Genomic DNA, 133188 nt, shown 5'->3' on the forward strand with positions numbered 1-133188 from the left:
ACAATATTTAAAAAGTATCAGATCTATCTGTACATGGCTTACCTTTACAAATTATATTGACTAACTTTAACTCTCTTTCTTGCAGATTTTCTAAAATATTAGGATACCAATTATGACCTAGAAAATAACAATTATCAATATGGTGTCCAGGTACTTCTTAATGACATTTTTATTCCCCTGAGAATGAAAGGAAACCAAGAAAAGAATTTATAGAATAGTAGAAAAATATCTTAATGTTCTGTATTTTGTTTGATTTGTTTTAGAACAAAAGATTTAGAGACCTAGACTTTTATTAAATCAGTCCAAAATTCAATATTCAGAAGATCCTGTTTACATCACTAGTTTGGGATAGTAAAGTAACAACAGTAATAGATAACAACTATTGGTGTTTACTAAATACAGACATTATTGACTCAGTCCTTATAAAAACTCTAAGAGATAGATACTATTATTATCCCTTTTTACAGATTAAGAAACTGAGGTTTCAGATAGTTTAGTAACTTCCTTCAGGTCACGTAACTAGTTGATTGTAGAACTAGGACCTGAAAACTAAAAATCTGAAATTAGAAACTGATTTCTTAATCAATGTGCCCTGCTGCATTGTAAAATGGTGTTTTGACTGAATAAATGTTTCCTTTTACTTTTTATTTTGAAAAATTTCAAACATACAGAGGAGACATTCCATAGATTAACAGTTGTTAGAATTTTGTCACTTTTGGTTCAGCTTTTTAAATTTTTAAACCAACGTAGAGTAAAACTAACCCATGTATCAAGTCATAAAATCACTACCACAATCAGGATATAGAATTCTTTTTTTTTTTGATGTTGGGGGTAGGAGTTTATTTATTTATTTATTTTTACTGTGTTGGATCTTCGTTTCTGTGCGAGGGCTTTCTCTAGTTGTGGCAAGCGGGGGCCACTCTTCATCGCGGTGTGCGGGCCTTTCACTGTTGCAGCCTCTCTTGTTGCGGAGCACAGGCTCCAGACGCGCAGGCTCAGTAGTTGTGGCTCACGGGCCTAGATGCTCCGCGGCATGTGGGATCTTCCCAGACCAGGGCTCGAACCTGTGTCCCCTGCATTAGCAGGCAGATTCTCAACCACTGCGCCACCAGGGAAGCCCAGGATATAGAATTCTTTACTTACCTCCCCAAAATTTCCTCATGGTATCCCTTTGCAGTCATATCCTCCCCCTGCCTGTAACTCCTGGCAACCACCAATTTGTTCTCTATCACTACAAATTTGTCTTTTCAAGAATGTCATATAAATGCAATTATATAATATTAGCCTATTAAGGCTAGCATCTTGTAACACAGAATAATTTCTTTTAGATTTATCCAGATTGTTGTATGACTAGCATTTCAGTATATGAATGCAGTAATCTGTTTATCCATTTACTTGTTGAAGGACATTTGTGTTGTTTCCAGTTTGGGGCAATTATGAAATTATATTCTATTATGATATAATAATATTAATTAATATTTTGTTAAATTTTATTTATTTAATTGATCTTTAATTATTATGATATAAACATTCATGTACAGGTTTTGTGTGAATGTTAGTTTTCATTTCTCTAGGGTATATGCCCATTAGAGGTATTGCTGTGTCATATAGTAACCATATGTTTAACTTTATAAGAAACTGTCAACTGGTTTTCCAGAGTGGTGATACTATGTTAAATTCTCACCAGCAATTTAGAGTTCTAGTTGCTCCACATCTTTGAAAGCACTTGCTACTATCAGCATCTTTTGTTTTAGCCATTCTAATACGTGTTTAGTGGTTTCTCATTGCAGCCTTAATTTTCACTTCCCTAATGACTAAAGATGTTGAGCACTTCTCATGTGCTTATTTGCCTTCCATACACCCTCTTAAGTGAAGTGTCTATTCAAGTCTTTTATCCTTTTGGGGTGGAGGGCTATTTGTTTTCTCATTATTAATTTTGAAAGTTCTTTATCATTTTCTGGATAAAAGTCCTTTATCGAATATGTGATTTACAAAAATTTCCCTGTCTGTACTTTGTCTTTTCATTCTCTTCCTAATATTTTTCACAGAGCAAAAGTTTTACGTTTTAATGAAGTCTAATTGGCAAAGTTTTTCTTCTAAAGATTGTGCCTTTGGGGACTTCCCTGGTGGCACAGTTAAGAATCCCCTGCCAATGCAGGGGACACGGCTTTGATCCCTGGTCCGGGAAGATCCCACATGCTGCAGAGCAACTAAGCCTGTGTGCCACAACTACTGAGCTCACTTGCCACAGCTACTGAAGTTCGCCAGCCTAGAGCCCGTGCTCCGCAACGAGAAGCCACTACAATGAGAAGCCCGCGCACAGCAACAAAGAGTAGCCCCCACTCGCCGCAACTAGGAAAGCCCACGTGCAGCAATGAAGACCCAATGCAGCCAAAAATAAACAAATAAAATATAAATAAATTTATAAAAATAAATAAAGATTGTGCCTTTGGGTTTTATATCTAGAAACTCTTTGTCTCCTCTCCTGTTCCTCGTACCTGAACTAGAGGCTTCTGGGGCTCTCTCTGTCCACAGTCATGTCCACTTCCATGTTTCAGATGGTCTCGAATCCATGCTGCTCAATGTTAGAATTTTTTAAATATGTAAATTCACTGCCATTTTCATGTTACTTCAAATTCTGTTCTTATTGCCCAATCTGCCTGTCCTAGTTATTTTTCAGAGTCCGCAGATAGCTGCTCCATGCCTGTTTTTCAGGTTTTATAGCTGCACACAGTTGGAGAGACAGGGAGTAGCACGCTTAATCCATCTATCCTGGAACCAGAAACATGACACCAATTTTTTTTAACATCTAACTCTCAGTGGGTCCATGGACGTTTGTTCCCTCCTTCTCCTTCTTACCCATCCCCAGCAACTGGAGTTTTAGTTACAGAGGAGATTGGAGAAGTGGCAGCAGGACAATGGTAGCAACTGCCCCTGGCTGAGGTATGGGGCTACTTTTCCACGTGCCTGTCCCCAGTCTTTTTTGTTGTTGTTAATATTTATTTTAAGATAAATTATAGATGTCATGACATATCACCCATAAACGCTTCAATATAAGCATCTATAAAGGACATTTTTTTTCTACACAACTGCAATACCATCATCACACCTAATAAAATTAACAATAATTCCCTAAGGCCTAGACCACATTCAAATTTTTCCAATTGTCCCCACTATGCAACTGACCAAATCTTAATATTTTAAAAGATTATAATAACACTGTAGAGCTAATCTTAGCTAGCATGTATTCAGGAAAGGCCATAATCTCCTTCATGTACAGTCAAACACAATTACAGCCCCCATATGTCAATCATTTTTTTAATTGAAGTATAGTTGATTTACAATATTATATTAGTTTCAGGTGAACATAGTGATTCAATATTTTTATAGTTTAAACTCCACTTAAAGTTATTACAAAACAGTGGCTATATTTCCACCTGCTGTACAATATATCCTTGCTGCTTATTTATTTTATACATAGTAGTTTTTATCTCTTAAACCCCACCCCTATATTGCCCCTCCCTCTTTCCCCTTTCTCCTCTGTTAACCCCTAGTTTGTTCTCTATTTTTATGTCTGTTTCTGTTCTGTTATACTCATTCTTTTGTTTTATTTTTAGATTCCACATATTAATGACATCATACAGTATTTGTCTTTCTCTCTCTGACTTATTTCACTAAGCATAATATACTCTGGGTCCATCCACATTGCTGCAAATGGCAGGATTTTATTCTTTTTTGGCTAATATTCCACTGCATATGCATATATGTACCACATCTTCTTTATCCATTCGTCTGTTGATGGACACTTAGGTTGCTTCTATACCTTGGCAATTGTAAACAATGCGGCTATGAACATTGGGGTGCATGTATCCTTTTGAATTAGTGTCTTCATTTTCTTTGGATATATTCTCAGGAGTGGAATTGATGGAGCATATGATAATTCTATTTTGAGTTTCTTGAGGAACTTTTATACTGATTTCCATAGTGACTGCACCAATTTTCATTCCCACCAACAGTGTACAAGTGTTTGCTTTTCTTCACATCCTAGCCAACATTTGTTATTTTTGTAGTTTTTGATGATAACCATTCTGACAGATGTGAGGTGATACCTTACTGTGGTTTTGATTTGCATTTCTCTGATGATTAGCAATGTTGAGCATCTTTTCATGTGTCTGTTGGCCATCTGTATGTCTTCTTTGGAAAAAAAAATTGTCTATTCAGGTTTTCTGCCCATTTTTAAATTAGGTTGTTTGGTTTTTTGATATTGAGTTGTATACGCTGTTTATAGATTTTGGATATTAACCCCTTATTGGTCATATCCTTTGCAAACACTCTCTCCCATTCCATAGATTGTCTTTTCATATTGTTGGTGGATTCCTTTGCTGTGCAAAAGCTTTTAAGTTTAATTATGTCCCACTCGTTTATTTTTGCTTTTGTTTCTTTTGCCTTAGGAGACAGATCTAAAAAATATTGCTATGTTTTATGTCAAAGAACGTTCTGCCTGTATTTTCTTCTATGAGTCTTATGGTTTCCAGCCTTACACTTAGGTCTTTAATCCATTTTGAGTTTGTTTTTATATATGGTGTTAAAAAATTGTTCTAATTTTATTCTTTTACATGTAGCTGTCCGGTTTTCTCAGCACGACTTATAGAAGAGCCTGTCTTTTCTCCACTGTATATTCTTGCCTCCTTTTGATCATAGGTGCAGGGGTTTGTTTCTGGGCTCTCTATTCTGTTCCATTGATCTATGTGTCTGTTTTTGTGCCAGTATCATACTGTTTTGATTACCGTAGCTTTATAGTATAGTCTGAAGTCAGGGCATGAGATACCTCCAGCTTTGTTCTTTTTCCTCAAAATTGCCTTGCATTTTAAAGATAAGTCTAATCTTAAAATCTTTCTCACATGATGCTCCCCCTTACTGGCATTCTGACCTCTAGTAAGCATATGGAACATAGGAAAACACAAATAATTTGCATAATTTTTCACAGATAATCAAGGCATGAACCATATTTTGGTCTGAATCTATTATTAGTGAAAATTCACTGTATGTTGAGTTAGAAATAATTCTTTATTGTGGTGTGTTTTAATCTACCAGTCATGGCCCATTAATGGGTTGTGAAATCAATTTACTGGATCTGAACCAGCATCTTAAAAAAAAATAGAATAGAATAGAAACATTCAGAACACATATCACATAGCAAAGGTAAGTGTTGTCTTATGATATTTTGTTTCAGTTCTTTGTATGTAAATATATGTGTTTTGAGTTGCAACAGAAATGTATTTCTAATAGTAAGTTGTGGTCAAGAACTTTGAAAGCTGCAACTTTACAGCCAATCTAAAGAGGGCTGGGAACTTATAGGGCTAGCCCCTTTTCCAATATCTATAGAGAATGCTCGAATCCAGGACACCCGATCTTTCTTTTTTGCTGTATCTCTGGTTGACATGAGATTTCCTACAAGTTCAAATATCTGGAGGGTGGGGTGATCAGCAGTGCACTCACCAACTTGCTGAGCTTCCCCTCATACTATGCTCAGAATACTGTGGAATCAGATGGTGTGACCTCAGAGAGAACATAAGGGACACAGACAGGAGTCAGGACACAGAGCAGGAAAGTGAAGAGGACACATGTACGGACTGTTAGGCCATTAGTTACATTTGTAAGTCACCATACATAAAGAGGAAAGATGAGAAGTAGTCAAACCATTTCTATAGTGTAAACCACCAGAGTATGCAGAGACACTTCAGCTTAGTGGCTGAGTGCTTAGACACTGGAAACTGACCCTCTGAGATCTAAATTCTGTTCTCAGAAACAGACTCACAGACATAGAAAACAAACTTATGGTTATCAAAGGCGGCAGAAAGTTGTGGGGCAGAGGGATAAATTAGGAGTTTGGGACGAACACATACACACTACCATATTTTATAGTAGATAATCAACAAGGACCTACTAGGTAGGTCAGGGAACTGACCTACAGTTCCCTACAGGGAACTCTACTCAATATTCCATAATAACCTACATGGGAAAAGAATACGTAAAAGAATGGATATATGTATATGTATAACTGAATCACTTTGCTGTACACCTGAAACTAACACAACACCATAAATCAACCATACCCCAATATAAAACAAAAATTAAATTAAAAAAAAATCCTGTTCTCTTCTTACTAGTTGTGTGTCCTTGGGAACATTAACCTCTCTGACTCTTGTTTTTATCATCTGTAAACTGGGAGATATTAACACAGGGTTGTTGTGAGGATGAAATATGTTAACACATGTAAAGAACTTACACAGCTTCTGGCAAATAGTAAAGATTCAGCAAAAGTAACTTATTTTTTGAGGGGTTTATAGAGATGAAAGGGAGAGTAAGGAGCAATAAGAAAATGACTAGAAAAAGCAAAATACAATGACTTTCACAATATAATTACAATATTCTTATTAGATAGATAGGATTCAATACCAAGACAGTCCTGAAACCACTTACATTTTATTCTCTGCTAAATATGTCAGTTTCTCATCACACTGACTTCATTGAATTTGCCTTTGTCGGACACATGACATGCAGAGATAAATGAAAAATTAGCACTGAACTGAGAAATGCAAATGTTGATTTTCTAATATTAGTGTCTTTTACCTAATCTAAAATGTCCCTACTTTAAAATTCCTCCCTTAGGTGTGTCTCTTACAATTGGAAACATCCATCCCCTATGCTGGGTGTCATCTCCTTAGAGACACTGGTTATTTAGGGCAGGGAGGGCCCAGGCAGTTATAGCAAGGAGAGTGCAGGAAGGATTGGGGACTGCAGGGCTGGGAAGACAGCTATCTGTTAAGGATGGGCTGGGGCCTGGGGACATGTCGTTCCCAAGGATCATTCCCAGATCCCAGTGAAGGGTGCCTGGGTGAACGGAAAGGGTGGACATGCCTTAGGCTTGCCCGCCTTACTAGCAGATACACAAGACCTACAGGGGAATGCTATTGTAAATTACAGCCTATAGATTAGCTGTTATACCACCATTAAGGATAACTTTGCCTTTCCGCTGTTCTGCTGTAAGTCGAGGACAGTTAACAGGTAGATAGTGATGATATATTGTCATAGCTCAACAGACAGATGTTCCTTTCTCTACCTCCTAAACTATGATAGTAAAGTAGATGCACAGCATACCTTATATATTTCTCCAGTCCATTAGACAAATCATAGATAAGTCTGGTTGGAAAACAACGTAGATCACACCGGTTACAAACCAGAATCATGGCCACTTGCTGTATGTATCAGTTATAAACAAATATCCTTGGGTTTAAGCAGTATTTTAAATGTGAACCATTTCTAGGATTCTTAAGGACATTACCCAACCCTATCTTCTATTTTATAATTTGGATGTTGCTTTAGTTTTTACTTTCAAATGTGGGGGTATAAGTTCCCAGCCCTTTGAAGGGTTGGATGCATACACATTAGACTATCTTTTTGACTATCCTTTCCTGAAATCATTGTTCAGATGGAGTCCCCTCTCACAAGTTTTTATGACCCCTAGGGCCCCATGCCACAGCATCCTAAGAAACCTAGAGTCCAGAGGAAAGAAAGATGGGGAGTGCCTTTTTCATGTCTATTTGACTATTTATATATGTGTCTAGTATTTATGGCTTGAAACAAACCAGCTGTATAACAAATATTATTAATAATTCGCTTTTAGAAATAGCTAAATTCTAGAAAGAATAACAATTAAGGCAATTATATTCCATCTTTATGATAAATAATGATTGCTTACCTAAAGCCCAACTTCCACATTTCAAATAGCTTAATAGAATTTTACAAGAACCATTTTTGAACAACTAGTAGGAGAGAAAAATGTCTAGTAGGAAAGAGTGTTCTCTGGGTCTATAACATTTGGTTTGGATATAAGCTGAGTACATTTGATTTACTTTTCACAGAGGTCTACCATAGAACTTTTGGGTCTGTAAAGACTGCTTTTCTTTCTCAAATTATAGCGATAATGCCAAGCCATAGTACCCCATTACACGCTACACAACTTTGTTGCTAAATTACATAAGAAAAGCCAGTATTTTTCTTACACTTTTGTGCCTCTAAATGCATCATCCTGGGCCTCTTCCCTCTTTCCCAGCTTCATCCTTTTTCTTCATAGAAACCATTGTCTGGCTCCATTAAAGGTGCACTTCAGCTTGCTGCCGAATTTTACCAAGGAGAAAACAAAAACTTAATTAGAAATAAAATAAACACTAGGGCTTCCCTGGTGGCGCAGTGGTTGGGAGTCTGCCTGCCAATGCAGGGGACACGGGTTCGTCCCCCGGTCCGGGAAGATCCCACATGCCGCGGAGCGGCTGGGCCCGTGAGCCATGGCCGCTGAGCCTGCGCGTCCGGAGCCTGTGCTCCGCCACGGGAGAGGTCACAACAGTGAGAGGCCCGTGTACCGCAAAAAAAATAAATAAATAAAATAAACACTAAAAGGCTATCATTAGAGCTTCACTGCTTTAATGTAAAAAGGACTTATTCTAATCATTTCATTTCTCTTGAATTCTCTTTTTCACAAAACGGTGCTTTTCTGTACCTCCTTTCACAGGAAATGTCTCCACGCGATGCATGTATCTTCTACCAGTTGTTCTGTCACCAGCAGGTTCAACCCAGGTGGGTAGTTTTTTTTTGCATACGTTGTTCACATTGAGTACATACTGACTTCTCTCACCCAGAAACCACAAGTCTCAGTTTCTCCTCAGCTGAGGCAAAATGATTCTCCCCAAATTCTCAGCAGTTTTCCAGCAAACTTACTAAATATTTCATGATCTTTCTGTTTCATAAACTTGACCACATTAGCTATCATTAACCCGCTGAATTGGCCAAGGCCTACCAGTGTCACCCAAACCTGTCATAAAGTAATTTCTGCTCGGGGTCTACTGTGTACAAGGACATTTTAAACAGATGAATGGAGCCCGAGAGCATTTTTGGAACCCGTAAGATGCTATGCTAAGTGTGGGAAAGCTCCTCAATGCTACAGCAGACATGACAGCCTCAGTTCAGAACATAGTGCCTCCACTTCCTAATTCTGTGACTTTGGGCACATTGTTCAACCTCTCTGTGCTTCACTTTCTTCACGGACTTGTTTTTCTCTGTCCTTGTGCCCTGTACTGAGCTCCATGGTGACTGGTACGTCAAGCCTGTATCACCCAGATGCCCCTGACCTCAGGCTTCTAGTTGTTTCAGCCAATAGGAAATCAGAAGGAGGAAGAGCCCTAGTTTCCCCAACACCTCACCAACCCCCAAGACGTTCACTTTCCCTGCTTCCCCCAACCCCACACCACTGGGGCTCTGGCCTCATCCCTCCATGACTGCCATCGGCCCCTTAGAGCAGCTTTTCCTCGAATGGCTCTTCATCAGGCTCTAACTACACCATTTTCTCACCTGCCATTTTGGCCTAGGAGTAAGAACAGCTTCCTGCTATGGCTAGTCTCCTGTGAGCCTCCATATTCCTGACTGATTCCCTTAAATCTGCCTACACATCTGCAAATAGTACCTTCTTTGAATTCTCTTCAGAATTCCATCTCTGCGTACCTCCTATTTCTTGCTGCAGCCTTGACTAACATACCTCATAGGACTGTTGTAAGGATTTAATAAATTAATACGTATAAAGTACTGAGAACAGTACAGGGCACAGATTAAATACTATATGATTAGCTGCTGTTATCACTAAGGCTGCCCTCTCTTCCTTTCCTATCAGTCCTGGACGACACAAAACTCTGGTTGCCAAAATAGATAGGGGTCCTACCTCTAGAAAGCCGCGGGTGTCTGGAGGGCCTCCTGCTAACCTCCCTCCATGAGGACATTAGCACAGGCTTGGATGGCGAAGCTAGCGGGAAACTGACTCAGATACAGATGGGAAATCAACAAGCTGGGGCAGGTGGGAGTGGGAGGGGCATCAGGGAGTCTCAACAAGTAAACGGGCAGAGGCTGAAGAGCTCAGTCCTTCTGGCAAGATTTTGGCTCCAGGAATGGAAAATTCGAGGAGGCTTTGGTTGACAGGATACTTAGAGGGTATGGCAGAGTGCAGAGGAGTATAAAATGCCCGAGACAAACTTCCTCTACTTCACAACTTGGCCAACGCCCAGCCTGGCTGTTTTCCAAGTTTTTGAAGACCAGGTGGATTTAAGTGTTGAGGACGAATAAGATCTTATCTAAAAGAGTGCCAGCTGGCAGAGTTCACGTTCACATATTTATCCTGGTGAAATCTTGTTGGGGCAGGAACAAAGATCATTCTTTATTAACAGGACTGAGGATGTAAATAGAGGATTAAGAGGCTGTATACGGCAGTGGTTGAAAATCACCTCTACCAACTTTTTAACTGGGCAGCACTGGGCAAGTCACTCAGGCTCTCAAAGTCTCAAAATTTTAGTCTGTAAAAATGTTAATGACAGATTCTACCTGAAAGTGCTTATGAGAACTAAATAAAGAAATTCAGGTGCAGTGCTTCCCACAACTCCTGAGACGTAGTAAGTGCTCCCAGATGTTTGCTTTCGTAATTCTCATCATTATCATGATCTCCATCACGGTTCTTAACAGTCATCTGGTAAAAATCTTGCAGGCACAAATTAATGAAAGGGTAACAAGCCTTGTGAGGATATTATAAAGGAAATGGAAGTTACACTGTATGATGGTATTAAGTCAACCAACTTATTTTTTCTCCTTTTGTCATAATAGCAGATGCACAAAATCCAGACATGGGAAAATTGCAATCATTAGCCAGACCTCAGGATGCACCTGCTCTTTAGCATAGTGATTTAAAAGTCAAGTTCTAGGGACTTCCCTGGTGGTGCAGTGGTTAAGGATCCGCCTGCCAGTGCAGGGGACACGGGTTTGATCCCCGGTCCGGGAAGATCCTTCATGCCGCAGAGCAACTAGGTCCGTGCACCGCAACTACCGAGCCTGTGCTCTAGAGCCCATGAGCCACAACTACTGAGCCCATACGCCACAACTACTGAAGCCTGCCAGCCCTAGAGCCCGCGTGCCACAATTACTGAGCCCGCATGCTGCAGCTACTGAAGCCCGTCCGCCTAGAACCCGTGCTCCGCAACAAGAGAAGCCACCACAATGAGAAGCCTGCGCACTGCAACAAAGAGAAGACCCCGCTCACTGCAACTAGAGAAAGCCTGCGCGCAGCAACGAAGACCCAACGCAGACAAAAAATTAATTAATTTAATTTAATTTAAAAAAATAAAATAAAAGTCAAGTTCTAGCCTTTCTGCCCGTGGACGCCACCAAGTAAGCATCGTTAAAGTCTCCCCCAACCCCGCCACGACTGAGGTCATGCCTAAGTCAAAGTCTCCCGAAGAGCCTGAACAGCTGTGGAAGGTCTTCATCGGAGGTTTGAGCTTTGAAAGAGAGTCTGGGGAGCCATTGTGAGCAGCGGGGAGCGCTCACAGACTGTGTGGTAACGAGGGATCCAAACACCAGGCGCTCCAGAGGCTTCCGGTTTGTCACGTATGCCACTGTGGATGAGGTGGATGCGGCCATGAATGCAAGGCCACACGAGGCGGATGGATGAGTGGTGGAACCAAAGAGGGCCGTCTCGAGAGAAGATTCTCAGAGACCTGGTGCCCACTTCACTGTGAAAAAGATTTTTGTTGGTGGCATTAAAGGAGACACTGAAGAACATCACCTAAGAGATTGCTTTGAATAGTATGGGAAAATTGAAGTGATTGAAATCGTGACTGACCGAGGCAGTGGCAAAAAGAGAGGCTTTGCTTTCGTAACCTTTGATGACCATGACTCCGCAGACAAGACTGTCATTCAGAAATACCACACTGTGAATGGCCTCAACTGTGAAGTAAGGAAAGCCCTATCTAAGCAAGAGACGGCTAGTGCCTCATCCAGCCAAAGAGGTCGAGGTGGTTCTGGAAACTTTGGTGGTGGTCGCGGAGGTGGGTTTGGTGGGAACGACACCTTTGGTCGTGGAGGAAACTTCAGTGGTCGAGATGCCTTTGGTGGCAGCCGCGGTGGTGGGGGATATGGTGGCAGCGGGATGGCTATAATGGATTTGGTAACGATGGAAGCAATTTTGGAGGTGGCAGAAGCTGCATTGATTTTGGCAATTACAACAATCAATCTTCAAAGTTTGGACCCATGAATGGAGGAAACTTTGGAGGCAGAAGATCTGGCCCCTATGGTGGCGGAGGCCAACACTTTGCCAAACCACGAAACCAAGGCGGCTATGGCTGTTCCAGCAGCAGCAGCGATAGCCATGGCAGTGGCAGAAGGTTTTAATTACTGCCAGGAAACAAAGCTTAGCAGGAGAAGAGAGCCAGAGAAGTGACAGGGAAGCTACAGGTTATAACAGATTTGTGAGCTCAGCCAAGGACAGTGGTGGCAGGGCCTAGCTGCTACAGAGAAGATATGGTTTAGACAATACTCATGTATATGGGCAATAAAAAACTCAAGGACTGTATTATTGTATAACACGTTATTTCCGTTTCTGTTCTGTGGAAAGTGTAAAGCATTCCGACGAAGGGTTTTAACGTAGTTTTTGGGTTTGTTTTGGTCTTGTACCCAGGCTGTCGATTGCTAAATGTAATAGTCTGACCATGATGCCGAATAAACGTGTCTTTTTAAAAAAGAAAATAAAAGTTAAGTTCTAGAATCAGGCCCATCTGAGTTCAAATTCCAGCTCTGCCACTTAAGAGCTTTTTGGCCTTTGGGAAACTCACTTTATCTCATTAAGCTTCAGTTTTCTCATCTGTAAAATGGAAGGAGTAATAGTTCCTACCTCATAGAATAGTTATGGGTATTGAGATGATGCAGCCAACGCTGGCTCTCACTAGTTTACTTCCAGCAGATGAAAGGTGTCAGAATTCAAATGCTAAATAAAATAGAAGACATCCCTAAGAACATTTGGGGGCTTTCACAATAAAAATTCTGCCATATTGGCAGGACAATTGACTGGAAAGGGGTATGAGAGTATTGTGGAGGGAGGTGATAAAAATGTTAAGTTCTTGTTTTGGGTGGTAGTTAAATGAGTGTATAGAATTGTCAAAAACTCATTGAATTGAACACAAGATCTGTTCATTTTACCATATAAAAATTATACTTCACTTAAAAGAGAAAGATAGTTATGAACTCTGCTCTGGATCTAAGATTTTATCTCAGCCAACTCTCTATGTGAAGCCTGGAAAGTATCACTGATAACATTTATTTAGAGAAGAGGTGAGGAGGTACTGTTGTCCATAAGTCACTATTTCTGCTCTAAACTACTTGTTCACTAGAAACCGGTAAGGGCAATGGGGAGGCCCTAGTCGTGAGCGTGGTTCATCAGATCCATGGGAATAGTGACTCTAGGGCTTATCTTCACTGATCTTACTTAAGGCTTCCATCTAGAGCTGACTAGATAAATGGCTAGGGCAGTCACACCCATCCAACGACCTATTTGTAAATATCACAAAAGGTTCATTAACAGTGTCTACAGTCTTGCTATACAGGAGTAAGGCATGCATAACTGATGAAAGAAAGGGTGAACATATGAGTGGACAGATGAATGGATGAACAAATAAGAATTTACTGAATGGTTGTCATGAATCACCTCGATTATTTAACATGATTTAATTACCACAGAAAGATTGTGAAGTAGAGGTTATTATCTCCACTTTACAAATGGGAAACTCTATGCTCAGAAAGTAAAGCGATTGATGAAGTTCTACAGCCAGATCATAGCAGAGATAGACTCGATATAATCTAATCGTATTCTAAGTAATTTCTGTTTGTTGCATATAATATTTTTTAAGAGCTCCTATGTATTATATGAGAGCATGTATGCATCATTCAGTCATTCATCAAGAGGTTTATTCTGTTTCAGATGCCATTCCAGTCTGTGTTTCAGACCTCTGTTAGGGAATTAATCAGTAGAAAGTTATGAGGTAGGATACAGTTTTGAAGTACTTGCCAATGCTTTCCTCTATTATTTTCTCTACTTCTTCATTCTTACCATCTTCCAAACAGCAGATAGGTTACTTGAATTCTATTACCTTCAGGGAGAATAAGTTAACAGAAAACAGAAAATAATGAGCTTCTTTTGGATTTTGAGTCTCCAAACTACAGGTCCCAAGGGCAATGGCAAATGCGCAGGGCGTAAATAAGATGTAGAAATCTACTCGGTAATTTAGAGGAAGGGCTGCCTCACAAAGATTTCCCGGGGCAGGAAGCCGTCATAACACAGATGCTAATATGGCCCTGGGATGGGCCTGCCCCCTCCCCTTCTCCCTCATCCATTCAAGTGTCAGGTGGGAAGGAGGCATTACCAAAGCTCCAGACAGGTTTGTGGATTCCCAGATCAAAGGGAAAGAGCAAGAATAACCTAGCAGAGAAATGACTGTGAGGTGAGTCCAGCAGATAGATACTGAGGGTATGGTCCCTGTGGGAGCTGGAGTGGCAGGAGGTCTTTTACGTTCCTGGCGTTGGCCATCGCAGTGATGCCAGAATGGACAAATGGTGACCAGAGGTCAGACTCAACCTGGTACTCCCACCCCCAACCTCTTGTCACTTGAACATCCTCCAGATATTCAATGCAACTCTGGGAAGTGTGGGAGGAAACCCCTGAATTGACAGAGATTAATTTCTGCTGCATTGGAAGAATGCTCAAAACAGAAATTAGGTTATAGAAAAACAGACTTCTGGGGACTTCCCCGGTGGCCCAGTGGTTACGACTCCACACTTCCCCGGTGGCCCAGTGGTTACGACTCCACACTTCCACTGCAGATGCGGGTTCGATCTTGGTTCTAGGAACTAAGATCGCACGTGCCACAGGATGCGGCCAGTAAAGAAAGCAAGAAAAGAAGGCTTCTGTGCTCCCTTCTATAGCTCAGCTGGTAGAGCAGAGGCCTGTGGAAAAACAGACTTCTTGCACGGTTCAGTTTGCTGACTGGCATTCATTTTGCTACAGTTGTATCTGTATTAGATAGTCATACTTCAGATAGAGTGGAGAAGGGAACAGTACTTGAAGCTTACAAACAGAAATCTAGGGGAAAAAAAATTCATTAAAGACAAATTGTCCCTTTCAACTTGGCCCCTGCGTTTAATGCTGTCATACTCAGAGGACTTCCCTGGTGCCACAGTGGTTAAGAATCTGCCTGCCAATGCAGGGGACATGGGTTCGATCCCTGGTCGGGGAAGATCTCACATGCCGCAGAGCAACTAAGCCCGTGTGCCACAACTACTGAAGCCCGCACACCTAGAGCCTGTGCTCCTAAACAAGAGAAGCCACCACAATGAGAAGCCCACGCACCACGGCGAAGAGTTGCCCCCCACTCACTGCAACTATAGAGAAAGCCCACACACAGCAAAGAAGAGCCAACACAGCCAAAAATTTTAAGAAAATAAAAATAAATGTTATATTCACTGAGGTCATCCTATTTTGTGTGTATAGCCCCATGTTTATCTTTGCTTGAAAATTCCTGGACCTTATTCCTCATGAGTTACGTGACCTTCTGCTTACTCCCCTCGGAGTCTCTAATTATATTAAACTTTTGTCCTGGAACTTGTTTATTTTGAAGCAGAAGAAATAAATGTTATCATATTCACTGAGGTCATCCTATTTTGTGTGTATAGCCCCATGTTTATCTTTGCTTGAAAATTCCTGGACCTTATTCCTCATGAGTTACGTGACCTTCTGCTTACTCCCCTCGGAGTCTCTAATTATATTAAACTTTTGTCCTGGAACTTGTTTATTTTGAAGCAGAAGCTGTTAAGATAGGAGTCACTTATTCGTGCAAAAAATCCTCCTGTCCAACATGAACTAGAATATTCTTTTCATGATTCTTCTCTGTGTGCTCTACACTCCATAGCAGCTCCTTATTCTTACTTATGTAGTAATATCTAGTCTCTCATACGTCACCTCTCAGGGATGAGCCAGGGACGACCATCCAGATAAGGCAAAAACAAACCGCGTGAGGGGCGGGACCTCCAAGCCAATTTCCTTGAAAAAATGTTGCCATTTAAACCTCTGGAGACTCAGTGGCCCAACCCGACAGCTGGGTGGGTGGGAAGGTGGTAGAAGGTAGTGGAAGTAAAGAAACCAATTACAACTCTATTTCAGCGGTCCAGGAAATAGTTAATGGTGTTTTGGACTAAGATGTAATGTTGAGACGTACTTGATTTAGGAATATACTATATTTTGAAAGTAGAACCGACAGGATTTGGATGTAGGGTATGAGGTAAAGAAAAGGGTCAGGTCTGATGCCCATGCAGGCCACACTTACCTGGAATTTCACATGAATGGATAAAATGTGCCTGAAGGTGAGTTTAAAAACTGAAACTCACTAACTAGAAGCCAAAGAGGAAAAAGAGAAAGGAAACTTGAATGAATTTTTTTTTAACTTAGTGAAAAGTGAACTTTTCATGGACTCAACAACAACAAAAACCTCCGTCTAATCAACTAATCAAGTGACTTAAACTACCATTAAAGATCCACGTAAAGCATGAAGTTGCACCTGATTGAAAAGGTATCGCGTTGGCCAAAAAAGTTGGCTCAGGTTTTTCGTAACATCTTCCGAAAAACCCGAACGAACTTTTTGGCCAAACCAATATATGCAAAACCGATGTCCCCAAGTTAGTACTGAAAGCCAGCTGGTTTTCCTGCTCCATACGGAGAGTTCAAAATGCAATCACCTCTCTTTGTGACCACCTAGAGGGCTGGGATAGGGAGGTTGGGTGGGAGACACAAGAGGGAGGGGATATGGGGATATATGTATAGCTGATTCACTTTGTTATATAGAAGAAACTAACACACCATTGTAAAGCAGTTTTACTCCAATAAAGATGTTAAAAAAGAAAAAAAATGCAATCACCTGATTATAGTCAGCTAGGGTCCCTGGTGGTAAATAGAAAAAGTACCTCTGGGTAAATGTATACTCAGTGGTCTGTGCTAATTTTGCCCTGAGCAAATGTGAGGTAAGCCAAGTTATCTTTTTTATGTTATATCTCTCCTTTCACTTGATGCCTAACTCACTTCCACCAAGACTATCACCAGCATCCAGGGCTCCCATGCAGCACCCCATCTAAAGTCTATACCCTAAGAAATAACATTGCATTTTCCTGGGACTCGTTCTATATATATATATATATATATATCTTTACTGGAGTATAATTGCTTTACAGTATTGTGTTAGTTTCTGCTGTACAACAAAGTGAATCAGCTATATGTATACATACATCCCCATATCCCCTCCCTCTTGAGCCTCCCTCCCACCCTCTCCTGGGACTCTTGAAAACATCCTTTTATGTCTCATTTGTTAAAACAACTCTTTGTGACAATGTGCAGGAAAGGGTCAAGTACTTTAAATTTGCCTTCTCAATAATGTAATGTTCTTAAACTAAATACAGATTTTTTTTCTCATGAAGAGAGAATAGTGTAAAAATTTCAGGTAGGACTAGTGATGAGAAAGGCATACCGATCAGAAGAATATTGTTGAAGATATGAAAAAAATAAAGATTTCTCATCACACCAGGCTATCCTGGTAAGCATGGTGTCTTACGATATTCCCTATTTAACACTAGGCTTTTCCACTCCAACACTCCCTTCACCTGCTCCCCCTCAGGGCGAATGGTGGTTGCCCCAGTCTCCTGACCTAGAGAAAACTGCATGGGGAGTGGGCCAGATGGCCGGGGCCCAAGGGACAATACGGCTGTTTTGGCTTCTCCAGGCAAGATGCGGAGGACAGCTCGGAGACCTGGAGTCAGGCTTTCACTGCAAAACGATACAGGAAGGGTCACTTATATCTTGCAACAGTCACCATGGAGACAGGGAGATGAGCTCGGTGCTTTGTGACCATCTACACGGGTGGGATAGGGAGAGTGGGAGGGAGAGGCCAGAGGGAGGGGATATGGGGATGTATCTTTACAGATAGCTGATTCACTTTGTTATGCAGCAGAAACTAACACACCATTGTAAAGCAATTACACTCCAATAAAGATGTTAAAAAAAAAAAAAAAAAACTTAACTTTAACTTCACTTTTGTGCCCAGAGCTCAGAGAGAACAGGGAGAAGCCAGGTGCTAACAAGTAGCAACGAACAAATTAGAAGGCGCATACGGAAGGGGGCGCTGGTGAGTACGCCAGCTCTCAGGTTTGACATCTGAAAAAGGAGAGAAAATGGTCTTAATGCTCCAATGGGAGTACTTAACTATCAACTTCACTTTTGTGCCCAGAGCTCAAGCAGAGAGAACAGGGAGAAGCCAGGTGCTAACAAGTAGCAACGAACAAATTAGAAGGCGCATACGGAAGGGGGCGCTGGTGAGTACGCCAGCTCTCAGGTTTGACATCTGAAAAAGGAGAGAAAATGGTCTTAATGCTCCAATGGGAGTGCTAAGCTTTATCTATTATTCCTGAGAAAACTTTAACACATACTAGTGCTAGAGCCATTCCTGTTCATTTAAGAGCCTGTGTGTTAATGGGCTTTTTATTCTGTAATATCTGATTCACTTATGTGGCTGCGTTATAAGGGGCTGTGCTCAGAGCTCCCAACCAAGATGCAAAATATTTTTTTTCAAACAAAACTTTTTCTTAAGAGCAGTTTTAGGTCCACAGCAAAATTGAGTGGAAGGTGCTGAGATTTCCCATATACTCCCTGCCGGCACAGATTCACGGCCTCCCCCGTTATCAACAAAAGGGGTACATTTGTTACACTGATGAACCAACATTGACACATCATAATCACCCAAAGTCCATGGTTTACCTTACGGGTCACTCTTGGTGTTGCATATTCTATGGGTTTGGAGAAATGTATAATGACATGCATCCATTATTATAATGTCATACAGAGTATTTTCACTGCCCTAAAAAATTGCTTTAAATAGGGATTTAATTTTTAAAATAAAGCTATTTTTGTACACATAGAAAAATACTAACATTTGATTTTTTAGTTCTAAACTAAAAATTTTCTTCACTTCCTTTTCCCACTCTTGTCTAAGAATTACACATGCCAGGCAAATGTTCCAATGTTTTGTTTATTAAACAGCCTTTCTTGATATGATATATTTGAAAGTTTAACCTTGTCTGAAAGGTTAAAAAAAGGTCAAATACTTATTATATTTTCTTCATTATTCATTGCTTCCTTTCCCACCCCACCCTCCATGTCTCTTTTATAGGGACATAGTTTCTAGATACCATTTTATATGCTGCGTTGTGACGTAGTACAATTTTGACTGAAAAGGTCCATGCGGACCCATAAGAGTGAACACAGAGGTGGTTAGGTAGCAGCTTCTACCACCGGTATCCCGGTCCTCATTAAACTTTGGTAATGGAATCGTCCCTTGTCTCATCTGCCCTCCATTCAAGGACTGTGCACTGTAGGAATGGGGCTGTTTTGCTCCCTGTTGTATCTCTAGCACTTATAACAATGCCAGAGACCACAGTGGACACACAATAAATACTTTTTTAAATTATGGAATAAGCTGCTGTTTTGTGAAATCTTTGACTCAGGGATTCCTAACTGCTTACCTGTCTCTTTGAGACCAGCTTTCTAGATTGCCTACTTGAACAGGACTTGGAGGAACAGGGGTGGTCTCATCACTGGCCACTCACTCTCCCTACAGTGAGAGCCACATTCAGCTAACTGCTTTCCGAGAGATAGTGGAAGTTTCTATGTATAGTCTGCAGTAAATCAAAGAAATGACAGCATTTTTAAGCTGAAAGAAATCTTGGGTCTCTGTGGGCTACAGGAAGCAGTAGCTGAGTATGGAGTTTCCTTCTTTTTGTTATCTGGTTGAGGAACTCTTAAAACAACAGCAGGTTTCACTGTGTCCTGTAGAGGTAGAAACAGGGATACAGCCATTTGCCTTTTTCTAGGAACATGGTGTTTACCAACTTGCTATTGGCATTAAGAGTAGTCTGTTCATGTGAATTTCCAAAGTGAACTATTTTTCGGAATTGTTCTCAGAAAGCAATACCTGTTTCTGACCTCAGGGCAACTGAGAAAGTCAAAAGAAAAAAGAGAAGGCAAGGAGGAATGCTTTCCTGGGTGTCATCACAACACACCTGGCTATATCCATCCATGGGAATTCACACTTTCAGACCCAGTATCAAGTATGAACCACTCCCAGTGTGGATCTTGCACGTAAAATAGTATAATTTGTTTATTAATATTAAATTACTAGGAGGGATTCCATCCAAGTCTCTTTTAAAACGTACATTTTACTTTTTCAAGTCAATAATACAGGTCTTGAGTACAGTAAATTCTGAAAGTTGGCAAGTGTCAGGTACTATGTGCCATGGATGTTACAAAAACTAGAACTACGGCCCCATTTACATTGTAATAATTCTCATTTGCTCTTTCTGCTAAGCTTGATCCAAATTGCGTGGCTTTGTAGTCACTGGCATTTTGTGTCAAAAAAGAAATTCTGGGGGCTTCCCTGGTGGCGCAGTGGTTAAGAATCCGCCTGCCAATGCAGGGAACACGGGTTCGAGCCCTGGTCCGGGAAGACCCCACATGCCGCGGAGCAACTAAGCCCATGCGCCACAACTACTGAGCCCACGCGCCACAACTACTGAAGCCTGTGCACCTAGAGCCCGTGCTCCACAACAAGAGAAGCCACTGCAATGAGAAACCCAGGCACCACAACAAAGAGTAACCCCCGCTCGCTGCAACTAGAGAAAGCCCGCACACAGCAACGAAGACCCAACGCAGCCAAAAATAAAAATAAAATAGTTATTAAAAAAAAAAAAAGAAAAGAAATTCTGGTGCCAAAATAAATTGCATTCAACTTGGAATTTTATAAGATTATTCCATTTCCAGCAGTATGGCAGATTACACGCCCTAAATGACTCTCGCAATAGAAACAAAGTGATGGATAAAAATAGGAAGAAAGTAAGAAATATTCAGATCTTCTAACCAAGTAAAAGCCCTCTCTGACAGAAATTAACAGCCTGACTTTCACAGGGACTTATAGCCTGAATTGTGATTTATAATTTGTCGCTGTGATAAAAACAAAACAAAACAAAACAAAATTTAAGATGAAGAAATACATCAAAGTGGTGATATTATCTCCTAAATGGTTGGCAGAAAAGAGTAAAATCCAGGACTCAAAAATTCCCATACAGAAAGATCCAAGGAAAAGGAGTAACTCACAGCTGAATATCACAATGCACGAGGAAGCTAGGCACCATGAAAAAGAGACAGCAGAAACAACAGGGGAAGAAGATCCCCAAAGGCTTCTGATGTGGGAATGATTAGACACAGAATATAAAATAACTATATTTAATATGTTTAAATAAATAAAAATGGAAACTCAAAATATGAGTAAAGAACAACAGACTTGGGAGAGACCTTCAAGATGGCGGAGGAGTGAGACGCGGAGATCACCTTCCTCCCCACAAATACATCAGAAATACATCTACACGTGGAACAACTCCTACAGAACACCTACTGAACGCTGGCAGAAGACCTCAGACCTCCCAAAAGGCAAGAAACTCCCCACGTACCTGGGTAGGGCAAAAGAAAAAGAATAAACAGAGACAAAAGGATAGGGACGGGACCTGCACCAGTGGGAGGAGCTGAGAAGGAGGAAAGGTTTCCACACACTAGAAGCCCCTCCGCGGGCAGAGACTGAGGGTGGCGGAGGGGGGGCAGCTTTGGAGCCGCGGAGGAGAGCACAGCAACAGGGGTGCAGAGGGCAAAGCGGAGAGATTCCCGCACAGAGGATCGGTGCCGACCGGCACTCACCAGCTGGAGAGGCTTGTCTGCTCACCCACCAGGGCAGGTGGGGCTGGGAGCTGAGGCTCGGGCTTCGGTCGGAGCACAGGGAGAGGACTGGGGTTGGCGGCATGAACACAGCCTGCAGGGGGTTAGTGCACCATGGCTAGCCTGGAGGCAGTCTGGGGGAAAGTCTGGACCTGCGGAAGAGGCAAGAGACTTTTTCTTCCCTCTTTGTTTCCTGGTGCGCGAAAAGAGGGGATTCAGAGCGCTGCTTAAAGGAACTCCAGAGACGGGCGTGAGCTTCGGCTATCAGCGCGGACCCCAGAGACGGGCATGAGACGCTAATGCTGATGCTGCCGCCACCAAGAAGCCAGTGTGCAAGCACAGGTCACTCTCCACACCTCTCTTCCGGGAGCCTGTGCAGCCCGCCACTGCCAGGGTCCCGGGACCCAGGGACAACTTCCCCGGGTGAATGCACGGCGCGCCTCAGGCTGGTGCAACGTCACGCCGGCCTCTGCTGCCGCAGGCTCGCCCCGCATACCGTACCCCTCCCTCCCCCCGGCCTGAGTGAGCCAGAGCCCCCTAATCAGCTGCTCCTTTAAACCCTGTCCTGTCTGGACGGGAACAGATGCACTCAGGTGACCTACACGCAGAGGCGGGGCCAAATCCAAAGCTGAACCCCGGGAGCTGTGAGAGAACAAAGAGAAAGGGAAATCTCTCCCAGCAGCCCCAGGAGCAGTGGATTAAATCTCCACAATCAACTTGATGTACCCTGCCTCTGTGGAACACCTGAATAGACAACGAATCATCCCAAAATAGAGGCAGTGAACTTTGGGAGCAACTGTAGACTTGGGGTTTGCTGTACGCAACTGACTGGTTTCTGGTTTTATGTTTATCTTACTTTAGTATTTAGAGTTTATGATCACTGGTAGATTAGTTTATTGATTTTGTTGCTCTCTTCTTTTTTTTTTTATATACATACATATATATTTTTTTCCTTTTTCTCTTTTTATGAGTGTGTATGTGTATGCTTCTTTGTGTGATTTTCTCTGTGAAGCTTTCCTTTCACCATTTGTCCTAGGGTTCTGTCTGTCCGTATTTTTTAATATAGTTTTTAGCACTTGTTATAATTGGTGGGTTTGTTTTCTGGTTTGGTTGCTCTCTCCTTTCATTCTTTCTTTTTTTTATTACTTTTTAATTTTTTTATTTAAAAAAATTTTTTTATTTTTTAGTTCAGTAACATTCTTTCTTTTTATTTTAGTTTTTTCTTTCGTTCTTTCTCGCTTTTCTTCTGAGCCGTGTGGCTGACAGGGTCTTGGTGCTCCAGCTCAGTGTCAGGCCTGTGCCTCTGAGGTGGGAGAGCCAAGTTCAGGACATTGGTCCACCAGAGATGTCCCAGTTCCATGTAATATCAAATGGCGAAAATATCCCAGAGATCTCCATCTCAACGCCAAGACCCAGGTCCACTCAACAACCAGCAAGCTACAATGCTGGACACCCTATGCCAAACAACTAGGAAGACAGGAACACAACCACACCTATTAGCAGAAAGGCTGCCTAAAATCATAATAAGGTCACAGACACCCCAAAACACACCACTGGATGTGGACCTGCCCACTAGAAAGACAAGATCCAGCCTCATCTACCAGAACACAGGCACTTCCTCCACCAGGAAGCCTACACAACACACTGAACGAACCTTAGCCACTGGGAGCACACACCAAAAACAAGGAGAACTACGAACCTGCAGCCTGCAAAAAGGAGACCCCAAACACAGTAAGTTAAGAAAAATGAGAAGACAGAGAAACACACAGCAGATGAAGGAGCAAGGTAAAAACCCACCAGACCAAACAAATGAAGAAGAAATAGGCAGTCGTCCTGAAAAAGAATTCAGAGTAATGAGAGTAAAGATGACACAAAATCTTGGAAATAGAATGGAGAAAATACAAGAAACATTTAACAAGGACTAGAAGAACTAAAGAGCAAACAAACAATGATGAACAACACAGTAAATGAAATGAAAGATTCTCTAGAAGGAATCAATAGCAGAATGACCAAGGCAGAAGAATGGATAAGTGACCTGGAAGATAAAATACTGGAAATAACTAGTGCAGGGCAGAATAAAGAAAAAAGAATGAAAAGAACTGAGGACAGTCTCAGAGACCTCTGGGACAAACACAGGTTCGTGACCCGGTCCAGGAAGATCCCACATGCCGCGGAGCGGCTGGGCCCGTGAGCCATGGCTGCTGAGCCTGCGCGTCCGGAGCCTGTGCTCTGCAACGGGAGAGGGCACAACAGTGAGAGGTCCACGTACCACAAAAAAATATATATTAAAAAAAAGAAATAAAGAAACAACTCAAATAAACAACCTAACCTTACACCTAAAGGAATTAGAGAAAGAAAAACAAAAAAACCTCAAAGTTATCAGAAGGAAAGAAGTCAGAAAAATCAGATAAGAAATAAATGAAAAAGAAATAAAGGACACAATAGCAAAGATCAATAAAACTAAAAGCTGTTTCTTTGAGAAGATAAACAAAATTGATAAACCATTAGCCAGACTCATCTAGAAAAAAAGGGAGAAGACTCAAATCAACAGAATTAGAAATAAAAATGGAGAAGTAACAACTGACACTGCAGAAATACAAAGGATCATGAGAGATTACTGCAAGGAACCCTATGCCAATAAAATGGACAACCTAGAAGAAATGGTCAAATTCTTAGAAAAGCACAACTTTCCGAGACTGAACCATGAAGAAAGAGAAAATATAAACAGCCCAGTCACAGCACTAAAATTGAGACTGTGATTAAAAACCTTCCAACAAACCAAAGCCCAGGACCTAATGGCTTCACAGGGGAATTCTATCAAACATTTAGAGAAGAGCTAATATCTATGCTTCTCAAACTCTTCCAAAATAAAATAGAGGGAGGAACACTCCCAAGCTCATTCTATGAGGCCACCATCACTCTGATACCAAAACCAGATAAAGATGTCACAAAGAAAGAAAATTACAGGCCAATATCACTGAAGAACGTAGATGCAAAAATCCTCAACAAACTACTAGCAAACAGAATCCAACAGCACATTAAAAGGATCGTACACGATGAGCAAGTGGGGTTTACCCCAGGAATGCAAGGATTCTTCAATATACGCAAATCAGTCAATGTGATAAACCATATTAAAAAATTGAAGGAGAAAAACCATATGATCATCTCAATAGATGCAGAAAAAGCTTTCGACAAAATTCAACACCCATTTATGATAAAAACCCTCCAGAAAGTAGGCATAGAGTGAATTTATCTCAACATAATAAAGACCATAGATGACAAACCCAAAGCCAACATCATTCTCAATGGTGAAAAACTGAAACCTTTCCCCCTAAGATCGGGAACAAGACAAGGTTGTCCACTATCACTAGTATTATTCAATATAGTTTTGGAAGTTCTAAAAAGAAATAAAAGGAATCCAAATAGGAAAAGAAGAAGTAAGCTGTCGCTGTTTGCAGATGACATGATACTATACATAGTCTCCTAAAGGTGCTACCAGAAAACTACTAGAGCTAATCAATGAATCTGGTAAAGTAGCAGGACACTAAATTAATGCACAGAAATCTCTTGCATTCGTATACACTAATGATGAACAATCTGAAAAAGAACTTAAGCAAACACTACCATTTACCATTGCAACAGAAAGAATAAAATATCTAGGAAAAAACCTATCTAAGCAGAAAAAAGACCTGTATGCAGAAAACTATAAGACACTGATGAAAGAAATTAAAATAATACAAATAGATGGAGAGATATACCATGTTCTTGGATTGGAAGAATCAACATTGTGAAAATGACTCTACTACCCAAAGCAATCTACAGATTCAGTGCAATCTCTATCAAACTACCAATGGCATTTTTCACAGAACTAGAACAAAAACTTTCACAATTTGTATGGAAACACAAAGACCCTGAATAGCCAACACAATCTTGTGAAAGAAAAACGGAGCTGGAATCAGGCTCCTGGACTTCAGACTATATTACAGAGCTACAGTAATCAAGACAGTATGGTACTGGCACAAAAAGAGAAATATACATCAATGGAATAGGAAGAAAGCCCAGAGACAAACCCACTCACATATGGTCAGCTTATCTTTGATAAAGGAGGCAAGAATATACAGTGGAGAAAAGACAGTCTCTTCAATAAGTGGTGCCGGGAGAACTGGACAGCTACATGTAAAAGAATGAAATTAGAACACTCCCTAACACCATACACAAAAATAAACTCAAAATGGATTAAAGACCTAAATGTAAGGCCAGGCACTATAAAACTCTTAGAGGAAAACACAGGAAGAACACTCTATGACATAAATCACAGCAAGATCCTTTTTGACCCACCTCCTAGAGAAATGGAAATAAAAACAAAAATAAACAAATGGGACCTAAAAAACTTAAAAGCTTTTGCACAGCAAAGGAAACCATAAACAAGATGAAAAGACAACCCTCAGAATGGGAGAAAATATTTGCAAATGAAGCCACTGACAAAGGATTAATCTCCAAAATGTACAAGCAGCTCATGTAGCTCAATATCAAAAAAACAAACAACCCAATCCAAAAATGAGCAGAAGACCTAAATAGACATTTCTCCAAAGAAGATATACAGATTGCCAACAAACACATGAAAGGATGCTCAACATCACTAATCATTAGAGAAATGCAAATCAAAACTACCATGAGGTATCACCTCACACCGGTCAGAATGGCCATCATCAAAAAATCTACAAACAATAAATGCTGGAGAGGGTGTGGAGAAAAGGGAACCTAGTTGCACTATTTGTGGGAAGGTAAATTGATACAGCCACTATGGATGTTCCTTAAAAAAAAATAGAATCAGCATACGACCCAGCAATCCCACTACTGGGCATATACCCTGAGAAAACCATAATTCAAAAAGAGTTACGTACCACAGTGTTCATTGCAGCTCTACTTACAATAGCCAGGACATGGAAGCCACCTATGTATCCATCAACAGCTGAATGGATAAAGAAGATGTGGCACATATATACAATGGAATATTACTCAGCCATAAAAAGACACGAAATTGAGTTATTTGCAGTGAGGTGGATGGACATAAAGAGTGTCATACAGAGTGAAGTAAGTCAGAAAGAGAAAAACAAATACCGTATGCTAACACATATATATGGAAGCTAAAAGAAAAAAAAAAGGTTCTGAAGCACCTAGGGGCAGGACAGGGATAAAGACGCAGATGTAGAGAATGGACTTGAGGACACGGGGAGGGGAAAAGGTAAGCTGGGACAAAGTGAGACAGTGGCATGGACATATATACATTACCAAACGTAAAATAGATAGCTAGTGGGAAGCAGCCGCATAGCACAGGGAGATCAGCTCGGTGCTTTGTGACCACTTAGACGAGTGGGAGAGGGAGGGTGGGATGGAGATACAAGAAGGAGGAGACATGGGGATATATGTATATATATAGCTGATTCACTTTGTTATAAAACGGAAATTAACACACCAATGTAAAGCAATTAGACTCCAATAAAGATGTTTACACACCCAAAAAGAAGAACAACAGACTCAAAAGATGAACAAACAGATTTTAAAGAGAACCAAACAACTGACATGTACACAGTGCTATATTTAAAATACATAATCAACAAGGACCTAGTGTATAGCACAAAGTCTGCTCAATACTGTGTAATAACCTAAATGGGAAAAGAATTTGAAAAAGAAGAGATACATGTATATGTATAACTATCAATTTGCTGTACACCCGAAACTGAGACAGCCTTGTTAATCAACTATACTCCATTATGAAATTAAATGTTTTAAATAAAATAAAATGCATGAGCAAAACATAAATACATAAATAAATAGAACCAAACAGAATTTCTAGAGGTCAAAAATTGAATTAATAAAATATCCGTGGACAGGAATAATTGGTTAGCTACAGCTGAGAAGAGAATTTGAGAACTGGAAAAAGACACAAAGACGTTCAGGAAATATCCCAGACAGAAATGAAAAGTATGAAATGGAAGTTAAAAGACATGGAGTGTAGAGTGAGGTCTAACTATCATTCCAAAATGAGGTAATAGAATAGGTTATAAATAATATTTGTCAGGATAATGGCTGGTAATTTCCAGAATGGTTAAAAGATACAGATCCAGGAAAACCAAACCAAATGAAAACAAAAACAAAAAGCAGGATGGAAAAAAATTCCATACCTAACCACAACCGCAAAACACCAATAGACAAAAAGCCTTCAACAGCCCACAGGGAGAAGACACAGCACCCACAATGGAATAACAATGAGGCTGACAACTGACTTCTCAACAGTAGTGAGACAAGCCAGAGGTAGTAGAATATCTTCAATAGACTGAGATAAAACAATTGACAATCTATTACCTTTAAGAAAATAATTTTTAGACAAATAAAAACTGAGAGACTTTACCACCAATGAGCTCACTAAAGGAATATTAAAGGAAGGACTCTGTTACTAAAGAAATGGTGATCAAAGACATTGGTAATATATGGGTAAAATAAAGCAACATCGATGGTTTATAATAATTGGCTGCATTGATTGTCACATAATAAAAATCAATGGGAATAATTGACCCAAAAGACCATTATAGTAGCTCATAAATAGTGAAGGGGTGATCAGAATTAAAACACTCTAAGGTCTTTGCAATTTTTGGAAGGCAAAAATATTGAACAACTATAAACTCTGACAAGCATTCACATTAAAATAATCTGAGGGACTTCCTGGTGGCACAGTGGTTAAGAATCTGCCTGCCAATGCAGGGAACACGGGTGTGATCCCTGGTCCAGGACGATCCCTCATGCTGTGGAGCAACTAAGCCCGTGTGCCACAACTACTGAGCCTGCGCTCTAGAGCCTGTGAGTCACAACTACTGAGCCCGTGTGCCACAACTACTGAAGGCCTTGTGCCTAGAGCCTGTGCTCCGCAACAAAGAGAAGCCACCGCAATGAGAAGCCCGTGCACGGCAACAAAGAGCAGCCCCCGCTCACCGCAACCAGAGAAAGCCCGCGCGCAGCAACGAAGACCTAACACAGCCAAAAATAAAATAAATTAATAAAATAAAATAATCTGAATAACCACCAAAATAAAAGACACAGAGCTTATTATTTCCAAGTTAATACATGTGAAAGACTCAAATAAGAGGAGGAAGGGAAAACTCAATGAATTTGAAAGACAGCAATAATAAAGAGGGGAGGCAGAAAAGGCAGCACAAAGAGAAAGGACATAATAAGACTTATTTCTACAATCCTAATATTTTAATAACCACAATAAAGGAAAATGTATTAAATTTTCCCACTAAATAAAAAAGCAAATGTCAGTCTGGATTTTTTTAAAACCCACTGGTACTTACAGAACGTTTGAAAATCAAACTGATAATCAATGAAATAAATCATTTAGTGTTTGTGTTTTCCCTGAATTTTCTAGTTTTAGAATCAGTCTACAATGAAGTGGCCCCCATAGTCACTGTAAATAAGCAGTTACTAGGCAACCGCTGCACACAGCATATCTAACTATGCGCTGCTGAAGTTCTGAGAAGAAAAAGAAGCAACCTCGAATCTTTTTAAGATCAAAACTTTATGAATTTTCTAGCCATAGTTTTTTGAGTTGTATGATTTTTAGATCTTGCACATGAAATATACTTTTCTTTTGGAAAAGTATCTTAAAATCAAGATTTTAAGAATGAGATCATTCTCTATTGTTTACTTCTTCGATCATCCTGTTCACCAACAAAAGGAACACAGAATCTAAAACTCTGGCAAAGTTATTCTATTATTTATATTCTAATTGTTATCACTTGTTGCAGAGAATAGAGAGTCCATTAAGTTCCTACCTATTTAAATGAACGGGACTTCCCTGGTGGCACAGTGGTTAAGAATCCTCCTGCCAATGGAGGGGACACAGGTTTGAGCCCCGGTTCGGGAAGATCCCACATGCCATGGAGCAACTAAGCCCGTACGCCACAACTACGGAGCCTGCGCTCTAGAGCCTGCGCGCCACAACTACTGAAGCCCGTGCGCCTAGAGCCCGTGCTCTGCAAAAGAGAAGCCACCGCAATGAGAAGCCCGCCCACAGCAATGAAGAGAAGCCCCTGTTCGCCGCAACTAGAGAAAGCCCGCACGCAGCAACGAAGACCCAACACAGCCATAAATAAATAAATTTTAAACTAAATAAATAAATGAATGAACAGTAGCTTTCTGACGGACTCAATCACATATTCTCAAGCTCTCCAGTAAATCTGTTCAGGGTTTCTTTAACAGTGTGTGTCATGAAATGGAATTTGAAGTGCTCAGTCTGTTCGACACTCTGGAGTCACTGAAGTGCTTCCAAGTAAGACAGCCAAGTCAGCAAGGGTAGTTATTTCTGTTAATTCTCTTATGATTGCCACAGGGAGAAGGATTCACTTTAGTAAGTTCTTGAGGCCTATTACTACCAAATCATAAAAGGTGAAGAATCAAAAGAGACCATAGGGAACTTCTGGTCTGACCCTCTCTAATTGAACAACTGCAAAATCTGAGACCATGGGAAAGGAAGTGAGGCTCCCAAAGTGTACTAGCTGATTCATTGTGAAAGGGACAAGAACCCTTTGACTCCCTCCAATTCAAAGAGCTTTCCATTCACTCCCCCACTTTCCATTGATCATTTCTGTTGATAAAGCCTTGAATGCCTAATACGCAGAGTACAAACTGTTGAGTGGAGGGACTTCCGGTTTTCAGGACTCATCAGAATGATGGATTCTAACTTTCTTGGGTCATTGATTCCCAGTGAAACAGCTGGCAGTTTGTCCGGGTCCACATTCCCTTTCTGAGACATACGTGCATTCCCTCCTTGCACCACCATCCTATTCACAGGGAGTTCAAAGGGTGGACCCCGGCAGGTGTGGGAAACCTGCAGGGGTGGCAGTCATGCTCATACAATCAGCTACTTTCCCAAAGGCAGCTTCAAATGTTGCTAGTGCTTTGCCACATGTCCCCCCAGTCATTTTTTAGTGAAATTGTCTTTTTATATTTAGACAAGATGAAACCCTTCCTTGATGTTTACTTTTACTCTCTTCATGTGAAAGGATGATGGAGATATTAAAGAGGGTCTAAGATAAGTAACTAAAAAGCCTAAAGGACAGGAAGTGGTTTCTTTGCAGGAGTCGAGTGAGCTGGGGATGTTTACCTAAGAAGAGACAGCTAAGTGATGATTTAAGTGCAGAAAAATACGTTAAGGAGGAATTGCCTCATTAAAAAGCAGAGTGCTAATCCTTAAGGTAACTTCAAATTCGGGGTTCTGAAATGTTATATTGACACTAGAAATAATAACAAACTGTATATTTGATAAATTCTATATTTATGTGATTAGCTCTATCAGTGTGTTTTTCAGTGTCTGTGGCATTTTGTAACTATATTAGCAATGTATGAGAGTTTCAGTTTTCCCACATCATTGCCAGCATTTGATACTGTCAACTTAAAAAAAATTAATCATTTTGGTAATTATGTGCTTTTTATATCCTAAGAATTCTTTGTCTAATCCAAGGTCATAAAGCTTTCCCCCAAGTTTTCTTCTAGAAGTTTTATAAGTTTAACTCTTATATTTAGATATAACCTTGATTTTTCAAACTAAAATTAAGTTCAAGGCACAAGCCAGGGAATGGGCTTAGGAATGCTTTGGCCAAAAAAAAAAAAAGAAAAGGAAAGCATGGGCAACAGTTATTTAAGTGAGTAGTATTTTATTTTGTTTTTGCAATTTACAAGTAAAACCAATAATCATTTCAATATTTCTCAACATTCTGTGTGTAATACACACAAACAGGAATTGTGGGCAGGGAAGAATCTCAAGAAGTAGTAGACCCACTGACTTTTTCCTAATGTGTTTCCATTTATGTAAAGAGATGAGTCATGAGAATTTAAATAATAGAAAATGTTTTTAAAGCAGCACACATTTCACTGAGAAACATAAGGTATAGACCAGTGATTCTCAACAGGGAAGGAGCCATATCCTTCTATGGAGACATATCAGAATCACTGGGGAGACTCTTTCAAATTATACATGTCCCCCATATCTATGTGCTGAAATTCTGGCAAAAACCCTCCCTTTTCCCACTGAGAATAATGCATATTGAGGCACTGTTACAAAAGGGCATATTTTAACTCTCAGATAAGTTGCTTTGGGAAAAGCTGTGGATCACTGTTCTAAGTGCTTTGGGAGTTGTCTACTGAAGATTCATGGATGCTTTTAAACTGGGTCTTAAAGCATAGGGTTTGGATAGACAAAGAGGGCAAAGATCATTTCAGGTTTGATAATTGGTAGAGAGACAGGAAAATGACCAGGAGTTGTTTACTTTCCCCTGGATCACAGGTTAATGCAGGGAGATACGTCTGGAAGGATAGATTAGGGTTAAATTGTGGAATATAAACTCCATAAACGTAGGGGCTTTACCTATCCAGTTCACTTCTGTATGCCCGGCACCCACAATAGTACCTCGCACATTAAACAGGCCCTCGTGAATGTTGAATTAATGAAGTCTTGACTGTCAAATTAAAAATTTAGGACATTATCTTCCAGCATCTAGACAGTGGAGAATAACTGAAGAGAGCCATAGAGACATAAGCCTAGAGCTCCAGCAAGAGATCAAGACGAAGCTATAGGTATGAGAAGCTAAGGTATAGAGAGAAGGCAAAAGTCAAGAACCAACATCCCGGAAACATGCAGAGAGAGGGTGAGACTAAAGAAAATAAGAGAGAAGGGCTGTTAGATAATAAAAACAACGAACATAAAATGTCACTTCATAATTTACAGACTCTTCCATATGCATGATAACAGGTAAGACAGGCATAGCTTCTCCCATTTTACATAGACTTCAGCGGTGGAATAGTAATAATAAAACATTACCAACCTAAATATAAGAAAAGAACAAAGCCAGTCACAGAAACTAAAAGTGATGTTAAGAATAAGGGGTGAATCAGTCTGGACAATAAGGAAACTGGAAACACAGTATGTTTGACCAGGGAAGGTTTTATGTAAAGAATTCTTAACTTAAAGTAGGAGAGTAGCTAAAAAAAGATGTAAAGAAGACTCTAAGGGTACCTAGGGCTGCTGGAGAGTGCCTAAGGAAGAGAAAACTTGGGGGAAGGCCCACTCTCCAATAGTAAGGTTTAGATCTCTTTAGAGAAAAGGATGGTTGCCACCCATGGGATGGCAGGGAAGTTTACTGGGTTGTCAGATGCGGAGCTGGTCCACAGTCACCAGGCAGCAGGAGACAACCTTGCAGGGTACAGATGCGCCGACGCTGGTGGGAGGATGCACAGACAGGGTCTGGGTGCCGCTGCTGACACGAGGTCTGGAACACACCAGCGTCCAGGCAGGAGGGTCATGGTTAGTGGCCAACTGGGCCTGGGCTGGACTGCAAGGTCACCAAGGGACAGTGTGAGGCTGGTGCAGAGCGCACTGGATGTCCGCTTCCACATACAGCCTTGCTGAGCCCTACAGCAGGAGCTACCGAAAGCAAAACAGCGCCCGGAAACCAGACGCCTCCTTCTTCCTGCAGTGTCTTTCCAGTGCCCTCTACTGGCCAAGCTTAACATCGTGTTCAACATAAAGAAGAAATGCTACAGACACTAGTCCATTGGGAGCTGGAAAGGAATACATTGCAACTAGGGCCGTGGGTTATTCCACATTTTCCGGAGTGCCTGCCTGTACATGACTGGGCTGTTCTATAACAAGTTCCAGAAACGAGAGGAGGCTGGGCGCGGGGTGCTGGGAGAGGACTGAGGTGGGGTGGGGAGGGGAAGGCGTAATGATGAAGCGGCAGGTTAACACGCAACCCTAGAGGAAAGAGAGATTTTACGTCCCAGCACGTCCATGGAAAACCCCAGGAAACAGTAAAAGCCAAGACTGGGTCTCCTCCCCAGGAGAGAAACCTGGGCTTTCCCCACAGCAAGAGGCACTGAGGATTTTTTTTTTTTTTTTTGTGGTACGCGGGACTCTCACTGTTGTGGCCTCTCCCGTTGCGGAGCACAGGCTCTGGACGCGCAGGCTCAGCGGCCATGGCTCACGGGCCCAGCCGCTCGGCGGCATGTGGGATCTTCCCAGACCGGGGCACGAACCTGTGTCCCCTGCATCGGCAGGCGGACTCTCAACCACTGCGCCACCAGGGAAGCCCGGCACTGAGGATTTTGACCTACCAGCCCCGAGTTATTTGCTCACCTCTCTGGCCAGAGAGATGGGTGACTACGATTGGGAGCTACATCATTTGGTCATGAGGTAGGCGAGGGAAATTTTCCCAAGGGGAGGTTGTTATGACCAAAAGAGGGACAGGGATGCTGAGAAACCTCTGAAATGAAAAAACCACAGATGAAAATGGGAATAAGGCTATCTTTGCGGAAGGCTTTTTATTGCTGTATTGTATTTGTTTTTACTGTCTTATTACATTAACTCATCCTTTTATGAGCACCGTATTAATCTCTAGGTACCGCTGGATGGAGATCACTAAAGGAGCCACGCAAGGCAGACTCTATGTCAAAATGCATCAGTGGTCTCCCTCTCTCACTTGTGCTTTCACCACAGAGCAGTGATGTTTTGAGATAGTGGGAATCTGTAATTCTCCGTTGATGCAAATGATATGTGAAAACAAAAGGATTCTAAACCCTAAATATTGCTCTGAAGATAGATAAGAAATAATCGGTTGAGCGGTTTGTGGTTCAGTAAGGTGATATCCAGTTACCCAAGTGGAGCTAACTATACAGAAGCCATGGATACCAGTAAGAAACGCACGGGAGCGGACCTTGCCAGCACCCGTCAGTCCCTGGACTGGATCCGAAGAGTTTCAGCAATACCATATCTTGCGCTGGTGCTGACCTCTGTCTCCATGCATGGGCTGGCTGTGACAACTCACTATTCATGTGCAGAGACCCGAGTTCTTCACGGCGTGCCAGACACAGCTGCCCTCATTGGAAAATTATTCTATTATCCAGTTTCTCCATATGCCTTCCAAGGGAAAATAAGTCAGTTTCAGGTAAGCATCTAAGTATCTCTAACCAATCTGTTCAGCACCGTGTTTTGTAGATATTAAAAATAAACAGGGTTCAAGATTTCCAAGTAGTCCCTGTAACCCTGTAATAGTTTATATGTAGGTGTCTCAGGGCACTGTTCAAGAAAATGAAAGTACTTTTAAAGGCTTACAAATAATGAGCTACTGTAAGGAACCTAGTCTGAGAGGAAAAGCAATCCAATATATGAATTTAATAGAATTTAGCATTTTTAGACACGAGCCTTAATTGTCAATCATATTAAATAGTTCCTAGGCTTTGTAAACTTCTTCTAATGAAATACTTGACCCAGTATTTTAATGAGTTTAATGATTATTCTGTGATTTCTACTCAAAGTTTATGTTTTTCAAAAGAATTTTATGAACCTGAGAAGAAAGAAGTATATTCTTAGCATTTAAAAAAAAACTGGTTTATGATTAAACTTGAAATGTATACCTCAACAGAGATCTTTAATTCTTGTTATCAGTGCTCTGCCACAGGGACAGAGCAAACAAATGTAAAGCCTCTTCCCAAAGGCAACTTCAGACTTTATTTCATGTGTAATTGAACAGGTTACAGGGGTTCATAACGTCAAACTGCCAAGATGGCTGGAATATAATCCTTCTATCAAGACCTTGCAAGGACTGCCCTTAGAAGATGAAGGAAGAGATTACCAAATCATGGTGCTAGTATCTGGGGATTTCTGTTTCCAGCAAACACGAACAGCCTCCATCACCTTTACCCTTCATGTGCTGGATAGGGATGAAGCAAAGGAAGCAAGCTTGATTCCTTCTCCAAGTGGGTAAGTGTCTGCATTAAAAAAGTACCAGGACACCTGGGTGTGGTGCTCAGCCTATGAGTTTAGTCAAAAGAGCAAGGGCAGGATAGGAAGAAGCAAAACCTTGCACTGGAGGAAGAATAAGGAACAGAAGACAATCACAAAAGGGAGAAGTAGACACATTTCACAGTGTTGCTAATAAACAGGCTCTTAGAGCAAAGCTTATTATGGTAATTCCTTGAATTGGAAAACAACCTCCCCAAATAAATGAACTCTTGGGAACTAAGTTTTTATTTCTCATACCATTTTATTTTACACTCATGGACCATGCACTAACTGAGAACAGTCCTTTTCTCTTTTCCTTTTTCAAAAAGTAGCATCTGAATACACATACGCCTTGTAAGCATAGAATACATTGGAATATTATGGTAACAGTAAGGGAGGAAAACTGGGAGACCGGGCAACAAGGATGATGGGGTAAAAACGGAACACAGTGTATTTTACATGATTTTCATTTTTGTGCCTTGTGAATTGTATATTGTGTTCATGTATTATCTGTTTTAACATCGATTAAAAGGTAATTCTATATGGTTTAACAATTCACATTTTGAGTATTTTTTATTTTCCTTAAGTTATTTTCCAATATGGAAATTACCATGTTGTTTGCTATCCCTCTTAATCTAAAATTTTGAAGTTTTTCTCTAGAAAGTTGCTTTTTAACTTCTAGAATAATTTTTATGCAAAACTATGAAACTTAGAGTTCAGGCCAATAATAACCAACTCTTACACAGCAACTCACAATTTATAAGGTGTTTTCCCATGTATCATTGCATCTTTTTTCATCTTTTTTTCCATTTACTTATGCATTCATTCATTAAGAATTTAGTGAGTGTCTACTATTTGCCAGATCCCTGAGCTGGGCGTAGGAGATAATATGAATAAATTACTGCTGAGGAACTTGCTACAGTAGGGTGTGTGGAAATGTAATTTAAAAATGGTAATATGGTGCAAAGAATGCATTACATATATCTTATATATGTAAGATATAGAGGCTAAATTCGTAGATTAACTCACCTTGGGGGAGGATGTTGGCAAAACTTTTTGGATGAGGTAATGTCCATGATGGATATTTAAAGTTGAAGTCAGCTAGCCAAAACAGGAGGAAAGGCACTATAGGCTCAAAGAAGGACCTGTTGAATGGTTACAAAAACATTAAACAGAATGTTATGTTTGGGAAACCACACAAAATTTGGCATTGCTGAAACACAGGGTGAGCTGGGTAGTGGCGGGACATGAAGCTGGAGAAGTTAGCAGAGGCTGGATCTCGAAAAGCTTTATGGGCTCCGTGGCACATTTGAAAGTCTTAGAGATGAAGGGAAGAAATGGAAGCCTTAACAATGCATTCAAAACAGAATCTAATCATTTCACCCTAAAAATTAATCCTGTTTTCATTTTCTTAAAAGAACTAAATTTTTTTTTTTATACTTTTTGGTTTAGCATACCTGTTCATTTCAACAGTAAACTAGGGCTATACTATGCTCACATCCTTTCTGGATCTGTGAGAGTTATTACTTGGGTTTCCATTCAGCAAAGCCATGAGCTTCTAGAGACATTGGCCTCACAACCCCAACTATGGACTAAAGTCAAATCATGGGCTATTACTTAAAAGAGCGCATTTAGTAACTGAAGGGACTACTAACCAGTACTTCCATTTAAGAGGAGGTCCACTGTTGGTCTAGATGCAAAAGATGTGAGATAAAGAAGTACAAGAGAGCAAAGCAAAAGGAAGGATGCAAGGAAAAGAGGGATACAGAAGGATGAAAGAAAAAAAAGAATGCAAGAAAGGAAAGGACACAAGGTAGGATGAAAGGAAGGACACAAGGAAGAACACAAGGATGGGAAGGATAGGAAAGGTCACGGGGAAAAGACGAGAAGGGACAGAAAGGAACAGGACAGGCGCAGTAAGAGTGAAAGTCTTATTGTGTGCCAGGTAATAACTTGCGAAGTGCATATATCAATTAATATTCAAAATAGCTCTGCAAGGGAAATTTTTACACCCATTCTCTATTCGAAGAAACAGAAGCTCAGATCAGTTAAATAACTCAGAACTTTCTAACTCCAAAACAACTTTCCCACTGAAATTCTTACCTTCTGATTGAAGTCAGAACACCTGAATTAGGATCAGGTATTTACTCTGTGCCTTTGGACATTTTTCTTAGCACTTTGAATCTCAGCTTCTTCAATTATAAATTAGGGATTATAATAATTGTCTTCCCTATCCTCCTAGTTATTGGAGGTAACAATAAACGATGTATGATAGAATGCTATATATACCCGGAAGGCCTACATAAAAATAAGGGAGTGCTAATAAAGCAATAATCCATGCTGTATTGTTCTTTTCAATCTTCAGTATTAGGGCTCACGGAGGCTCAAAGGAGTTTTCCACCATCATAGCTGAAATTACTCTTAAAGCAGCTGCCGAAACTCTTGGTGTTCAAGACCGTCTCTTTTTGGTACACACACTGGCAGACTATTTCCACTTGGATCCTTCTTTGGTGACCATGAGCACATTCAGAAGCAAGGTAAACAAGCATCTTTGGAACCTTCCAGTGTTGGCTGAAGATCCCAGGCAAGTCATTCCTTTACAAGGTCACTCTGTACAATTCCACTGGTCTATGGAACATGTTTCTACAGCACTGCCAGAGCTAATGCAAGTTTTTCAACAGCACGCTTCCTCTAAGTATCTTGCCCAAATTTTAGGATATAAGATTGAAGGTTGGAGATTACTTCAAAAATCTCAAAGAAGACCCAGGCAGTTAAGGGCTATCCCAGTCCCAACAGTAGGGCCAAATGAAATGATGAGAAAACCAAACAACCCTTTCTCTGTTTCATTACCCACCTTAGTGACTCCTTGGATCCCTAAAGATGAGGCCCCTTCAATTTCTGGCTTATTTGCTGCCTTAAGACAGATCACTCCTATCCTCCATCCTGCCTTTATTCCAGGTACTCCAAGGTATACAAAGATGACAAGGCCACTGCATACAGTAGCATCACAGAATTCATTAAAGGAAATGTCCTTGACAACAAACCTTGAATATTCTTTTGCTTTTCCTGAGGTCCTTCCTTCTATGGTATTAACAGCTACTTCATTCACAGATTCTGACTTCCTTCAGAGTAGAACTTCTACAGTATCAGTGTTGTTAGAAAAACTAGACTTGACAGAGTGGGAGATAAGGAGGCACACCCCAATCCACGGAACAAGAATACAAAAGCATCCTGTTTCATCTCACCTTGTCTCAGAGTCAGTTAGTCAACCTTGGTATTCACGAGCCTTTCTTGCCTCATCCAAGTACTCTCATTTTCCTGGGTCCTCAGTCTCTGAGGAGGTGATACAGGATGTGGCCACACCTTCCGAGGGACTATCTTCAATGACAACATTCCTCTGCAGATGGAGTGGCTCTCACCCAGTCTACCTGGGAAGGTTTGTACAGTCACCTAACAGTCTCCTGATACCTGCAGCCTCAGCGAGGGAGATACTGGCAGTCCCGCATTTTCCCCTTGAGTTCAGCCAGTTGCCCCTGTCAAGCTGGCTGAGGCAGAAACATCTTCATGAGCATGGTCATGTGTCTGAGACTCCTGAAGTTTCTCAGTGGACTCATTCATTCCCCACTCCTACAGAGACAGTTTCACCTCTTGGCATGAGCGTAAATACCAAATTTGCATGGGATAGTACATTTGACTCAACTCTTTTGCTGTGGGAAACTGCTCATTTCTCCAGCAACCAATCAGAGAAAGACTCATCATCTGATGTGCTTTTGAAAACTCAATCTTATCCTAAGGAGACCTCATCATTTACTCATTTACCTGATTTATTGGATTCATCCCTTTCTGAGCTGCCCAAATTTGCAAATGCATTTGAATTACCTGAAAGCATGGGCTCAAAGACTATAACGCATTTTCTTAGTGACTGGTATTCAGGCATAGAACATTTAGCTTTTAGCAAATTCTCAAGAACTAGCCAAACTTCACCAGGCAACACAATGTTTAACCTAGATCCTACTGGAATGGTGGTAAGTCACCCACATACCACCTGAAACTTATTGACAAGATATGGGACTATTTCTGACGTTAACAACATGCAAGGTAAGATTGTGGTAGTTGCTTAGTTTTCTATTTGCTGTATTTTTCAGTGAATCTTTATACTAACAAGTAGTAACCAAATAACGTTGGTTAAAATATTCAGATTAAAATAGTGTTAAGATTAAAATACAGTGCCTAATGTTAACTGTGATGACGTTATGAGTGCTGGATTTTCTTCTGTCTATATTTTCTGTATTTTCCAATATTTCTACAAGGAGCATAGTGATTTTCAGGGGGAAAATTTTTTAAGAAAATATTATGTAAGAAAAGTCAACAACAAAATGCAGTACCCATTTAATGCCCTCTACACATTAAATACAATTCAGATTTATCAAAGATTCACAAACGTGGAAGGAACTTCAAGCCATCACTTAGACCATACTCTGTCTAGTTACTATTATTCCTTAATTATCTCAGAAAGACACTGATAATCTGTTGCAACCTTATGGTTCATCATAATTAGAAAAAGCCTTGCTAACAAATTCAATCTCTATTGGTAAAATTAAGACCATCTTCTCTCTCACCAAATACTCTAAACACAGGCAGTACTGTGATTAAGAATTCAGTATCTATAGTCAGACAAGGGTTCAAAATCTAGCTCTATAACATACTATTTGTGTGACCTTGAGTAGCTACTTAATTTTATTATTTTATTTTCGTCATTTATAAATTGAGGATAATCATTATCCCAATACGTTTGTCATGAAGGTAAAATGAAATATGTACTTAGTGCAGTGCCTGGCATTGGGTGAATGTTCTTTAAATGCAACCTGTTATCATGTCTGCCCAGCTTCTCTTTTCTGAACTAGGTAACTCATATCGGAGTGATTCTCTTAGAACTTGTTTCATATTGAAGCATACTTGTACGGTAACTTCCATGGAAAATTGCATGGATGATTTTTAATTCTGGGGGATTTCCTATGTTTCAATTAAACATCTAATTTAAATTGAGGCTCGCCATTTTATCTGGATTCACTACAGAGTTTCCAGAGACATCATTTAGACAAGGTACAACCAGTTTGTCTCTCACTCAATATGAACTGCTTCACGCAACAAAGATTCTGAAGACATGTGCTCTCCATCCTGAATCTCAGAAACCCGAGGACATGTCACCCCCAGGTAAGCAATTCTATCACCAAGGAGGGAAAGCTGATGGAACTTGAGCCTGTTTGAAACTTATCTCCCTGGTAGTTAGAACATACACCGTTAGCCAATCCCATGAAATATGCAACAGTGCTCAGATCTCCCTTCAAAATAGTCTTCCCTTCACCAAGTAATTGTCCCATCCTGTCTCCTAGATTCACTGCTTTTTCCTAGTATGACACTCTTCTTTCCAACTTAGTGTGACTCACAATATCTAGAGCCACCTGCCTTTGTTATATCGCAGCATATTCCCATTTTTGCGATAGTCACCTGCCTCGTCGTCTCTCTCAGACAACACCAAACCTTTTCTGTGCAGAGCTTGAATTGTTTTCTAGGTGCCTTGGGATTTAAATGTGTTCTTTGAAATTAGAGCACTAGTTCATTACTATGTTTCTGTTCAATTATACAACTGTTACGTCCTGAACTTTAAAAAATGTCCCTCTTGAGCTTTTTAACATAGACATACAGACACACACACGCACAAACACACACACACAATCAGATTAGAAATTTGAGCCCACTGCCAAAACATTGTTTTTCTGAAGCCCTCTAACCCACACTTAGTTACTTGATACTACTAATGAGCTAATCTCAAGATCTTCTTCCATACTATAATTTAAGGCTGAGAGGATTAGGAAATTTGGAAACTAACAACCTCTGTGAATATGTAGAAGTAGCATCAAAGCTATAATGCAAACTCTACCAGTTGATGATAAGACAGAAGATAAAGAAGGTCAGAGAAGAGGGAGAGGGAAGTGAGAGAAAGAAAACCAAAAGAGAAAGTGCAGACAGAGCTTAAGACGGATGAACCTGACCCTTGAGTAGATGGAGGAAGTGTCCCCAAATCAAAGGCTAAAAACAGAGATGAAAGAAGTCAGTCTCTTTCACTCCTTCCTGGAATTACCTATGTGGTACCCAAATACAGGATGTCTGTGATTTCCCACATTCCTATGCAAATCAGGTCCAAAAATGAATATGGGGGGGAAATAAGTCGGCCACCAAGACAACCTTAAACATCTAAATAAGAATGGTTTTTGTTGAAATTTGGTTCTTGTTTGCTCCTTCTAGGTCAACCCAACACATCTCCAACAGTTGTTAATCCAATTCAACTGATAACAGCAACTGTCGGGCACAGACTCCATTTCCCAATCCATCCTGACACATTTTATGATCAGGAAGATGGCAGCTCAACTCATTTGACACTTGCAATAAAATCAGTAGACGCATATCCTTCAGGCTCAGAAAGCTGGCTGCAATTTAATTTGACTCATCAAATACTATATGGATATCCCCTAGAACCGGACTTTCAGTATTCCCCTCAGGACTTTATTCTTCGTGCCACAGATTCTGGGGGCCTGGCTGCTCAGATGCTTTTCACCATTGAACTGAAGCTGCCCAGAAGTACACCCTGCCACACTTACACTCTGCGCACTAAAAACAGTTTCTACTCATTTATCAAGAAGAGAGAGAGGATTAGTTTGTTTTTTGCTAAACTCACTGACTATCTAAACTCCAGTAGCCCTGAACAAATTGTATTAACCACCCTGAGACCAGGGTCTACTATTATATCCTGGTATAACAGAACCTTATGTGAAGTCAACGGCAGTTCTCTGAAAAGGTGTCCTAACAGAAAAATTCAGGAAGTGATGTTTAAACTAAGAAGGCCTGATGGGAATGTCCATCCAGATTTTGCATATGCTATGTCACCGGAATACAAAATTGGCACAGTTGAGAACATCACATATGGTGGAATCTGCCTTACTCTGGAGCCAGATAATGGGTCGTTAACTGAAAACAGCATTCTTGCCTCATCTAACGTAGAAAATACCCACTGGATTAGAAATCTTATTTTGGCTTTGTTGGTAAGTATGTGTATACTGATTGTGGCAATAGCAGTAAGTGTAGCTTACCATTTCTATAGGAACTATAAGACTTTTCTTATTCCTCAGTCCCTGGTGCTTCAAGGGAGAACCTTAATAAGTAAGTCAGACCAAGAAATGTATGTGCTAAGGCCGAGAAAGCCCCCTATCCTGGAGCGTGAGGTTCCACCCTCACCTGGATTATGGAGAGGGACACCGTTGTCTTCTCAACATCAACCTTACAGAGAAAACGTGACCTCTGCCACAGACACAAGAGTAGTCAATCTTCCAGCCTTCAAAACGTCAACTCCCATTCCATGATGAAATGGATCTCACTAGCCAGAGGAGAAGTGAGTAATACTATCAGAAATCCAAATGTATCAACAACTGTATGAGAAAAAGGGATAACTGATCTAGAAAGCAGGTAAAATAAAAAATTGCTGAGTCAAATTGTAAAAAGATAAGCAATAAATAATTCATCCTCCATGTTAACTGTATTAAGATACTACCAATTAATTCTAATCACTTATTTCTCCTTAGAAGCCTGATGGTCAATTATAAATTTATGTCACCCAGACCACCACTACCATAAACAAATCATGTAATGAATCATCCATTATGGAAAGAAATTGCATCACTGGCAACAGCATTTCCAAATGTAAAAAAATGCTGTAAACTGCCGGCCCAAGATACTCATCACAACCTTCAGTATGAAGGCATAAATAATATAACTATAAATAACAAATTCTGCAATAGGTTAAGGTTTGACTGTGTATAGGAAAGAATGATTAAATGTTTACCTCTCCATTGTATTTTTTTTTTTTTGCGGTATGCGGGCCTCTCACTGTTGTGGCCTCTCCCGTTGAGGAGCACAGGCTCCAGACACGCAGGCTCAGCGGCCATGGCTCACGGGCCCAGCCGCTCCGCGGCATGTGGGATCTTCCCGGACCAGGGCACGAACCCGTGTCCCCTGCATCGGCAGGCGGACGCTCAACCACTGCGCCACCAGGGAAGCCCCCTCTCCATTGCATTTTTAAAGTTTTTGTCCAGCTTTATTGCGATATAGTTGACATACAGCACTGTATAAGCAATGATTTCACTTACATATATCATTAAATGATTACCATGATTTAGAGAACATCCATCATCTCATATAGATACATTAAATAAATAGAAACAAATATGTGTCATTGTGATGAGAACTCTTAGGGTTTACTCTCCTAGCAACTTCCATATATAACACACAGCAGTGTTCATTATCTTTATCATGTTGTACGTTACATCCCTAGTACTTCTTTATCTTACAGCTGGAAGTTTGTACCTCTTGACTGCCTTCATCTATCCCCCCCCTCTGTTAGCCACAAATCTAATCTCTTTTTCTATGAGTTTATCAGTTTGTTTTTGAAGTATAATTGACCTACAACTCTAGGTCAGTTCCTGGTGCACGACATAATGATTCAATATTTCTATAAATTTCAAAATGATCATGAGAAGTCTACTTGTCATCTGTCACCATACAAAGATATTACGTAGTTACTGACTATATTCCTCACACTGTACATTTCATACCCTTTGCTCATTTATTTTGTAACTCAAAGTTGGTACCTCTTAATCTCCCTTACCTCTTTCTCTCCTCCCCCTACCCAGCTCCCTTCTGGCAACCACGTGTTTGTTCTCTGAATCTATAACTCTGTTTCTATTTGATTTTGTTTGCTCATTGGTTTTGTTTTTAGATTCCACATATAAGTGAGATTGTACAGTATTTGTCTTTCTCTGACTTAATTTCACCTAGCATAATACTCTAGAGGTCCATTCTTGTTGTCACAAATGGCAAGATTTCATTCTTTCTTATGTGAGTAATATTCTATTGTGTGTGTGTGCATATGTGTGTGTATATATATATATATATATATGCCACATATTCTTTATCCATTCATCTATTATGGGTCTCTAGATGGCTTTTATATCTTGGCTATTGAAAATAATGCTGCAATGAACATAGGGGTGCATATATCTTTTCTAATTAGTATTTTCATTTTCTTTGGATAAATGCCCAGGAGTGGAAGTACTGGATCATATGGTAGTTCTATTTTTAGCTTTTGAGGAATCTCCATACTGTTTTCCACAGTGTCTGCACCAATTTACAATCTCACCACAGGGCACAAGGGTTCCATTTTCTTCACATCCTTGCCAACACTTGTTATTTGTTGACTTTTTGATAATACCTATTCTGACAGGTCTGAGATGATATCTCATTGTGGTTTTGGTTTTCATTTCCCTGATGATTAGTGATGTTGAACATCTTTTCATGTGCCTGTTAGCCATCTGTATGTCTGCTTTGCAGAAATGTTTATTCAGGTCATCTGCCCATTTTTAAAATTGGGTTGTTTGGTTTTTGGATGTTGAGTTGTATAAGTTGTTTGTATATTTTGGATATTAACCCCTTGTCAGATATATCATTTAGAAATATCTTCTCTCATTCGGCAGGCAGCCTTTCATTTTGTTGTTAGTTTCTTTTGCTGTGCAAAAGCTTTTTAGTTTGATGTAGTTTAATTTATTTATTTTTGCTTTTGTTGTCCAGCCTGAGGAGACATATCCAAAAAATACTGCTAAGACTGATGTCAGAGGGAATACTGCCAATATTTTCTTCTAAAAGTTTTATAGTTTCAGGTCTTACATTTGAGTCTTTAATCCATTTTAAGTTGATTTTTGTATATGGTGTGAGAAAGTAGTCCAGTTTGATTCTTTTGTATGTAGCTTTCCAGTTTTCCCAAAACCATTTATTGAAGAGGCTGTCTTTTCCCCATTGTATATTCTTGCCCCCTTTGTCATAGATCAATTGCCCATATAAGTGTGAGTTCATTTCTCAGCTCTTTATTCTGTTCCATTGATCTATGTGTCTGTTTTTGTGCCAGTACCATGCTGTTTGATGACTGTAGCTTTGTAGTATAGTTTTATGTCAGGGATGTGATACATCTGTTCTGTTCTTTTTTTTCTTAAGATTGTTTTGGCTATTCAGGATCTGTTGTGTTTCCATACTAATTTTAGAATTATTTGTTCTAGTTTTGTGAACGCCACTGGTATTTTGATAGGGATTGCATTGAATCTGTAGACTGTCCTGGTTAGTATGGTTATTTTAACAATGCTAATTCTTCCCTGAAGACTGAATCAGGAAGAAATAAAAAACCACTTATCAGGAATGAAGTTGAATCAGTAATTTAAAAACTCCTAACAAACAAAAGCTCTGGACCAGATGGCTTCACAAATTCTACTACACATTTAGAGAAGAGTTAACACCCATCCTTCTCAAACTATTCCCGAAAATTGCAGAAAAAGGAATGCTTCCAAACTCAGTCTACAAGGCCAGCATCACCCTGGTACTAAAACCAGACAAAGGTATCACACACACTAAAAGAAAATTATAGGTCATTATCACTGATAAACATAGATGCAAAAATCTTCAACAAAATATTAGCAAACTGAATTCAGCAATATATTAAAAGGATCATACTCCATGATCAACTGGGATTTATCCCAGGGATGCAGGGATGGTTCAATATCCACAAATCAATCAATGTTATACACCACATTAACAAATTGAAGAATAAAAATCATACGAGCATCTCAATAGATGCAGAAAAAGCTTTTGACAAAATTAAACATCCATTTAGGATTTAAAACTCTCCAGGAAGTGGGCATAGAGGGAACCTACCTCAACATAATAAAGGCCGTAGATGACGAACCCACAGTTAACATCACACTCAATAGTGGAAAGCTGAAAGCATCTCCTCTAAGAGCAGGAACAAGACAAGGATGCCCACTCTCACAGAGAAGTCCTAGCCATAGCAATCAGACAACTAAAAGAAATACAAGCATCCAAATTGGAAAGGAAGACATAAAACTGTCACTCTGTGCCTTTGACATGATACTATACATAGAGAAATTTAAAGATTCTAGCAAAAAAACTACTAGAACTCATCAATGAATGCAGGATACAAAATTAATATAAAGAAATCTGATGTGTTTCTGTACATAACAACAAACTATCAGAAAGAGAAATTAAGAATACAATCCCATTTACAGTAACAACCAAAAGAATAAAATACCTGAGAATTGGGAGTTCCCTGGTGGTCTAGTGGTTAGGGTTCAGTGATTTCGCTGCTGTGGCCCAGCTTCAATCCCTGGTGGGGGAACTGAGATCCCTTAAGCCACAAGGAGGTACGGCCTAAAAAAAAAAAGCCTGTCAATAAATCTAACTAAGGAGGTAAAAAACCTGTACTCAGAAAACTATAAGACACTGATGAAAGAAATTGAAGATGACACAAATAGACATACTGTGCTCATGGATTGGAAGAATTGATATTGTTAAAATGACTTCTCCATTGTATTCTTACCTTTGACTCAAAAACAAGCACCTCATACTGATCTTTTAAAAGACTGACAAAAGGGCTTCCCTGGTGGCGCAGTGGTTGAGAGTCCGCCTGCCAACGTGCCCTGGTTCGTGCCCTGGTCCGGGAAGATCCTACATGCCGCGGAGCTGCTGGGCCCGTGAGCCATGGCTGCTGAGCCTGTGCTCCACAACGGGAGAGGCCACAACAGTGAGAGGCCCGCCTACCGCAAAAAAAAAAAAAAAAGACTGACAAAAAATAATAACAAACCTTCCCTTGATTCTATTCTTTTACTGAGCTACCATAACAGGCAAGGGTGCTTTTGTCACTACACTTCTGAAAGAGCTGACTGATATCCTCTACTTCTAACTTCATTCAAGTAACATTTTAATCACTACAATTTAGTTTCTACTCCCGCTGCTCCATGGCAATGGCTTTTTGGAAGTAATCGCCAGCATCTTGGTTGGCATATCTGTTGGTTGGCCTTGTTTAAGTCTTCAGACTTCTGAACACCTCTGCAACTTTTGTGGCACTTCTTCATTCTGACCTCTCTGACCTTTATTTTTCCTTCTCTTCTACCCCTTAAAACATATTCCCAAGGACTGTCCTTGAACTTGGTATGTACATAAATTTAATGTGATGTCTACTTTTAAATAGGACAATATTTTCTCTCTTCTTTTAATATTCTCATCTAAATAGTTATGACCCCATTCCTTACTAAGAAAGAAATTACAGGGGTATTTTAATTCAAAATGTTTTCTCCTTTGAAGCTTTTCATTTTCAGTTGATTCAGAGCAGTGATGGAATTAAATTTAAAATGTTACAAATAAGACAATCCTAATCAGACATTAAGTTTACACATTTCACTAGGAGGAACTTGTTTCAATATACACAACCTGCTAAATTTAGTTTCTACTGAATATTTAGTCAGGGTATAAAAACAAATTTATAAATTGAACCATATGAAATGGCCAATATTCAATTTTGTTTTGAATATAAAAATGGCAATTTTGTATGGTTCAATCTAATATGTTCATTTTAATCATGGAAATAGATCTGAATGAAATTCAACCTAATAAGTGTAAATTCAGATCCTGGAGATCTCAAAATTAAGTCTAGTGCTTCAAATCTTTACAATAATATGGACATTTCTAGAATTGCTCATATGAGAAGCACCTCCATAACAAAGTTAGCATCTGGACACTTTTGTTCTCTACACGTTGTGCAATTATACTGGTGACTTTAATTGAAATATTCCAGAAATAACAAAGCAAATAACACAGTGCCTCATAAAACAAGTTGGCCAAAGTACTGTAGATTGTTTTGCCCTCAATTAAGGGCACCTTAGTACTGTAAAGTCAGGAATACAAGTGCAGTATTCAAGAATTCAAACACTTGGTGACCTTCCTCTAAAACTAAGCTGTGTATTTTTCAGTCTTATTCTTAATACTTGCATGATATACCAGTGTCAATCCATATATTAATGAGTCTATGTATTAATGAGGTTTGCACATGTCCACACAGTGATTTTGAACAATCTCCATATAAACTGGAATTTTTGGAGTAAAATATCACAGTATTTATGACTGTAATAGTTTGTCAAACAAGCCATGCAATTATCAGAGGATTGTGAAAATTTTGCCTTATACTATGATTACAAAAATAAAAGAGCTTTTAGTCAGTAGACTCTTTGCCCCAGCTTTATTAAGATATAATTGACATGTAACATAGTGTCAGTTTAAGGTGTATACTTGATATACTGCACTATTATATTGCAAAATGATTACCACCATAGGGTTAGCTGTCACCTCCATCACGTCATGTAATTACCATTTCTTTTTTGTGGTGGGAACATTTAAGATCTACTCTCTTAGAAACTTTCTAATATATAATACAGTAATATTAACTAGAATCACAATGCTGTGCTTAGATCCCCAGAACTGATTTGTCTTATAACTGGATTCTGTATCCTATGACCGACATCTCCCTGTTTCCCCCACCCCCAAGCTCCTGGTAACCACCATTCCACTCTTGCTGAGTTTGATTTCGTAGATTACATATATAAGTGATATCATACAGTAATTGTCCTTCTCTGACTTATTTCACTTAGCATAATACACTCAAGGTCCATTCATGTTATTGCAAATGGCAGGATTTCCTTCTTTCTTATGGCTGAATAATATTCTATTATATATATATACATATATATATTATATATATATATAATATATATATATAATACAATAACAATTTCTTTATCCATTCATTTGTTGAAGGAAACTTAGGTTGTTTCTTGGCAATTATGCATAAAACTGCAATAAACGTGGGAGTTCGGGTACATTTTCAATATCCTGTTTCCTTTCCTTTGGATATATACCCAGCAGTGGGATTGCTGAATTATAAGGTTGTTCTATTTTTAATGTTTTGAGGAACCTCAATAATGTTTTCCATAGTGGCTGTACAATTTACATTCCCACTAGCAGAGCACAAGGGCTCCCTGTTCTCCACATCTTCATCAGCATTTGTTATCTTTTTGATGATAGCCATCCTAACAGATATGAACTGATGCCTCATTGTGGTTTTGATTTGTATTGCCCTGATGGTTAGTGATGTTGAGCACATTTTCATGAACCTGTTGGTCATTTGTATATCTTCTTTGGAAAAAATGTCTTTCAGTCCCTCTTCTGCTATTGAGCTGTATGAGTTCTTTATATATTTTGGATATTAACCCCTTATCAGATATATAATTTGCAAAATTTTCTCCCATTCCAAAGGTAAGGTTGCCTTTTCATTTTGTTGATTGTTTCTTTTGCTGTGCAGAGGCTTTTTAGCTTGATGTAGTCTCACTTATTAATTTTTGCTTTTGGTGTCATATCCAAAAAATCATTGTTAGGAACTTTTCCCCCTATATCTTCTTCTAGGAGTTTTATGGTTTCAGGTCTTGTGCTTAAGTTTTAAATCCATTTCAAGTTAATTTTTATGAGCTAGGGATCCAGTTTCACATGTGGTTATCCAGTTTTCCCAACACCATTTATTGAAGAGACTATCCTTTCCCCATTGAGTATTCTTGGCTCCCTTTTCAAATATCAGTTGACCATATATGCAAGGGTCTATTTCTGGGCTCTCAATTCTGTTCCATTTGTCTATGTGTCTATTTTTATACCAGCACCATACTGTTTGATTACTGTAGCTTTGTATTTAGTTTAAAATCAGGGAGTGTGATACCTCCACCTTTGTTCTTTCTCAGGATTGCTTTGTGGTTCCATACAAATTTTAGGGCTTTTTTTTTTTTTTTCTGTAAAAATGCCGTTGGAATTTTGATAGGGATTGCATTGAATCTATAGATGGCTGTTGGTAGTATGGCTATCTTAACAATATCAGTTCTTCTGATCCATGAACATGGGGTATCTTTCCATTTGTTTGTGTCTTCTTCAATTTTTTTCATCAGTGTCATAGTTTTCAGTGTGTAGATCTTTCACCTCCTTGGTCAAATTTACTCTTAAGTACTGATACTTTACTTTTTTAATGCTATGGTAAATGGAATTTCTATTATTTCTTTTTCAGATATTTCATTGTTAGTGTACAGAAATGCAACTGAATTCTATATGTTGATGTTGTATCCTACAACTTTACTGAATTTTTGATTAGTTCTATCAGTTTTTCTTGTGGCATCTTTAGGATTTTTCTATATGTAAGATTATGTAATCTGCAAACAAAGTCAATTATACCTCTTGCTTTCCAATTTACATGCCTTTTCTTTCTTTTTCTTGCCTGATTACTCTGACTAGGACTTCTAGTACTGTACTGAATAAGAGTGGTAAGAGTGGGCACCCTTGTCTTGTTCCTGATCTTAGAGGAAAAGTTTTCAACCTGTCATCAATGAGTATGCTGTGAACTGTGAGCATTTTATATACGGCCTTTATTATGTTGAGATGTTACCTCTATACCCAATTAGTTGAGTGTTTTTATCACAAGAGAATGTTGTATTTTATCAAATGTTTTTGTTGCATCTATTGAGGTGATTATATGGTTTTTATCTTCTATTCGACTAATGTGGCACATCACATTTACTGATTTTCATATGTTGAACCATCTTTGCATCGCAGGGATAAGTCCACCTTAATCATTGTACACTTTTTAATTTGCTGTTGAATTTTGTTTATTAACATTTTGTTGAAAAATTTGCATCTATATCCATAAGATCTAGTTTTATTTTCTTGTAGTATTCTTATCTGGATTTGGTATCAGGGTAATGCTGGCCTCATAGAATGCATTTGAAAGTGTTTCCTCTTCAGTTTTTTGGAAGAGTTTGAGAGGTGTTGGCATTACTACTTTAAAAGTTTGGTAGAATTCACCAGTGAAACCATCTGGTCCTGGGCTTTTCCTTTTGGGAATTTTTTTTATTATTGATTCAATCTCCTTACTCATGATTGGTCTGCTCAGATCTTCTATTTCTTCATGATTCAGTCTGGGTAGGTTGTATGTTTCTAGGAATTTACTCATTTTTTTCTGGGTTATACAATTTATTGGCGTATAATTGCTCATAGTAGTCTCATCATCTTTTGTATTTCTGTATTATCAATTATAATGTCTCCTCTTTCATTTATAATTTTGTCTTCTTTTTTCCTTAGTCTAGCTAAAGATTTGTCAATTTTATCTTTTTAATAAACCCAGCTCTTAGTTTTTATTGACCTCTTCTATTGTTTTTCCAGCCTCTATTTCATTTCCCTATGCTCTGATCTTTGTTGCTTCATTCCTTCTGCTAACTTTGGGCTTAGTTTGTTTCTTCTTTTTCTAGTTTCATGAGGTGTTAAATTAGGTTGTTTACTTCAGATCTTTATTTTTTTCCCTAATGTAGGTGTTTATTGCTACAAACTTCCCTCTTTTGCAGCATACCATATGTTTTGATATGCTGTATTTCCATTTTTGTTTCAAGATATTTTAAAATTTCTCTTTGATTTCTTCTTTGACCCATTGACTGTTCAAGAGTGTTAATTTCCACATTTTCGTGAATTTTCAAGTTTTCCTCTTGTTAGTGACTTCTAGTTTCATACCATTGTGGGCACAAAAGATACTTAGTATGATTTCAACCTTCTTAAATTTGCTAAGACTTATTTTGTGACCTATATGAACTATCCTGGAGAATACTGTGTGTACTTGAGAAGAATTGAGTATTTTGTTGATGTTGGATGGAATGTTTTGTATGTCTCCTAGGTTCATTTGGTCTAAGTAATGTTGGTTACAGTCCAATTTTTTTTTTTTGTTCTATATCTGGATTATTTATCCATTGTTGAAATTAGGGTACTGAAGTCCCCTACTATTATTGTATTGTTACAATATGATAATATTTATCCTTTCAGATCAGTTAGCATTTTCTGAATATATTAAGGTGCTCAATTATGGATGCATATATATGATTCTTGTATCTTCTTAATGAATTGACCCCTTTACCATTATATAACGACCTTCTCTGTCTGTTATCATTTTTGGCTTTCAGTCTATGTTGTCTGATCTAAGTATAGCTACCCTGCTCTCTTTCGGTTTCCACTTGCATGGAATATGTTTTTCCTCTCTTCATTTTGAGCCAATGTGTGTCCTTAAAGCTGAAGTGAGTCTCTTGTAGGCAGCATATAGCTGTATCTTTTTTTTTTTTAATCCATCCAGCCACTATATGTCTTTTAATTGGAGAATTCAATCTATTTACATTTAGAGTACTTATTGATAGGTAAGGACTTAGTAATGTCATCTTTTTTCCTGGCTGTTTTGTATTTCTTGCGTTCCTTTCTTCTTCTCTTGCTACCTTCCTTTGTGAACTGATGATTTTCTGAAGTGGTATGCTTCAGAAAGCTCTTTATGTTTTGTGAATCTACTGTAGATTGTTGCTTTGTGGTTACCATGAGGCTTACATAAAATATCTTATACATATAACAGTCTATTTTACACTGGTAATAACTTAACTTCAATCACATACAAAAACTCTACACTTTTACTACCCCCTTCAAGCTTTTGATGTCACAGTTTACCTCTTTTATATTGTATATTCATTAACAAATTATTGTAGCTATAGTTATTTTTAACACTCTTGTCCTTTAACCTTTACACTAAAGTGGTTAATACTCCACAATATTATAGTATTATTCTAAATTTGACCATACACTTACCTTTACCACTACATGTTCATGTTTCTATGTTACTAATTATTGTCATTTCATTTCAACTCGAAGAATTCTTTCAGCATTTCTCATAAGGCAGGTCTAGCAGTGATAATTCCCTCAGCTTTTGTCTGGCAAAGTTCTTTCTCTCTCCTTCATTTCTGAACAGCTTTGCCATATAAAGTACTCGTTTGGCAGCTTTTTCCTTTCAGCAATTTGGATATATCATCCCACTCTCTCTTGGCCTATAAGGTCTCTCTGAGAAATCCACTGATAATCTTTTGGGGGTTCCCTTATAAGTTACTAGCTTTTTCCCCTTTGCTGCTTTTAAGAGTCTCTGTCTTTGATTTTTGACACTTGTATTACAGTGTATTTTGGAAAGGAGCTTTTTAAGTTAATTTTGTTTGATGACATATGAACTACATGTACTTGGATATCCGAATCTCCCCCTAGGTTTGGGAAGTTCTGTCATTATTTCTTTTCTTAAAAAATTTACTTGTTTATTTTTGGCTGTGTTGGGTCTTCATTGCTGTGCGCAGGCCCTCCCCAGCTGCAGCGAGCAGGGGCCACCCCTCGCCGTGGTGTGTGGGCCTCTCATCGTGGTGGCCCCTCCTGTTGCGGAGCATGGGCTCCAGAGCGCAGGCTCAGTAGTTGCAGCTCGCAGGCTCCAGAGCGCAAGCTCAGCAGTTGCGGCTCACAGGCCCAGCCGCTCCGCGGCATGTGGGGTCTTCCCAGACCAGGGGTCGAACCTGCGTCCCCTGCACTGGCAGGCGGACTCCCAACCACTGCACCACCAGGGAAGCCCTGTCACTATTTCTTTAAGTAAGTTTTCTGCCCCCTTCCTGCTCTCTTCTTCTGGAACTCCAGTAATTCACCAACTGGCTCTTTTGAGGGTAGCCCATAGAACACTTAGGCTTGTTTCACTCCTTTTCATTCTTTTTTCTTTGTACTCCTCTGACTGGATAATTTCAAAGTTATGTCTTCTGTTTCACAGATTCTTTCTTCTGATTGATCCATTCTGTTTTTGCTGCTCTCTAGTACATTTTCTATTTCATTTCATTCATTGTATTCTTTATCTCAGGAATTTGTATGGTTTATGACTTCCTTGTATTAAACTTCTCATTTTGTTCATGTATTTTTGTCCCTGATTTTGTTGAATTGTCTTTGTTTTCTTGTAGCTTATTGTGTTTCCTGGTCAACAGCTATTTTAAATTCTTTATTGAGTAAATTGCAGATCTCCATGTTTTGGGGTTGTCACTGGAAGATTGTGATCCTTTTGGTGGTGTCATGTTACCTTGATTTTTCATGTTTCTTGAAGTTTTGTATTGCTTTTTTTGCTTTTGAAGTAGCAGTCACCTCCTCTAGTCTTTACTAACTGCCTGTAGGAGAGAGATACCTTCTGTCAGCCCTGCTAGGTGTTCAGAGGCTATCTCAGACCTTCTATGAATACACCTGCTCCATGCTCCTTTCTCCCTCTTGTGGAAAAATTCTTAAGCTTATCTGCCTTCTCTGGATTCTACAATACAGCAGGCCAAGTGCTGACAGCATCTCTTTGTTTTCCCAAAGGTGGCTAAACCTCAAGTGTGTAGTTTCACCCTTGCCTGCAATTTCAATCCAGCTTTCTGCATGTGCTCACTAGCTGTCTGTCAAAGCTCACTCTCACTGCTGCCATCAGCAGTGCACAAAGGGAGCTGGCCACAGCGTGGTAGGGGTCTCTGGGTGAGGCATGCAGAGCACTGAGTGTTGTCCATGGGCTAGCTGGGCAGACCCAAGGTGAGGTGTTCCCAGCAGCTGGTGGATGGGCTTCTTGATAGAGTCTACAACACAGTAAGATTCACATCCCTTTAACGCCCTCTGAGAATCCTATCTGCCACTCTCCCAGCATCTTCCCACCCCCTCCCACCAACCCCCTTGTCTTGTAGCTCACAGTTCAGTACTCTGGATGGGGCAACAAAGAAATGAGCCCCCTTGGCAACGTTCCACACAGCTGGGGAAGTTGGGTGCTCGCTCACACACTCTCACTTTCCCCCACAGGAGAAATCATGGGCTGAGCTCTCTTTTGGCCCTAAGCTGTGTCATCACCTTGGAGGAAGGGTAATGTGGGTAAAGTCAAGCTATTTCTCTTATCTACTCCAGTGCTTCCAGATGCATATTTTTTTTACTCCAATGGTGTGCTGAAACCTCTCACCTAGAAACCTGGAGTTCCACAAGGCTCTCATGTCCATGGATGAGTGCCTAAGATAGTGTTTTCCAGGGGTTCCCAGACTGTGGCTGAGAGGGTATGGAGCCTCTTCATGGGCTACTGCAGGGTCCACAGCTGAGACCAAGGTTTGTCTGCCTATTTATCCAACACACAGGTGGGTGACACCCTTCCCAGGTCACTTGGCATTGGATGCTGGATGCCACAGCTCCCTCAAAGGCACTTTTGTCCATGGATGGATGTCAAGTTTTTGATGTTGTTGGGGAGCAAGCGGACAAAAATAAGGGACATCTTTTGCTACCATGATACTGATATCAGAATTTTATAACTGAAAGGGCACTTGTTCTCTCTAGGGTAACTTTCATTCCCACAATCATTAAGTCTGGAAGGGTAATAATTTTTTTTTAATTTAAATTTTGTCCACTTATCTTGACTAGTAAATCCTCAATATGGATCCTGTTTTAGAAGAGCCAACAACTACCAGTCATTTTTCTATTTCTGTCCTAAAACAGTCACTTCCACCAAAAGGCTGTAAAATGTATCTCAAGATAAGACCAAGAATATATAGCTTGATGCTCTGTGGGAGGTGGAGGAGGAGCTCAATTTTAGGTGCTCAAAAGGCATCTAGTTAAGCACATAGAATGAGTCTGCTGGACAATCTTAACCACCAACGATATATGGAATAATATAGAAAACTACTTGTACAGTAGTTCAAAATGTAGCCACAGAAACATTCTACCAGTTGGTAGAACACAATAACAGCAGTATATATGCAAAAATAATACTTAAAAATGGAGACTGAAATGTAGGTAAGACTGTCAACAAGCATGGCCTTAGCACATGGGAAAGGAGGAAGCACAAACTGAGAGTAAAAAAGGGGTCTTTGAAATGGTTTATAAAGAAAAGATTTTTGAATCAAGAACTACAGCAGGGACTCCTACTTGGTACAAGCTGAATGGGTATCAAGGATAAGACACAAAAGGTCAGAACTCAACCACAAGTAAATATGATCCAATAATTGAGTACTGGGTTACAGCTCCTGAAATCTTGCAAGTCTAGGCGCTAATAAGGCCTGGTCGTGCTTTTGAGTAGTGTATATCTAAACACAGTGGTAAGGAATAAAAATGGCTCTAGCTTAGGGGAGAGGGCAGATGCAAGGGCTAAGAATGATACAGGAGTTGATAAAGGAGAACAATGTATATTTCACTGGATTGAAAGCCTGCTGAACCCTTATTTAACCACCAGTTATTTTTTTTTAAATAAAAAATACTGAATCTCTATATTTAAAAAAAGAGCTTTTCCTCTTCTCTAATAGATACTCAAGGAAAAATGACAAGCCTAGAATTAGCATTTAACATTGAAATAACATGTTTCTTGCAACATGTTATGAGCTTCCAGAAGCAGCACAGGAAGAAGACTCACCAAATATACACCATATAACCATGACATTTCTGAGAGATGAGGAGACCAAGATTCTTTTCTGGGATTAAAACAAGTAACACATAACTTTTCTTTCTTCCAAGTCTGCGAAGCAATCTCCTTCACGCTTCTCTTGCAACATGAAAAGTTAATGAACAATAGGTTTTTAGCATAAAAAGTATATATAACATCATCCAATATGGGTAAACATAAATTTACCCCAACTACCCGAAAACTCTGCTTTTAAGTAGGCAACACACACACAAAACAACTTAAATTAAAATACAAAATAAATAAACAGAAAAACATTATTTCTTGGAAAAGCACTGCATATGCTGCAGGTTCATAGGCAATATTTTATATTAAACATAAATCTCACCCAAATTCTGTTAAAATTTCTTAAAATTGTCAGCCATTATATGAATATTATCTTTTTCCTAAAGGAATACTCCGATATTTTGCATTTCAGATATTTTAAGAGTTTTATTTGGCAAAGAGAAGCCTAAGAATTTTTTAAAAAACATTTCCAGAGGGAACACCCTTTACCATAAAATAAATTTGTTTAATTTGGGAGGACAAATGTATATTTCTGACATATGTGCTAATTTTACAATTAATACAAAAAAGATAAAGTTAGTTGAAATATTTTAAAAATGTAAAAACCAGTCCAGGCAACATAACTATACAATCTTGCTGTAAAAGTTCTTATATCAAATTCCATCCAAAATATTTATGCAATATACTAAATTCAGTTGCTCAAGTCACTCTTCACTGACGGCTGGCTTTTCCATTTTCTGTTGTCTCCATTCTGAAAAATAGGAGGAAAAAATAAGTTGGTAAAATTAACTACCAATATTTTTTCTCCTTATCTAACTATTAAATGAAATTAAAATTTAATATAGTCATAGAAGGGAAGAATGTAAGCACTTTAGAAAATGACTAAAATTAGGGTTCCCCCTGGTTAGTTTAACTTCCTCATTTTGCAAATGAGTGAAAATTGAGGCAGGCCCAGAGAGATTACATGACTTCCCCAAGCTTTCATTTCAAAGGCCCCTGGTTTTTTTCCACTATACTGCTCCAAGCAAAACTAAGGAAAAAAATCTCTTCCATTTTGACAAGGATTTATTTCCTCTTCCACTAAAGAAATTCCTTTATCAATACATTTTTAAGAGAATTTCTTCCAAAAAAGATTAAAATAACCATTTAAATTATTTTAGATTTATTCTAATAAATCTTCAATTATTTTTAGATTTTAGATTTATTCAATTAAAATCAATATTCCTAATACTGTATTACTTACTAGGAAAATATTTTCTCCCTTGTTATTTTATACAAGAGTCAGTGTTGCATACTATGTTTTCTCTACAATTTTTCCCTCTATGATGTTTAATGAACATTCATGGTTACAATCAATAATATCAGGTCTTTTACAAGTACCAAGAATCAAAGAAGGTAATTTTTTTTCTCTTCATAAGTAACATGTATGAGTCCATAATATTATAAGTAATAAGATAAAAGTTATTATAAGTAATAAAAAAATTGCTGACCACAACAAACAAGCAGCGTTTGTTTTTCTAAACTTACTATAAGGCAATTAACAAAACTAATTTCTACAATAATGAATACAAACCCATTTTCCTCTTTAAGATGTTGATATAACTCAGCTCTGTTATTAACAGAGTTCAAACGTCCAGCAAATTCCTGATGTTTTCTGGAATTGGCAGTATTGATTCTATTACTCCATAAGGATAATAAGGACACTGGCCCTGGTGTAATATTTGAAAGAGAACAAAGGTAGAATAATTCATTACTTCAAAATTTACAAACTTAACAAATTTACCCCTTAGTCTACTCTTCACTTTATATAATTTAAGCAATATCATCTTCCCTTTATTCTAAAATTTGTATGTGTTTAGGGGTCCCCAAGACTAACTACTAGAGGTTCAATGATTTGCTGGAAGGACTCAAATGACTAAACATAAAGTTACAGTCACAGCTAGGAATCATTACAACAGTACAGTAAGGACACATAGCCAAACCAGTGTGGGGAAAAGGCACAGTAGTCAAAAGACTAGTGGAATCCATTTGCAGGCTTTCCACGCTCTCTCCCTCCCATGAGGGTTCACACAAGAGTACATACTCCCTCCAGCAGCAAAAATGCAGCGATGTGTGTACAATATTTCTGCCAGAAAAGCACAAGACTAGTGGAATCCATTTGCAGGCTTTCCATGCTCTCTCCCTCCCATGAGGGTTCACACAAGAGTACAAACTCCCTCCAGCAGCAAAAATGCAGCGATGTGTGTACAATATTTCTGCCAGAAAAGCACATTTAAGATTCCAGAGTTCAAGGTTTTTCTGGGGGCTGGTCACGTAGGCATTCCCTGCCTAACTACAACTACCAAAATTCCAGACTCCCAGAAGGAAAGCAGGTGTTCAGTTCAGATATAAGGCAAAATAACTTTATCATTTGGGGAATGTTTCAAAAGCCATATTCCCAGATGTCAGCCAAGGGCCAAACTTGAAAGCAGGCTTTTCTAATGATAATAGCCTCAGGCCTGCTATAGTTAACTCTTTTCTGCACAACAGAAAAGGCAAAAAACATTCTCTAACACCATATACAAAAATAAACTCAAAATGGATTAAAGACCTAAATGTAAGACCATTAACCATAAAACTCCTAGAGGAAAACATAGGTAGAATACTCTTTGACATAAATCATAGCAATTATTTTTTTCTGATCTGATTCCTAAAGCAAAAGTAAACAAATGGAACCTAATTAAACTTAGAAGCTTTTGCACAGCAAATGAAACCATCAACAAAACAAAAACACAACCTACCAAATGGGATAAAATATTTGCAAATGATATGACTGATAAGGGGTTAACATCCAAAATATAAAAGCAGCCCTTACAACTCAACATCAAAACAAACAAACAAACAACTTGATTTAAAAATGGGCAAAAGACCCGAATAGGCATTTTTCCAAAGAGGAAATGCAGATGGCCAACAGGCACATGAAAAGATGCTCAAATCAGTAATAATCAGGGAAATGAAAATCAAAACCACAGTGAGATATCACCTCACACCTGTGAGAATGGCTACTGTCAAAAAGAACACAGATAACAAACGCTGGCAAGGATATGGAGAAAAGGGAACCTTTGTGCACTGTTGGTGGGAATGTAAATTGGTGCATCCACTGTGGAAAACAGTATGGAGGTTTCTCAAAAAACTAAAAATAGAACTACCATATGACCCAGCAATTCCACTCCTGGGTATATATCCAAAAAAACCCCAAAAACACTAATTCAAAAAGATACATGCACCCCAATGTTCATAGCAACATTATTTACAATTGTCAAAATATGGAAGCAACCTGTCCATCAACAGATGAATAAAGATGTGGTGTGTGTGTGTGTGTGTGTGTGTGTATGTATGTATACATATATACACATATATACAATGGGAGACTACTCAGCCACAAAAAGGAATGAAATTTTGCCAGATGCCACAACACAGATGGACTTGGAGGGTATTATGCTAAGTGAAAGAAGTCGGAGAAAGACAAATACTGTATGATATCACTTATATGTGGAATCTCAAAAATACAACAAACTAGTGAATATAACAAAAAAGAAGCAGACTCACAGATAGAGAAAACAAACTAGTAATTACCAGTGGGGAGAAGAAAGGGGGAAGGGTTACCAGTGGGAGGAGGGAAGGGGGGAGGGGTTAAGAGGTATAAACTATTATGCATAAAATTAGCTACAAGGATATATTGTACAACACTGGGAATACAGCTAATATTTTATAATAACTATAAATGGAGCATAACATTTAAAAATTGTGAACCACTATACTGTACATCTGTAACATATAATATTGTACATCAACTATACTTCAATAAAAATAAATAGATAGATAGATAGATAAATAAAATTATAGCACTCCTAAAAGGAAACATAGAAATAAATCTTTGTGACTTTGGGTTAGCAAAGATTTCTCACATATAACACCAAAAGCATATCATAAAAGAAAAAAATTTATATATTGAACTTCATCAAAATTAGAAACTTCTGCTCTGCAAAAGTCGCTCTCAGGAGAGGGACAATCCACAGACTTGGAGAAAACATTTGCAAATCACATATCCAACATAAGATTTGTACCCAGAATAAATTAAAAATTCTCAAAGTTCAACAATAAACCCCCCCATCCAAACAACCCAATTTAAAAATGAGCAAAATATCTGAATGGACCTTCATCAAAGAAGATATACAGTTGGCAAATAAGCAAATGAAATGACACTCGCCATCATTAGTCATGAGAGAAAATATAAATTAAAACCACGAGGAAATACTACTACATACTTATTAGGAGAGAAAAAAAAATCACGACAATACCAAGTGCTTTCAAGGGTGCAGAACAACCAGAACTCTCACTAACTGCTGGTGGGAATGCACATGCACAGCCACTTGGAAAAGTGAGTTGGCACTTTCTAATAAAGTCAGTCATGTACAGTGGAATAAAAAAAAAAAAAACTAATGATAAACACACAACACAGATGAATCACAAATGCATTATGTTCTATGAAATTAGCCAACCTCAAAAGGCAGCACACTCTATGATTTTATTTATATGACATTCTGAGAAAGGCACAATCATAGAGGGAAAAAGACACATCCATGGTTATGAGGGATTGGGGGCAGGGCAGTGTAGGACGAGCACAACTGTTCTATATCTGACTGTGGTAGGGGCTGTTACACAACTGTATACAAGGTCTAAACTCACAGACTGTGCACCAGAGAGAGTTTATATTACTGCATATAAATTTTCCATAATAACAAAATTAGAAACATTTTTTCTTATTATAAAACTAATACATATTCATTAGATAAAATGTAGAAAACAGCAAAACATATAAAGAGGGGATAAATCACCCATAATACTACTGCTCTAACAACTATACATATTTTTTTTAACGCCAATCTATAGCAATAAAATTACATTTTGGTTTTTCTATTATTGCATTACACAAAGAGAGGTGAACAGACTTTCACCACATCTATAGGGCATGTTTGGAATAGCCCAACCTTCCATGCAGACTACACAGCAAGCACAAAATTCACTTTGGAGAGTCCTAGGAAGTTATTTTCCAAAGCAGATGAAACAGAGGTACAAAAAAAGACCCATACCAAATTGCTGATCAGGAGAGACATATGACTTAGGTTGTAAAATAGAATGAAAAAAGAAACAAAAATACCAGTCTTGAATGAAAAGTTACAAGGGCAGGCAGTGATTTGCAATCAAGTTACTTCTCATACAGGCCACTCTATATAGTGTTTCCAGGGTGAAAAGCTTCAGGGATCTAGTTAATTGAATTATAGCTGATATTTCATCTAAGTGACACGCTCTAGTGCATATGTGTATAAAAATTCCTTTTAAAACAAAGTGGACATCATGGTATATATGGCTGTGTAACCTGCATTTTAAATTTAACTTATTATACATTAATTCATTAATTTTTTCATTTAACAAATAGTAATTGAACTTCTACTATGAACCAGGGACTGTAGTGGGTGGTAATGAAAATTTACAACAGTAAATTTTTAAAAGCCCCTGCCTTTGAAATGTTTCAGCCGAATAGTAGAGGCAACATATCAATCAATAATGTCAATGCAGTACTCTTAAGTGCTACCATAGTATTAATCATGGGATGCAATGGAAACACAAAGAAGTACCTGACTTAATTGTGAAAGGAAGTCCTCAGGGAAGTCTTTTCTGAAAAAGTAGTTACTTAAGTTAAAATCGGAATGATATACATTAGCAAGAGCAAAGAGTGGGTATTTGTGAAAATAGTTATTCTGGGGCTTTATAAATTCCACCCTATGGACACACCATCATTTAAGTCATTCTCTTGCTAATTCATGTTTCAGTTGCTTGCAACTTTTTGCTACTATAAATAATAATTTTTAGAGTTCTATTTTCCAAACAGTGTTGAAGCATTGCTTAGATTAAACCTAAATTAACATCATCCTAATCAGCAGTGGCATGTGAGTAATAGAATAATTTACCAATAGACATTTATTTAAATCCCACTATTTTCCAGGTACCCTGGGCAAATGCCTAAAAGACAAATATGATAAGATCTTACCTCTAATTTCAAAGAAATCAGTGAACTGGACAATATTAACATGTATTACAATATATACTACAACAATAGTATATAAAAAAACAAACAATCCCACCTTCTCCCTAGGATGAGCTGCCAATAACTGTAACTAGCTCTGAGGTCTTATGTAAAGGCACAGTGGTAAGAACTCAGTCCTTTGTCATACCATTTCCCATTTACCCTAAAAGAACTGAATTTAGTTTACCTTCAAGGTAACTGAAGCCTGCGGTGATTTCAGGCACTCCCAAACCCGAATCCTATCTTTGACTGCTAGAATTCCTCAAGAGGAAATTCAGCTTTTCAGCATATAAGTAAGACATAAGAGGCATTACAATAAAAATATTGTTTGTAATACCTTTACTGAAACCCATTCACAAGACATTTTAATTTATCAATAAATGGGGATAGTAGATCCTTCCCTAAGTTCAGTAACAGCTTAGAGAAAAGAGTCTGTCCTCAATAACCTAGCACTTAGTATAGTGTTAGGAACATACACAGATTCAAGTTTATGTAATTAAAATTTCTTAAACCACAGACTTTATAGTAAAAGTGTTTATCTTCCAAAGGCTTCATTAATAAAGCTATGACACTATGTTTCCTTTAAAACTGACAAATGGGACTCCCCTGGTGGCACAGTGGCTAAGAATCTGCCTGCCAATGCAGGGGACATGGGTTCAAGCCCTGGTCTGGGAAGATCCCACATGCCGCGGAGCAACTAAGCCCATGTGCCACAACCACTGAGCCTGCGCTCTAAAGCCCGGGAGCAACAACTACTGAGCCTGTGTGCCACAACTGCTGAGGCCCACGCACCTAGAGCCCATGCTCCACAACAAGAGAAGACACTGCAATGGGAAGCCTGCACACTTCAACGAAGAGCGGCCCCCGCTCACCGCAACTAGAGAAAGCCCATGCACAGCAACGAAGACCCAACGCAGCCAAAAATAAATTAAAATTAAAAGAAAAAAAAGCTGACAAATGTATTTACTGCCTATATTTTCCAAGGCTGTGAACAAAGGGTCTCCTAAACAACATCAGGAGCAGTGAGTAGCTCTTCCTCACACACAACATAAAAGGATACTGTACAACAGAACTAAACTGGAAAACTTTTTACAAACATAGTTACCGCAGTTCTACCTTACCTTTTGATTTTTCTACTGGTGGAGTTTCATCCGTCTCAACAAGAGGCTTTTTATTTGGAGGTTCTGGGGAATCAGGTGAATCTTTGATAATCTCAGCTTCAGCCAACTCTTCTTTTCCACGTTCTAAGATTCCTTTTAATCTTTGAGAGAGACAAATAATAAAAACTTAAAAAGTTTAAATTCTTAGAAATGTGAATGGTTCAATAATTTAACTAGACTTTACATACCAATCAATAAAAGATACCTGGCTCTCACAACATAAGCCTAGGAACAAATCAGAAGCTATACCTCAATTTAAAATCAGGTAAGAGAAGTTAACAAATTTAAACACAAGTTTCCCTTTTCCTCCCTATAATGCAGTAATTCAGTAACGTAGTCAGCTGTAAAAAGGGGCTAAAATTATAAAAGAGAATGAAGAAGAATTTATAAAGGTAAAATTTTAAAGGTCAGAAATAATGTGATCTCTGTTGCAACAAAAAGAATAAAATACCTAGGAATAAACCTACCCAGGGAGACAAAAGACCTATATGCAGAAAACTGTAAGACACTGATGAAAGAAATTAAAGATGATACAAACAGATGGAGAGATATACCATGTTCTTGGATTGGAAGAATCGATATTGTGAAAATGACTATACTACCCAAAGCAATCTACAGATTCAATGCAATCCCTATCAAATTACCAATGGCATTTTTTACAGAACTAGAACAAAAAATCTTAAAATTTGTATGGAGACACAAAAGACCCCGGATAGTCAAAGCAGTATTGATGGAAAAAAACAGAGCTGGAGGAATCAGACTCCCTGACTTCAGACTATACTACAAAGCTACAGTAATCAAGACAATATGGTACTGGCACAAAAACAGAAATATAGATCAATGGAACAGGATAGAAAGCCCAGAGATAAACCCATGCACCTATGGTCAACTAATCTATGACAAAAGAGGCAAGGACTATTAGGTAATTAATAAGAACCTGCTGTATAAAAAATAAAGTAAAATTCAAAAAAAAAAACAAATGAAGTGATCTTGGAAGATACTTCACAATTTTAATTTCTAAAGATATAGACAAAATACTATTTCAAATTACAAATAAGATTCAGACATCTACTAGCATTTGTTCCCAAGTTTATGTACTGTGGAAATGTACTTATGTTCCTTAAGGTAGGAACTTAACTCCAAGCTTATTTTGAATTTCATATACTTGAAGATCAGTGGGATCTGAATGAGAATATTCATTCCCCCCTCTTCTTAAAACAAGACAATTCTGTTTCAGAAACTCAGCAGCACTAAGGAAGAAGTGAACTTCTAAGGCCAAAGGGAGTAAAAGTGTCTTACTTATTTATGAATGAAATAATACACTTTCCAGAATTAGCTTCAAACTATTCGGGTGGGGGAGTTGGAGGGTGGTAGTGGTGAGGGGAATGGATGTGAATATATATGAAATGAGATCTGCCATGAATTGATTAACTTTTAAAAGTAGATAATAGGTAACTCTTTATTCTACTCTTGGATTAAGTTTCAAATTTTCCATAGTAAGTTCTGTTTTTAAGGACTGACTACATTGCCATTGTAATAGTTACCTGGTTCTCTGCCTGATTTCTGGCAAGGAGGTAGAAAGAAGATAAAGAAGATAAAGCCAACTACTGATAATATGTCATGATATTTTTATTTATAGACCTTTATTACTTTTAACGTTTTTTTCCAAATTTAACCCGGACATCACTATATAAATCAGGAACTGAGGAAAAGAGTGTACTATTGAGGAAGGTTTTCAGAATAGGACTATGATTTTTCATGCTTTCAAGGGTTTCCTATGCCTATTTTTATAATAGCATCTTCCACACTTTGCTGTAAATTGCTCATTTACTTGCCTACCTCTACACAACACGGTACATTCTTCCAGGGCAGGGATCGTATGCCAAATGCCTGGCACATCATAGGCATTTAATAAGTATTCACTGAATAAAGAAATAAAACTATGCCTTTGATGTTCATAACACATAAAAGCAACTACTGATACCAAAAGTCATGTATTATGACTTTCAGAAGTTAATTAGGAAAAAAATTAAACACTATCTTTGCCCCAATAGTAAAAAAAAATCATACCTCTTTAAGCCCAAGAAAGACCTTCCAGACATGAAGAATGATAAAATAATAGTTATAAAATACAATAAACACATATTAAATGAAGTACTAATAAATAAGGTCTGAATGTTCAAATGTGCTACATGTAGAATGGATTATGCCAAAAGGCACCACAGTGCTATGTTAATTTAATTAAGAAATCACCTCTCTGAATCTTGCCAAGATTTCTCCTGTTCATAATCTTTCACTGCTTTCTCTGACTTGTCCTCTTTGTCCTCCCTTTTTCTTCCTCGTTTCTTTCGTTCTTCTTCTTCTGGGGGTTTGCTCCTGCATGCCATTAGACATTCCAAGACTCTTTGATGTTTCTCCGAGTTGTTGATATGGGCTCTGACAAGCGTTTCTAATTCATTCCACATGATACGGTACTGTTCATCTCTAAAAGTAAAGATTTAAAATAATGTTCTTACAAAATACTCTTTAAATAATATCCAAGTGTCACCTGTTACTGATAAAGTTAAAAGAAATAATTAAACATGGGTTTCCTTTCTCTTCCAATGGTGCAATTCTAAGTGATAATGTATCTAATTCTGCTATTTTATATCATTTCATCTTAATCATATGTATGTGTATATACACACTCCCAAACATATAATTTACATAGGGAATAAGTTAGCTCAAAAAAACAGTAAGCATCAAGAAAATGTTATATACGAGAAAGAAAGAAAAAAACCCTACCTTTTAGGGCCTTTTCCTCTTGTACCAACTGTGGAAATAGGTAGAGGATCATTTTTTCTTTCCATATCAACTAAGTTGTATATTGTTTTTTGACAGTTTAACACATCTTCTTCTGTCAAAGATTCTTTCACAATAACACTGGCTAATGGAACTACCTGTTAGATTTTAAAAAAAAAAAGAAAGAAAGAAAGAAAAAGAAAATCTGTCTGAAAAATAAGTACTGAAGCATCTAGACAGTACTTGAATTGATTTTAAACATCACCATGGAGAGCTAATCTATAACCATCACTTCCATTTTCTATTACTAATTCTTTAACTGTAGCAAACTCTTATATTTCATTCTTTGCTTGATAAATGTTATTTGTAAAGAATATATAACTAATCTAGAAGAAAAACTGAAACTATTTAACACTTACCGCTTGCATGTTAAAGATGGTGGTCTGTGAAATAATCATAGGCCAGTAACGGGTGTGTTTTTCTAACTGATCTTTTGCTCGTTCCAAAGGGATCTCAAGACTTCCATCGATTTTATATCTGGGGTCTAGAAAAGGAGTTAATCTGTTTTCCCTCATAAATTCACCAAAATCCTAATGATAACCAAATAAGATAAAATTAGAAACTATTTTCTAATGTTTCAGTACGGATTACATGTAACAGTCTGTTCCCCTGAGGTCTTCTGTCCTGTGATATGCAACAAAGCATTTTCTCTGACAGCCCGCCCTCCACACACTAATTTCTTCCTTTCTTTTTGAACATGAAACCTATCAGCCTTTATTCAACAGAGATGAAGAAAGCTTCAAACATTAATACATTCATGGTTCTTTCCACTTCTTAAAAACACTCATTTTTCTTCACTTCTATAATTTAACTCTTTTCTATTATATGCAGATAAAAGAATAAGTTCATCACATTAGAATACCATTTTGCTTACTTAAAAATTACCTTAATACAACATCAAAATGTTAACAGTGGTTATCTTTGAATGATGGAATTACAGGTAATTGATAGTCTTTGTTTTCGCTTTTTTTATAAAAAGAATCTACATTTTCTACAATGAATACTTACTAGCTTTCTCCTTATTTAAAAAATTATGTAAAAATAAAAATGAAAAGCCTAATCAAAAACAATTACAGTACAAAACACTTTGTGGTTTACAAAGTATATTCATATACATCATTCACATTTAATTTTTATAAACACCTTAAAAAGTAGACAGCCATGAAATATCAAAGAGGGGTGGAAGAGTGAAAAATTCAAATCAGAACAATACAATTTCTACTAAAAATAGATAAAATTTCCTTGTATGCACCTCTCAATCATATAAAAATTTATAGTGTTATTTCAAAGTAGCAGAATCCAAACTTTCAAATGTTTATGCTTGGCACTTAAGTTACTAGAAATAAAATTCCACCTAAAATATTAGTTCGAATCAACTTCCATTCTCGCCTATAATTCCAGTGTGTGTCAATGCTATTCAGATACTTCTTAGCATACACCGAGTATGTAAGGAAGACAACATAGTGATAAACAGCTCTTTTGAGCAAGTACTGCAGGAAATTCACCTAATTAAAACAATAATAAAAAACCAACTTCTCTAAACTTTTTGGCACAGATCTTAGCATATAATAGGTACTCTATGTACTTGCTGAATGACAGACTCAAAATTTATAGATATTAGAGTCTTACTGTAATCCGGTAGTCTGTAACTCTTCCTCCACACCCTTCACTAATTGAAGGCGGATCTTCTAGAATGGATCGAGAACTGCTAAGGACGTGCAAAAAAATCTCTCCTCCATGGCTACTAAGCATATGACTAATGACTTTGGAACCTGACTTTCGTGGTTGTTCCAATAAAACAGAACGACCTGTCAAAAACAAGATTACTCTATCAGTAATGAAATCCCAAGGGCTCTTAGTTCTTCCCTTAAGATTTATGTCTAGATTTTTCATTTTATTTGTTGCTCTTCATATTTTAACCAGCATTGCTAATTGAGTGTATCTGCATATCAAGTCCTAAAAATCTGCATTCTAGCCTTAGCTTTCTCTTTGCTTCTCCGAGCTTACACAGTTACACAGTTTTCCAAAGTAAGCACAGTGGTCTCTGGTATAATGTTTGGTTATATTATTCATTCAATTACAAGTTCATACAAAATTTTTCTCCCGGACATCAAGAAGAAAAGTGGGACAACTCTTATATAACCCTTAGGTTATCAAAGCTACAAACCATTTGGGGCAGAAAGCAAGTCTCAATTCACTTCTACAATACCTCCTTATTGGCACTGTTATTTTAACTACTTGCTACTTTACATGACCAAATGTTATTTAATCTGAACATTACACAATCTGATAATCAAACTGTGCTTAATATAACAATGAAATTAACCTTATGATAAAGGCAGAGTAACTCTTTACAACAGCGGTTCCAAAACCTAGTTATTATAAGAATCATCAGAGGAGCCATCAGAATTTAGATTTAGCAAATGGAATTCAATAATTTTTTTAAAAATTTTTTACACAAGGAAACATCGGATTTAAAGTCATATCTATAAGAATAATATGGTATATTATTGAAAATAAGATGTTTATTTATAATAAAGATATAGTGTTTAAAGAGAAATAATTCCATATATATTTTGTAATTTAAAATTCAATAGGGCAAGATAAACAAGTCTATATTATTCTACCTTCCAAAAAAAATTAACTTAGACTCTAAATGTCAAATTTTTAAAATAAAAATTCTAAAAAATATATTAAGTAAATTTACTTAGCTACAATAGTGTGAAAGACAAAGTCAACCTACTTTTAAACATTAGTAAAACTGTTAAAGGGTATTTACCAGTATATAAATTTAAAACAGCTTTGGGAAATAAAATGGTTAGACTAAATTGAAAAAAACAGCTTTTCGAGAATTCACATTTTCACATATTCTCACTAATGATTTCACTTGTCATAATCTCAGTCAAAACAATTAAATGATGAAAGTTACCATTTAGAAGAAAGTTAGTAAGGCAGGAGGAAGGTCTACTATTTACATCTACGGGTGAAATTCGATAAGCGCCAGTGCAATAGTGTAATTCTGAAATAGAAGAAAACACTGATTTGAAAGAATATAAAGAAATATTTCCACAATTAAAAGAGGAAAAACAAGCAAAAACAGAAGCTTGTTCCTTGATCCTCTAAGACAATGAAAAACAAAAATTCAAAAAGAAACAAATAATCCCTACACAATACTTAAAGAATCTTTTGATTATTATTTTCTCTTTCAATTATTTTTAAATACCTACCAATGTTATTTGTCCTTGGCGTGCACCACTTTAATGTGATTGTTTCTTTAAATGAGCCTTCTCTACTGCTTCCACTTAAGTGGTTATCACCTTTAAACACAAGTTAGAGAAATAACAACATTACTAAATAATCACAAACTTCAAATGTTTGACAAGATTTCCAAGAGTTTAAGCTCTATAAGAGAAAATACCTCTGAGAGAACATCTTTGTTTAGAAAGGCTCCTAGAAAAATACCAAATTGACTTTGGATATCAGTTATTATTAAAATAAGTACTTTGTTTTCCTCCAAATTTCTCATTAATTAATTTAATCATTTCAGTCACTACACTAAAAATAACAGCAAATTTTTAAAAATTTTAAGAATCTACAACTGCTACCCTCTGACACCATTAAATGATAAAATAACATGGTTATGTAGAAAGCTTCAGGAACCTAAAATGCACAACTCATTGTACTGAATCCCAATAAATTTATTAGAAGAAACATAAAATGAGGAATCTATAAGGTAAATATATAAGAAGATGTAACAGTGAGCACTTTTTGCCTTAATGGAGTTCAGAGTAAACAGATGTTAAAATAATAATGAACACTGAAGTCTTAAACCCTCAAGGTCATCCAAGAGGGTTGGAATCAACTTCTTCCAAACTCATGTTAACGTTGATATTGTGACCTCTTCCCATAAAAAACAAATGTTCTTAACAGCATCCAGAATGGTGAATCCTTTCCAGAAGGTTTTCAACTTTCTTTGCCAAGATCCATCAGAGGAATCACTACCTATGGCAGTATAGCTTTATGAAATATATTTCTTAAATAGTAAGACCTGAAAGTCAAAATGACTCCTTGATCCATGTGCTGTGGAAAGGATGTTGTGTTGGCAGGCAAGAAAACAACATTAATCTCATTGTATGTCTCCATCAGAGCTATTGAGTGACCAGGTGTACTGTCAATGAGCAGTAATATTTTGAAAGAAACCTTTCTTTCTGAGCAGTAGGCTAAATCGTAGGCTTAAAATAATGAGTAAACCATGTTGTCAACAGATGTGCTGTTATCCAGGCTTTGTTGCTGTACTGATAGAGCACAGGTGGAGTAGATTTAGTGTAATTCTTAAGGGTCCTAGGATTTTCAGAAGGGTAAATAAGCTTTGGCTTCAATTTAAAGTTACCAGCTGCATTAGCCCCTAATAAGAGTGTCACCCTGTCCTTTCAAGTCGGGCACTGACTTCTCCTCTCTAGCCATCAAAGTCCTAGATGACATCTTCTTCCAATAGAAGCCTGTTTCATCTACACTGAAAATCTGTTTAGTGCAGTCACCTTCATGAATTATCTGACCTAGATCTTCTGGATAACTTGCCGCAGCTTCTATATCAGTACTCGCTGCTTCACCTTGCACTTGTATATTATGGAGACAGTTTCTTTCCTTAAACTTCATGAACCATCCTCTGCTGGCTTCAAACTTTTCTTCTGTACCTTCCTCACCTCTTTCAGCCTTCACAGAATTGAAGAGAGGTAGGGCCTTGTTGGGGATGAGGCTTCGGCTTGAGGGAATGTTGTGGCTGGTTTGATCTTCTACCCAGACCACTATAACTTCCTCCATATCAGCAATAAGGCTGTTTCATTCCCTTATCATTTGTGTATTCACTGAAGTAGCACTTTTAATTTCCTTCAAGAATTTTTCCTTTGCATTCACAACTTGGCTAACTGTTTGGTGCAAGAGGCCTCGCTTTCAGTCTATCCTGGCTTTTCGACATGCCATCCTCACTAAGCTTAATCATTTCTAACTTTTGATTTAAAGTGAGAGACATTTCACAGCAAAGGAATCCATAAACAAAACGAAAAGACGACCAACAGAATGGGAGAAAATATTTGCAAATAATGCGACCCAACAAGGGATTAGTCTCCAAAATTTACAAACAGCTCATGCAGCTCAATATCAAAAAAAAACAACCCAATCAAAAAATGGGCAGAAGACCTAGAGACATTTCTCCAAAGAAGACATAGCTTCAGCTGGCCAACAGGCATATGAAAAGATGCTCAACATCACTAATTACTAGAAAAATGCAAATCAAAACTGCAATGAGATATCACCTCACACTGGTCAGAATGGCCATCATCAAAAAATCTGCAAACAATAAATGCTGGAGAGGGTGTGGAGAAAAGGAAACCCTCTTGCACTGTTGGTAGAAATGTAAATTGATACAGCCACTATGGAGAACAGTATGCAGGTTCCTTAAAGAACTAAAAATAGAGCTACCATATGATCCAGCAATTCCACTCTTGGGCACATATCCAGAGAAAACCATGGTTCGAAAGGATAAACGCACCCCAATGTTCACTGCAGCGCTGTTTACAATAGCCAAGACATGGAAGCAACCTAAATGTCCAGTGACAGAAGAAGGGATAAAGAAGATGTGGTACATATATACCATGGAATATTACTCAGCCATTAAAAAGAATGAAATAATGCCATTTGCAGCAACATGGAGATTACCAAACTAAGTGAAGTGAGACAGAGAAAAACGAATATCATATGATATCACTTATATGTGGAATCTAAAAAAATGATACAAATGAACTTATTTACAAAACAGAAACAGACTCACAGACTTAGAGAATGAACTTATGGTTACCAGGGGGGAAGGGAGAGGGGGAGGGATAGATTGGGAATTTGGGATTGACATGTACACACTGCTATATTTAAAATAAAATGCCTTTCCATGAAAAAAAAAATAAAGTGAGAGATGTGCAGCTCTTCCTTTCTTAGAGGCCACTGTAGGGTTATTAACTGGACTAATTTCAATACTGTTGTGTCCCAGGGAATAGGGAGGCCCAAGGAGAGGGAAAGAGATGGGGAATAACCAGTCAGTGGAGCAGTGAGAACACACACAGCATTTATGGAATAAGTTCTCTGTCTTATATGGGTACAGTTTGTGGAACCCCAAAACAATTTACAAGAGCAACATCAAAGATCATTGATCACAGATCACCATAACAAAAATAATGAAAAAGTTTGACATACTGCGAGAATTACCAAAATGTGACACAGAGACATGAAGTGAGCAAGTGCTATTGAAAAAATGTCGCCAAAGATTTGCTCAACCCGGGTTGCCACAAACATTCAGTTTGTAAAAGAATGCAACATCCATGAAGCACAATAAAGCAAAGCATGATAAAATGAGGTATGTCTGTATTTGTTCCATTAGCCTCGTCTTTCCCAAAGTAAATTCAATAGAACACTAGTTCCATGGCCATTAATGGGTGATATTGTCAGGTAAGTTTGGAACGGGATGAACTAAAGTCAATCAGGTTTATTTACTCAAGAACTTCTCAAAGCTGTTAGTATGCTTTCATATGTTAGATCTTACAAAATAGTATTTTCCAACGTCTCTTACTTACCACTTTTCAGAAAATCTACATGTGCATCTTTGTGATGAAGTAGCTCCACATCGTAATTGGCAGATGTGTTAGCATGTTGTTCTTCCTTAAAGCAAAATTTAAAATAACTTGGTTTTGTTTTTAAAACAATGAAGTGATTATTCATTTTGCTTAAAGTGAGATCAAATATACCCAACAATAATTAGCTATAATAAGGGGATAGTTTGCTCAGTAATTAATCTATTTAAAGATGCAATAATTTTCCACAGCAATATAAACTATTTTAAAAAACTACTGGCTACATATCAGTAATAAAGTAGTGATTTTTATTATGTTATGTCAGAATTAACATAGATGGTTCATCTAGAAATTTTAGAAATTTTTTTACTCTGAATGCATTGTCCTGCCAATACTTTTTATACACAAATATGATGTAATTGAAATAGTTTACTCAATGTAAAATAGTTGATTGAAGGAGGAAATAGCATCTTTAAATACCTATAGTAAATTAGCAAGCACCAATTATATAAAATAGCAAATACAGACTAATAAACAAGTTTAGTAACTTGTCCTCACTAAACAGTAAATAGAAACTTCAGTATTATCTATTTACAAGAAAAAGACAAAGACTGAGGAGTCACACCAGTAGCACACAAATATGGTCAAATTTAAAAAAGCAAGGTATCTGTCACCCTCAGAGTATTTTTCTTATAACTCATGAAATTATATTAAAATACGTCTATCATGCTATTTTAGTTGTTCACTGCTGCCTCACCTAAACTGTTCTACTGGTTAAGGCTATAATTTCTATTAAAGAGCCAGCCAGTGGTATAAGGAGGAAATTAATAATGAAAAGATTACATTTCTCATGCAATTTAGTTTTCATCAGATGGCAAAAAAAATGAAACTGGACTTATAAGAAAGCTAATTTAAATTTTTAGATATACTGGCTACTTTATATTTGTAAATGTAGTCAATACAATTAAATGTAACTCCCCTCAGTAAAAATTCATTTGAAGCTTTCTATGGCCCAGACATTGTGCTGGTCTTAGACAACTAAATAACATAATGAAAATGACAAGACAGTAACAGATTCCTAAGAAAATCCATTAGTAAAATCATAAGACTCATATGTTTTTCAGCTAGAATCATAAACTTGTTTAAAACTATAAACTATTTTTCCCTAGTTAGACCTATTAGTTACAAACACCTTTATACTGGGTAGGCAAGAACAAAAATATAAGAAAGAAAAGATCTACTAGAACACACAAAGTGAGTAAAATCTAATAACAACTGTCAGGAAAAGAATCACAGAAAAAGTAATCATTTCAGATAGAAATTATATTTTGATGAAAGTAATGAGAACAAAATTAAAAACAAAAAAGCTGATACAGAATGTTCTTATTAGGAAAAAAAAAATACAGCACTTTGTTCTGTGATCCTTTCTTGTTGCTTTTCATTATTTACTAACCTGGTCAAAGACACTGAATGTGTGCTAGCAAAACAGAAAATATGATATGGGAAGAAAAAGTTAAGGTTCATTAAAATAAATAATACATATCAAATATTTAAAAAGCAAAGCAGAGCTTTCAAAACAGCAAGAAAAAGAACTGCCTACCTTCATTGGAATATTTGTAATAGTAGTTGAAGCCAAGTCGAAATGCTGCTGTACTAAAATATTTAATTTGGTAGCAAGATGCCGTCCTGCACGAACACTATGAACTTCGCTGGTTAAAACGGGGGACAACTATAGAAAGGTATGAAAAAAACCCACAAAACTTTAAACATTTTAACTTAGTGCTAAATATTTTACTTCAACCCATGAAAATTAAGTACTTTTACTTGTGAGAATTTAGGGGGGAAAAGGTTCATAAATTAACCATAATCATTATTTTAGTAATACATTTTTATACATTCACTCATTCAATGATAGGTATTAAAGAGAACTTACTGTATAAATTGCCAGGAGCTGTGTGAGCTACTGGAGGATACAGCAGTGAACAGGCAAAATCCCTGTCCTCTTGAAACTTAACGTAGAATAGCCTTTGATTTAAATATATATTTTAATTTATAATTTTTACTTCTATTTATCTATATGCAAAATTGATTTGAAGTGTCCCACAGAAATACTATAGAAAAAATAATTAATTTTGTGGAGAGGACAAACCTCTGCAGATACTACTACTTATTACGAAGAATGAAAATCACTACAATCATCATATTTTGTCACCAAGAAATGCATAAGGCAGCCAAAAGTTACTTATAACAAGGCAACAAAATTTTACTCATTCCAGGGTAATAGTATTTATTGTAAGTAAATTATTTACTTATCTCAAAGTAAAGCCAATATAATGTTATGTCACTAAGAGTCAGAAAAAAGTTAACAAAAAATGGGCTTACACTGGAAACCACATAAAACACAATGATAGAGATAATGACCTAAAAAAGAAATCAGCTATAAAAAAAAACATTATCTAAGTTAATACTTCACGTTTATATTAAGTAATGCTAACTAAAAAGAACAAAAATAAGAACATACACATTTAATATAGTTATACAAACACACATATCTCTATTTCTAAACACAGACCACCAATGGAGAATATTATGTGATGTGAATCCATTTAACAATCAACAGACTCATCTCTTCCTTTAAAATTGTTCAAATTTATTTGAAAAGTAAAACCAAGGTTGGAAATTAGTCTTTTACCCCTCTGGATAGGTAAAGTTAATTTCTTTGTTATAGGAGTGTATTTTGATTAAAGAGTGTATTGTTTTCCTAATGAGAAGAAAAACAGTTCTACAGAGTAAGAAGTCATTAAAGCAATCGAAATCCATTACAGTAACTGAAATTTGAGGAACAATACAAATTGTGTATGGTTTGAGAACACAGTTATTTAAAATAAACATCAACAGGCAAACAAAACAAAATACTTTCAAAATCTACAATTATAACATAAAGAACTAATCTAGGGACTTTGCCATACAGGTTGCTTTCAAAACTCTAAATATTTTTGTATCAGAAAATGTTGGCAACCTGATCATTCTTATGCTAAACCTTCTCAGCATTTATTATTAATAATTAACAGTGACCTCTTCTTCCATTACTTCTGCACTTACCTCTTTTTTAGGACGATCAGATACAAGGCTGTCTTCACCAACTGGGTAGGTATGGATCAAGACTAGCTCACACTTCTGAATCTGCATGAGACTTAAAGAGAAACTTTTCACTTAGAATATAAGACTATATACTACGTAAAGAATTCAGGCAGGTAAACTATAAAAAGTTTTATATACTAAAACAGTGTGTCTCTATAATCAGATACCACGGTTAACATAAAAGCTAAATATTCAGAAAGACTGTATTAACTGCTGTACTTGTATGAACATTTAATAAATAATTTATATGAGTTTAATTCAAATGCAAAAATGATCATTTTGTGTATTCGAAGGATAAAATAAAGAGAAAATTCTTATACTCTGGTATAATTTTCAATAGATAACTGCCACAGAGAAAATGAATATATTGTGTATTAATTTCCCTTTTACTATTATTTTTCAAGAACAAATTATATTACCGATAATTGGTTATTTCCAAGAATACAGAATTTGTAATACTAAAAAGTTACCCCCAACTTTTATTTATTTTTTGCCCCCTCCATTTTATTTCTTTTTTTAAATTGAGGTACAGCTGATGTACAATAATAAAAGTTTCAGACATACGACAGTGATTCACAATTTTTAAAGGTTATACTCCATTTATAGTTACTATAAAACACTGGCTATATTCCCCATGTTGTACAATATATCCTTATAGCTTATTTATTTTATACATGGTAGTTTGTATCTCTTAATCCTTACCCCTATCTTGCCCCTCTCCCCTTCCCTCTCTCCACTGGTAACTACTAGTTTGTTCTCTATATCTGTGAGCCAACTTCTTATTTTAAAATTTCCAAACCTACAGAAAAATTGAAAGGAAAGTACTATTCAATGAACACCCATATAACCTTAACATAGATTAGCTAATTAGCTGTTAGCTACATTTGTTTTCACTATAAATGCCTAAATAGATGTACATTCTTTTTTTTTTTTACTAAGTCATTTGAGAGTAGTTGCAGAGGAAATGATACTTCATTCCTAAATACCTCAGCATGCTTCCTTCTCCTAGTGAGAATAATCCTACTTGTTGATGATAATAACAGTACTCCAACTAGAAAATTAATAGTAGCTCGATCTAATATAGACTCCTCACAGCAATTGTCCCAAACATATCTTTAGTGGCTTTTTTCTTTTTAAAAAATTCAGACAATATAATTAGTTATGTTTTGATTTGGTACATACTGAATAATGCCACCAATGATTTGCTCATTTTATAGATTTGTAATACAGAGTATGAGAACAAGTCATCAAAAAAATATGCATTATAAATTCATGTGTTATTTTATCCTTCTGCTCACCTTTCCTGTGAGCAAAAAGTAAAATTTTAAACTTAAAGGGAAAATGGGACAAGAAGTTTCTGATCGAACATACATTTTTGACTAATTTGTAGAGCCAGTAGAGAATTCAAGGGAATGGTACCAATTACCATTAAAATTGGAATAATTATCATGAAATAAATATGACTACAAAAATGGAATATTTATTCCATTTATGGATTATACTCACTGATCTGAATTTGCAGCAAGCTTGTTATGTTCATGAATTGTTTCCTGGACACAGTCCTCAAGCATTCGCACATGACTATCACTATGGCATAAAAAAGATAAAACCAACTTAAATAAATAAATAGTAAGAGAAAAAATTAAACACACTATTCAGCTGTAGTATCTTGTTACAGGCACTTAAAATTACTTCAATAAGGACTGTCTGTAGTGTGCTCATTCACAATACCAAGCAACCAACTGAATGAAAAACTAGTGAGGAAAAAAAGTCAAGTCGACCTACGTGATAACAATCTAAACAGTTTTCAATAAGATGAGCTGGACACTTTAGAACTGGATAAACACAGTTGCGATATTAGAAAGGCCACATGTGATATCCTTAAATGCTAACATGTTGCCCCTGCTTTGTTTAAATAAAAACTACAATAGGAGATTAAAATTCCCTCAGCGAAAGAATTACCGTGATTAATGTCTCACCTTTTTGCGTTAGTAATGCAAATTATTCGTCCTCTATTTCCAACACGTTCTGCATTCTCCATGAGTAGAGTACGAGCCTCATGTTGGTATTCGGTAATTTTACAAAGGGTTTCCACTGCTGCAACAAGACCATGCAGAATACTGCAGCATTCTGGATCTGCCCGTGGATTAGGAGGCCCAACAGCAGCTAACGCTGCCATCAGCTAAGTAAAAGGGAAAACAATCATGTTGACAAGAATAAGCACAAGTCAGACAAGGGCATCACAAGAAAATGAAACTACAGACCAATGTATCTTATAAACATGGATACAAATATCCTCAACAAAATACCAGCAAACTGAATCCAGAACATATAAAAAGAATTATATACCATGACCAAGTTGGACTTATCCCAGGAACACAAAGTTGATTTAACGTCTAAAAATTAATTAATGCAAACGATATCAATGGAATTTTAAAAAATCACATGATCATCCCCATAAATACAGAAAAAGCATTTGACAAAAATCTAAAACCCTTTCATGATAAAAAACACTCAACAAACTAGAAACAGAAGGGAACCTCCTCAAGCAGATATAAGGCACCTATGAAAAACCTATACATAATATCACGCTTAATAGTGAAAACTAGATGTGTTCCCTCTAAGATCAGAAACAGAAGGATATCCACTCTCACCACTTCAATTCAATACTATACTAGAGCTTCTAGCCCAAGCATTAGGAAAGAAAAAGAAATAAAAGGAATTCAGATTGGAAAGGAAGAAGTAAAACTATCTCTATGTTGCAGATGACATGATCTTGTATGTAGAAAATCCTAAGGAATCCATTAGAAATTTTGTAGAAATAATAAGCAAGTTAAGCAAGGTTGCAGGATACATGATCAACAGACAAAAACCAATTGTATTGCTGTACATTTGCAAAGAACAAGCCAAAAATGAAATTAAGAAAACAATTCCATTTATAATAGCACCAAAAAGAATAAAATGCTTAGGAATAAATTTAACAAAGGGAATGCAGATTTTATACTCTGAGAACTATGGAATACTGTTGAAAGAAATTAAAGATCTAAATGAATAGAAAACATCCTATGTTCATGGACTGGAATACTTACTATTGTTAAGATGACAACATTACCCAAACTGAACTACAGATTAAACATAATCCCTGTCAGAATCCCAGCTGACTTCTTTGTATTGATAGAAATTGATAAGGTGATTCTAAAATTCATATGGAATTACAAGGGATACAGAATAGCTAAAACACTCTTAAAAAAGAACGAAGTATGAGGACTTTGCTTTATATATGCATAAAGATACGCTGGAAGGACCCATTAAAAACTAATAGTGGTGGGGATAAATAGTGATGTGCTGGTAAACCAGCTCTCCAAAGGGAAAAAAAAAACCTAATTTGTAGTGTTTGCCAACATCTATGGTTAAGTACTCCCATGATCGCTACTTTCAAGCTTTCACTGAATGTAAAGTCGATAGGAGATGCACACACTCAGCTCTTCCAAGTTGGTATAACCAGGCTCTAGCACACCACTAACTGGAACAGGGGATGAATGGGAAATTTTTCAAGGCTTAGCTTTTACTTACACACACACACATATGTATACATGCAAGTATATACGTAAAATTTATTTTTAAACTACATAGGTATTACCTATTCATAAAAAGTGATCAAAAATGAAAGAAAAAATACTGTATATATAGGACTATAAAAAGTCCCTGGTACATAGGAGAAAAAATAAAAAGCTTTTTAGGACGGGGGTGTTGTGGTCCTGGGAAAGCAGCAGAAAGCTTAACTGCTGTAGTCAGGTAACTATGGACTGAAACGCTGGCTCTGACTTTTAATATTGTGTGACCCTGGTTTATCTCTCCTAGCTTTTTCCTAATCTGAAAGTGAAACTAATAATAGAACCTGTGCCACATTAGTACGATACTTTCAAACTTTAATTTACCCAACAAAAACAAGACCAAAACTCCTGAAATCTGATAAATTTTTTGTAATAAGATCTACAATGTAGAGGATAGAGTCACGTGCTGTAACAGAAAGAGTCCTGGACCCAGGTATGCAAGTCAAACTACCTCTGGCACCTGTGGGCTTCAGTTCCTTCACCTGCACAAAGAAGGAGTCAAAGCAAAAGATGTCTACAATCTTTCCAGCCCAAACATTCTTCAATCAATCTACTTCAATTGCTTCTCATGATCAGTCACAATAACTAGAGAAAGGTGTGACACAGATAACCAAAGCTAAACATTAAATGTGTTTACACAGACAAGATTATACATAATTTATACAAAATGTCAATTACTTTATATCATCTTAAACATTAGGGATTTGCTATATAGTTGCCTTCACACCTGGAGCTTCCCCTTCTGTTCATAATCTAAAAGCAATGCGTGTGATATAATATGCCTTCACCTTCAGAAAGCAGAAGGAAGCAGTAATTCTCGTATCATCAGTATAGCTCCCATTATTAAATGCATACCTCTTACTGCACTGCAGAGGTGCAGTAACGAAAATCTATTCAAATTTGTACTTATTTTTATTTATACACAACTAGAGAAGCTTCAGTCTTCTTTCACAGTACCTCTTGAAAGAACAAAGCAGAATACATGCTATTTCAAAAAGATAGTACAGGGGGAATGCATGGAATCCTTAATATTTTTTCAAGCAATGAAAGAATAAAGAACATTTTGGAGTGATATAAATGCAAAGCCAAGCCAATAAAAGTCCCCCTTCAGTGAGTTACCTCAAAAGAAAAAAAGGTTAGATATGTTTACATATTATAATATTAATCACAACATTTTAAGACCAAACATCGTAAGAAGCACATTTTCATTAAAACACATTTGCATGGGATTATTTCCACTAAAGGGCATCCATTAACAGAAAAATTTTAACATGAAATAGTTCAAATAATGTATTCAAATATTTCACTAATGCCTGTCTCTCATGTTCATATTCATCAGTGAAGGACCTAATAGACTGAAGTCTTCTATCCACCTAAACGACAGAAAAGAACGTAATCTACCACAAATTCAATAGCTTTAGACACATGTTTAAAAAGCATAAACTTGATGAATTGAGCATGGGTTTATTTCTGCTCCCTCAAACTCCACTAAAACTGTAGTAAAGGAATTTAATTTAAAAAAGCAAACACCAGGGCTTCCCTGGTGGCGCTGTGGTTGAGAGTCCGCCTGCCGATGCGGGGGACACGGGTTCGTGCCCAGGGTAAAAAAAAACAAACCCCATAAACCCACAAAGATGAAGAGAATGGAGGAGGAGACAAGAGAACAATCAAGAGATGTCAGCAAGAATGTATGAAAATGGATGGAGGAATGGTAATGGACTTAGCAAGACTGAATAAATTGAAATCTAAGTGCCTACAGAGGGAAAAGGCAAGATGATATGCCTTTCAGAATCCAGGAGAAGTTCAGGAACTGGAGGCATCAAGTACCACGTAAAGCAAGGATGAGGCAAGATACTGAAAACTGAATGACTTGAAGCCAGTATAAGGAACAACTTGACTCCCGATCTTACTCACATCCTACCCATGCAAGTGACTCTCTCTTCCTGACCCCCCCAGATACAGAATCACAGTACTTAGAGGAAATGAACCAGAGAGGTACCAAGCATGGATACCACAAAGCACAGCGGAGTGTCAGGGGAAGACACTAGACCAGTGCTGCCCAAAAGAACTTTCTCTGATGATGGAAAAGTTCTATAACTGTGCTGTACAGTAGCCACTATCCACATGTGGCCTACTGAGTGTTTGAAACATGGCTGGTGCTACAGAGAAACTGGATTTTTTATTGCATTTAATTTTAATTAATTTAAATTTAAATAGTAGCTATTTGATAGCTAATAGTAGCTACATATGGCTAGTAGCTACTATATTGGACAGCACAGTACTAGACCAAAAACAGAAAGACTGAGTGAAAGTTCACCTACTGGATGGTAGAACCTACCCCCTCCCCTGGCTCCCAGAAGGTTGACAACCAAGTTTATAGCATGCAGGTGGAAGAGTGGAAGATCTTCTCTGGAGAACCTGAGAAGTCTCGGAGAGACAATCTGTCTATTCTGACATCTGGAGGCCTCCCAGGGAAAACAACTAGATTACATAAATCACGATGAAGGCCAGTCAGCAATACCTACTCATGCAGATCTTCTAACTTAAATAAGGTTGCATAGCTAAATATCAGTAGGCATTTAAGAAAAGCCTCAACATGAAAAGAACACTGAAAACACAAGGAGATCAAAAGAAAACTTCAAATAAACTAATACCTTTGGATTAAAAAATTACACCCATAAAACAAGAAAAGGATACGACAAAAATGGACATAATTAGAGCATAAGTAAAAGTTCTTGGAAATTAAAAATAAGATCAAATAAAAAGTTCCATATAAGGATTAAAAGGAAATAGGTAAAAGGCCCAGAAGGAACAACAATGGGAGGATCAGTGAGAAAAAGAATAAGGAATTTAATCCAGGAGGTCCAACATCCCATTCATAGGGATTCCAGAAAAACACAGAACACAAAGACAAGAACATTATCAAAGAAACAACAGGGGAAATTTTCCTGAAGAATATAGAGCCTAGCACAATGAATGAGAAAAGACCAACACCAAGGCCAATCATTGAGAAATTTCAGAACATAAAGGGGGAAAGAAAAGATTCTAAAAGGTTTCAGAGAGAAATTACGAAGAAAAATGATACTGGACTTCACAGTAACACTGGGAGTTATAGAACAGTGGGGTAAGGCCCTCAGAATTCTGAGGAGAAAATTATTTCCAATCTGACATTTTTATACCTCAAGTATCAATAAACTGTAAGGTAAGTTACAAGAATTCTGAAGTTATATTTTACCAAAACAAGAGATTACACACACACACACACACACACACACACACACACACAAAGCAAGGAGGATGACAGCAGTGTACCAGGCGTAGAAAGCAACCAGTTCAAAGTGCAGCCCAAGACTGCGTTCCAAGAAGTTTTTCAAGGGGGGAAAAAAAATCAAACTACTAAAATTCTAATACATTAATGATAAGTATATTGAGAAGTTTCACAGACACATGAGGAAAAGCAGCAATAGATTCTCAGAAAACTAAGCATATTAAAGGGGAAAAAAAGGAAATGATAAATTCCAGGAACACCAAAAAGTTGTACAACAAAGGAAATAACACAGAAGTCAAATCATTGTGCTGTAGACCTTAAACTTATACAGTGCTGTATGTCAACTATATGTCAATAAAACCTTAGTAAAACACAAAACAAAGGAAATAATCGCATATGCCACTTGGCTTAGCAGTGGATAACACTTTATGTAGACATTATAATGTAAACATGAAATTTTGAATTAACCAAAACTTCTGATATAATATTGAGAAAATCAGGGAAGGGAAGAAGGCAGTGAGAGTGGCATGGGTGAGAGGAAGTATAAAAGGTAAATCCTCATCGACACTAATGATAAATGAGGTTTAAATTGAGAACTCTGTAAATAGCAGTAAAAACATGTTATTTAGAAATATGAAGTAAATACTAGATGAGCTAAAGAGTTGAAAGCTTGCTTCTAGAAAGTGGGGAAAGACTGGAAGACAGACAGCTGTTTTTCTTTTAGTATTAGTTGGTGTTTTAAAACTATGTGCAAATACTATACCTATTTAAAAAATTAATTATATTTTAAGAAAGTATTATCAGGTCCAGATAATTTTCAAAAATGGCCACAGCTCAAAATCTAAGCATACCTCCTGCAAATTTTGGTCTTCTTGAGTCCAAGAATTTAAAACATGTGCTCCAGAGTCACTCACAATGAAATTCACCTAATAGAGTTCAAAGAAATAATTAGTATTCAACTCCAAGTCTTCTCAATCACATCATATTTAAAACATTTATTTTATTATAAATACCTTTTAATATATTATATATAACAAAAACATAAATAGAGAGTGCAGTCTCTAGCTCTGGTTTGCTGACTGATTCATTCACTCATTTTATAGTTACCGAATGCCTAGTACAGGCCAGGTGCTATTCTCAGCACTAGGGATATGGGAATACAGTGGTGAATACAACAGTTCTGTTGCTCACAATGTGGGGAAAGCCGGGGTTCCGGGGTGTGGTAAGACAGAGGGTAGTGCAGGGAGAATACAAACAAAAATAAATGAACAACATAATTTCAGAGAGTGATAAATGCTATGAAACAGAAGTTGTTTAGCTTCTTTAGGTTGGGTGATCAGAGAAGGGCTCTCTACAGAAGTGGCAATTGAGGGAAATCCAAAATGACCAAAAGAAACCAGCCAGGGAAAGAGCTGGAGGTAGTGAATTCCAGGTACAGCAAACAGCAAATGCAAAGACCTCTAGGTGCACACCCTCAAAAGGGTGAAGGTCAGAGAGGTAGGAGATAAGGTCAGAAAAACAAGCAGTGGCCATATAACCTAGAGCATTGAAAGCTAAAAGAATGGATTTGCACTTTATTCTAAATTTTAAAGTAAAGGGACTTCCCTGGTGGTGCAGTGGTTAAGAATCCGCCTGCCAGTGCAGGAAACAAGGGTTCGATCCCTGGTCCGCAAAGACCCCACGTGCTGCGGAGCAACTGAGCCCGTGTGCCACAACTACTGAGCCTTTGTGCCACAACTACTGAAGCCCGCGTGCCTAGAGCCCATGCTTCACAACAAGAGAACCCACCGCAATGAGAAGCTAGCTCACGGCAACAAAGAGTAGCCCCTGCTTGCCACAACTAGAGAAAGCCCGTGCGCAGCAAAGACCCAACACAGCCATAAATAAATAAATAAATAAAAAGCATCCTAATTCTTCCACTGTATCTGTCAAATTTCTTAAAAAAAATTTTTAAAGTAAAATGCAAACAAAATATATCAGGTAAAATGATAACAGGAAGGATACATTAGAAAATATATCAAATGAGGGCTATATTCCCTTTTGGGAGGAGGGTGAGATTACTTCTTTCCCCTGGACTATATTATCTAATTCATGATCTTTTTTCTTATTATCCATGTAATACTCATTTTGCCTCCCCAGTAAGTTTGATAAGCAGCCTCTTCTCCTAAGACTTACCTGACAGGAACATATTTTACTGGCCACTTTACCCACATTACCTCATTGAAATCTTACAACAATCATAGTTATGCTTACATGGGAGGAAACTGAGGCTTGGAGAGATGAAGCAAAATGATCAAGGTCACACTGCTGGTAGCTTAATGATGCCAGGACCTGAACTGAAACCTGTGTGCTAAATCACTACATTATGCTTCCTCTCATATATACTTTTTTACCTTACATGATACACAATTTACAGAGGGACTAAAACAATTTATATTTTAATTTGGAACATATCTGAATGTATAATATATATTAGCCTCTCTGTGTTCAGCCTTACTGTTACTGCTGTGCCTGTGCCGGTCTATGAACAGGCTAGGTCCCAACCTATGCTGCTCCAACTGAGACAGAAAGCAAAGCATCCACTTGTGGCTTAACCAAATGACTTTCCCAAAATAAAACAGTTGGGATTCTGAAAACTGAAGATAATTGTCACACTTGGAGTTTCTATCAATCTTCAATTTCTCTTCTTACTGATAAAAACAATTTCCCCTTAGCATTCTTAAGAGCATTCTTTACAATATGGCCAAATCCTGCAGCAATTTAGGACACTTTCACTAAAATTGTAAGCAGCCAGGTTCAAATTCTGGTTCTTCCTCTAACTAGCTACATGACTCAGGGCAAACTGCTTCTCTCTACCTCAGTTTCTGCGTCTCCAACAAGGCAGTAATAAACAAGGCTGATATTCAGATGGAACATACCAACACATTCTGACAAAGTGCTTTCAGCCAACATCCCTTCTGCTTAGGCCGACAACAGTTCTCAGTGGTCAGTGTCTGTTCCATTCTGGTTTTATACACTTTGAATACTGTCCCAGTAATTACAGTAGCTACCTCATAGGACTGCTGTTAAGACTTAAAGGAGTTAATATGAAGCACACGTTAAGTGCTCCATAATTGTTAGCTGTTATTATTGTTGTTGGCCCCAATTAAATACATATATTAACCCCAAAGGGGAGTTCTATATACTACGCTTTTAAAGTAGTAAATAAACAGTTGTAAGTCAAATCTAAAGCAAAGTCATACACAAAAAGTGTAAAAAGCAGTCAAGTACATCCCCCAAATCATGATTTTACTTGTACTTCACACTCACCAGCTTTTTGAAAGGAAATATATCATACATTATTCTACAATATTCCATGGAAGATTCTACTGAGCAAGTCCACAATGATTTAGATATAGGGGCCAAAGGGATGATTCCTTGGGTCCTATTCTTCACCAGCATATCAAACTCGACATGCTGTCTGCATGATTCTGCCATGTAAGGGCAGTGATCCACAACAAATACTGTTTTATGAGATTCAGAAAAAATCTTCATTTTGTTTTAACCTGTAAGGGATAAAATATATTAGCCAAACACCTTATACATAACATTTAATATCTTAAATTATTTCTAACGAATGCATCTTTTCCTCAAGATTTGATAGGGAACATGAATAATCAGTAGTCAAACAAATTTATCGAACAAAGGACAAGATTTAACGAGGTCATGACCAGAAAGTAACAATTCAAGGGATGAGCTACACCATATTCACCTGTCATTCTACCAGACACAGGCAGATTACAATACATGCAGATATTTTTTGCTTTTGGAATGAACTTAAATTTGCCAGAAGAAAACATTTTTACAAATGATCGTATTGGTTTCCCTTACATAATACCAAACAAAATAAACGACAAACACCCTTCAAACACACTTTTGATGATCCTTGCTAATTGACATCAATCAAATACAAACCCCTAAAGTAATATAAGTCAGCATTTGGGGGCTTCCCTCCAAAGAAATCTCAAGACTTCTGAAAAAGGATGGGGATTGGGGAGAAAGAATGAACTGGAAAGAGTGACAACAAAAGGTAAGCTCAAAACATAACAAACATCTCCTAAGATAACTGCATATCTGGTCTTCGCATTAGGATAAGGACCTCAAATTCACACTCTCCACCTTAGCTTCTGAAACACCACGGTAATTCATCATGTAGAACAGAAAAACTTAGGTGCTACCATCACATGGTGGGAAGGAGGAACTTTTGAAACTTTTTCTTGTAAGAGCTCCCTTGCTTCGCTAATAAAATCTTATACTGAATAGACAATCCACATTCGAAAAGCACAGGGTAAACACAGCAGAAGTGTTCATTAAAACGAACCGACTTTTTACAATCCAGCTATTTTCTTCTCCTGCTTTCCAATGCATTTCCCCTTCATGCAAAACTCTTCTTTGAGAAACCTAGACACACTCTGCTGGAAACTGGGGTGGGGGGGGGGGAGTACAAGGTGAGTGGATAAGGAAGACCTCAGGATCGAGGTTCGCTTACTTTCGTGCCTGGTCCTGCAGTGAAAACGAACAGAGGCTATGCACCACAGCCTCTCTGGAAAAGGCTGCTGGCTGGGTGGGGAGGGTCAGCGCTCAGTCAGGAGTGTCTGGTACCAAAGACAGGGGACTATGCTTTCCCCGCTCATCTCCTAACACACCGGTCCTTCCCAGGCTTCCTAAATGCAGGGGCGCGCGCGCCTGCGCGTGAACACAAACACTCACACACTCGGACTGGCGCGTGCGCAAAGCACTCTTCTGCAGCCCCGCCAAGCTGCCCTTCCCCCTCTGCGGGCCAGACGCCCAGGTCTCTAACAGGAAGAGGGCGGAGCCAAGAAAAAAAATGCCTCCGACCCTCAAGATTTTCTACCTCCTAATTTTCCAGTCACCCATTGGGAAAATTGATCCGGGCGACCTGAGAGCCTCCCCAACAGCAAAGTACCAACCACAGCACCGGCTAACGGTGCTACGGTCCCCTAAGCGCAAGGCCCGCCCACCAGATCTCCCCTTCTCAGTCTCTCCACCCAGGCCCGTTTCCCCTAGCAAAATTCGCGAGACTTTGCGAGAGGCCAAGAGAAAGCTTGAGCGTGGATTAGTGGGGAGGCCCGCCCCTACCTCTCGCGCATGTCAGCTAGAGGCCTCAAAAAAAAAATCCCTGGGCTCTGCCCCCACGGTTACTCGAGGAAGGAAATCTCGCGAGGTTGAAGCGCTCTGAGAGCGCTGGTCGGAGGCGGTGAACGGAGGTTTTCCGTTGGCAAGTGATGGGGCTGAGCCCCTCTGATTCCCCCAGGCCGCCCCTGCACTGCCTCTGCTTGGTTCTGCGTCTGCTCGCTGAAGAAGCTGAACAGGCAAGAGGAGTCTCTTTCCCTGGGTGCATAGGTCCCCGTTGGCCGAGGCTTGAGTCCTAACCGCCACAGCTGACGGCTGCGAGGGATTGAGACCAGAGTAAGTGGAATCAATCCAGGGACCAGAGCGGGCATAGGGAGTCGGAAGCTTCCTTCCCCGATGGTGCTTTGCACCACCTCTTGAACTACCGGCTGCCAGTTACTGGGCGCGGTACTTCCTCTCCTTGTTCAGCTCTGAGCACCTCTTTCCGGAACTGAGGTGCGGAAAGTTCGATCAAAAGCCTTGGCCCTAACCCTGTGGACACACCTTCCCTCTCTGTTTCCTGCCTAACCCACCTGGGAGCTCACCGTTTGTGGGGCGGGGTTGGGGGTTGGTCGGCAGGGATGCAAAAAGGGATCCTTTTCAGTTTTCAATTTACCTCTTTGCATATGACATGGAGAACCATTCCCTCTTTCTTGAAACTGCCCTCCAAGAAATATTACTCTTTTCCTGGTACTCTTCACGGATAACCATACTGTCTGGAAACTGCCCTCTGAAGAATCCTACTCTTTTCTTGGTTTTCTTCCTGCCTTTTTTATGTATCCCATCTCAGGTAATGGTACCGGTGTCCATCCTGCTGTCCAAACTAGGAACCTAAGGCTCATCCTTGACTGTGTATTTCCACTTACACTGCACGATGCTATTTCTTTTTCTTTCACCAGATGATTTCTCCACCATCATCCTTCCCTAGAGTTACCATTCTGAAATACAAATCTGTTCATATCAATACTTTCTTTAAGCTATTTGAATAACCGTATTGCTGACAGAATTAAGTCCTAATTGTTAAGCATATCACTTAGGACCTTATACTGTCTGTTCCAATACATTCCATTCTACCTTTTCCGTCTTATTTTGCCTCTCCTCCAGATACTTCAATACCCAGTCATGCCAGACTGCTGGATGTTTCTCCAAACATGCAAGCACCTTCACAACTCTGTGCCTTTGTATGTGTTGTACCATCTGTCTTGAATGCTTACTCTTCCTTTTTTATTTAAACCAACTTTCAAGATCCAATTCATAGACCATTGTCTTCTCAGGCTCCCACAGATGATATTGATAGTACCACGGTGTTCCCAAAGCACTTGAGACGGTACTTCTGCAGTATTTCTTAGGTTGTATAACATTATTTGTTCCAGTATCTGTCTCTTGCGCTAATTTGAGCTTGAGGCTGGGATCACGTCTTATTCATCTTTGTAGCAAAAGTTAGACCAATGCTTGGCACATAGCAGGTGTTATAGTTCTGAAGATTCACCATAGGAGTAGGAATCCTTAGCATCCTTAAAAGTGTAGAATTTTAGAGCCAGAGGAACCTTGTATATTAGCTTAAAGAACCCTGGCCTGTTTTGAATATGAGGAACCCTGTACCGCCAATACACAAGTAATTGTACTTTTAGTATCTGTTAGTTGAGATTGTACATAGTGGCAAAAAGACTATTATGCTTTTAAATGCTTTTGTATTTTATTATTACTAGTCTCTATTAAAAATAGTGGGCTGTTTATGTGAGAGAAATATTTAGACTACAGACCATGCTTGGTATATGTACATCCATGCAGCCCTTCCAATGATTCCTTGCCCATAGGTTAGAAATAACTGGTTTCGATTAAGTTAGGTCCTTCTTGAATTGTCATACCTGTTTGAACATACAGGTGTATGCAACTTATATTTAGCCACAATTCCAAGGTAAGGTATAATTAAAAAAAGAAATTCTCCTGTGTCCTTACTTTCAGATTGTTTCTTATAACTTTAAAAATTCATTTTCTTCATAAAGCACCTTCATAAAACTCCAAACGTGTTCATTCCATCATTTTCAAGGACAGTGAAAATTTTTTGTGCTTTCAGATACAGTGCTATGTCTGTATAAGATGCTTTTAAAAAATATGTAATTTATAATTTACATGTTTTCTTTCTTGATCTCTTTATAAGTTTCTAAGAAAGCCATAACTAGGACTTTTTATATTTCCATATGTGTCAGTTAATATTATCCACTAATTAACTTTAGAGGCACCTGCCTGAACAATCAAAAATTTTAAACTAGACTGTTGACATTGATAGACACATCTGTGGTATGACAGCGGTCACAGTATTTCTGTGTAGTTTCAGCTATAGGGTAATGGATTTGTGGATAAAGGGGAAAGAAGACTGGTTTGAATTTCTTTAAATTCTTCTTAACCAAAATCTAAAACTAACAGCTGGCAGTTTCTGTCTTGGGTGGGTGGTGGTTTCTCTTTTATCGGCAGCACAGTGTTCTGAACCCTCTGCCAGGAGTCTGACTGTGAATGTCTTTGGGCGGTAAAGTGGGTGAGAATGTAGCTAGTGTGGAGGGCAGGGAACTGCTTTAAAAATTTTTACCTGTAATATGAACCTAGCTATAGAAGATAATGTAAGTAAGTACACTAGCTAAGTGTGACTAGTTAAGACATGCTCTCTAAAAAATAGATAAAATTGAGAATATCTTTTTTTTTTTTTTAACTGGAGTCTTTTAAATTTAAAACTTGTTAGAGAATGTGGAAAACAATCTTCCTCCCACTCCAGTTACCAGCCAAACAGTGCAGGGGGAAAAGCACGATGGTTTTCAAAAAAGGTGGCAAAGTAAAGGCATATTATAAAATATTTTAAACTTTTCTGTGGTTTTACACACAGGAAATGAACATGCAGATTCATAGAAACGTTGTGTCACTGTTTTTCTGAAATGCTAATAAAGGTATGCTTTTAATTACCTGCTATTTATAATTCCTTTCCCTGAACAGGTATGTTTTTATAGTTACAAAAGAAATTTCAAATGTAGTTCATTTTGATAGTAGTATTTCATTATGCAATGTAGAGAATGTTTTTTAAAGTGGATGTTAATTCTAGTTTCAGAAAGTCTAATTGGTCTCCTTAAAAAACAAAATTCAACTGAGTAAACGTTAAAAATCTTATTGGCTTTGTTCAACGACTCATGAATCAGGCTGCATCCCATCTAGCAGAAAGGAGTTCCAAGGAGCTGTACAAAATGAAAGACTTTTATAGGAGAAGGGACAAGGAAGTTATACTAACAAAAAGCAGATTGGTTGGGACAAGATCACTTTCCTTTAGGAGACGGCAGGGGTCTGTCAGACAAATTACCTCACAGTGATTCCTGATCGACAGATTTAAGGTTCCATTTCTGGAAGAGGCCAAAACTGTAAGTTAAGTCTTGGTTTGGTGATGTGGGGCTTAGCATAAGTGACATGGCATTTAGGGGCCTGTTTTCTTGTTTTTAACAGTCTTATAATTAACTGTGATGGCTGGTTAAAATAGGTACTAGGCTTTTATTGGTTATGCAGAAAAATTTGTTATTTTTTCATCTTCATTTACACTTCCATTTATTTTCTATTGCTGGTTTGAAATGCAATTTATATAATACTTTGGAAGTCTCATCGGTCGAGTAGGGTCAAGGAATTTGCTTTGTTTTTCCACCCAGGAGACCAGGATAGTCTTTATATAGGTAAAAGCAAACAGGGCCCTGGAGAGCCATCTTGGCTCATGAATATCCACTAGACTGGGGGTCAGAAGTTCTATTTCTGGTACTAGCTTGGCTCCTTCCTTGCTACATGGTGCTGTCAGTCAGCTCCTTACCTTTGAAATCCTGAGTCTGTTTCATCATTGGTAAAATGGAATAAACAGTTATCCCAATGAGCAAGATTCAGTATAAGGCTGTATTACTTAGGCTCAGAAAGCTACCAACAGTTGGAATTAATTAAAATTATTACCTAGCAGTTTGATTTTACTCTGGAGTGCTCTAGAGGTCCATTTAGATTGAATTAGGTTGGAGAAAAGGCTAACACACTTTTGAAGAAGGAAAAGATGACTTGCCATATCAGATAGCAAGAGTTATTTTACAACTGTAGCAGTTGAGGCAGCGTATTGATGTAAAGATAGATAATAGATACAGAGGTAGAATAGAGAGCTCAGAAACATACCCATACATTTATTGAAAAAACATACAACAGGTGTGGCATTACAATTCAGTGGGGGAAGAACGTACTATCCAATAAATGGGAACTGGCGCAACTAGTTGTCCACGTGAGAAAAGGAAAATATAATTAGATATCTTCCTTATACCACGCATGCAAATAAACAGCAGATGAATTAAAGACAAAGGCAGAACCTTGGGGACAGATAATTTTTTTTTAAGTTTTAAAATTAACGTATTATGCCCTTTTTTGCAATATAGTTCTATTCATTTTAACATGTGTACAGATTCCACCGCAATCAGGATACAGAACTATCCATTATTTCAGAATGCTCTTTTGTGCCACACCCTTCTCCCCCACCCCCGTGCCCACTCCCACTCCCAGCTCCTGACAACCACTGATCTCTTATGTACCCTCTTATCTACCGCTGTGGTTTTGTCCTTTGGGCGGTGCCAGGTAAATGGAAACAGTATGTAACCTTTGAGATTGTCTTCTTTCACTCAGTCAGCATAATATTTTTGAGATTCACCTATGTTGTTGCCTTATCAGTGCTTCATTCAATATTATTGCTGAGTAGTATTTCATTGTATGGATGGTATGTACTGCAGTTTGTTTATCCACTCATTTCTCTACAGTAAATACCCAGAATTGGTATTCCTGGGTCATATGGTAGAATACATTTAACTTTTCAGAAACTGCTAAACCATTTTCCAAAATAACCGTGTTATTTTGCATTCTCACCAGCACTGTGTGAGAGTTCCGTGCCAGCACTTGGTATGTCAATACTTTCTATTTTATCCATTTTAATAGGGGTGTAGTGGAGCTCATCATGGATTTAATTGCTTTTCTTTAATGGCTAATGATGTTGAATATGTTTTCATGTGCTTTTTTTGCCATCCATATATTTTTTTGGTTAAGTGTTAAAGTCTTTTGCTCATTTTTAAAAATTAGATTATTACCTTATTGTTAGTTTTGAGAGGTTTTTATGTATTCTGAATACAAGTCCTGTGTCAGATATGTGATTTGTATCTTCTCCTAGTCTATAGCTTGTCTTTTCAGACTGTCTTAACAGTGTTTCCCAGAGCAAAAGTTTCTAATTTTGATGACGTCCAGTTTATTGAATTTTCCTTTTTTGAATCAAGCTTTTGGTATCATGTCTAAAAAGTGTTTGCTTAACCCCAGGTCACAAAGATTTTCTCCTGTTTTTTCTTCTAGAAGCGTTACCATTTTTCATTTAGATCTGTGGTCCATTTGGAGTTAATTTTTGTGAAAATTGTAAGAATTACTTCAGGGTTAACATGTTGGCATGCAGATGTCCAGTCTCCCAGCACCATTTGCTGAAAAGACTATCCTTTCTCCTTTGACTTGCCTTTGCACCTTCTTCAAAAATCAGTTGGTCGTGTTTCTGTGGGCTTATTTCTGGACTCTGTTCTGTTTTATCTGACTGGCTCTGCCAATACCATGCCATCTTAACTGCTATAGCTTTATAGTAAGTCTTAAAATTTAGAAGTGTGATTTCTCCAATTTTGTTTTCAAAATTATTTTGACTATTTGGTTGAATTTGCCATTGAAACCACTTGAGTCTAGAGATTTTTGGCAGAAGATTTTTAACTACGAATGTTTTTAATAGTTGTAGGACTATAAAATAGTTACAGGTATTTAATAGTTATAGCTATAATTATTATTACTAATAGTTGCATCTTGTATGACTTTATGTAGTTTGTGGTTTTTGAAGAATTTGTCCATTTCATCCAATTCATGTGTATGAAATTTATTATTGTATTCACTTATCCTATTAATGAATTAGGAGTCTGCAGTGATATCCCTTCTTTCATTCCCGACATTGGTAATTTATGTCTTCTCTCTTTTTTTTCTTGGTCAGTTACGCTAGAGGTTTATAAACTTTTTTTGCTTTTTCAAAGAACTAGTTTTTGGTTTCATTGTTTTTTTTTTCTGTTGTTTTCCTGTTTTCAATTTCATTAATTTCTGCTCTTGTATTATTTCCTTCTTTCTGTTTAGTTTGTGTTTATTTTGCTTTTCTTTTCCTTATTTCATAAGGTTGAGGCTTAGATAATTGATTTGATATCTTTCTAGTTTTCTTATATAAGCATTTAGTGTATGAATTTCCTGCTTTACATGCATGCCAAAATTTTGATATCTTGTATTTAGATCAAAATATTTTCTAGGGCTTCCCTGGTGGCGCAGTGATTGAGAGTCCGCCTGCCGATGCAGGGGACACGGGTTCGTGCCCTGGTCCGGGAAGATCCCACATGCCGCGGAGCGGCTGGGCCCGTGAGCCGTGGCCGCTGAGCCTGGGCGTCCGGAGCCTGTGCTCCGCAACGGGAGAGGCCACAACAGTGAGAGGCCCGCGTACCGCAAAAAAATTAAAAAAAATAAAAAAATTTTTTTTTCTAATTTCCGAAAAGACTTTCTTTTTGTCTCATGGATTACTTATGTGTGTTGTTTAATTTACAAATATTTAGAGATTTTCTTGTTGTCTCTTTGTTATTTATTTTAGTTTAATTCCATTATGTTCAGAGAACATAATTTGTATGACTGCAGTTCTTTTAAATTTGTTAAGGTTTGTTTTTTGATCCAGGATATACTCTATCCTAGTGAATGTCCCATGTGTACTTAAAAATAATGTGTATTCTTCTGTTGTTGGTTATAGTGTTTTATAAATTATCAATTCAGTCTACTTAGTTGATGGAGTTTGTTCATTTCTTCTATATCGTTGCTGATTTTCTGTGTACTAGTTCCATCAGTTACTGAGAAAGAAGTGTTGAAGATTTCAGCAGTAAGTGAGGATATGTCTATTTATTTTCTTCAGTTTTTATTTGATTTTGAAGCTCTCTAGTTAGGTACATACACATTTAGGATTCTTATGTGTTCTTGGTGAGTTGGCCCTTTTATCAACTATGTATTGCCCCTCTTTTATCCCTGGTAATTTTCTTTTCTCTGAAGTCTAATTCATCTAGTATATTTTTAAAAATATATTTATTTCTTTAATTTTGGCTGCGTTGGGTCTTTGTTGCTGTGCGCAGGTTTTCTCTAGCTGCAGCGAGCGGGGGCTACTTTTTCTTGAGGTGTGCGGGCTTCTCTTGTTGTGTAGCATGGGCTCTAGGTGTGCAGGCTTCAGTAGTTGTGGCATGCAGGCTCAGTAGTTGTGGCTCACGGGCTCTAGAGCACAGGCTCAGTAGTTGTGGCACATGGGCTTAGTTGCTCCGCAGCATGTGGGATCTTCCCGGACCAGGGCTTGAACCCGTGTCCCCTGCATTGGCAGGTGGATTCTTAACCATTGTGCCACCAGGGAAGTCCCTCATCTAGTGTTAATATAGCCCCCAGCTCTCTTTTTAAAATATACCTTTATTGAGATACAATTTCACATACCATAATAGTCCATCATTTAATATGTACAATTTGATGGTTTTTTTGTATATTCACAGAGTTGTGCAACCATCACCACAATCAATTTTAGAATATTTTCTTCACTCCAAAAATCTATGCCCATTAAGTCACTACCCATTCCCCTTATCTTCCCCCTCTCCCTTTGACCCTAGACAAATCACTAGTCTACTTTCTGCCTATATGAACGTGCATCTTGTGGACATTTCATGTAAATGGAATCAAAATATGTGCTCCTTTGTGACCAGCTTCTTTCACTTAGCATAATTTTTCAAGTTTCATCCATTTTGTAGCTTATGTCAGTACATCATTCCTCTTTTTTTTGGGTCAAAAAATATTCATTATATCACATTTTATTTATTCATTTCTCAGTTGTTGGACATTTGGGCTGTTTCTACTTTGGAGCTATTATGAATAGTGTTGCTATGAACATTCATGTACAATTTTCTGCAAGGACATGTTTTCATTTTCTTGGTGTGTACCTAGGAGGGGAATTGCTAGATCATGTGCTTAACCTTTTGAGGAACTGCCAGACTGGTTTCCAAAGTGGCTGCACCATTTTACATTCCAACCAGCAGTCCATGAAAGCTCTAAATTCTCTACATCCTAGCCAACACCTACTATCTTTTTTATTATATCGCCAGCCTAGTAGATATGAAGTAGAATCTTGTTATTTTGATTTGCAGTTCCCTGATGGCTAATCATGTTGAGCACCTTTTCGTGTACTTATTATTAGTACACTGGTGTTATTTTGATTGGTGTTTATATAGTGTGTCTCTTTCCATCCTTTTACTTTTAACCTACCTATATCATATTTGAAGTGAGTTGCGTGTAGACAACATATAATTGGGTCCTGTGTTGTTTTTTTTTTTGCTGTACGCAGGCCTCTCACTGTTGTGGCCTCTCCCATTGCAGAGCACAGGCTCTGGACGCGCAGGCTCAGCGGCCATGGCTCACGGGCCCAGCCACTCCACAGCATGTGGGATCTTCCCGGACCGGGGCTCGAACGGCTGTCAACCACTGCACCACCAGGGAAGCCCCTGGGTCCTGTTTTAAATCCTAATTAAAGAGTTAGATGATCAGACTGCATGTTCTAATGTGTTTAGAACATTTATATTTAGTGTAGTTATTAATATGTTTGTATTTAGATCCACCATCTTATTTGTTTTCAGTTTGTACCCTCAGTGTTTTGTTCTTTCCTTTCCCCTTTTCTCCTCCTTTAGGGTTATTAAAACTTTTTATTCATTTTAATTCATCTGTTATGATTTTGACTCTTATCTCCATACTGCTTTTTTTTAGGGATTTCTCTAGTATTACAACATATATGTTTGTTTACAATTGACATTTTATCATTTCAACATTAACCCTCCCCGTTAATGTTGTAGTTATATATTACATCTACATAAATTGAAAATTCCATCACAAAAGTTATAGCTTTTGTTTTCAAATATCAGACATTTTAAAGCACTCAAAAAGAGAATAGTCTATTATTTTTATCAAGATATTTATGATTTCTCTTGCTCTTCCTTTATTCCTGATACTCTAAGTTTCCTTCTGCTATCATTTTGCTTCCCTCTGAAGAATTTCCTTTAGAACAAATCTACTAGAAATGGATTCTGTTTTTCTTCCTCTGAGAATGATTTTTATTTTACCTTCATATATGAAGGGTATTTTCACTGGATATAGAATTATGTGTTGAGAGTTCCATTCTTTAGCGCTTTTAACTGGCCTTCCTGATTTCTGATGAAAAATCTATAGTCATTCAAAATATTGGTTCTCTGTAAGTAATATGTTATTTTTCTCTGGCTGCTTTCAGGATTTTTTCTTTGTCTTTCATTTTCAGAAATTTGATTATGATGTGTCTGAGCTTGGACCTTCTTGGATTTATCCTGTTTTGGGTTTGCTGAGGACTGAGAATGATACAAGCAGAAAGATTTCTGAGAAGGAGGCAAAGTGTTGCATAATTTAAATTCATGAATAACTGATCCAGTTAAATGTTTCTATTTTACCTGATTGACAAGTTAGAATATTCTTGGAAGGACACAAAATATAATAGTATATTAACCATTGTGAGTATTATGGCTTTTCAGTAGGGGACTTTTAAAATCCATCTGTAACATAAATAAATATACTATTATTAATACATTACTTGTATATTTAGGAAGGTTATGTAGTCCTAAACCATAGAGAGAGGCAACCCTATAAAATCCACTTGGAGATGTTCAAAACGTCCTTTAGGAATGGTTTTAGTCCTCGCTTCACCTGTACAGTTTTTCTGGATACATTTATTTACAAATAAGGTGTGTACTGGACCATATCCTCTGCCATCCAAGCAATTTTCCCATCAGTGTTTAATATTGTGGCTAATCTTTTTCTACTGGAATGAGTTAGTGTTCATTCGAGGTTTTGTCTGGTGCTATCAGGTAGCCATCCTGATTATGTCAGCTCTTATACTCATGGATTTTATAACCTGATCATCCCATATTTCTTTCTGGAATTTGGCAGGCCAGATTTTGTGTGTCTGTGATGGAATCTTTGACTTCTCCATGGATTTCTTAAGATTTTATTGTTTTATGTGAAACCCTTGCATGGGACTTTTAGTAAAAGTAATGTTTTTATAACTATGTACTTTTAAGTAGTTCGATAGTATCTGTAATATATGATACTAGCTTTAGAATCTTTTTTTTTTTTACTGTGCATCTCTACCTTATTATTTTAGGTAGCATCAAGCCATCAAGTAGTTAATGTATTTGTTGTTTTTTAAAGGATATCTGAGGAACTTCCTTGCAGCATTTAAAGAAGTGAATTATTCCAAAAACAATTCAGCTATTAGTGTATATATTTGCTCTTTCATTTTAACGAGTTGCTCTATCTTAGAAGGCCACAGTTAAGTCATTTGATCAGTTTGGCTTCTGGTAAGAAATTGAATTTTATCAGCATGACTGAAGTGCCTGTTACATATCAAGCCTGATGCACGTCACTTTTCATGTTTGATGCAAAACCTGTTAACAAACAGTAAAGTCGGGATTTGGTGCTAGAGAATTCAAAGGCTTTGCTTTGGGCTTGGACACTCCTTGAATCATGGGAACACAGTCACGAGATTTTCTTCCAGTAGGTATGATTGTTGGAGTGAGTTTTGTACCAGAAGATGGTAATATGAAGCGGAGAAAGTAAAAACATTTCATAATTATTCCACTAGTAGATGATTTTAGGGTGCTTTCATTTAGCAGTTGAGATTTACTACATATGGGAACATTAGGTATACAGACCTAGTATAAACTCTGAAGGTGCTTTGACTAATTTAGTTGAGGCCTGTGATTGCTCTGAGGCAAGGAGGGTGAGCCTTAGCTACTGAATCAAAGCATAGGATTTAATAGGCAGTGGGTCTTTGGTGCCATGTTGTCAAGTTGATACCCCCAGAACACAGCTTAACTTTTGCATATTCCTTTTTTTAAAAAAAAAAAAATTATTTATTTATTATTTATTTGGCTATGCTGGGTCTTTGTTTCAGCACACAGGGTCTTTGTTGCAGCATGTGGGATCTTTAGTTGTGGCATTGCGAGATCTAGTTCCCTGACCAGGGATTGAACCTGGGCCCCCTGCATTGGGAGCATGGAGTCTTAACCACTGGACCACCAGGGAAGTCCCAACTTTTTCGTATTTCAAAAAGAAAGATTTATGATTATCTGGAAAGATTCCATCTAGTTTCAGGGCTCTGTAGATTCCTTCGCCCAGAGAATTCTGGGAGCATGGCTTTTGGGGAGAGGGCAACTTACTGAATTACACACAGTATAGGTATTCTCATGTCTAGATCACCTATCATCTGATCATATATAGGAACTTTAGTGCATTTTATTTGGAAACGCCTCCTATCTATTGTTTGTAGATGTCATGTTGTTACAAAGCATAAAGAGGTATTCTTCTCATAGTAGTCCCAACAGTATCATTTAACAATATCTTAGGTTGGAACCTAGGACTGTCAGAGGTTCCTCATACTTGACTTGTTCTATTAAATCAAGATAAACTTTACTTCTCTAAGATCTTTTATAACTTTCTCTAGACTTTTTAAAAATTTCTTTCACCATTACAACCAGTTATTTTTACTATAAGACAAATATTTTTTTCTCTTTTTAATTTTTTTTTCCCACAAATAACTTTAAAATTTTACTCTGAAGAATCTGCTGTTCTATAGTAGTGGGATTGATGGGAGATATGGAGATATAGTAACTCCCACATAAATAGGAAAGCCATACTATTACCTATCTATAATTTTATTTTATTTTTTTTGCGGTATGCGGGCCTCTCACTGTTGTGGCCTCTCCCGTTGCGGAGCACAGGCTCCGGACGCCCAGGCTCAGCAGCCATGGCTCACGGGCCCAGCCGCTCCGTGGCATGTGGGATCTTCCCGGACCGGGGCACAAACCCATGTGCCCTGCATCGGCAGGCGGACTCTCAACCACTGCGCCACCACGGAAGCCCCTATCTATAATTTTAGATTATTCCCCTTGGAAGTTTAGAGGAAGGGCAAGGCATTATTGGAGACTAATGTTTCCCTTGGAGCAGCATCTTAGATAGATTTTGAATGGCTGTCCTTTTGTGTTTTAGCCAGTACGAGCCATTGGTTCCTTTAATTGCCCTTTTGCTTGTATTTTGAAGTACGCTTATCTAAATCTCCTAGATATTAGAGGACAAATCTTTTGCTTGTTTTATCTAGAGAGACAGAAATTGTATTAGTTTCCAGCTTAATTCTTAAAGCTCTCTGGAAATGTCTAGTCATGAATATTTTCTAGATTGGCAGTTTTACATTTTAATTTATTTTGATAAAATCTTTTTATTCAGCTTTAAACCTGTTATAATAACAGGACAGTATACCCTTTGCTTCAGCTGTTGGGTACAACCAAGAATACTGTTGAACATTTTTTCATCTTTATTTAGTTTACAATTTTGAATCTTTGCTATATAACCTTAAATGAAAGCCTGCTAAAATGGCCTGCTGTGTTTTCTTTCCTTCTTTTAAAATGTTATGTAGTTGGGTTATTTAAATCTCTTTTGTACTTACTGCATTTTTCTCTATCTGAGGGGCTAATAATTAACTGAACTATAGTCCAGTGCAGTAGGATCTAACTGTCCTACATTCTGTAGCAGATTTCTGTCTTCCTAAACTTGATGAAAATCCTTCATTATAGCCCTTAACTTGGTTCTGTACCTGAGTTTTAATTTAATATCTATAGACCTGGCTTCTGGCCTAGTAATTTTACAGTGTAATTTTATTTTTTGAGAAAATCTTGAAGAAAGGGTAGCTTATATAGAAAGTAAGGTGACACTTAGTAGAAAGAGAAAAATTGAAGAATGATAAGTTTCAGAAGGTTAAAGTTTTTGAGAGACATTATTTTAAGATTAAAATTTTGTTTTGAGGTCTCAGCATACCAGTTGAAGAAACTACAATAACTATTGGCTGCTTCATGTTTTGCCTCCTAATTTTTTGAGTTCCTTTTATGTATATTAATTATTGATTTTAACACCTCAGAAGTTTCCCACAATGGCCAGTGTTGTTCTAAGTTACAACCTTCTTTGCCATTCACTAAGGAAGGTGCAAGAGTTAGGATTATAATGCAATTTTATATAAGAAGCCAAAGTTCCTCCAGAAGGAGGTTGACACTTGAGCATAGCATGACACAGAGAGGCCACTTTGGCTGGTCAGTAGTGTGCATTTGTGAATGGTGTCTCAGGTCACCTGACCAAGCAGAGGCTAGGAAGGGTCTATGGTCAGAGACCTGACAGTCATTGACTGCAGAATAAAGACTAATAAAGTGACCTTTTTCACAAATGACAAATGACTTGATAGGGTTTGCCCTTATGAAGAGCACAATTTCTGTATAACATAAAATATATCCATTGGATGTGTACTTTTTTTCCCCACTATAAATTCAGGGTGTTTTAAATACATTCTGATTATGTCTGCAAATCATACATGTATGATCGCACACACACATATGTGTGTGTGTGTATATGTGTATATATATATATATATATATGTAATTATATAATTATATTTATACGCATTGTATTTTTTGAATATTATAAATTCACTTTTGAGTTTGTTCTACCTTAACAGAATCAAAACCACAGGTGTTCTTAGATGTTTTTTCTTCCGAGACAGTGAGCAATCCAGTAACAAATGTAGCTTAAGCATATCTGTGTTAACGTGAAACTAAAATAAGATGCTATGCCAGCTTTGTTTTGAATCTTGATTTTCATTTTTAATTATACATATTCCTTTAGAAATGAGTTGCACAATTGAGAAGGCACTTGCTGATGCTAAAGCCCTTGTTGAAAGACTGAGAGATCACGACGATGCAGCAGAATCTCTGATTGAGCAAACCACAGCTCTCAACAAGCGAGTAGAAGCTATGAAGCAGGTTTGATGTTTTTCCTTGCTGATTCCATTTTAAAGAAGCAGTCATTGATATTTATGTGTTGCTTGAATTGTAAACTTCTGCTTAATTAGTATTTTATTATTTTTTAATGTTCTCTAAAATTTAAAAGTAGCTTGACTGGTGTGTTTCAGTTTACTTTAGACCGAAATGTAATTTTGTCAAGTTCGACTGGCATGTATATATGTATATATTCTAAAACATATAGACTTGATCACTTTCCTGACAGTGATGCACATTTGAGTTTGGAAAATATATGAATTTTTTAGGTCTAGATACATTTGACAAAGACCAGATAATATCTTTCACTATATAATTGACACGTATTTTGCTCTGTCTCCTATTTTTATAATGTAGAAATATTTGTCTTTATAAGAGTATTTAGGTGACACTATTTAACGATAAAATAGTTTTTGAAAATGATGCAAAGCAATATCTGGTTTCCACCTTTTGCAGTTACTGCATTTGTACTTCCTACCTTATTTTTCATTTAATGCTGCCAGTTAAAGAAGAAATAAAAAGGGCTTCACTTCTTGTTATCCTTACTGTTGTATATAAGAACTTTCCAGTGAGCTACTATTTTAAGCCCTCTTTTGATAAAGAGTTTCAACTCTAAGAGAATTATAAAATCTCTGATATTATGATGGAAATCACTGGAGGAAAATATATATTCATAGCTTACACTCTAGAAATGCATCATCCCTTTTGTAAAAGGAAGCAACCCAGGGTTACTGCTTTTAACAAAGCTGCTGAAAATAGTGAAGGAAGTTTACTTATTTTGTTTTGCAACTCTGTTGCCCTAAACACATTACATACATCCCTGTCTACCTTGATTCATGCATTCCAGTGAACATATATATCTGGTATTGAGTTGTGAAAAAGGGGGGTTGACAACCAGAGTTAAGAACCATACCATAAAGTTTACCCTTTTGAAGAGTGCAGGTCCTTGGATTTTAGTATATTCACATGCTGTGCAACCATAATTACTATCTAGTTTGAGAACACTTCATTACCCCAAAAGCCCATATCCATTAGTAGCTACTCCCTAGGTCTCCCTTTCCCTGGCCGCTGGAAACTACAAATCTGTCTGTCTCTACGGATTTGCCTCTTTTAGACATTTCATATGAATGGAATCATACAATATGTGGCTTTCTGTGACTTTTTTTAACGTAATGTTTTCAGGTTTCATCGATGTTGTAGCATGTATCAGTACCTGCTTCCTTTTTATTGCTAAATAATATTCATTGTAAGGATACAGCACATTGTGTTTATCTGTTCATTGGTTGATGGACATTTGGATTGTTTCTATTTTTTGGCTATTATGTATAATACTGCTATGAATAGTTGTTTGTAAGTTTCTATGTGGACATATGTTTTCAATTTTCTTGGGTATATACCTAGTTCAATTAGAATGGATGGGTCTTAAAAATCTATATTTAACTTTTAGAGCATCTGCCTGACTGTTTTCCAGAGCAGGCATATCATTTTACATTCCCATGAACAGTATATGGGAGTGATTTCTCCACATCCTCTCCAACACTTGCTATTACTTGCTTTTTGATTAAGCTCATCCTAGTCGTTGTGAAGTGGTATCTCCTTGTTACACTGAATTGTATTTCCTGAATGACTAATGGTGTTAAGCATCTTTTATGTGTTTATTTTCTTTAGAGAAATGTCTCTTCAAATCCTTTACCTATTTTTTTCCAGCTTTACTGAGATATACTTGACATACAACATTGTGTAACTTTAAGGTGTACAATATATATTGATATATGTATATTTTGTGAAAAGATTACGTACCACAATGAGGTTAGTTAATACCTCCATCACCTCACATAATTACCGTTCGTGTGTGTGTGTATACATTTAAGATGTATTCTCTTGGCAACTTGCAAGTATATAATACAATATTGTTAACTCTAGACACCATGATGTACATTACATCCTCAGAACTTACTTGTTTGCCCATTTTTAAATTGAGTTATTTTTCCTTTTATTGTTGAGTTGTAAGGGTTCTTTATCAAATATACATATATGTGTGTGTGTGTGTGTATCGGATACATATTTTCAAATATTTTCTCTTACATTTTAATAAAAATCTTTTCATTAGTATCAAGAAGAAATTCAAGAACTTAATGAAGTTGCAAGACATCGGCCACGGTCCACATTAGTTATGGGTATCCAGCAAGAAAACAGACAAATCAGAGAATTGCAACAAGAGAACAAAGGCAAGCTATATTATCACTGTGTATAGCAAATCAAAAGAGAACTTTAATCTGCAACTGTACTATCAACTTGGGACCAATTACTATTTTTTAAAATGGGAAAAAAGGGAATTCCCTGGTGGTCCGGCAGTTATGACTCTGCACTTTCACTGCCATGGGCCCGGGTTCAGTACCTGCTTGGGGAACTAAGATTCCACAAGCTGTGTGGCATGGTCAATAAATTAATTAATTAAATAAAATGGGAAAATAGCCAGTTAAAGTTACTTTTTGACATTTCTAGTCCATTATGCCTAAATCGTAGTTATTGCTCTTTTTTTAAAACATCTTCATTGGAATAAATTGCTTTGCAATGTTGTGTTAGTTTCTGCTGTATAACAGTGAATCAGCTATACATATACGTATAACCCCATATCCCCTCCCTCTTGCATCTCACTCCCATCCTCCCTATCCTACCCCTCTAGGTGGTCACAAAGCACTGAGCTCATCTCCCTCTGCTATGCAGCTGCTTCCTACTAGCTATCTGTTTTGCTTTTGGTAGTGTATATATGTCATTGCCACTCTCTCACTTCATCCCAGCTTACCCTTCCCCCTCCCCATGTCCTCAAGTCCATCCTCTACGTCTGCGTCTTTATTCCTGTCCTGCCCCTAGGTTAGTTGGAACCATTTTTTTTTTTTTTTTTTAGATTCCATACATATCTGTTAGGATACGGTATTTGTTTTTCTCTTTCTGACTTACTTCACTCTGTATGACAGACTCTAGGTCCATCCACCTCACTACAAATAGCTCAGGATCGTTTCTTTTTATGGCTGAGTAATATTGCATTGTATATATGTGCCACATCTTCTTTATCCATTCATCTGTTGATAGACATCTAGGCTGCTTCCATTGTATGGCTATTGTAAACACTGCTGCAGTGAACATTGGGGTGCATGTGTCTTTTTGAATTATGGTTTTCTCTGGGTATATGCCTAGTAGTGGGATTGCTGGGTCATATGGTAGTTCTATTTTTAGTTTTTTAAGGAACCTCCATACTGTTCTCCATAGTGGCTGTATCAATTTACATTCCCACCAACAGTGCAAGAGGGTTCCTTTTCTCCAAACCCTCTCCAGCATTTATTGTTTGTAGATTTTTTGACGATGGCCATTCTGACTGGTGTGAGGTGATAGCATCCTTTCATGTGTTTGTTGGCAATCTGTATATATTCTTTGGAGAAATGCCTATTTAGGTCTTCTGCCCATTTTTGGATTGGGTTGTTTATTTTTTTAATATTGAGCTGCATGAACTGCTTGTACATTTTGGAGATTAATCCTTTGTCAGTTGCTTCATTTGCAAATATTTTCTCCCATTCTGAGGGTTGTCTTTTCATCTTGTTTATGGTTTCCTTTGCTGTGCAAAAGCTTTGAAGTTTCATTAGGTCCCATTTGTTTATTTTTGTTTTTATTTCCATTTCTCTAGGAGGTGGGTCAAAAAGGATCTTGCTGTGATTTATGTCATAGAATGTTCAGCCTGTGTTTTCCTCTAAGAGTTTTAGAGTGTCTGGCCTTACATTTAGGTCTTTAATCCATTTTGAGTTTATTTTTGTGTATGGTGTTAGGGAGTGTTCTAATTTCATTCTTTTACATGTAGCTGTCCAGTTTTCCCAGCACCACTTATTGAAGAGACTGTCTTTTCACCATTGTATATTCTTGCCTCCTTTATCAAAGATAAGGTGACCATATGTGCGTGGGTTTACCTCTTGGCTTTCTATCCTGTTCCATTGATCTATATTTCTGTTTTTGTGCCAGTACCATACTGTCTTCATTACTGTAGCTTTGTAGTATAGTCTGAAGTCCAGGAGCCTGACTGCTCCAGCTCCATTTTTCTTTCTCAAGATTGCTTTGGCTATTCGGGGTCATTTGAGTTTCCATACAAATTGTGAAATTTTTTGTTCTAGTTCTGTGAAAAATGCCTTTGGTAGTTTGGTAGGGATTGCTTTGAATCTGTAGATAGCTTTGGGTAGTTTGGTCATTTTCACAATGTTGATTCTTCCAAATTTGTCCATTTCTTCCAGGTTGTCCATTTTATTGGCATAGAGTTGCTTGTAGTAATCTCTCATGATCCTTTGTATTTCTGCAGTGTCAGTTGTTACTTCTCCGTTTTCATTTCTAATTTTGTTGATTTTTCTCCCTTTTTTTCTTGATGAGTCTGGCTAATGGTTTATCAATTTTATTTATCTTCTTTACGAACCAGCTTTTAGTTATATTGATCTTCCTATTGTTTCCTTCATTTCTTTTTCATTTATTTCTGATATGATCTGTATGATTTCTCTCCTTCTGCCAACTTTGGGCGTTTTCTTGTTCTTCTTTCTCTGATTGCTTTTGTTGTAAGGTTAGGTTGTTTATCTGAGATGTTTCTTGTTTCTTGAGGTAGGATTGTATTGCTGCCAACTCCCCACTTAGAACTGCTTCTGCTGCATCCCATAGGTTTTTGGTCATCGTATTTTCATTGTCATTTGTTTCTAGGTAATTTTTAATTTCCTCTTTGATTTCTTTAGGGATCTCTTGGTTATTTATAGTGTATTGTTTGGCCCCCATGTGTTTGTATTTTTTACAGTTTTTTTCCTGTAATCAATATGTAGTCTCATAGTGTTATGGTCAGAAAAGATACTTGATATGACTTCAGTTTTCTTAAATTTACCAAGGCTTCATTTGTGACCCTAGATATGGTCTGTACTGGAGAATGTTCCATGAACACTTGAGAAGAACATGTATTCTGTTGTTTTTGGATGGAATGTCCTATAAATATCAATTAAGTCCATCTTGTTTAATGTGTCATTTAAAGCTTGTGTTTCCTTATTTATTTTCATTTTGGATGATCTGTCCATTGGTGAAAGTGGGGTGTTAAAGTCCCCTACTATTATTGTGTTACTGTCGATTTCCCCTTTTATGGCTGTTAGCATTTGCCTGATGTATTGAGGTGCTCCTGTGTTGGGTGCATAAATATTTACAGTTGTTACATCTTTTTCTTGGATTGATCCCTTGATCATTATGTGGTGTCCTTCTTTGGCTCTTGTAATAGTCTTTATTTTAAAGTCTATTTTGTCTGATATGAGAATTGCTACTCCAGCTTTCTTTTGATTTCCATTTGCATGGAATATCTTTTTCCATCCCCTCACTTTCGGTCTGTATGTGTCTCTAGGTCTGAAGTGGGTCTCTTGTAGACAGCATATATATGGGTCTTGTTTTTGTATACATTCAGCCAGTGTATGTCTTTTGGTTGGAGCATTTAATCCTTTTACATTTAAGGTAATTATCGATATGTATGTTCCTAATCCCGTTTTCTTAATTGTTTTGGGTTTTTTATTGGAGGTCTTTTCCTTCTCTTGTGTTTCCTGCCTAGAGAAGTTCCTTTAGCATTTGTTGTAAAGCTGGTTTGGTGGTGCTGAATTCTCTTAGCTTTTGCTTGTCTGTAAAGGTTTTAAGTTCTCCTTCGAATCTGAATGAGATCCTTGCCGGGTAGAGTAATCTTGATTGTAGGTTTTTCCCTTTCATCAGTTTAAATATGTCCTACCACTCCCTTCTGGCTTGCAGGGTTTCTGCTGAAGGATCAGCTGTTAACCTTATGGGGATTCCCTTGTATGTTATTTGTTGCTTTTCCCTTGTTGCTTTTAATATTTTTTCTTTGTATTTAATTTTTGATAGTTTGATTGATATGTGTCTTGGCGTGTTTCTTCTTGGATTTATCCTGTATGGAACTCTCTGCACTTCCTGGTCTTGATTGAGTATTTCCTTTCCTATGTTAGGAAAGTTTTCAGCTATAGTCTCTTCAAATCTTTTCTCAGACCCTTTCTTTTTCTCTTTTGCTTCTGGGACCCCTATAATTTGAATGTTGGTGTGTTTAATGTTGTCTCAGAGAGGTCTCTGAGATTGTCCTCAATTCTTTTCATTCTTTTTTCTTTATTCTGCTCTGCCGTAGTTATTTCCACTGTTTTATTTTCCAGGTCACTTATCCGTTCTCCTGTCTTAGTTATTCTGCTATTGATTCCTTCTAGAGAATTTTTAATTTCATTTATTGTTTTGTTCATCATTGTTTGTTTGCTCTTTAGTTCTTCTAGTCCTTGTTAAATGTTTCTTGTATTTTCTCCATTCTGTTTCCAAGATTTTGGATCATGTTTACTATCATAACTCTGAATTCTTTTTCAGGTAGACTGCCTAGTTCCTCTTCATTTGTTTGGTCTGGTGGGTTTTTACCTTGTTCCTTCTTCTGCTGCATATTTCTCTGTCTTCTCATTTTGTTTAACTTTGGGGTCTCCTTTTTGCAGGCTGCAAGTTCATAGTTCCCATTGTTTCTGGTGTCTGCCCCCTGTGGGTGAGGGCTGGTTCAGTGGTTATGTAGGCTTCCTGGTGGAGGGGACTGGTTCCTGTGTTCTGGTGGGTGGGGCTGGATCTTATCTTTCTGGTGGGCAGGGGCACGTCCGGTGGTGTGTTTTGGGATTTCTGTGAACTTAGTATGATTTTAGGCAGCCTCTCTGCTAATGGTGGGGCTGTGTTCCTGTCTTGGTAGTCGTTTGGCATGGGGCGTGCAGCACTGGAGCTTGCTGGCTGTTGGGTGGAGCTGGGTCTTAGCGTTGAGTTTGGAGATCTCTGGGAGAGCTCTCACCAATTGATATTACGTGTGGCTGGGAGGTCTCTGGTGGTCCAGTGTCCTGAACTCAGCTCTCCCAGCTGAACTCAGCTCTCCCACCTGACACCAGGACCGAGCTCCAAGACCCTGCCAACCACGTGGCTGCTGTATTATTTAGGGTTCCACTAGGAAACAGCATGCTTAGCTGGAACTTTGAGGAAAAGGCAGCGCAGGCACTATTTCAGGAATGTGGAAGGAAACAACAAGGACTGTTGAGGCACCCACGGACTAGCAGCAATACCTACACATTTCCTGACTCACTCCATCTTCATTTCTTCTCCATTCTTGCTGCTATCACACATCTATTTTTTGTTTCTGCTGGGTCACACATCACTCTTTTTACAGTTGAATTTTATTAAATTGGAGAAATATTTTATCCTTTGCAGAGTCTCAGTTTCTCCATCTGCATGATGGAATGGATAATATCCTCGTCTCAGATTTGGATGAGGATTAAGATAGCATATTTTTAATGGACCTGACACTCTACATCTCCTCCCTTGTGTCAGCCAGTACTCTCGGTACTGAGTAATAAAACTTTTTTAGCTTAGCTATGAAAGGCAATTTCATTTGTGCTATGTGACTCGGGGGTGGAAGACAGAGGTGCACGGTGCTAGCCGGAAGCCAGGCAGAAGTCTGAAGTCAGATTGCTCCTATGTGAAGTTAGTTGGAGCCCATGCAGAAGCAGAACCACAGACAGCTGAGGGCAAAAGGCTCTGATGTGGTGATTAAGAGGCGTGTGATCAAGGTAGCTCCCCAGATAGAGAGGATATTTATTGCTCTTTATCCTGTCCTACATATGAATGTCTACCTTACTTGGATCTTAAGACTCTCACCCTCAGTATCCAGTTTGCACCATTGTCATTACCTATGAAATAACTCCGTTTCATTCTCGGCAGTCCCACCACTTTGGCCCACAACTTAGGTGTTCATAGTCTCTTGCCTGAACTGTCCTCATTGGTCTCCCTGATTTCAGTGTCTTTTCCCTCCAGTCCATCTTCAACACAGGCATCAGATTGATTTTTCAAAAATATATCTGATTATGTTATTCTTTTGCTTGAGAACCTTCACTGTGTACTATTTTCTTATCCATCGTCCTTCAAAGTCGACTCCAAGCCTTCTTTTTTGTATTCTTCCCATACTTCTCTTCTCCGTGAAACCTTTGCTCTTGTAACCCTGAACTATTTCCCAAACACACCATCCAGTTTCATGCCTCCCTGCTTAGAATGCCCTGTCATTTATTTTTCATTTCAAGGAATGCAAGTTGATCTCAATACTATACAACTGTGAAGCTTTCACCAATTTTTCCTCACAGACTTTCTATATGTATTTGGATAGAGCTCCACTCTACACTTACCACATTGTATTTTAATTATTTATGTTTTGTTTTCTCCACTAGACTCTGAGCTTTATGGCCGTTTGGTATTCCTAATATAGAGCATGATCTGATACTTAATTCCTATTCAGTAAATATTTGTTAAAATGATTCCTCAAAAAATGAGTTTAAAATGGTCATTTTGAGAACTAATAAAGGACTCCATTTGGTATCCTTTATTTCTTTTTTTTTTTTTTTTTTTCTTTTTTTTTTTTTTTTGTGGCGCAGGCCTCTCACTATTGTGGCCTCTCCTGTTGCGGAGCACAGGCTCTGGACGCACAGGCCAGCAGCCATGGCTCATGGGCCCAGCCGCTCTGTGGCATGTGGAATCTTCCCGGACCGGGGCACGAACCCGTGTCCCCTGCATCGGCAGGTGGACTCTCAACCACTGCGCCACCAGGGAAGCCCCAGTATCCTTTATTTCTATGTGGCTAGATTTTTGTACCTCATATTTTCTTTTTAAAATACCCCCTTTATAAATTGCTTTTTTGATTAATGTGGAAGAGAATACTTTGTACATCCTGAACTCAAGTTTGAATAAAATATACTGTTGTTTTTGATAGAATTACGTACATCCCTGGAAGAACATCAGTCTGCCTTGGAACTTATAATGAGCAAGTATCGAGAGCAAATGTTTAGATTGCTAATGGCTAGCAAAAAAGATGATCCAGGGATAATAATGAAGTTAAAAGAGCAGCACACCAAGGTAATCCTTTCTGTAAATATAATTTGAAATAGAAAAGGACAGTTGGTTAACTTGTGTTCAGATTTTTAAAAAAATCATAGGAATCTTACTTACATGATATTGAATACTTCTCTTTTTGACATTTTCTTCTCCTTATTTTTTTCATGTTATGTATCATTTTCTGTTTGATTTACTCTTCTAACTCCCATTCTTCCCTAGTAGCTTTAATATATATTAAAAAATAAACTTTATTTGGGAAATAAAGGTAAGTCTGTTCAATTCAAAATTATTTTTATAAGGTTATCTGCTTGTAAGAAATACTTCTTTTAATTTGTGTATTGATATCTCTTGCAAAAATGAAAATTAAATGCTTAAAACTTTTTTAAAAATCTGAAAACAGCTAAAGGTAGATTTGTTTTTCTTAAGACTATTTTCTGAATGAGGTTAATTCATCCAGACTATAGATACTCCTGATTATTAATGGAAGTGCCATGGTGGGGGGGGAGAGGAAATATATGTATCAAATATATATTTATGTATATATAAAATATATTGCCTCCCCACCCCCTCCTCCATCACATATCACTTAATATCATTTCTAGAGACAGAGCTGAACTAATAGAAATTAGGGTTTTTCCTGCTGTTCATCATACTCATTCTGATCCCTGTGTTTACTAGCACCTGTTTTGAAAACAGGTAGAATAGTCCTTTTCCGTTTATGTTTTATTTTAAACTGATTTTTAACTGCTGGTGTGAAATAAAAATATTAGAATAGATTGTGACTACTAGGCCATTATCTGTATTGGATAATGGTGAACTAACTATTAGTTATAACTAATATTATTTAAGAAATATTCATATAACATTTTTATCTTTCTCTATTATTGAAACACTTTTTAGATTCCTTAAAATGTTATATTTCTTCCGTCTTGGTGCTTGTAGGTATTTTAAAATTATTAATTCTATTAAAATTAAATACCTAGTGAATTGCTTTAATATGTAAATTCAACTCTACATATTAAGGAAGTTAGTAATCGACAGCTCTTGTGTCAAATAGTAAAACAGTAAAAATAAATGTGGCTTTAATATTATCTAGCTATGTTATTCATCTCCTATCCAAAAGGAAACCTTGGATAGTTAAATGGCAATCTTTTGACTATAAACTGTATCTGTTGTTAATGAGATCATTATAAAAAGTTTAATTTTAAATATATAATTTAAGAGGTTTTTTTAAGGTACAAATATGAACTGACTTAAAATTATTGGTAAGATAAGTATAATCTTGAGACATTCCAAAAGGCCCTTATGTTTAACAACTTAGATTTTTTAAGATCTAAAGAGAATGCTCTGGCAAACTAGTGCTTAAGAATAAGGTACTGAAGCTAGCTAGTCTCTTGTGGTAGCAGCTATGTCAGAAGCAAATGTTTTCTAAAACACATTAGATTTTACCACTCATCACAGCTGTTTTATTAATTAGCAAAGTTAAACATTTCTTAAGATAGCTGTAAATCATCCTTTTTCAATTATCTCAATTGAATTCTTCATCTAAGTGCTGATTCTTGCCTTCCATGAAATGACAGTTTAGTTACTTGTTATTAATTCTAACTAATACATATTAATGTTTGTGATTTTGATTTTTCCCAAAAAGGAGACACTTTGATTCAAACAGATATTTATTAACAAAAAGGAGACACTTTGATTCAAACAGACTTGCACTGGCTTAGTTATTATTAATAATAAGATGAATGAATAAGTTTATTACTCTACCATAGAAGCTTTCAGTGTATTGGGAGATATAGACACAAACGTGATTATCTAATATAAGGTAGGATGTGATGAATCCTAAAATAGAGATCTGAATTATTACTGGAATACTAGAGGAAGCAAGATTAGTTCTCACGAGGAGAATCTGGGACAGTGGCAAGGAAAGGTAGCAAATCCATCTAAATCTAGCGTTGAATTAATTATTGGGGTCAACAAGCAGAAGTGGGTGAGCAGAGAAACTTGTGTGATAAATATGAGCTTCCAAGATATGTTTAGGTACTAGTGCTCTGACGTGCGTAAGCACAAAAATAATTTTATAACACATTTAGGGCTGATAAACAAAGTTACACGTAACAGCATTTTGGAGTAAGAGAACCTTTTGAGACTAGTGTAACATAGAATTTTGTCCTCAACCTGGAAGTTTTTGAGCACACGTTTAAAAACCAATAAAAAGTTTGAGGAGAACTCATTTTCATCCAAATACTCATTTTTACATTATTTTTGAACTGCTACCTTTTTGGAAATCTTAAAAAAACAAACATTTCAAACAGTTGGCTAACACGCATGAACTAACACTCATTCAGTTTTTAAATTACGGATAATATCCGTATTAACATTATAATGACTCTGTACTACAGATTGACATGGTGCATCGTAACAGCTCCGAAGGATTCTTCCTTGATGCATCTCGACACATCCTTGAAGCACCTCAACACGGACTGCAGAGGAGGCACTTGGAAGCAAATCAGAATGTACACTAAATAAAACAGTCAGCTTTTGGGGTGTGGATGGAAGGGGGGTCCATTTAAAAAGTTCTTTTACATTGAATTCTCCTCCCAAATTAAATCAGCAAATAAATGAAATTGCTTTTAAAAACGCTGTGCTTTTCATAGCCTTGCAAAAATACTCAGTGTAGAAACTTTAAGTCTGTCATCAATTCTCTGTGTATTGTATTATACATAGCCTGTTAGATAATTGCAGGCTTTAAAGGTTCTTTGGGCCAGCCTTTCATGTTATTGTTCTTGTTAGCTATAGATGCAAAATTTTAGTAAGCTCCAAACGGTCATCCTCTTGCTGGACATCAAAGATGTTTTCTTGGTAATAATTTTAATCTGATTTCCTAAAAATTTTGTTCAATCAAACTATTAAATGAACTGTTTTAATTCAGATTTTCCATAGTTATAGTCCTTTAGTTTGAGTTCACAGTAAAATTGCCTTTGTTTAGGTGTTATTAAGTATAGTAGTATACCCTCTCCATTGTGTCTTTTGTGTTTTAACTGCCTTTTCTTCTTGAAAGGCATTTCAAGACAGTGCAAGGTTTATGTTGCTAGCACTTCTTGCCTTTAAGACAGTTTTGAAAGCACAGGTCTTGCCTTCTTGTGCCTATTAAGAGATCCATGACACTTCCCTGAAGATTTTATTGTAATAAGTGAGCCACCCAGGAACCAGACCTATAAAAATACACTTCTGTTTGAAGTATTGGGGTTTTTTTCTTACGATGATTTTATTAAAACAGACTGTCCTGAAAGAATTAGTAGTTTCTTGTCTTCTTTCGTTTTAAAGGCAAGTAATTACCTGCTTCCTTGTAGTCGTTTAACCTAGGTCAGTGCCATAAGACACCAAATCATAAACTGAGAAAGCTGTTGGTATTCAAAATTTTTACTCATTACCCTTATTCAGTTTGCTGCTGCAGTTATCTATACTTAACTTGTGTTTAAACATTAGGCTCCCTTTACAGTGGGAGGGATTGTAATCATTTTTTTTAAACTACTACAGAGTGTTTTTAAACTACGACAGATGTTTGTCTTGATATCATTCTTGCTATCATAATCTAATCCAGAGCTGTCCAATAGAACTTTCTGCAGTGATGGAAATGTTCTTTATGCTGTTCAATATGGAAGCCACCAGCCACATGTGGCTATTAAGTACTTGATGTGTGACTAGTGCGACCTGAGGGGCTGAATTGTTAATTTCTTAAAATTGTATTTGACTTCAAGTAATTTAAATTTAAATAGTGCCATACTGGACAGCGTAATCTTTTATTTTGACTTCTTCCTGCATACTAGCTTTTTATAGATTGTGTTAAAATAATATAAGGATCTGTATTTTTGTTGGTTAAGAAGATATTAAATGTGCGGTTTGCTAAAGATATTCCTATTCTCTATTATATTCCTTCCATAGTTTACTAGTTTTGTAGGTTTTGGGGGGTCTTGTTCAAATACTTTTTACAGAGTATATACAACTATTTAAGAGACAGTGTTTATTTGGGGAGCTATTAACTTTTATATTTAAGTTTTGTCCTTAGTATAACAAAATGACCCTCAATTGCTAGTGAACAATGGTCTATAGAAGTTGTTCATTTAAAAAAGTATTATTCTCATGTTTGTTGATTATAAACCTTTTGTCTGTCTGTTTCATTGACTGTAAGCTCCTTGAAATCAGGGAACATTTCTTAACAGGCTTCATATTCCTGTCACCTAGCACAGTGCCTGGCTCATCATAGGTATGCAAAAAAGAATAAGAGAATGAGATTGGAAGAAATTTATGCTACTTGCTGTGCCAAACAAATGTGGATGTCTATTTTATACTAAAATTATATTTTGAACAGTTTGCAAAGGCCATTTAATATTCAATACTTTAAAGAAGAACTCTGTTCATTTTACTCAATACTTATTATCTACTATGTACCTAACATTAAATAGTAGGCAAATATAAGCAATGTACAGTTCCTGCTCTCAATGAGGATTATAATCTAGAAAAGTTCTGGATTGAATTGAGATGAATTTTTAGGCATGGAAAACACAGAAAATATTTTTAAATCATGAAGACTTCAGTGAGGAAAAGAGATTGAATGCTTATCTTTCCCATTACTTTGGTCAATGGGGTATGTAGGTGCAGAAAAGAAAAAGTTGCTGATGATTTGTGGTGAGAGGAACGTGAAATGAGTATTTTTCCTGTTTATGGGTTTAGATATACTGTGCTGCTTATCCTTAATCCTAGTCCTAACAGAAATCTGACTTCAAAGGCACATTCATGGTCAGTCAACTTTCTTGTAAATATGTTTGATATATTACATTTATGTTAAATGGCAATGTAAAGATATTACATTCATATTAAGTGGCAATGCAGATTTTATAAAAAGGGGAGGATCCAAAAATTTTAAAAAAGTATTTCACTGATTCACAACTTCCATCTCTTTTTTTTCAGGAATTACAAGCACATGTTGACCAGATAACTGAAATGGCAGCAGTAATGAGGAAAGCCATTGAAATCGACGAGCAACAGGGTTGCAGGGAACAGGAACGAATATTTCAACTTGAGGTAGGTTTTAAATTGCACATGTAGGTGAAAACTGTCCATACAAAGATTTATGCCAGAAAATATATCCCACTTTAAAATATATACTTTCTGGGGACTTCCCTGGCGGTCCAGTGGTTAAGACTTCACCTTCCATGCAGGGGGTGCGGGTTTGATCCCTGGTCAGGGAGCTAAGATCCCACATGCCTCGTGGCCAAAAGAACCAAAACATAAAAAAAACAGAAGCAATATTGTAACAAATTCAATAAAGACTTTAAAAATGGTCCCCCAAAAATCTTAAAAAAATAATATACGTATGTAGATGTATATATATACACACACACTTTCTGGGATACTAGTAATGTTCTTTTTCCTAATCTGGATACTGGTTATATGGGTGTATAATGCAAGACCATTTATATAGTAATGCAAGAGTCTAGGATCAATAGTAAACTTATACCAGTAATTGGGAAAATTGATTTTTTTTTTTAATCCTGTGTCTCTTCTGTTATTAGGTGAATATACTTCTTCAGCTTAGTAATTTTTTTTAATATCTTTATTTTATTAGAGGTCACAGTGATGCAGGGAGAAATGTTTTCAGTCCACAAATCATATTCTTTGGCCACTTGTATTTTTCTGGGGAATATAAAAGCTTTTATCGCATCTGTCCTTTATTTTGTGGTAGCAAAAGCACAAGTCATTGTTGAATAACTGAAATCAGTAGAGTAGACCTTTATACTTTTAAAACCTTTCTTTTGAAATCATGGTGGAGAAATTGGTTATAGAGGGCCAAAAATGATTTCTCTAAGTGTACAAAGTTCTCTCATTCTTTATAACAAAGGTAAGCAAACTTTTTCAGTAAAAGGCCAGAGAGTAAATCTTTTAAGCTTTGCAAACAGGCAGTCTCTGTTGTAGCTACTCACCTCTGGCATTGTAATGAAAAAGCAGCTATACACACAAAAAATAAGATTGGACTCAACTGTGTTCCAGTAAAGTTTAATTTACAACAACAGGCCTCACTCAAGCCAGGCCATAGTTTGCTGATCTCTGCTTTATTTATACCATTGAAACTTAGAAAGTAAGACCAAAAGACAAAGCAGTAGAGAATAAATTATGAGAGTTATTTGTAAATGTCTAAAAATTTCTTGCAGTAACAAATCTAGAAGAAAAAGGCAAAGTTGTTTACCAGTGCTAGATTTGGTCACTTAACTTTCCTTCTAAGAAATATCACAATCTATTCAGCCAGCCCTGCTGCTGTTAAATTCCAGTGAGGGAAGCAAACCAGGGCTTGCCCTGCATTCCATGCTATCATGGAAATAATCAAATTACTAAAGTACTGAGAGCTTTTAGCCCGAGGGTATTATTCAGACTTTCTGAGTTTACACAAATATAAATCTAGGTGTTATTTTCTTAATGTGATTTTCTATACTGTGATTATAAAATAAGGCTGTTTCTGAGGTTCTGTCTACAGTTACAGCTGCATAAATAAAAAGGCTTTTCAGTGGTGGAAGACATTGAATACATGATTCCTACCTCTTTAAAAAAGTGTTCCGTGGATTCAAGTTGTCAGCTTCAGCTGCATCTATCATTTAATACATTTCTGCCAGTTACAGTACTTGCTTTTTATTTATCATACCTTCATAAGTTTGGCTTTTCTTAAGATATGTTTGTACTCTTGTAGCCACCTCGGTGACTGCTTCTTTGTTTTTGTGCTTTCTTATAGCAAGAAAATAAAGGCTTGAGAGAGATCCTTCAAATAACTCGAGAATCATTTTTGAATCTTAGAAAAGATGATGTGTCGGAAAGTACATCTTTATCAGCATTAGTGACCAATAGTGACCTGAGTCTGAGGAAGAGCTGAAGAGCTTTTAAGTCTGTGAATGAATTAACAGAAAAATCCATCTCAAGCTGCCCTTTGTTTTATTTTTTATAATATGTACAGTGCACTGGCAATGACATTTTTAAAAGACAGCAACAAGAAAATGCATAGTCAATGGTCAGAGACATTATTCCAAACTATAATTGAAAAATAGAAACTAAGCCTTTGTTAATTGGTGAACAAGTTAAAGATTTTCACAGTGACTGCTGAATGTATCAAGAGCTTTCAGCAGTGCTGCTGGCTTTCTGGTTGACACTTGGATAAACATGAATATGCCCAACAAGTGTCTGGGAATTAATAGAAACATCCCAATTTTAAAATACAAATTTTGCCACAGTATTCTGAATGGAAAATCGTCATACTAAATTATATCCTCCCTGTATGGTGAAAGTTAGCAAGTAGCTTATGTACCATGAGACTTCAGCTTTAATGATTGCCTATCTACCTTCTCATTAATTTAAATTTTTGTCAAAGAAAGTTCAGTTTGAAAGACTTAGGAACGTTTTACATGCACCATAAATGAAAGAGGTAATTTAATTTTAGCTAATTTATCCTAATTAACACTGACTAACAGTTGTCCATGATTTGCTTAAGTATATGAAATATTTCAGGAATGAAAGAGAAGGAATACTACTTTCTAAGAAAGAAGAGCTTATAAGAGACGTATTTAGTAGGTTAAACTACTTCTTTGAAAGTTTAAGTTTTGGTTCTAAATCAGTAATGAAGATGAGATTTTTCTCTTCTCTGGTTGATCTTTAAGGATATTATGTAGTTCATTTAGCTAACAGTTGAAATGTTTGATATAGCAAGATAAGTATGGTAATTTCAAAGTAAATTGGGAATTCCTCTGCCTCAAAACCTTTTTTTTTTCTTAAGTAATTACGCTTAAGACATATAGAAACAGTAAGTTAAAATTAAAAAAAAATTTTTTTTTCTAGATCTATTCTAAAGTTCCATCTGGTTCTCATAACCTACAAGATGTTTCTTGTAACCTTTCAGTCAAAGGGCTAGGGGGTGGTGAGGGGGAAATCTGGATTTATAAGTATTTGTTTTATTTTTTACAGAATATATATCCAGTATATAAATTTTTAAAAGCTGCTAGAAATAGAAATGTGCTTTAGCATCAGTTGAAATCTAAATTTTTCATGTTTTGTCGTGATTATAGAAGAAAAGGTAAGAGTGTCAAATATGATTATTAAATATACTGTACTCACATTAAATATATATTAAAAATAGCACAATAGAAAATCCTACTTTGGAGTATATAATTTGTTAAAGTAATATTTACATGGTAACTTTTATGTATAATTTCATATATTGGTAAAATTCAAAACTACTTTTCACTTCGGAATTTTTTATCTTAAGTTTGGGGAAAGTGGGGTTGATGGGACTGATTGAATAGAAAAGGGCTGATGGCCCAAACATTAAATAGATTTCTTTTCTCATTCAGCGGCCTTAATTGTTATTTGGTAAACAAGTGACAGTCTTTATTTTTAAACTTTTCTGTTGGTTTTGGGGAAAGTATCCTTTAATTTGATGACACATTCATTCATAGAGTTTTTATCCCAAGTCAGAATTGAAATAAGCTACACAATTGGGAGTAAGTCTGAGGCAATTCATTGGGGCAGCTCTATTATAAAACATTACTTGATAAATAATTATTTTTGTAAACAGATAAGTTGAGTTAATTTATTCTTGGTCTTCTTACTTGGATATTATTTTAAGAACTTGGTGTTTAAAGACATTTATGTTATTATATAGCAAGTGTTCTAGCCCATGCTTTTTTTTTTAAGCAGAACCTTAAAATTTATGTCTGAGAATATGTACTACTAGGAACCTATTTTATCAATAAAGATGAGCGATTAAAATTGGTATGGTCTCCAAGTTTATTTTTTCTTACCAGAAACTTAGTACTTAGCAACAGCTTCTATCTGTATTTCTTAGGAATTGGCCAGCAACTTATTGCTGACTTGGCAGACCTTTTGATCATCTGTGGTGGGTTTAATAGTGTCCCCCAGAAGTATGCCCAGGTCCTAACCTGTTGTACGTGTGAATGAGAGCATATTTGCAGATAGAGTCTTTGCAGATTTAAGGATCTCAGGATAAGATCATCCTGGATTTAGTATGGGCCCCAAATCCAATGACTGTTGTCCTTATAGGAAAGGGGGAGATTTGAATCACACAAGGAGAAAGTCATGTGAAGACAGAGGCAGAGGGTTATACAAATCAAGGAGCCCTAAGGTTTATGAGGTGCCATCAGAAGCTAGGAGAGATGCATGGAATGACCTCGGCTCCCTCAGAGCCTCCAGAAGGGCCCAACCCTGCTTGATTTCAGACTTCTGGCCTGTCAAACCAAAGGCTGATGTGAGAGCAAGTGAATGAATTTCTCAAATACTAACTTCCCCTAGAATATGTTCATTTTAAGACCTACCTCAGTGATTATAAGGTTTTTGTTCCTAGCTCATGCAGACTCTAGCATATACAGAATACAAGAAGTGAAAACCATCTCTATTCAGTAGAAAGAAAATCACTGGTATCTCTCATTGAAGGGATTCAGGAGGGAGAGCTGGTTTGGAAGAAAGGTTGAGTAGCTCTACTTGTGGAATGGGAAGTTGTCCTCTGTTGGAAAAACCTTCCGACGTTAATAAGCAAAATGAGAGAGTGCATTTTTTGTTTTCTTTTTCAGAGAAAGGCCTTCAATCCCATCCCTGAAATTAGACCCCTAAAACAACGGTCCCCAACCTTTTTTGGCACCAGGGACCGGTTTCGTGGAAGACAGTTTTTTCATGGACGGCGGGGGTGTCGGGTGGGGGGCTGGTGTCAGGACGATTCAAGCGCATTACGTTTATCGTGCGCTTTATTTCTATTCTTATTACACTGTAATATATAAATAATCATACAACTCACATCATGCAGAATCAGTGGGAGCCCTGAGCTTGTTTTCCTGCAACTAGATGGTCCCATCTGGGGGGATGGGAGACAGTGACACCCAAGTGCGCTGCTTATGTTCAGTCTACTCCGTGATCTCGCTTTGGTCGCCGTCACTGCAGAAAACCCTGCTTCACAAAGACAGGATGTTGGAAACGGAAGCAGGCTCCTCAGTGCTTTTGTGGCAATCTCAGGATATTCCATCTTGACTTCAATCCAGAACGTATGGAGATTTGAAGTTGTCTCACACATACCTTTAAGGCCACCGTCATTTGCGATCTCAAGCAGTTGATCCTCTTCTAGCACGGACAAAGTCAATTCACCTGGCTTATTCACAAATGGGTCGCAGATCCATTCCTTCCCAGTTCGGGCTTTTGTGGTTAAGAAGTCATGCTCAAACTCTTTTGAAAGCTGAGACAGGTGATCATGCCCCAGCTGGGAGAAAGAAGGCCCTGGCTCAGTCTCTTTCAAAATCTCTACTAATGTTTGAAACATGTCAAAAATCCCAATATTTACTCATCACCCCCATAATTCCAGTTTGGCTTTGAATGCAGCCACTTTATCTGCCGACTTGAACACAGTTGTCGTTCTCCCCTGAAGTGACATTGCGTTCGTTGAGCAGGTTGAATATGTCACACAAGTAAGCAAGTTTTGCGACCCATTCTATTTCACTGAAATGTGCTGCCAGTGGTGACGTTTTCTAAAAGAAATCTCTGGAGCGGCTCTTGTAAAAAAAACTCTGGCCAGTGATCTACCTCTAGAAAGCCATCTCACTTCTGTGGATCGGAGAAGACGTGTGTGCTCTGCACCCATCTCCTCACAGAGCTGCGTGAACAGACGTGAGTTAAGGGCATGTACTTTAATGTGGTTGATAATTTTAATCACATCCTGCAAAACACTGTTAAGTTCAGGTGACATTTTTCGGCTAGCCAGCATTTCTCTATGGATGACACAGTGCATAGACTCACATTCAGAAGCGACCTCTTTGACCTGAGTAGTGAAACCAGAAAGCCATCCAGTCATGGCAGCCGCTCTGTCTGTGCATATACCGACACAAAGTGACCAATTCAGCTTTCCTGATATGTAATCAATCATTCAGAGACCTGAATAGTTCTGCAGCTGTGGTGTTGGCTGGCAACAAAAGTGCACATAACATATCCTCATGCACATCCTCCCGAAAAATATATCGCACAAAAGCGAGTATTGTTGCCTTGTTTTCAACATCGGTAGACTCATCAACCTGGAGTACCACGGTGACTCATTAATCCTAACAACTGTGCCTTAATATCCTCTGCTGTTTCATCAATTTGTCTACTTATGGTGCTAGCCGAAAGAGGAACACGTGCCACCTTTTGAACTGCAGCCTCTCCTAAAAGTTCATGACAAATGTCCTTAGCAGCAGGCAGGATCAACTCTTCACCAATACTAAGGGCTTCTCAGCTTTAGCAATGCAGTTAGCCACTAAGACTGATGCTCTCAGTGCAGACACATTTGATGAAGTGGTGGCCTTCAATAATTGCTTCTGTTCTTTGTGTTCACAGTTCGTTTTTGAGAAACTCCAAAGGCTTGTCTTTTAATGCAGGGTGCTTGGTCTCCATGTGGTGAAGCCGTTTTGAAGGTTCCATGGCTTCGTTGGATAGCGGGTCGCCACATATTATACAAAGCGGGCTTGGACAATGTGAATCACCTGTTGCAATGAACCCGTGATTTAAGTAGGACTCTTGGTATTTTCTTTTAAATACAGCTTTCTTTTTGTTGGCAGTCTTGGAGTCTTCTGCTGTCTCATCATTGTGTCTTTCCCCTTTTCAAAGACGCTCTCCAGCGATGTTTGGTTTTTACTCATTTTGGCTAGGGTTAGCTCGTGGGCTTACCAAAACTGTGACTGAGAGAAGTGCGCAGTGTGGGAAAGAGGCACGGATGGAAGTAGTAAATAAAATAATGGGTGGGCCACGCACGGACTAAAATACGTGTCGGATTCTGACTTAAAGCCTGCCCCCAGATGCAGCTTAATTGTCACTTGCCACTCACATTTCAGGGTTCTGAAATGAGTCTGCAAGCAATTGATTTATTGTGGTCTCTGTGCAGGCAAACCTCTCTGCTAAGGATAACCTGTATTTGCAGCCGCTCCCCAGCGCTAGCATCACCGCCTCAGCTCCACCTCAGATCATCAGGCTTTAGATTCTCATAAGGAGCGCACAACCTAGATCCCTCGCATGCGCAGTTCTCAGTAGGGTTCCCGCTCCTATGAGAATCTAACGCCGCCGCTGATCTGACAGGAGGCGGAGCTCAGGCGGTAATGCGAGCGATCGGGAGCGGCTGTAAATAGAGATGAAGCTGCGCTTGCTTACCCGCTGCTCACCTCCTGCTGTGCGGCCCAGTTCCTAACAGGCCATGGACTGGTACCAGTCCGTGGCCCAGGGCTTGGGTACCCCTGCCCTAGAACCTTAGGCCCGGCCCTAATGATACATATATTTTAGTCATTTTAAGGAATTTTGATACACGGTTGGTCTCCAAATGAGACAGCTAGTTTACTTTAAAAAGTTGAGAACCGGTTCAATTCCTGAAAACACAGCCCATGGAGAACGGGGGAGCCAAGGCAGGCTTAGTAATGTGTCTCGCTTGCTTATTGCAGCTGCATTCATCTTCTTATCCTCTAGCCCTTTCCTCAAAGCTCCCAGATCATCCATCCTGCACCATGAGTGCAGGCAGGCCAAGCACATTCAAGCTAGTCTGGGAGAGAGAATCCATTACAGGAGGAGCCATGAGAACCTCATGTGAGACCGAATAGGCCTTTTCACCCGTAAGGACTTCAAAAAGAAAAAAATTGTGGCTATTCTTTAACCTCCTTCCAGGGGAAGGCATTCACCCTTAGGGGCAGTAGAGTCAGGTATATTATTATACTCGTATATATAGACTCTGGAATAGAAAGAATGATACCAAGGGCCACAGCTTGTGGATCACTCAAGTTCTGACCTACCTGCCAGGGAATGATTGTTAAATTCTAGAGTCTTGGAAGGAATGGGAAAAGAAAGGTAAATAAAGAGGTCAGGTGTGCTCTGTGCAGTTCTGTAGTACAGTTAAAATTTAATGAGGAAGAGAAGACTGACAATAGAAACGGAACTACCATATAATCCAGCAATCCCACTTCCGTATATCCAAAAAAACCAAAAACAGGATACTGAAAATGTATCTGTACTCCCAAGTTTACTTCAGCTGCAGCATTATTCACAATAGCCAAGACAGGGAAACAATCTAAGTGTCCTTCAACGGATGAATGGATAAAGAGGTTGCATTTGTATACAACTGAATATTATTCAGCCACGGGAAAGAAGGAATTTCCGCCATTTGTGACAACATGGATGGACCTTGAGAGCATCATGCTTTGTGAGATAAGTCAGCAGAGAAAGACAAACACTATGATATCACTCATCCATGTGATCTAATAACGCCAAACTCCTACTAACAGAGGGCGGAATGGTAGCTACCAGGGCCTGGGGGTAGGGGAACTGGGGAGATGTTTAAAGGTATGTACTTACAACTAGAAGTTAAATACATTCTGGAGATCTAATATCCAGCACAGTGATTATAGTCAACAGTATTGTATTATAAACTTCAAAGTTGCTAATAAACTAAATCTTAACTGTTCTCACCACAAAAAAAGAAATAATTATGTGACATAAGAGATGTTAGTTAATGCTGTGATGATAATCATAATATATAAATGTATTAAATCAACACGTTGTACACCTTCAACTTATAGAATGTTGATATGTCAGTTACTACTCGATTTTAAAGAAAACAAAACAAAACCTGACAATGTCCTGGTCTGGATCAACTGCTCAAAATGTCTAAAGCTGAGAATAGGAGAGCTGATTCCCACCAAGCACCAAAATGAAGGGCTATAATGACTGGTGGGCATACAAGTGAGACTCCACTGGGGCACCTCCCAAGTGAGAAGGGAAGGCCTCCAGGCTTTTGTTGGTGCTTTTCCTCCACTACATGGAATGCACTGAGCCTCCTTCTGGTCCTGCTCTTCCTCCAAATCTCCACTTAAATGTCACTTCCTGGGCTTCCCTGGTGGCGCAGTGGTTGAGAGTCCGCCTGCCGATGCAGGGGACACGGGTTCGTGCCCCGGTCCGGGAAGATCCCACATGCCGCGGAGCGGCTGGGCCCGTGAGCCATGGCCGCTGAGCCTGCGTGTCCGGAGCCTGTGCTCTGCAACGGGAGAGGCCACAGCAGGGAGAGGCCCACGTACCGCAAAAAAAAAAAAAGTCACTTCCTCAAGGAATTCTTCCCTGGCATCTCAGATTCCACCCCCAATTCCATTGTAGATTTTCATTGCATATTGTTACTTCTTCTGTAACTATTTTAGTATCTGTCTCACTTATCACACTCTAAGCCCTGAAGCAGGGGCCAGGCCTGTATTGTTTGTCATCTTCTAGGCCCCAAGGCAATGCCTGGCATTTAGGAACTCAACAAAATATTGAGTGAATGGGTGAAGGTGAGATCGAAATCAGACTATTATCATTCATTGTATTACGGTTATTACGATTCTGCCCCTGGTGCTGATGTAGCTTGATACAGAACTGCCAGCCTCCCCCGTGTAATGATTATGGGGTAGTCCCTGGTAAGCCCAAGTTTCCACTAAACTTGAGCCCCTCTTTACCTCAATTTCATAAAGAGTGGTCCTTGCAAACGTAGTGGCCAAAGTACCCAGGTGTCTTTCAATCAACCATCAGGATAAAAGGACTTGTAAGTGTACTAGGCTGCTAGGGCCGCCATAACAAAATACCGCAGACTGGGTGGCTTAACAACAGAATCTTTCTCACAGTTCTGGAGGCTGGAAGTCCAAGATCAAGGCTGATTTCTTCTGAGGCCTCTCTCCTCTGCTGGCAGATGGCCACCTTCTCACTGTGTCCTCACATGTACTTTGCCCCAGGGTCTCTGTATGTTCTAATCTTTTTGTAAAGACACCAGTGAGATTAGATAAGGGCTCACCCTAATGGCCTCATTTTAACTTAATTATCTCTTTAATAAAGCCCTCTCTCCAAATATAGTCACATATTGAAGTACTGGGAGGTGAGGGCTTCAACATATGAATTGGGAGGGGGGAACACAACTCAGCCCATATCAAAAAGGAAAACACAGGTAGCCTCCCTCCCAAGAAGGGCTGTAGCACAATGGGAAAGCCTCCACTCAGTTCTCAGGAGATTAGCCAAGAATTCTGGGGTTTTAATGAAGGTTAATAACAGGTATCAAGTACATCACCAAGGAGTGAACTTTATACCAAAAAATTCTTTACAAATGCTGCTGTGGAGAAATACTTACGGATATTGGAAATTTTAAGTATCTATCATGTACTTTGTAATGAACAGGAAATGGTCCACGACCACAGAGAATTAACTTGGAAAAACTTGCTTTCACTGTGTAAAATTAATCACTCCCCAAAAGTAGAGATCATGGCAATATTAGGAGCATAGGAGCTTCCTACCAATTCACCAGCAGAAAACTGAAAATAATCAATGAATTACATTTTCATTATGACAGAGTATAAAGCACACTTGGATAGGGAGCTCTCAAATTTTGGTCTGGGCACTATTATTTGATAACTGTGACTTCATATAATTTACTCCTTGGTTAAGAATTTCCTCAGGTATAAAATAACATGATAACATGTTAAGATCAGTTAACATTATCTCTGAAGTTCACTCCTGGTCTAATATTCTAGCAATTTCTTTGTTAGAATCAGTTTTCTATCCCAATTTATATAGAACTCAACTGGTCTATAGCACCAGTTAGCTGCTGTGGTTTGGCAACCTAGTAGCTAATCTACAATAGGCTAATCAGAACCAAAACATTTAAATAGTAGAGCCAAGTTTCCAGCAACACTATTTTTCTTGTTTGACACAACTGAAGTACTAAAGACACCAACACAAACTAATGCATTAAAGACATCAGCTTTCCTTTTAACAAAAGATATAACTTTTTTTTTTTTTTTTGCGGTACGCTGGCCTCCCACTGTTGTGGCCTCTCCCGTTGCGGAGCACAGGCTCCGGACATGCAGGCTCAGCGGTCATGGCTCACGGGCCCAGCCGCTCTGCGGCATGTGGGATCTTCCCGGACCGGGGCACGAACCCGCGTCCCCTGCATCGGCAGGCGGACTCTCAACCGCTGCGCCACCAGGGAAGTCCCAAAGGATATAACTTTTAACACATTATCCCATATTTTGTTCATTTCCTATCATTCCATTTATATTTAAACTGATTTTTTAATAAAGAATTGTTGTCCAGATTAAATAATTTTGTTTTTATAGCTGTGAAACCATCCTCTCATGTCGTTACTTTGGTACAAAAATACAGTTGGTAAAAAATTTTATAGGAATTTTATAATAATGAGACTTCTTAGCATTTTTTCAAAATAGGTATTTATTATTAAAAAATTATACGAACTGACTTATTACTCACAAAAAAAAATTATCATGAAAAATTTTAAACAATATGTCTCCCCCCTCCAAGAAAGTGTGTTTTGTCTTTATACTCTTTACTGTCAGTGCATTTTGATGGTATAGGAAAAAATTCACACATATTCCATATAACTTTGTTAGAATTTACAACAATACAGCAGAATCCAGAATCCCTACAGCGAATTATTAAGAAAACACATTTTTTCTTCAAGTTTAAGTGTTTTTGAAGTTATATAAACAGTGAAGATTACAAAATAAATAGTAAACAAACACCTGTGTATAATTTTTCAATGCAAGAAATGATTAGTCATACATTTTTTCATTTTGTTTCAACCTTACTGGAACACTTTTAAGAGCAAAAGTTGAAAATTTTCCAGTTACCCGAAACTTCAGAAACCTACTGTCCATTGAAAACCTCTGAAAAGCAGCATCGTTTAAACAGCGGTTAACTTACAAATGGGAATGCAACAACCACAACCGACCTCAAGGCCACTCAGGCACGTCAGAGTCCCCAGCTCTAAATGCAAGGCAGAACCTCCTCGGCAGAGGCTCTGACAGTTGAAAGGCCGTGAGGAGAAGGGATGCAGCCCAGGGCATCGGGCGCTTTCTCGTAGTGGAACAAAGTCAAAACTGAAGGGACTCTCCTTACAGAGTCCAAGTCACTGAAAGCAGCTCTATTAAACACCTGAGTCCTTTCTGACGCCCTCCTCAGCGCTTTACAACACAGACAGGACAAACAAAGCCTTCATGCACAGATTTTCTGAAACTGTGCCAATGCTCTAACAACTAGTTTAGCAGAAAGAACTACAAAATGCAAATTTTTTAAAGGTTTCCCTATTAATGGGATTATGGATGAAGCTAGGAGCCAATCTGTCTCCTAAAAATAAAACAATTCATACGTCATCGAATGCAGTTTCAATTAGAGATCAGCTGTCAACACTATTTTAAAAGGTCTTGAAAGAAAAACAAAAAGGCCATTTTTTAATCTGGAATATAAATAAATCATCCACATAAAAGCTCTATTATCTATATAAATGGAGCTACTTTCAAATAATTGGAATAATTTAGCTATTTAAAATACCATTTTAAGCAATAAAAAGCAAAGACGAGGGGTATCTACTGAACTATATACTTAAAAAATGATCGACACAGTAAATATGTATTTTACCATAAACAAAAGAAGGGTACTTTTTGATAATATATAATACTAAGAAAGATGCAACTACGTAATCAGACTGCTATTAGTAAGAAGATAAGTTAGTTTTCCCTGTTTTGTACTCTGAAGTTCAAAGGCCCAGTTTCAAATTCCCAAAGCTCCAAACACAGTGACAAATAAAAGTTCAATCCAACCCTTAAATTAAACCACTCTCCGTGCCCTGGCCCCCGAGTTTGGACAGACTCAGGTGACAGAATTGTTCAAGGTGTTATTAAAAAAAAAACAAAACCACCAGGGCTTTACAAGAGAACCACTGTTTTCAAGTTCCTTTTTTTTTTTTAAGTGTATCTATTTAATGGAATAAGTTGACATATATTTATAAACCAAAAGGTAATTCCTTACGTATTTTATAATAAGGAAGAACCTCCCTACCACCAACTTTTTGGCCATCTTTCTCCCTCTCACTTAGAATTACTGTCATCTCCCTGGTATACCCTTACCCTGTATCAATAAGGAGACCACAATACTGTACAAAGCACGGACACAGAAGCTGGTTTCTTAGCAGACTTGCCCCAGAGACTGCTGAAGCAGCAAGGCAACAACACCCAATCTGAGGCGGTACCTGGGTTGTACTTCAAGATTGCACTGACCAAGCCCTCCGCATCTACAGAAGCAGGGGCGTTCTTTCACCGGCTGGCTGTTCCTTCTGAAAGAGCTCTTTGATCTGGGCTAATCGGCCGTAGAGCCTCTCTCTCAGTGGAGGGATGTGGTAGCTGGGGTCCAGGATGTTTGTCACTCTGCGCTCACGCTCTCGCTTCCATAACTTGTATGGGTGGGGAGGGAAAAACGGTTGCCCTCTTTCTCTTCGAATCTGTAACGTAATTCCACTTACAGCCAGCATGCCCCATACTGCCAGGATAATAAAGTCTAAAGAATGGTAGAGAAGCACAGTTTGAACTCTTGTATTTTAAAACCTAACACAGATCGAAGACAACATTTCATAGCCTCAATCTGTATCATCTTTTCTCAGTTAATATTAGACTTTCTGGTAAGTTTGTCCAAACATACGTGTATTTCCTCACCAGCCAAGGAATAAGTGAGGAAGCTATGGTCTTACATTTTAAAATAGGAGTTTCCAATTACCGGCATCTGAAAGTCCAGACAGGTTGTAAAGGAATCAGTTGTTTGGATCCTTGGCATTCCAGTATTTTATGACTAGTGCCCGCAGACACAGCTGTTTGTTGTTTGCTGTGTTTCTCCAGAGGTGGGGGGGGGGAAGGCAGTGATCTCACAAATGTACATCATTGGAATGTCATGATGCTCTTTTTTGCCATCCCACCCTATATGGGACCCCACCCCACTCATGTAGAATGGATACAGAAATGCATGAAAAGATTCAACAAATTGTACTGAGCTTCTAGCAGAAGACTTGGCAAAATACTGTCAAACTTCCAAGACGTGTGGATTTCAAGGTCTTTACCATCAACCTCTTAAAGAATGAGGGCAGGGTCAGGATAGCAGAGGGAAAGATGTGCCCTTAAATATTCATAACAATCACAATGGTGCTTATATATCTTCAACTCTAAGACCTGCTTTTCCATTCTCGCTATTCTAACATTTCTGAAACCAACATATCTTATAATCTTTGTGAACATTTAATTTGGTAGTCATTTTTTTCAAAAAGTTAATGGAAAATCTTTAATGGGTAGACTCTTACAATTGAGGAAAAATACAGCTACTGATTGAAAACCACTTTCACTTTGATTAGCAAATTACGTGCTTCTTTATAGGAGGAAAACAAGGGAATAGCTTAAAAATATCAGGTTGTCATTCTCACCCCTCACCCCACCCCAACTCATAAGGTGCCAAACAGCTTTATTCTCAGCATTTTTCTTACAACTGGGAATTGACCAGATAAACCTTTGTAATCCTGGCTTAGAAATTTCTTAATAAAGTTCATTCACTAGATTTTTAGAAGTATGGCTTTCAGCCACCTTACAAATTTAAATTCTTCATTCCTATGATCATAAGTTATTAACACAGGGCTCTTATAGCATTTGGATGGTGTGAATTTCCACCTTTTGTCCAGTTAACCTTCTTTCAATCTTTCAATCTGGTTACCAAGAGTTCTTGTTAGCACAGGTGGGCCAGTATTCCTATCTGACTATCACTTGGTTCTTGGATTTAGAGTCTTACCATTCGTTTGAAAAGGCACATTTATGAAAGCTCTGCGGAAATCCACGTGGAGCACTCTCTTCAGTACGTTCAAAGTGATATAGGAAAGGCTTGTGTACAAGTAACTGTCAACGGCCAAGACCACCGAATAGGAGCCAATGAATCCACAACTCAGTATGTTCAGCTGTGGAAGAGCAGAAGCGTTTAAGCGGCACCTCTGGTAGAACAATAATAGTTTTTAACTTTGATCACTGGCCTCAATCCCAGGGAATCACTTCTCCCTCAGAGCATGTGAAGAGAGACCAAGTCTTACAGCTGAATAAAGGTTACCTGAAAATATAAACTGAAAACAATCTTCAACACCTACAGTTGGTAAAACAGTTTCCCTCATCATAGAAAGTATCTTCCCTGTGAAAGAACTTCAACAATAAATTCTAATTAGATTAAGAACCATTCTTCTGGAGAGACGGCTGAAATGAACAATCCGGCAGATTATTGCATTACTGTAAGCCCTACCTCCTCTGCTTCTGCTGTTAAAAGAGGGATGACCTGCACCACTTGATGGAAAAAACATCGTAACTAGGTAATGGTAACTAGAACTTCTCTTGCTTTCATAGTAACAAGGCTATTTAAAAGTCAATCATCTGGGCTTCCCTGGTGGCACAGTGGTTCAGAGTCCGCCTGCCCACGCAGCGGACACGGGTTCGTGCCCCGGTCCGGGAAGATCCCACATGCCGCGGAGCGGCTGGGCCCGTGAGCCATGGCCGCTGAGCCTGCGCGTCCGGAGCCTGTGCGTCCGGAGCCTGTAATACAGATAATCAGACAGCTCTCTCTGGAGAATAAAAATGCAAAACAACTGAAGGCCCAGGACAATAGGATGAATAAACTGACCGGATGACACTTACTATTCTTAGGCAGCCCATGAAAACCACTGGAATGAGAATAGCTATACAAGAGAAGGTCACCCAGAACACTGAGTCATCACGGAAAATCTTTAGGTTTCCTGGAAAAGCAAAAAGAAATCAAGAGTAAACAACAGGTTCACCAAGTTAAATTTCATTTTCTCAACGTGTGAACATAGACGCACATCGAAGATTTAATTTAACAACCAGGGAATATGTCAGCAATTAGATATGAACTGACTTTTTTCATTTAACTGTCAATACAATCCCCTTTGAAGGGAGTGTCCTAAGAAGGTAGAGGGGTGGGAGGAAAATCAAGCAGGTAAATGCTCTGCATTTATTACCAGGATAATTTAGAAGAGGCTGGACTAGTCCAAGCTCTTCCATTTACCAGCTGTGATGCTGGGCCTCAGTTTCCTAACCCAGAAGATGAGATGGTTGAACTACTTCATTCCCAAGCTTCAAATCGTCCCTTCTAGCTACAAATTTCTACGATTCCATGATTTTGTACTGCAAAGTAAAAAATATAAGTGGCATTCAGAGTTAACCATATGAACTCCCATATAAACAGCAAAATCGATTTAATAGGGTTTTATATATATATATATATATATGAGTTTGCACCCACTCTTATTAAGGAGACACTCACCCTAAATGTCCTTAAGCAATGAGATAGTTCATACATTAACTACCAAAAATAAGATAGTTCAATACATCAACTATAAACAATTCTAACCCATCATCCCTCCATCCTCTAAGCATTAACAGAAAGGGAGGAAGCTCATTAAGTAGTATTTGATTTAGCACTTCTAGAGTAGAGCTCTGAATCTGCATTTTCAACAGACATCCCTGGGTCCC

General features: G+C 37.9%; 3 protein-coding genes, 1 non-coding gene and 1 pseudogene across 7 annotated transcripts in view; 2 read left to right on the plus strand and 3 right to left on the minus strand.

Moving 5' to 3' along the window:
- Nucleotides 1-11307: 11307 nt before the first annotated feature.
- Nucleotides 11308-12264, plus strand: LOC112391889 (heterogeneous nuclear ribonucleoprotein A1-like; annotated as a pseudogene).
- Nucleotides 12265-57279: 45015 nt separating this feature from the next.
- On the minus strand, nt 57280-88647 carry INTS13 (integrator complex subunit 13). Of its 3 annotated transcripts, XM_024733499.1 has the most exons (17): nt 88165-88646; nt 86946-87181; nt 84488-84562; nt 78734-78936; nt 78261-78341; nt 76716-76806; nt 75214-75342; nt 73617-73701; nt 70224-70313; nt 69926-70015; nt 68626-68804; nt 67356-67526; nt 66940-67094; nt 66409-66639; nt 64117-64256; nt 58442-58577; nt 57280-57619 (listed from the first exon to the last, which is right to left on the minus strand). In XM_024733499.1, the coding sequence occupies exons 2-17, from the start codon at nt 87168-87170 to the stop codon at nt 57580-57582; spliced, it is 2121 nt and encodes a 706-aa protein (XP_024589267.1). In that variant the 5' UTR covers nt 87171-87181; nt 88165-88646; the 3' UTR covers nt 57280-57579. The 3 variants fall into 3 exon arrangements, with proteins under 3 accessions (XP_024589267.1, XP_024589268.1, XP_024589269.1); XM_024733500.1 differs by lacking the exon at nt 69926-70015 and having other exon boundaries at nt 57284-57619; nt 88165-88647; XM_024733501.1 differs by lacking the exon at nt 68626-68804 and having other exon boundaries at nt 57284-57619; nt 67356-67480; nt 88165-88647.
- Nucleotides 88648-88846: 199 nt separating this feature from the next.
- Nucleotides 88847-120578, plus strand: FGFR1OP2 (FGFR1 oncogene partner 2). 2 transcript variants are annotated; one of them, XM_024733078.1, is made up of 7 exons: nt 88847-89105; nt 102669-102805; nt 104931-105048; nt 111645-111787; nt 114169-114282; nt 116738-116851; nt 118551-120578. In XM_024733078.1, exons 2-7 carry the CDS (start codon nt 102671-102673, stop codon nt 118686-118688), a joined length of 762 nt encoding a protein of 253 aa, XP_024588846.1. In that variant the 5' UTR covers nt 88847-89105; nt 102669-102670; the 3' UTR covers nt 118689-120578. The 2 variants fall into 2 exon arrangements, with proteins under 2 accessions (XP_024588846.1, XP_024588847.1); XM_024733079.1 differs by lacking the exon at nt 114169-114282.
- Nucleotides 99956-100028, minus strand: TRNAW-CCA (transfer RNA tryptophan (anticodon CCA)). Its single transcript has one exon. It is a non-coding gene; the product is annotated as a tRNA-Trp (tRNA).
- A 7466-nt stretch (nt 120579-128044) lies between the features above and the next one.
- The window catches only part of TM7SF3 (transmembrane 7 superfamily member 3), a 36111-nt gene continuing 30967 nt past the window's right edge, over nt 128045-133188 (minus strand). The window contains exons 10-12 of the mRNA XM_024733076.1: nt 132334-132431; nt 131450-131612; nt 128045-130180 (exon numbers count right to left, since the gene is read on the minus strand). Of these exons, the coding sequence (XP_024588844.1) occupies nt 129918-130180; nt 131450-131612; nt 132334-132431 (524 nt within the window). The 3' untranslated portion in view covers nt 128045-129917. The remainder of the gene's footprint in view (nt 130181-131449; nt 131613-132333; nt 132432-133188) is intronic.

Source organism: Neophocaena asiaeorientalis, unplaced genomic scaffold (assembly GCF_003031525.2).
Source record: "Neophocaena asiaeorientalis asiaeorientalis breed wild unplaced genomic scaffold, Neophocaena_asiaeorientalis_V1.1 scaffold150, whole genome shotgun sequence".
In the NCBI taxonomy this organism is placed as follows: domain Eukaryota; kingdom Metazoa; phylum Chordata; class Mammalia; order Artiodactyla; family Phocoenidae; genus Neophocaena; species Neophocaena asiaeorientalis.

Coding starts and splice junctions, on each gene's coding strand:
- FGFR1OP2 (XM_024733078.1), top strand. CDS start 102,671: ATGAGTTGCACAATTGAGAAGGCACTTGCTGATGCTAAAGCCCTTGTT. Junction 102,806..104,930: donor GAGTAGAAGCTATGAAGCAG/GTTTGATGTTTT, acceptor TCTTTTCATTAG/TATCAAGAAGAAATTCAAGA. Junction 114,283..116,737: donor ACTTGGAAGCAAATCAGAAT/GTACACTAAATA, acceptor CTTTTTTTTCAG/GAATTACAAGCACATGTTGA.
- INTS13 (XM_024733499.1), bottom strand. CDS start 87,170: ATGAAGATTTTTTCTGAATCTCATAAAACAGTATTTGTTGTGGATCAC. Junction 76,807..78,260: donor CTTGCTGCAAATTCAGATCA/GTGAGTATAATC, acceptor TTTCTCTTTAAG/TCTCATGCAGATTCAGAAGT. Junction 70,314..73,616: donor TGTAGATTTTCTGAAAAGTG/GTAAGTAAGAGA, acceptor TTGTGTTTAAAG/GTGATAACCACTTAAGTGGA.